General features: G+C 55.2%; 1 protein-coding gene across 1 annotated transcript; it reads right to left on the reverse strand.

Annotated features, from left to right (window-relative positions):
- Positions 1-58,590: 58,590 nt before the first annotated feature.
- LOC135877884 (kinesin-like protein KIF21B) lies at positions 58,591-119,895 on the reverse strand. Its single transcript, XM_065403412.1, has 52 exons — positions 119,837-119,895; positions 117,637-117,859; positions 117,092-117,274; positions 111,731-111,880; positions 109,612-109,805; positions 109,292-109,412; positions 108,756-108,871; positions 107,818-108,013; positions 105,975-106,164; positions 105,747-105,810; positions 104,326-104,547; positions 103,801-103,876; positions 103,501-103,577; positions 103,224-103,371; positions 102,899-103,093; positions 100,465-100,566; positions 99,933-100,098; positions 99,414-99,474; positions 97,769-97,955; positions 92,421-92,570; positions 90,299-90,492; positions 89,979-90,099; positions 89,443-89,558; positions 88,505-88,700; positions 86,662-86,851; positions 86,434-86,497; positions 85,013-85,234; positions 84,488-84,563; positions 83,684-83,783; positions 83,019-83,210; positions 81,820-82,019; positions 81,570-81,677; positions 80,222-80,290; positions 79,353-79,500; positions 79,248-79,265; positions 78,835-79,028; positions 78,510-78,704; positions 76,076-76,177; positions 75,544-75,709; positions 75,025-75,085; positions 74,475-74,532; positions 73,572-73,777; positions 72,949-73,017; positions 72,069-72,182; positions 70,176-70,218; positions 67,954-68,119; positions 67,275-67,455; positions 66,028-66,192; positions 65,103-65,220; positions 63,864-64,034; positions 60,014-60,213; positions 58,591-58,645 (listed from the first exon to the last, which is right to left on the reverse strand). The coding sequence occupies exons 1-52, from the start codon at positions 119,893-119,895 to the stop codon at positions 58,591-58,593; spliced, it is 7,158 nt and encodes a 2,385-aa protein (XP_065259484.1).
- Positions 119,896-141,762: the final 21,867 nt, after the last annotated feature.

The raw sequence follows: 141,762 nt of genomic DNA on the forward strand, positions 1-141,762 counted from the left end.
CAGCTCAGCACACAGGCCCCGGAGCTTGCAGTTTATATCCACTGAAGTCCAAGTCACACAATCATGGTGCCTTTGGCCTGGCACATCTATGACACAGCCCTCACAATCTTCAAAAAGCTTTTCCCTAAGGCAGTGTTTAAGGATAGCATAAACAGCAACGCGTACAATAGTCCACATGACTTTTTTACGCCTTCTACCTCTGAGGGGGTGGACAAAGAGAGACCGCCATGCTCATCGGGGTGTCTCACGAGGGTTTCGGGGTCGGGTTCCGGCGTATCCAGCAACGGCTGGGCCAAAGGGCTCCCCTCGGTCGCTCCCTCCTCCTCCTCGGAACTGTCGCTGATGTAACGCCTGCTCCACACAAGGTCAAAGACGGTTGGGGCTAAAACAAAGTCCGAAGTTCTCACGGGGGTGGTGAAGGAGTCCATGTTTCCTCTCAGCAGCCTTTCCGCGCTTTCGAAAACACGTGTCCTTGGTAAGAGATGGCCGCCTCCTCTGTCTGGCGCTGGGACTTATGGGGTAATGGTGCTGCACTCTGATTGGCGGAGGGCCTTGGGAGGCGTTCTTAGTGGGGTCACACGACTCCCTTCCGGAGGGGTCACCCCAACCCAGAAGTCACCCTGATTGGTCAAAATCTCCTCTCGGGGAGGTCCTGTCGGGACGAAACCCCTCCTGATTGGTAGAGGGTGGTGGGGGGAGTTCTTAGAGGGGTCACACGACCCACTTCCAGATGGGTCACCCCCGCCCCGGAAGTCCCCCTGATTGGTCAAAATCTCCTCTCGGGGTGGTTCTTTCGGCACAAAACCCCTCCTGATTGGTAGAGGGTAGTGGGGGGGGACTTCCGGTGACAGGTGGGAGGGACCAAGGGGTAAAGGGGCGGGGCTTAAGGGGTCAAGCGGCGGGGTTAGGGTTTGATTGATGGTAGGGCTCTTATACTACTTATGATACTTCCGGGTACCTTGGTTCAGGGGAAAATTAGCTCAGTGTTAATGGTTCTAGCCTGCAGTCAGGCCAAGTAATGGTAGAGAGTCTGTTTGCCCGAGGCCATCAATCAGGGCAGGGCAGCAATTGAGTAGGGGCTCTGGCCTACGGTCAGGCAGGTAGAGCACCAGAAGGTCCATTTGCCTGGCGCTTGATCAGGGCGGGGCAGCAAGCAAGTAGGGGGGCTCTGGCCTACAGTCCGGCAGAGCTGTCGCAGTCTAGGGGAGGTTAGCTCTCTGGTGGGAGAGTCAGCACAACTGTCTGGCATCCGGATTCAGGCAGGTGCCAGACCAATGCAGGCCTCCTGACAACCAGGTGGGGAGGCTACCACTCCTGACGTTGGGGTGGTGGGGGTAGAGGAACCCAGGCCCTCCCGCTCCACTGCGTCCCAGCCCAGGGCCCTAACTGCAGTGGAGTTGTCCGACACTGGGTCAGCGGCAAAAGTCCAACCGCAACGTGCTGGCCGGCTTGTAGTCAATAACACAGCTGAATCTGATTTGGCTTCCCTGGGCTACTTCCTACATTCGATTCCATGTGTACATGGGTTCCAGGGTTGTTGTTTGCTTCGCTGGGGTAGACGGCTAGTGGCAGCCCCACCAGCTCGTCGGAGACCCTGGCGTCTTGCAGCTCTGTCAGCCCCTCTGGGTCTCTGTCAGGATAGCGGTCTCCATTAGGTCTGGGGTCACGCAGCGGGGAAGAGACGTCCTGCTCCTCCGGCAGCTCTCTCCCGACTGAGCTGGAGGACCAGCCTTTTATAGTTCCGCTTCCTGTCCCGCCCTTCTGCTTCCGGTGGGGTGGCCGCGGAAGTGCTGGTTCTGCCCAACAGGGGGCGTTCATGGCTCCCTCCCTGTCTGTCAGGGCGGGAGACCACGCCCCCTCGCTACAGAGGCCTTAAAGGAAAGGAGTTTTAAAAAAAGAAAGATTGGTTAGGCTTAGAGGAAAAAAGGAAAGAAAGGTTATTTTAAATAGAAGAAAGAGGGGAAACTAGAGAAAGCAACAAGAGAGAGGAGTTTGTTTTATAGATTAGTAAGAATGTGGTAAAAGGTTATTTTTGTTGGGACTAAAAAATAATAAGAGTAAAAAAGTTGAAATAAATTTTAAAAAGTAAAGGCTAATTAAATAAAAGAGGGAAATATAAAGGAAGGTTGAGAAGGTTGGGTGAAAGAAATCACATGGCAGAAAAATTAGCAAGAGATCCTGTGTCAGTGACACAGGGCTGTGTAAAGTACAGAAAACCGCAAGAGAGAGAAAGATCCTTTTTTGTTAGTAAGCAGAAAACAGAGCTGTGCAAAAGAGAGAAAGATCCTTACCATTTCCCGCTGTTGTTTGGCCATCGTGAACCGAGCAGCACAGCTTCCGCCGCAAACTCTGCTCTCCCGTTCTTGCATCGCTAGCAAATGTCTCCATGTTGTCAGTGCTGGGCTCCAGTGGAAGCTACAGAAGGCAACCATTTCCCGCCGTTGTTCGGCCATCGTGAACCGAGCAGCACAGCTTCCGCCACAAACTCTGCTCCCCCATTCTTGCATCGCTAGCAAATTTCTACATGTTGTCGGTGCTGGGCTCATGTGGAAGCTACAGAAGGCAACCATTTCCCACCTTTTATCAGCCATCTTGAACCGAACAGCTATCCTACGTTTTGTGCCATTTTTCCAGGATTACCCGTGCAGGCGCCATAGCACGGCAAGCATGGAGCCCGCTCAGATCTCCGGTGCAGTCTTGACCATTGTAAATACCTCGCACATTATCCAGCAGTATGTGCAGTATCTGCAAAAACGGGCGAGGAAGCAACGACAGCGCGATTACTATACTGATGAGGACATGGACACCTACGTTCCTAGAAGCACGGCATGTGGCGATTGGGAGATCATGGTGGCGTTGGGCCAGGTTCATGCCATGAAATGCCGATTGTGGGCCCGGGAAACAAGCACAGACTGGTGGGACCGCATAGTGTTGCAGGTCTGGGATGATTCCCAGTGGCTGTGAAACTTTCGTATGCATAGGGCCACTTTCATGGAACTTTGTGACTTGCTGTCCCCTGCCCTGAAGTGGAAAGACACCAAAATGAGAGCAGCTCTCACAGTTGAGAAGCGAGTGGCCATAGTACTGTGGAAGCTTGCAACGCCCGACAGCTACCGGTCAGTCAGGAATCAGTTTGGAGTGGGCAAATCTACTGTGGGGGCTACTGTGCTGCAAGTAGCCAACGCAATCATTGACCAGCTGCTATCAAGGGTAGTGACTTTGGAAAATGTGCAGACCATTGTGGATGGCTTTAATGCTCTCGGTTTCTCTAACTGCGGCAGGGTGATAGACGGAACGCATATCCCTATCTTGGCCCCGGCACACCAGGGCGGCCAGTACGTAAACTGTAAGGGGTACTTTTCCATGGTGCTGCAAGCACTGGTGGATCGCAAGGGACATTTCACCGATATCAACGTGGGATGGCCGAGAAAAGTGCATGACGCTCGCATCTTCAGGAACTCTGGTCTGTTTGAACAGCTGCAGGAAGGGACTTACTTCCCAGACCAGAAAATTACTGTTGGGGATGTTGAAATGCCTATAGTTATCCTCGGGGACCCAGTCTACCCCTTAATGCCATGGCTTATGAAGCCGTACACAGGCACCCTGGACAGTAGTAAGGAGCAGTTCAACTATAGGCTGAGCAAGTGCAGGTTGGTGGTAGAATGTGCTTTTGGATGTTTGAAAGCACGCTGGCCCAGTTTACTGACTCGGTTAGATCTCAGCACAACCAATATTCCAGTTGTAATTGCTGCTTGTTGTGTGCTCCACAATATCTGTGAGAGTAAGGGGGAGACGTTTATGGCGGGGTGGGAGATTGAGGCAACTGGTCTGGCGGCCAATTTCGCACAGCCAGACAACAGGGCAATTAGAAGAGCGCAGCAGGGCACGCTGCGCATCTGAGAAGCTTTGAAAGACAGTTTCATGACTGGCCAGGGTACAGTGTGACAGTTGTGTTTGTTTATCTTGAAGTTACCCGCCCCCTATATATATATGAAAGGAAATAAAGTCACAATTGTTTTAAAACTGTTGTTTATTATTTGTTGCACAACACATTGAGAGAAATAAGAAGGTAGATGGGGGGGGGGGGGGTTGGGTTATGGGGGTGGAGGAGGAGGGAAGGACAAGTCCAGAAACCAAATCAAAAGTTCGCATATGCCAGCTTTCTGCTACTTGGGCGATCCTCTGGGGTTGAGTGTGTGGGTCCCCATAGCCTCCCCCCTCGTGTTCTTGGGCATCTGGGTGAGGAGGCTATGGAACTTGGGGAGGAGGGAGGGCGGTTAAACAGGGGCTGCAGCGGCAGTCTGTGGTCTTGCTGCCTTTCCTGCATTAGATCCACCATACAGTGCAGCATGTCAGTTTGCTCCCCCATGAGCTTGACCACAGCATCCTGCCTGCTCTCATCGCATGCGTCCCTCCTCTCTTCGTGTTCCTGTAATGCTTTATGGGACTCCGCAATTGTTTGCCACCATGCATTCAGCTGGGCCCTATCAATGCTGGAGGACTGCATGAGCTCGGCGAACATGTTGTCCTGAGTTCATTTTTTCCACCTTCTAATCTGGACCAGCCTCTTGGATGGAGTAGATAGGGGCCACGTTGAAACATCTGCACCTGTGGGAGGAGAAAAAGGGAGGGTAGTATTTTAAAAGATACATTTCAGAGAACAAAGGACACACTGTTTCTCAGTGAAACGGGCAATTCATAGTACACAGCACATCACACATGGCCGGGCAACAGAATTTAGCTTGCAGCCAGCCATGGTAAGCCCTAGGGGCACGCGGGGTTCTGCTTCTTCCGCATTCATTTCAATGCTTTCAAACTGCCAGGCCCCCTTTCCCATAGCAAGCAATGCCTGGTGGGTTTGCAATATAAAAGGAGGGCCTGCGGGCTCTCTGGGATGATCGCTTCAGCCCCCCCCCCCCCCCCACCGCGTGGCTCCGACGAGGCTCTGAGCAGGGATGAGCCCTTTAAACTAAATGCGAACAGCCCAGTGTGGCTGTGTTTCCCCCCAGCCCCCCACCTCATGGCTCCGATCAGGCTCACTCACCAGAAGTACCTTCTCCAGGGTCATGGTCCGGGAGCCCGCCTTGGGAGTTGGGGGGCGGGCTATTGGCTCCTGCGTTAAGAATAGTTCCTGGCTAGGGGTGAAAACGGATTCCCCACTTGCCGCCTATGCACTGTCCTCCTCCTCTTCGTCCTCCAATAACTCATCCTCCTTGCTCCGTTCAACTCCCCCCTTGGAGGTATCCATGGACAGTGGTGGGGTAGTGGTGTTGTCACCCCCCATAATTGCATGCAGCTCACAGTAGAAGCGGCATGTATGGGGCTGTGACCCAGAGCGCCCATTCGCCTCCCTGGCTTATTGGTATGCTTGCCTGAGCTCCTTGATTTTTGTACGACACTGCACTGTGTCCCTGGAGTAGCCTCTTTCCGTCATGGCTCTGGAGACTTTAGCATACGTATTTGCATTCCTTTTTTTGGAATGTAGTTCTACCATAACAGAGTCATCTCCCCAACATGCGATGAGATCCAGTACCTCCCGTTCGGACCATGCTGGATCTCGTCTGCGAATCTGGGACTGCATGATCTCCTGTGATGGTGGACTGTGCTGCTGGTCACCTGTGCTGCTGGTGACCAAACAGGAAATGAAATTCAAAAGTTCCCGGGGTTTTTCCTGCCCACCGGCTAGTGCATCGGAGTTGAGAGTGTTGTCCAGAGCGGTCACAAGGGAGCATTCTGGGATAGCTCCCGGAGGCCAATAACGTCGAATTGCGTCCACAATACCTTTAACCCGGGATTGCGATCTCGATTGAAGCACTACTCCACTTGCCAAGGTGGAGTACAGAAATCGGATTAAAGAGCCCTTTAAATCGAAGAAAACGGTTTGATCGTGTGGACGGAATGATTTTTTTTTTTTCGAATTAACTCAGCTAATTCCGAAATAAACGACTAGTGTAGACCAGACCTGAGAGAGGGAGAGTATAGAAAACAGCAAGAGATCCTTTTGGCTTAGTGAGAGAAGGAAAGTATAGAAAGCTGAAGGGAGGGCGGGGGTGGGGTGGGGGTGGGGAAGAGAACTTATCCTTGCGGCTGCCCCCCGGGAAAAGAGAGAGCTCCCAAGGCTCACAGCCCACAGCATGGTTATCTCCGCCTCTCGGGCAGACCAATCAGAAAATGTTCTACAGCTGAGTCATAGAATGCATTTTCCTGAACCAATCCTATCAATCCAAGATTTTTAAACAATAGCCCTCTCCCTCCCCTCCCCTCACTACGCACCCCCTTTAACTGCCTTATTCTTATCTAAAAAAACAGGCCCCAAGCATCTTTCCCGATAGATAGAGAGAGAGAGTGTAGAGAGAGAGAGGGGGGTGGGTGTATGGGGAGAGAGAGAGGGGGGGGGTGTATGGGGAGAGAGAGAGAGAGAGAGAGAGAGAGAGAGAGAGGGGAGGGGGTGTATGGGGAGAGATAGATAGATAGATAGATAGATAGATGTGGTGTATGGGGAGAGAGAGATAGATAGATAGATGTGGTGTATGGGGATAGAGAGATAGATAGAGGGGGTGTATGGGGATAGATAGATTAGATAGATAGAGGGGGTGTATGGGGATAGATAGATTAGATAGATAGAGGGGGTGTATGGGGATAGATAGATTAGATAGATAGAGGGGGTGTATCGGGGTAGATAGAGAGATAGATAGAGGGGTTGTGTATGGGGATAGATAGATAGATAGATAGATAGATAGATAGATAGATAGATAGATAGATAGATAGATGTGGTGTATGTGGAGAGAGAAAGAGAGGGAGAGAGAACCCCATTGGCTTTAAGCCCTTTTACATTTTATGGGACTTTTCTGTAATCTCAGCTCCTTGAACTTTTTCGTGGTCCGAAGCAAACAACAACCCTGGAACCTATGTACACAAAGAATGGTCGTGTAGGAAGGAGCCCAGGGAAGCCGAATCAGATTCAGCTGTCATTGACTACAAGCCGGCCAGTGTGTTGCAGTCGGATTTTCCCCGCTGACCCAGTGGCAGGCCACTCTGCTTCTATTAGGGCCCTGGGATGGGACGTAGGTGAGTGGGAGGGCATGGGTTCCCCTACCCCTGGCAACCCACCATCAGGAGCGGTAGCCTCCCCACCTGGTTGTCAGGAGGCCTGCATTGGTCTGGCTCCCACCTGAATCCGGACGCCAGACGGTTGTGCTGACTCTCTCACCAGAGAGATAACCTCCCCTAGACTGCCACAGCTCTGCTGGACTGTAGGCCAGAGCCCCCCTACTTGATTGCTGCCCCACCCTGATCAATGGCCAGGCAAATGGACCTTCTGTTGCTCTGCCTGCCTGCCTGTAGGCCACAGCCCTCCCACACTCCATGACAGGAGCCGCATGCTGCGCCAGGCAGGAGCCGGGTCAGAGCCCGCAGCGCAGGGGCACGGAGCCGCATGCTGCGCCAGGCAGGAGCCGGGTCAGAGCCCGCAGCGCAGGGGCACGGAGCCGCATGCTGCGCCAGGCAGGAGCCGGGTCAGAGCCCGCAGCGCAGGGGCACGGAGCCGCATGCTGCGCCAGGCAGGAGCCGGGTCAGAGCCCGCAGCGCAGGGGCACGCAGCAAGATGTATGCAATGCTGCAGACAGGAGGGATTGAGTAGTTTTAATCTCCCAACTGGCCATAAAGGGGGAAAGCTCAGGGAGGGCCAGGGAGGAGCTGGAGAGTGGGGGCGAGGTGCCCCTCGCTCTGGGGCAGGAGTCGGCGCTCCGGGAGGGGCAGTAGAGATGGATAATGACACCTGGATGATGCCCCCTGATGCTCCCTCCCTCTCTCGCTGTCCCTGCCCACTCAGACCGTGCCCCGGGCTGAGACGGCCTCCAGAGGCTGCCCAGCGAGTCGCTTGCCCCGGTACCTGGTACCCAACGATCGCCCCTTTGCAGGGCAGCAGCGGCTCTGACCCAGCCCTGATTGAGGGCTCTGGGCAAAACCCCAGGCCTAGATAAAGGCCTACAAAAGGTACTCGGGCTGCAGAGGGGCAGCCCAGAGATAGGCAGAGGCAGCTGATCCAACCCCCCTTGCCGATGATGCGTGGTTTATATACTGCAGTCCGCCCCAGTGAGCGGGGGCTAGACAGTGACTGGCAGTAGCCACTGAGGCAAGGTGTGGTTAGAGGGTTGGGGGTTCCCCTGGGCCCCTGGACACCCAGATAGTGGGTTACTGCCGGGGGCAGGAGCCTGACGTAGAGGGGCACCGGGGTCTGGGAGGTACACCGGGACCAGCGGCAGGCGAGACACCAGCCTGTAGAGGGCACTTAGAGGCCGGAAGAGATCATCCCTCACCGGTGAATCGTTGCCCTGCGACACAGACTCTCTGTCTTTGCTCGGTCTGACTGCAGGCCTGAACCATTAACACTGAGCTAATTTCCCCCTGAACCAAGGTATCCCAGAAGTATCATAGCGAGGGGCGTTGTCTCCCGCCCAGACGGATGGGGAGGGAGCTGCAAACCCCTTACAGCCTCTCTTTCTAGTCTTTCATACTTTTTCTCTAAATATGTCAAAACACAAGCACGCAACTGTAAAAGGGTTTGCGCCGGGGCTCGACCCTTCAGGACAGGAGGGGAGCCACACCGACTCCCTACTGCACGGTTTAAACAGTCAGTTAGCTCAGATCTCAGGCCCTCTGGTCCAGGGGGCTGAGTAAACCACAGTCGAAGAACCCAGGCCCTCTGACGCAGGGCTGGGCTGGCAAACAGTCAATAAGCTCAGGCCCTTTGCAGCAGGGGCTGAGCACACACAGTCTATAAGCTCGGGCCCTTGGGTGCAGGGGCTGAGCACAAGCAGTTAATTAGCTCAGGCCCTCCTGTAGCAGGGGCTGAGCACAAACAGGCAATAAGCTCGGGCCCTTGGGTGCAGGGGCTGAGCGCCAACAGTCAGTAAGCTCAGGCCCTTGGATGCAGGGGCTGAGCACAAGCAGTCAATAAGCCCAGGCCCTTTGCAGCAGGGGCTGAGCACCCAAGTAGTCTATTAGCTCTGGCCCTGGGTCAGGGCGGAGCACAACCAGTCAATTTCGCTCAGGCCCTCTGGAGCAGGGGCTGAGCAGGCAAGCAGTGTAGTAGCTCCGGCCCTGGTTCAGGGCGGAGCACAAACAAGCAATTAGCTCCGGCAGGTAAGGGGCTCAGGTTCCTACCTGAGCGTTGGGTGAGGGGGAAGCCTGCCACCCGTGTGTAGGGGTGGCAGGGGGGGACACAGGCCCGCCCACTCCACTGTGTCCCAGCCCGGGGCCCTAGCAGCGATTAGTGTCGCTGCCGGTCAGTGGGGTATCCTGACCGAAACACACTGCCATGGGCTCACAGGCCTCTGTAGCCTGACTGGGGTCGGCTACCCCCGGGCTGCTTCCATTATCCCCCTCGGGGCCTACCTCGTCTGTGGCACCGGTTGCGGTCCAGTCCATCAGTGGAGCCTCCTCTCGGCCGGGGCTTGGTGGCAGATCCGGTAGCTCCGTAGGGAAACCCGGCCACTGGCCCTCGGGCGGCTCCTCTGGATAACAGCAGGGCTGCAAGGATTCTGGCGGGGCCTCCCCTTCAGGGTTGCTGTGGGGGAGTTCCACGGGCGCCTCCCAGCGACGGGAGCGGACGGGCTCCGGCGGCTCCTCCTCGTAATGAGCTCGGGGCAGCTCCGGCCAGCTAGGGCATCCACCACGGGCCTCCGAGGTATCCTGGCGGGGAGCTCCCGACCGCACGTCTGCTCCCTGCGGTGGCCGGCGCCTGACTGAGCTCTGGCTGCCGGCCTTTATACTTCCTGTCCCGCCCCGTGACTTCCGGGGGGCGGGGACAGGAGGCGGAGGCTCCGCCCACTTGGGTGTTTGCGCCGGTGCTCCCTCTTCAGGACAGGAGGGGAGCCCGCCCACCTCCCGGTCAACCAATATGGACCAATATGGACTCACTACAGCAACCTTACCCCGGCCAAACACAGAAAAATGGGGACGGCGCCGGCAATGGGGACGGGGCGTGGAAACCTGTCAAAAACTATATGGTGATGAAAGCTATCGAGCGGTTACCTACTCACATGGGGTTGTCAGGGAGGGGTAGTACCTCTGATGGGGGAGCAGTTGTACTCCTAGGAGTAGCTCATCCACTTTGGTCCCCACTTGACAACACCCAGCTCCCACCTGTGGCTCCAAGTGTAGAGAAATCTCTGTATTAACTATCTCTATAAATCTTTATGATGTTGCATTGTGTTATTCTGTATTAAGTATCTTTCTTTATGACATTTTGTATTAAGTATCTTTATGACATTGCATCTTGCATGATGTTATTTTGTATTTCATATGACTTGGCATTGTGCCTCTCTATTTTCATACAACTTTGTATTAGATCCCTATATAGAAAATTGGTAGAAAACTTTGTATCAAATGTTATAGCCCCTAAGGATAGTATAGTTAAAGTAAAAGCCTTTTTTCTAGAAGTAGAATAAGATCTTCCCTCCACTCTGTAATCAATTGCCCTATTGACTGAACGAGGTGTGAATGAGTGAGGCTTGGAAGACACCCACCTCCAGACAGCTACAACAGTTGCAGAGGGAATGAGAGCCAGAGCAAAGGACAATACAACTTGTCAAGTGGGCCCCACAAAGAAGAGCAGACATATTGACGGCCTCAGGGATTAGAAGCAAGCACCTTCTTTAGAAAACACCCTCTTTGAGCAGCATTGGGACAACACCCAGAGAAAAGCAGCACAAAGACCAACGGACACAGACCAATGGACACAGACCCAGATTTTGAATCTGGTCTAGATTTGCATAAGAGGGAAGCTGCTATAAATATGAGGTGTCTTGCAGGAGGACCCCGGGTCTCGTCTTGTCACCATCGGAGCATCGATCCGGATCGGCAGAAGCCCGGCTCCACCCCTCCCCCATCTAACTCACCTGGCCAGTGCAGTTAAGGGGAGCAACTAGTTGGTAACAACAGCAAGACGGAGTGTGTTTGTATGTGTGTGTGTGTGTGAATGCATGACTGTGATATATATCTCATATGCATATTGTAGAGTATTAATTAATACCGGTATTACTAATAAATGTGGCGTTTTGCCTTAATCCCCCTGAAAAGATCCTGTATAGTACTTTGAGTACAACATTTTGGTGGACAATTGCGAAAGGGGGAAAGGTACCACGAGCATTTATTGAGTAAAGAAACAAACTTTGATATTGAGTATTGAAAAGTATTGAAAAGTGATCGATCATTAAGGTGTGCACACCCCCGGTGGTAGGAGGCCGGGTATAGAGAGGAGGAGAAGTAGCTTTCTCGCTCCCCCGGTCGTAGAGTGCCGGCAGTAGAAAAGAAGGGAGAAGAATTAAATTTCTTGCTCCAGGCGAAGAGGATAAGCATTGCTGTTTTAGTCCCAATAGGAGGTTGGGTATATTAAGAGGTATTAATAAAAAGGATAAGCATTGCTGTTTTAGTCCCAATAGGAGGTTGGGTATACCAGAAAATGTTTAAAGTTAAGCAGTCTTTTAAGAAAGCTCCCAGAGAGGGGACTGAAAAATTGGCGTTTGTAAAAAATGTTACCCCTTTTGAACGAATTTTGCAAAAATTTGGACACAGCCCTTGGTCTGATCAAGTGTTAGCTGATGTCCATACGATTTCGGACCTAGAAGATAAATTGGCTCAATATATGTTAATATATAAACCTTCAACCCCAATGAAAAAAGAAGCGGCTGCAGTTTGGCTTCTATGGAAGACCTGTAATGAGGTATTCCTTCGATTGGCTGAATGTGAAAATGAAAAGGAGAAACTGCAGCAGGATTTACAAACCTCTGCTGCAGAAGCAGAGAAGTGGAAATGTTTGTCCATTAGCAGCCAAACCCAGCTAGACTCCCTTAAGGATGGGTACAGAGAGTTAAAACAACACTCTCAAATCTTACAGGAGCATACCAAAGAGAAGGAAAGAATTGAAAAAGAAAATCAGGTATTACAGGGAATGGTCAAAAAGTTAACTTTAGAACAGGGGAAAGCCCCTATTGACCATAGCCACTGTAAATCACTTATCAACCAACTAAAACAAAAAGTGGGATTTGCAAACAGACAAGTTGCAGCAGTAACTTCAGGAGAAGGGATATTTGAAACCCCAGAAGGGGCAGACTTTTTAGACCCCTCTGGAGATTGGGAAGGGGATATTTGGGTAGATTCCCCCTCCGAGAGCCAAAATGCCATTTCAACAATAACGAAGAGAACAGTCACCACCACGAGGGAGGATGGTGGGAGTGAAACAGTAACCACAGTGCCTGTTTCTGCCTCCGATCTCCAGGCCATGGCAAAGTGGCTGGGGATTTTAAAACGGGAAAATTTCTCTAGATGGAGTGTGAATGCTCTTCTACTGGGAGAGAGGGAGGATCTCAACTCACAAGAGCTGCACCGCTTAATGAGCATTTGTGCAGCCCCAGATATGCGGGGGCTTCTAGACAGGTTCAGGATTGGTGAGGATTACCACCTAATGGATGTTCTGACAAAATTTGCAGAACTAATGGGCAGGCGTAATTTCGTGGCCCAAGCCATTGTGATTTCACAGGAAACTGATGAGGACCCCGAAACGTTTTTAACCCGATGGGGTCTCATGCAGATGATGGCTGGCTTAGGGTATGTCTACACTACGAGAGTAGTTCGATTTTAGTTAAATCGAATATGTGGAATCGATATTACAAAGTCGAACGTGTGTGTCCACACTAAGGACAGTAATTCGACTTTGTCAGTCCACACTAACGGGGCAAGCGTCGACATTGGAAGCGGTGCACTGTGGGCAGCTATCCCACAGTTCCCGCAGTCCCCGCTGCCCATTGGAATTCTGGGTCGAGCCGCCATTGCCTTCTGGGTAAAAAAATGTGTCGAGGGTGCTTTTGGGTAACTGTCGTCATCCAACCGTCACTCCCGCCCTCCCTCCCTGAAAGCGCCGGCGGGAAATCAGTTCGCGCACTTTTCTGGTCAGTGACAGCGCGGACGCCACAGCACTGCGAGCATGGATCCCGCTGTGACCATCGCTGCAGTTGTGGCCGTTGTCAACGCATCGCAGCTCATCATCGACCTTTCACTGAGGCAGATAGAGAGAAATCAGGCGAGGAGGCTACGGCACCGGGGTCAGGACCTGAACTCCGAGAGTAGCACACGCCTGTCTGAAACCACGACACCCAGTGCCGAGGACATCACGGTGGCAATGGGTCTTGTGGATACTGTGGAACGGCGATTCTGGGCCCGTGAAACAAGCACGGACTGGTGGGACCGCATAGTGCTTCAGGTCTGGGATGAATCCCAGTGGCTGCGAAACTTTCGCATGCGGAAGGGGACTTTCCTCGAACTTTGTGAGTTGCTGTCCCCTGCCCTGAAGCGCAAGGACACCCGGATGCGAGCAGCCCTGACTGTCCAGAAGCGAGTGGCCATAGCCCTCTGGAAGCTTGCAACGCCGGACAGCTACCGGTCAGTCGCGAACCAGTTTGGCGTGGGCAAGTCTACCGTGGGGGTTGTTGTCATGCAAGTAGCCAAGGCAATCGTGAAGGTACTGCTGTCAAAGGTAGTGACCCTGGGAAACGCGCAGGCCATCATAGATGGCTTCGCCGCGATGGGATTCCCAAACTGCGGTGGGGCTATAGATGGGACTCACATCCCTATCCTGGGACCGGACCACCAGGCCAGCCAGTACATCAACCGAAAGGGCTACTTTTCAATGGTGCTGCAAGCACTGGTGGACCATAAGGGACGTTTTACTAACATCAACGTTGGATGGCCGGGCAAGGTTCATGACGCTCGCGTGTTCAGGAACTCTGGTCTGTTTAGAAGGCTGCAGGAAGGTATTTACTTCCCGGACCACAAAATAACTCTTGGGGATGTGGAGATGCCTACAGTGATCCTCGGGGACCCAGCATACCCGCTAATGCCCTGGCTCATGAAGCCCTATACTGGCGCCCTGGACACAGAAAAAGAACTGTTCAACTACCGGCTCAGCAAGTGCAGAATGGTGGTGGAGTGTGCTTTTGGCCGTCTCAAGGGGAGATGGAGAAGCTTACTGACTCGCTGTGATCTCAGCGAAACCAATATCCCCATTGTTATTGCAGCTTGCTGTGTGCTCCACAATCTCTGTGAGAGCAAGGGGGAGACCTTTATGGTGGGGTGGGAGGTTGAGGCAAATCGCCTGGCTGCTGATTACTCCCAGCCAGACAGCCGGGAGATTAGAAGAGCCCAGCGGGACGCACTGTGCATCCGGGAGGCTTTGAAAGACAGTTTCCAGACTGAGCAGGGTCACCAGTGAATTTTAAGTTTGTGGACTCAGAACCTGAACTTGCCACCGTTTCTTTACCCAGTTACCGTTGACTATCCTCTCCAGTTACATACCCCCTTCACCCCCTTCCCAAAAAATAAAATCTGTTCTGTTTTGTTAATGAACACCGTTGTCTTTATTACTGTTTTCGCGGGAATGTTTTAAACCTGGGACGCAGACTGTGGCGGGGTGCGGGTTTACTGTTGTGATGCAAATGATGCTTCTAAACTCCAGGAATGACGGGTTCCGCAGCGGTGGACTGGTTGTTTCAACAGAGCCTGCCAGCCCTCCTGGGCGGGACAGCGTGTATGTGTCGGCTATGTGACTGTCTGGCAGGGGGAGGAGGGTTACAGCTCCCCTGCTGCGGGGCTCTGTGATGCATTAGATCTGTAACTGCCCTCCCCCGCCACAAAGTCACAGAGCAACCCCCCCCCCCCCCAGAACACGAAAACCACCTCCCAGATTGAACAGGGTCACTAGTCACTGCACTGGGTATGTGTCCTGATCCTGGACCTGACCCCGCCTCTGTACCCTGGTAAAGGTGACTGTCCTGTCCAATTACCATGCCCCTTCCCCTCGTTCAGACATACTCTCCTCCAAAATAAAATCATGGAAACAGTAATTAACAGCAACGAATATTTTATTATGAACCAGACATGAAACGTGGGGGTTGAAACTTGCACGGGGGCTTCTGTGAGGTGTGTAGGAAAGGACTTTTAAAATTTTGGGGAATGAGAGCCTTCTAGTGCTAGAGCAGTCTGCAGGGGTTGACTGAAAGTTTTAACGGCCCTTGCCGCCCCTCCTTCTTTGTACTTTGGGTGAGGGGGGTGTGGGACTTGGTGGCGGGGGAGGGCGGTTAGAGATAGACTGCAGCGGGGCTCTGTCCTCCTGCCTCCGGTCTTGCAGAACATCCACAAGGCGCCGGAGCGTGTCCGTTTGCTCCCTCAGAAGTCCAAGCAGCTTTTCAGTAGCCTGCTGGTCCTCCTGACGCCACCTCTCCTCCCGTTCCATGACTGCTCGGTGCATTTGGGACAAGTTCTCCCTCCACTGTGTCTGCTGGGCTGCCTGGGCTCGGGAACAGCTCATTAGTTCTGAGAACATGTCCTCCCGCGTCTTCTTCTTCCTCCTCCTAATCTGCGCTAGCCTCTGGGAGTGTGCTGACAGGCTGGGTTGGGAGACAGTCGCAGATGTGTCTGTGTGAATGGGAAAAATGGAGTGAATTCCTGAGACAGATAAATGAAGTTGTGTACAAAGAACCTAGTCTTTCTCTGTGAACAAGACCATGCACTGCACCTCTCACATGCGCACTCAGGACAAGGTCGAATTTTCGGCCATCGCCTTCAGTGCCTGGGGTCCTGCAGTGGTCTTGCAGTTATCTGAGAAGCGTGGCAGGACACCTGAACTTCTGTAGCGTGCAATCATGGTAAGCCGTAGACTTCTGGCTGCTTAAAACTGTACTAGTAGCACTGGCCTCCTTTCACATTGAAAGCAATGCCAGTCTCTGCTGCCAGCAATCAGGACAGCATGAACTATGCCCCTGTCCCACCCCCTCGCGGCTGTTCCAGGGAAAGATCCCTGTATGCTGCCCCTCTCCCTCCACCGCGTGGCTGTAAAGCAGTCCCAATACTAACATTCCCCTCCCTAATTCAAAGCAGGGCGTAATGAGCGACATCACCCTGCTGAGGATCTCGGAGTCCCAGAGGGAAAGGATGTTTCGAGAAAGCCTTCAGAAACCAGGGCCGTTTGCCGCTATGCTCTGCAGGGCGATGATACCAGACTATCTGATGGTGTCGTGGCGCGGTAACGTGTCCTACCACGGAGGGCCCACTAAGATCGCCCTACCCAGGAACCTGATGAACAGGCTGGAAATGTACCTTCTTGAGACCTACGAGGAGTTCTCCTATGAGGATTTCGCCTCCATCCCCGGCCATATTGACCGGATTTTCGCGTAGGTGCACTGGGACTAAAGAGTGGAGCGTCTTGGGCAGCATAATCATGACTTACCGGACATTGTAAAAAAAATTTTAAATACTTGGGACTAAATTGTGAAGAGCCTAAGGCAGACAAATCATGAAAAACCCTTTGTTACGATTGTAAATATTCCAGTTTTTTTGCAGATAATTGTTTACATGTTTAAGCACTTGAATAAACAGCCATTGTTAATATTATAAATATTCCAGTTCTTGTAAAAATAAATGTTTAGATATTTAAAGCACTCACTGCTTGATCCTTCCCCTGATTCTGTCTCCGGGGTAAGGGATGGGGACGGTTGGTAGGGGATCTCGGTAAGGGTGATGAAGAGCTCCTGGCTGTCGGGGAAATCAGCGGTGCCAGCGCTGTCGACTGCCTCGTCCTCCTCATCTCCTTCTTCATCTTCCCCGTCCGCTAACATGTCCGACGAGGAACCTGCCGCGGACAATATCCCATCCTCAGAGTCCACGGTCAGTGGTGGGGTAGTGGTGGCGGCCGCACCTAGGATGGAATGCAGTGCCTCGTAGAAACGGGATGTGTGGGGATGGGATCCGGAGCGTCCGTTTGCCTCTTTGGTTTTTTGGTAGCCTTGTCTCAGCTCCTTGATTTTCACGCGGCACTGCGTTGCATCCCGGCTGTATCCTCTCTCTGCCATGGCTTTAGAGATCTTCTCGTAGATCTTTGCATTCCGTCTTTTGGAGCGCAGCTCTGAAAGCACGGACTCATCGCCCCACACAGCGATGAGATCCAAGACTTCCCGATCAGTCCATGCTGGGGCCCTCCTTCTATTAGATTGCATGGCCATCTCTGCTGGAGAGCTCTGCATCGTTGCCAGTGCTGCTGAGCTCGCCACGCTGTCCAAACAGGGAATGAGATTCAAAGTGCTCAGACAGGAAAAGGAATTCAAATTTTCCCGGGGCTTTTCCTGTGTGGCTGATCAGAGCATCCAAGCTCGGACTGCTGTCCAGAGCGTCAACAGAGTGGTGCACTGTGGGATAGCTCCCGGAGCTATTACCGTCGATTTCCATCCACACCTAGCCTAATTCGATATGGCCATTTCGAATTTAGCGCTACTCCTCTCGTTTTGGAGGAGTACAGAAGTCGAATTTAAGAGAGCTCTATGTCGAACTAAATAGCTTCGTGGTGTGGACGGGTGCAGGGTTAATTCGATGTAACGGCGCTAAATTCGACATAAAAGCCTAGTGTAGACCAGGCCTTAGTTACACGTGATACGGCCACTAAACTGGACCTGGTGCCTTTCAGTGTAGATTCTTTAAGAGAATGTGCTGCCTCCTTACAACCGTTTTATGCAATGAGACTGGGAGTGTGGCAACCCGGCCAGCCTGCCACATTACGGGAACTAAGAGAAATGGTCCGGCAAATACTTACATATTCCGGTCCTGCCCCTACCATAAAAAAGGAACGAGTGGCGTATGTTGCAGCATTAGAGCCCTCGGTTACTTATTCTAATGAAAGCGGCAATAAAGGCATAACTGGGGCACGGGGAACACACACTAGAGGTAGATCTCGGGGTAGAGGGTATTATGGAGGAAGACAAAGGGATAATTTGTACCCAGACCTCCAGAAAATTAAAACAAACACCCCAGCTCCAGGCAAGGAAGAGTTAACTGAAAGAGACGCTCGCCGCATGGCCTGGAAGGTGTTAATGCAATACGGGGCAGATAGAGACAAGTGGGACGGGGCACCCACACAGAACTTATTGGCAGAAGCTTTTAAACTTCAGATGCTTTCTAAGGAGGGGAGAGTAGCAAGCATACTAACACCGACAGCTCCTCTCCCTCCCCCTACTCCTTCTGTATTTACGGACCCCCTCCCATTCCCAGGAGATACGGCATAGGGAGACCCTCTGGATATTGAACCTCCTCCATATGTAGGAGCACCACGTTGGAGGTTCATCAGTAAAATTGCATGGGACCCTGAAGGTCGACCATGTATTTATATCCAGCAGGGCACATGTGCTCCTACATTGGCTTTAATTGACACAGGAGCTGCAGTCTCGCTAATTAGAACTCAGCCACCAGCCGGCACTAGAATCAAACAAGTCACACTGCAGTCCTTTCAAGGGAAGCCCAGTACAGGATGGGAGTGGGCAGAAGTGCCTTTCTCCGTGCAAGGGTTTAGAACCCACGGAGATCTGATCCAGACCCCAGACATGACAAATGATATGATTCTTGGCACAAACTGGCTATTTAAAAATTGCATAGTGATTGATTTACCACGGGGCACTTTATGGAAACTGGACATGCCCCCTCCCCATAAGGGAAAAGTGGAACAGAGGACCCCTCTAACCAAAGGGGGACCAGTAGCCACCACCACAATAACTCAGCAAGCTGAGGTGTGGCGCTCAAAATTCCCCACTGTCTGGACTCAAAAGAAAACGGACTGTGGGAAAATACAGGCTTGTGTAAAAATCATTGGGGATTTGGTACCCCCTCAAAAACAATACCCCTATCCCAAGGAGGCTGAAACACAGTTACAGCAAACAGTCCGGGACTTAGAACAGCAGGGGGTCATTCGAAAAACTAACTCCCCTTTTAACTCTCCTGTCTGGCCAGTCCTCAAGGCAGACGGCAAATCTTGGCGTTTAACTATTGACTATAGGCGTGTTAACAAAGGCACAATCCCTATGGCCCCTATAGTAGCCGATATGACCCAGGTAATTCAAAAGGTTCAGGCTACTTCAAAGTATTTCTCAGTCATTGATTTGGCTAATTGCTTCTTTGCTATCCCATTGCACCCAGACTCACAGGATAGATTTGCCTTCACGGTCAATGGGCAGCAATGGGCATTCCAGCGTCTACCCCAAGGATTTCACAATAGCCCAGCTATAGCTCACAAACATGTCATAGACATGCTGGATCGCCTTAGCCCACAAGATCGGTCCTTTGTGTTTTCCTACGTAGATGATATTTTAATTTTTGGGGAAACTGAGGCACAGGTACAACGATTAACTGAAAATGTTTTGGCTCTAATTCAAGAGACTGGTTTTAAAGTTAGCTTAGAAAAAGCCCAGTTGGTCCAGTCTCAAGTGACTTATCTAGGCATTGTTATAGGAAAGGAAGGGAGGCAGGTAGATCAACGAAAAGTAAGAGCCCTGATAGAAATGCCGGCTCCTACCGACCAACATTCCCTACGGGTCCTGTTGGGAGGGTTTAATTTTCTAAGACCTCATATTTATAAATATGCTGAGATTACACTGCCCTTGTGGAAATTGCTTAAGAAAAAGGTAAAATGGGAGTGGGGGTCAGAGCAAGAGGAGGCTCTAAGGGTGCTTAAACAAAAAGCCCTGACAGCCCCTGCTCTGCGATTCCCAGATGAGTCCCAGCCGTTTGTAATCCGACTCGCGGCTAACGACCTGGCATTAGCAGCTACTCTCCTCCAAAAGAATGAAGAAGATAAACTGGTCCCGGTAGCTTACGAATCTAGGAAGTTACAGGGGCCAGAAATGAATTTTGATCCCTGTGAGAGGGAATGTTTGGCAGCGGTGTGGGCAGTCCAGTCTTTTGAACCCCTAACTGGAACGGCTCCCCTAACAATCCAAAGTACCCACACCCCTTTAAAGTACATTCTGTCTGGGAAACTGGTTGGGGGCAAGGTCTCAAACACCCGCATGGCTCAGTGGACCCTCACACTGATAAACAGAGGAGTCACCACCGAGACCGTGTCTAGACCTGACCTATTGACTCACGCTCTGATTGAAAAAGGAAATAAACATGACTGCCCCGAGGTTACATTAGAGCAAAGAATAGCCCTGATACAGGCACCCCCCTTGGAGGAGCTAGATACCATTGGGATAGAGGGACACGTGTGGTTCACAGATGGGAGCTCAATGGTGCTTAAAGGCATAAGGAAAATTAAATATGCAGCAATTAACTTAGAAGAGGAAATACTACAGGGCTATTTGGATCATGGGTCAGCCCAGCATGCTGAACTCCATGCCATATATCGGGTACTACAGCAATATCAGAACAACCCCAGACCTGTGTTTATCTATGCAGACAGTGATTTCTGTGTCAAGGGAATACAATACTGGATGCATGACTGGGAAAGAAATGGGTGGAAGGCAGCAGATGGGAAAAGCATTTCATATGTAGAGGAGTGGAAATGGATTTACCAATGGGTAACACAACATCCTGGCTGTTTAAAGGTCAGGCATGTAAAGGCACATAGCAGACAGAACACTCCAGAGGCTCTTTGGAATAATAAAGTAGATGGTATAGCACGGCAGTATGATATAGCTGCAGTAGTGACTAGAAGTCAGGAGGGAAAGGTAATGGGGGATCCGCAGTCAATTGATGAATTTATTGATGACAATAACTGTTTACATTCCCCACACAGAACCCCAGGAAAGATAGAAAAACAGGAACTGGTTAATGTTGCACATCAGTTCATGCATGAGGGAGTGGAAGGGACGCTAAGCAGGCTAAAAGAGGTAGCCCAGTGGAAAGGTATGGAAGATGATGTTAAAACTTGGGTTCAAAATTGCATCAGGTGTGCTCAGGATAAAGCCCGGCCACCACATTACCAGCCCCTTATGCACCAGAGACGAGTAGGTCCCTGGCATAGAATACAAATTGACTACATAGACAAATTGCCACGGAGCAAAGAGGGATTCCAGTACCTACTGGTAATCATAGATGCCTTCTCTGGGTGGGTAGAGGCATTCCCCACTAGAAGAAACACCACCACAGAAGCTGCAAAAAAATTATTTACTGAGGTGGTCTGTCGTTATGGAACTCCGGAGATAATAGATTCAGACAATGGAGGAGCATTTGTAGGGGAAATGTTTACTAGCTTATTACAAGCCTTGGGTATTAAACAAAAATTTCACATCCCCTATCGCCCTCAATCATCAGGGCAAGTAGAGCGCATGAACCGCACCATTAAAGAAGCCCTAAGGAAGGTGGTAAGTAATACTGGGAAAAATTGGCCAGAGAAGCTGCCTCTAATTCTGGCTGCCATCCGCAGTAGCAACCGGCTAAAAACAAAAATCCAGCCATTTCAAATTTTATTTGGACAGCCGATGAAACTGATGATTGATCCCACACAGATGGGTTTAGGATCAGGGGAAATAGATGTGGTAACACCACAACATGATTATTTTCAGTGGCTCAAACAATTACAGGAGGACAAATTAACCTTGCAATACCGGATCAATGAGGCCATTGATAAAATGAATAACAGACTCCATAAGCAAAAAGCTGGTAACTCCCAGCTCTGGGAGCCCGGAGATCTGGTTATGTATTTAAAATTGGGTAGAAGGGAGCACAATTTGGAATCTAAATGGATAGGTCCATATTCTATTGTGGACCGGCTCAGCCCTTTGGTGTACCGGATAGATAAACAGGGCAAGCTAAAATGGGCTCATATCTCGCAACTAAAATTGTTTTCTTAAGCTACAGATACCAACACCACTAACGAACCCAAACCAGCAGATGGCGCTCAAGGCATGGAGCATTTGGATTCCAGTAACTTTGATGATAATTCACGCATTGGAAACAGAACAACAACCGGACCCACAATGGGGAATTCAATGGTATAACTGGACCAGTTGGGACACACCACAGGAAATACCAGTGACCAACAACACGCTGCAGGGGATCTTCGCACTCATATCAGTCCAAGTCTGGGTAAACATGACTCCTGGTGATTATGGATGCACCTATGCTGTGTCAGCCCCAGGGGACTCTAGGTGGGGCTCCAACCCCTCCTGTAAACCTGGCCACCCTGGAACTCTAACCATCCCCCCTTTTAAACCAGAGCCAACAGAAACAAGAACAATAATGATCTGGGTAAATGAGACTCTTCCTGTTGGAAATGTAACCTTTCTCATTATAAATGGTCCAGATCCAGAAACTGTGAACTTCCCCCACTTGCTCCGAAGACAACCCTGTATTCGGGTGCAAGTGGCCCCCATGATTTATACCCTACATGTCACCATGAGCTGGAATAAGAGCAACTTGGCTGAGGTGAAGCCCGAGTGTGCCCCATACAGTTCCCCCATATTTGATGCATGGTACCGGGCATTATTACGAGAACATACTCCTAGAAGAAGGACTAGAAGTATAGCTGATACCATACTGGGGGGAATAGGAACAGGAACTAGTGCCCTAAACTCCATAGACCTTGAAGCACTACGAAATAAAGTTAGTGCCATGGAAACCCTGCACTACTCGATAACTAAGGGGCAGGAACACCAAATTGCTCAGTTAGTGCAAACAGATATAGATACTGTAGATCTACAATGGTATACATGGCAGCATATAAATCATACTTTCTGGGCAGAATATGCTACCATGAGAGAGATCGCAGATAAAACTGCCATGGCTCTGTGGTGCTCAGAACAACAAATCCTTTCCATAATGTTGATGGAGAGGGAAATGGACTGGGTACGGGCCAAAGATATGATGGTCCTAGCCCCTTTATTGACACGCCATCAAAGTAATCTATTTACACCATATATTGCTGGATGGTACAAACCATTACATTCTTCCCTTAATGTACAACAACTGAGCGGAAGTATATCAGTCCAAGTGCTAAGAGCCCGAGATGCACAGGTAACTACAGTACTTTGGCCATTCTCAGCACTGCCAGTAATCCAAGGACAACATATCTGGGTTCCCCGGCTAGCTGGAACTTACATGAATGTTAAAGGGGATATAGTAGACCATAGAGGGTGTGAGGAGTGGTCCCCACAACAATGGGTGTGCCACACACTCCCTGTCCTGGAGGAGCCATGCTCCCTCCAAAACAGAGAATTAGTTACATGTTTCTGGGATGAAATGGATAATTCCACCACCAAAGTATATTTTAATGGAAAGAATTGTGTCTGTGTTGTAGGTCTGGAACCTGTAATATGGCAAAACAAATTTCATTCAGGTCCCCCGGTGCAGAAATGTATGTGTAATGTCTCCATACTACATACCCCTAAACTAGTATTCTATTTCCCAACATACAAAGAAAAAGAAATAGATATGGGGACCTTGGACCTGGAAAACCTTGACCCTGATTTCTCCCTAGGCATTAATTGGGCAGGCCTATATGGATGGATATACAATAACAAACAAATTAGTGGACTAACAAAATCCACTCGAGAGAAAATCCAAACAAGAAGTTTGGCTATCCTCCATGAGGGAGGAGAAATACTCAGGGTGGCTGAACAGGCAAAACAATTAAGTATCCACCACTGGTACGATGTGTTTAAAGGATGGTCACCCACCTGGTCAGCAGTCCTAAACATAGCTTTCCATCCCATCATTGTTCTATTAATAATCCTAACTGTTATGTTAGTTCTAATGCTCTGCATGTGCTGCTGGATAAAGCAGATGTATTCCAAATTAAAACCACATTCTGAAATCATGACCCAATACATAGCTTTGAAACAGAGATTTTAAATGGTGACCACTCAAGAATTGTTCTTGAGAGGTCAAAAGGGGGACAATGTAGAGAAATCTCTGTATTAACTATCTCTATAAATCTTTATGATGTTGCATTGTGTTATTCTGTATTAAGTATCTTTCTTTATGACAGGTTTCAGAGTAGCAGCCGTGTTAGTCTGTATCCGCAAAAATAACAGGAGTACTTGTGGCACCTTAGAGACTAACAAATTTATTAGAGCATAAGCTTTCGTGGGCTACAACCCACTTCTTCGGATTGTATTAAGTATCTTTATGACATTGCATCTTGCATGATGTTATTTTGTATTTCATATGACTTGGCATTGTGCCTCTCTATTTTCATACAACTTTGTATTAGATCCCTATATAGAAAATTGGTAGAAAACTTTGTATCAAATGTTATAGCCCCTAAGGATAGTATAGTTAAAGTAAAAGCCTTTTTTCTAGAAGTAGAATAAGATCTTCCCTCCACTCTGTAATCAATTGCCCTATTGACTGAACGAGGTGTGAATGAGTGAGGCTTGGAAGACACCCACCTCCAGACAGCTACAACAGTTGCAGAGGGAATGAGAGCCAGAGCAAAGGACAATACAACTTGTCAAGTGGGCCCCACAAAGAAGAGCAGACATATTGACGGCCTCAGGGATTAGAAGCAAGCACCTTCTTTAGAAAACACCCTCTTTGAGCAGCATTGGGACAACACCCAGAGAAAAGCAGCACAAAGACCAACGGACACAGACCAATGGACACAGACCCAGATTTTGAATCTGGTCTAGATTTGCATAAGAGGGAAGCTGCTATAAATATGAGGTGTCTTGCAGGAGGACCCCGGGTCTCGTCTTGTCACCATCGGAGCATCGATCCGGATTGGCAGAAGCCCGGCTCCACCCCTCCCCCATCTAACTCACCTGGCCAGTGCAGTTAAGGGGAGCAACTAGTTGGTAACAACAGCAAGACGGAGTGTGTTTGTATGTGTGTGTGTGTGTGAATGCATGACTGTGATATATATCTCATATGCATATTGTAGAGTATTAATTAATACCGGTATTACTAATAAATGTGGCGTTTTGCCTTAATCCCCCTGAAAAGATCCTGTATAGTACTTTGAGTATGTGGCGTTTTGCCTTAATCCCCCTGAAAAGATCCTGTATAGTACTTTGAGTACAACACAAGGAGCTGTCAGGATGCGACAGCGGCCACACCCCGGAGACCGTCTCGACTGGCGGGCTAAACCAGGTGAGGGTAGCTGATGAGTATGAGACTCTCGGTGAGTTAGGGCCTGTCTACCCACTGCATGTGAAGGCTGGATCCGGCTGACTGAGGCAACCTGGTTCAACCTGGTTCAATGGTCAGGAAGGCGATGACAGCAAGCGTTGTGGAACGCTTAAGAGCACGACAAGACATGTAGGCGTCCTGGTCATCCACTGCACCCTGCCCTATCTCCAGCCGTCTCGACTTCTGTCCTGCCACTGGATACAGATAGGAACTGGGAAGACAGAGTGAGGCTGACGTCGCGCAACTCTCCCTCACTTTAATCCAATTCACGCGCAAGTCTCGACATCATATCATATCATATTACATCATATCAAGTCCTGTGGCGATGGGCGAGCGATGAAGCAGCAGGTGTGCATACACTGGGAGCTGGAGCCGCGGACCTGCACATAGGCGGCTCAGGCATAATGGTCGTTCCTCACTGACCGAAGCAGCAGTGGAGCTCGGCATCTTCTTGAGCGACTGAGCAGCCCTATTCAGGATTGCACTGCTCACCTCCGTAGAATGAGGAGGGGGCTAGAAAAGGTGCCCTAAACATTGCCTGCTTCACCAGGGCCGGCTTTAGGAAGTGCGGGGCCCAATTTGAACAGTTTCGACGGGGCCCCAGCAGGGATGACTAAAAAAAAAGCCACTTAAAAAGAACCCTTTCATTTCTTCCATGTATTATTTATTTTCCATGACTATATAAATAATAATAAAATTATATATTACATACATTGCATCATATATTAATTAGCTGATTTTCACTTTCATATTAGGAAAATAATTTATATTTTGATAGTTGTACAACTGATTTTCTTCAATAATGTTTATTTTATTAAAATTTATAAAATATTTCCTTATTAATATAAAATTGTGCCCTCCTCCCCCCCACCTCCCAGCGCCTCCTGGCCCGCGGAAACAAATCCTGCTTCCCCAGCGCCGCCCCGCCGAAACAGCTGTGGGCCGAAAAGGAAGGTTGGCGTGGGGGGGGGGGGGGGGAAGAAAAGGCACACATAGGGTGACCAGATCACAGCAGTAAAATAGGACCTGACTGTGACGTTGTGCAGTCTATATGGTTTTATAAAAACTTGATAATAAGTCAATATAATGTAACTGGGATAGTTTTAGAAAAATTTGACAATAAGTGAATGTAACGTAACTGGGATATGCTTCATGCAAAAGGTCTCTTGTAAGGTATCATTACAAAGCTTATAATCTACTGAGTATGATCATCTGATTTGTATAAATGTACCACTCTTGTATCTAAAACTAGAAATATAAAATGTAACTCTGAGGGCCTATTGTAATTATGTAAAGTGTGGGCCATTAATGATGGTTTGGAATCTTGATGACTCCCATTGTCTGCAGATGGCTGTTTACCTGTGAGTCTCCCTGTATATGTGTGTGCTGGCAAGTGAGTAATGAAGTCTTGCAGTGACATGTGATCATGTCACCTGAACTGGAATCCATCTTTAACCTGGTGCTTTTCCAGTGAGGGGGGGTGGAAACTGAGAGAGACAAAGGGTTCCCGCCTTATGCAAAAGATATATAAAGGGGTGGAAGAGAACAGAGAGAGAGAGGAGCCATCATGGAGAATCCCCTAGATAACACGTAAGCTGGAACAAAAGCTGTACCAGGGGAAAGAATTGTGCCCAGGCCTGGAAGGTGTCCAGTCTGAGAAAAACTTACTGAAGCATCTCTGAGGGTGAGATTATCTGTATTTAGTTTGATTAGGCATAGATTTGCGCATTTTATTTTATTTTGCTTGTGACTTACTTTGTTCTGTCTGTTACTACTTTGAACCACTTAAATCTTACTGTCTGTATTTAATAAAATCACTTTTTATTTAGTAATTTACTCAGAGTATGTATTAATACCTGGGGGAGCAAACAACTGTGCATATCTCTCTATCAGTGTTATAGAGGGCGAACAATTTATGAGTTTGCCCTGCATAAGCTTTATGCAGGGTAAAACGGATTGATCTGGGTTTAGACCCCATTGGGAGTTGGGCATCTGAGTGCTAAAGACAAGCACACTCCTGTGAGCTGGTTTTCAGGTAAACTTGCAGCTTTGGGACAAGTGATTCAGACCCTGAGTCTTTGTTAGAGCAGACTGGAGTGTCTGGCTCAGCGAGACAGGGTGCTGGAATCCTGAGCTGGCAGGGAAAACAGAAGCAGGGGTAGTCTTTGCACATTGGGTGGCAGCTCCCAAGGGGGTTTCTGTGATCTAACCCGTCACAGTGGCGTAGTCGAGCAGGATCTGTGCACAGCTGATTGCTTTGAGATACTGGTAGTGATTTTAAGTGAGTTTTAAGTGTGGTGGCTGGAGAACAGACAAAGTGGTTACTGGTTTGTTATTTTCTGTTTGCTTATTTCGGGAAAGGGAAGTAGGGACAGAAAAGGAAGCAAAATAAGTAAGAATGAAGATCAAAAGAAGCTAAAACTACACAAGTTGCAAATTGCCCAGAAAGACTGAACAATGGGCGCTGGGGATGTCTCTGTTAACTAAGAAGCCCCTGAGCTGAGAGCATCTCAGTTTCAGTGAACTGCAGATGGGTGTGGCCCAACCTCTGTCTGTGCTGAAGCTGACTGGAGTGTCTAACCTAGCAAGACAGGAGGGGAGGGGTGCCTGTTCTGGCAGGAGGGTGTTCTCTGTGGTATCCCAGCTCATCAAGTGATGGTCTCAAGGGAAAACAAATGGAAATTGATGTACAATTTGCCTGGAAAAAGGCTGACCTGGAAAAAGAAAAGGCTGCCCACCAGCCTGGACTTAAGAGACAAAGCAAGTAAGACCCAGAAGCATGACCTGGCTGTAATGGAGTGGAAGAGGTGCACAGAGACATGTATCCTGGAGCTGGAAGTTGGGGTCCTGGTGACTGCTGCGGTGGGAACAAACCCCAAGGACTCTAGCTGGAAGCAAACCCAACCTGAGTGAAAGGGGGGGGATTTTGCTGGCCAGCGAAAGGTCCCTCATAGCTGGTAGCTGTGAGCCTACAGCTGGGTCAGGGTCTCTTTCCCTTTTGGGGGACACAGGAGTGTCTGCCCAGTAGGGGAGCCCAAAAACGAATTTTAGGTATACTGCCTCCGCCATGGTCAGTGTCCAAGTCTCTGGCAGTAAGTTCAGGAGGAGGGTGTGACGTTGTGCAGTCTATATGGTTTTATAAAAACTTGATAATAAGTCAATATAATGTAACTGGGATAGTTTTAGAAAAATTTGACAATAAGTGAATGTAACGTAACTGGGATATGCTTCATGCAAAAGGTCTCTTGTAAGGTATCATTACAAAGCTTATAATCTACTGAGTATGATCATCTGATTTGTATAAATGTACCACTCTTGTATCTAAAACTAGAAATATAAAATGTAACTCTGAGGGCCTATTGTAATTATGTAAAGTGTGGGCCATTAATGATGGTTTGGAATCTTGATGACTCCCATTGTCTGCAGATGGCTGTTTACCTGTGAGTCTCCCTGTATATGTGTGTGCTGGCAAGTGAGTAATGAAGTCTTGCAGTGACATGTGATCATGTCACCTGAACTGGAATCCATCTTTAACCTGGTGCTTTTCCAGTGAGGGGGGGTGGAAACTGAGAGAGACAAAGGGTTCCCGCCTTATGCAAAAGATATATAAAGGGGTGGAAGAGAACAGAGAGAGAGAGGAGCCATCATGGAGAATCCCCTAGATAACACGTAAGCTGGAACAAAAGCTGTACCAGGGGAAAGAATTGTGCCCAGGCCTGGAAGGTGTCCAGTCTGAGAAAAACTTACTGAAGCATCTCTGAGGGTGAGATTATCTGTATTTAGTTTGATTAGGCATAGATTTGCGCATTTTATTTTATTTTGCTTGTGACTTACTTTGTTCTGTCTGTTACTACTTTGAACCACTTAAATCTTACTGTCTGTATTTAATAAAATCACTTTTTATTTAGTAATTTACTCAGAGTATGTATTAATACCTGGGGGAGCAAACAACTGTGCATATCTCTCTATCAGTGTTATAGAGGGCGAACAATTTATGAGTTTGCCCTGCATAAGCTTTATGCAGGGTAAAACGGATTGATCTGGGTTTAGACCCCATTGGGAGTTGGGCATCTGAGTGCTAAAGACAAGCACACTCCTGTGAGCTGGTTTTCAGGTAAACTTGCAGCTTTGGGACAAGTGATTCAGACCCTGAGTCTTTGTTAGAGCAGACTGGAGTGTCTGGCTCAGCGAGACAGGGTGCTGGAATCCTGAGCTGGCAGGGAAAACAGAAGCAGGGGTAGTCTTTGCACATTGGGTGGCAGCTCCCAAGGGGGTTTCTGTGATCCAACCCGTCACACTGACCCCTCCCCGCTCGGCCCCACCATCACACCCCTCTTCACCCCCTAGCCCCCCGCTGGCTTGCTGCATCCCTCCTAGTCAGTCCCCCACCCACCACTTGCCTCCTTTCACCTTCTCCCTCCCCTGCCAGAAACCCCCATGCCCGCCCCTAGAACCCCTGCTGGCTCACTGCTTGCCTCTTTACCCACCCGCCGCTTGCCCACCCGCTCGCCCCCCCCAAAGTATAAAGCCTCATTCAAAGACCCAGGGGTCACTATATTACTGCACACAGCAGTCAATCAGTGCAGTTGTAGATAAATCGCTGCATTATGCATTTTTGTATAACTTTTATATGACTTTGTATTGAACCTTGGTAATGTTATAGCTGGCCCCTAAGGTAGTATAATTAAGGTAAAAGAAAAATGTCTTTTTGCTAGAAGTAGAATAAGATCTTCCCCCCACTTTGTAATCAATTGACCTGAATGAATGAGGTGTGAATGAGGAAGGTGTGGAAGGCAGGCACTTCCAGACAGCTGCAACCCTTGGAGAGGGGCTGAGAGCCAGCCAAGGAGAGCTTTGCCCAGGGCTGAGTGGGACAGAGTTTGGGTGCAGGGTCCGGGCTGGGGCATGGTGTGGGGTGCAGGATGGGTGGAGGGGTGCAGGCTCTGGGAGGGAGTGCGGAGGGGTGGATGCAGGCTCTGGGACAGAGTTTGGGGGCCGGAGAGGGGGTGGTGGGTGCTGGGGGGGAGGGGACTGCCATCACATGTGGCTTCCTTCCTCCCCTGCTGCCCCTCACCATAGCCTCGGTGGGGGATGGGGCTGCCCCTTGCCCAGTGTTTGCAGGAGTGGTGGCTGGGGGGAAACCCAGTCAAACTCTGGTTTTACTCTTTCGTTGATGGGTCACTTTAACCCCTTACAAACCCCTTCCCGCCTCTCTCACCCCCCTTTTCTACTGGGCTTATTTGATCTTTCTGGTGGAGCCAGATGAAAACCACAAACCCCAGCAAGAGCAACAGGCTGGAAGACTAGACTGAACCCACCACCCACCCAGCCTAGTCCATCCCAGAGCCCAGGACTGAGGGCAAATGTCCCCCCACCCCCGGGCCACCTGCTTCCACTCCTGGCCTCTCCTAGCGCCACCAGCGATTCTGTGTGCCTGCATCGGGTGGGATTTCAACCGGACCCCCCCCTCGCTAAATTCACCCCTGTTTTGCGACCACTCTGCACCAAGAGCACCTTCCTTCCCTGCCCTAGAGCTGCTGGATGGCTAGAAAGCTGAGCTGGGTGTTTGATCGATCCGGAATATTATCGTGGCCCCCCCCAAAAAAACTTAATGTCCACACAGCTTTGGGGGGGGGTATTCCTCCCCCCCAAAACCGGTCTATTTTATTGTTGCAGGGCAAATGAAGAAGCCAGAGTAATGGAAATATTCAGCCCCTCCAGTGGTCTTGCAGCAGGGGAAGCAGAGTTGATGGGAAGGGAACTGGTTTGGATAGGAGCCCCCGTCCCCCTCCTTTGCAAAATAATTTGGGGAGGGGAATCAGATCACTCCGTGCCTCAGTTTCCCTCTCTCGGCGGAGGGGGGAGAGATAAAAGTCTCAGCCTGCCGTGTTGTAGACCTTTTGCATTCTCCCCTCTGGATATATTTGATTTCCTCCTCCAAACCTCCCTCTCTCTCTCACCTGGAATTCACAGCACTAAGTACTGGCTCGGGGCTTTCTTCCTGGGTTACATGATCCCGAGTTTAGTTTTGAAACAGACACAGGCAGGCACAAACTCACCCTCAAACAGCAACACCACCGAAAACCACAAAACCAACCCAATATTACAAACCTATGGGGAATCACGGGGTCAAACACTCACCGACCGAAGCCCCAGCAGCTGCTAAGGTGAGTGAGGTCCACTGCAGAGATTCCTGTCTCCCACCGGACCGGAAGCCCCCTCGGTGTCTCCTCCAGGTGAGTGCTGGGGGGAGGGGAGGGGAAGGCTGCAAAGCACATGTGCCTTCTCCCCCGCTCCCCCTCCTGACCTGCAACAGCCGCTGCTGCCTCTGCTTCAGCCCCCTGCCGGCCAGCGTCTCTGGTTGCCTAGCAGCAACAGCTGCTGCTTCCCGGAGAGCCACAGAGCTTTGCTTCAGGCAGGGACGCTGCCCGATCTGCGCGGGGCCCTCTTAGGGGCGGGGCCCAATTCAGGGGAATCGGTGGAATCGGCCTAAAGCCGGCCCTGTGCTTCACCTTACCCTGGCCAGCACACCGCGGCTGGCGGGGATCCCACAAAAGCGGTCGAACAAAAACAAAACTTAGAGTGACACCGATCGCTATTGGCACATGGAATGTGCGCACGTTACTGGACAACATCACGGCAGACAGACCGGAGAGAAGAACAGCACTTGTCGCTAGAGAGCTCGCACGCTACAACATTGACATTGCAGCTCTTAGCGAAACTCGCCTTGCTAATGAAGGACAGCTGTCCGAGTCAGGCGGTGGCTATACATTCTTCTGGAGTGGCCGCAGCAGTGATGAGCGTCGCGAGTCTGGAGTTGGCTTCGCCATCAAGAATCATCTTGTTTGGAAACTTGCCAGTTCCCCCAAGGGTATGAATGACCGGCTCATGACAATGCAGCTTCCGCTTCAAAAAGGAAAACAAGCTACTTTGATCAGCGCATATGCTCCTACAATGACCAACCCAGAGGATGGGAAGGATAAATTCTACGAAGAACTAGATACTCTGCTATCGTCAGTGCACCGCACAGACAAGCTGATTCTGCTTGACGATTTTAACGCACGAGTTGGATGCAATGCCGCAGCCTGGGAAGGAGTCATCGGGAAAAATGGAGTGGGAAAGTGTAACAGCAATGGCCTGTTACTGCTGAAAACTTGTGCAGCACATGACCTTCTGATCAGCAATACGGTCTTCCGCCTTCCTACCCGTAACAGGACTTCGTGGATGTATCCCCATTCCAACCACTGGCATTTGATCGATTATGTCATCATCAGGAGAAGGGACAGACAAGATGTCAGGGTTACAAAAACGATGTGTGGCGCTGACTGTTGGATGGATCATAGGCTCATAGTATCCAGAATAAAGCTCCGTATCATGCTGAAGAGACAACCACAAGGCTGTAAGGCTCTCAAAAGGATCAACGTGTCGAAGCTGAAGAACAGCCGCATCACTGAAAATCTAGCGGAAGACCTAGAGAATGAGCTTGCTGATCTTCATATTGAGGATGACGCTGAGAAAGACTGGGAGCGATTCCGCAACACTGTCCATACAGCTGCGTCGAAGCTATTGGAGCCCTCCACATGCAGGCAACAAGACTGGTTTGACGAAAATGATGCAGAAATCCAGGCCTTACTTGCTGAGAAGCACCGCCTGCATCGTGCATATCAAAACGATCCATCCTCAGTGGCAAAGAAGACTGCCTTTATCAACGCTCGCAGAACAGTACAGAACCGACTGCGCAAAATGCGGGACTTGTGGCTGAGCGTCAAAGCAGATGAAATACAGGCATATGCGGACAGGAACGACTATAAGCAGTTTTATGAAGCCCTCAACACACTCTGTGGTCCACAGTCTTCTGGGAGCTTTCCCCTCCTGAACTCTGATGGTACTGTGCTCCTTACAGAGAAGACGCAGATTCTCCAGAGATGTGCTGAACACTTTGAAGCAATTCTCAATCGCCCCTCAGTCATCAATGACGAGGCCATTGACAAGATGCCCCAGGTTGCAGTCAATGACTCCATGGATGCTTCACCAGAAGAGGACGAAGTGAAGAAAGCTATCAATCAGCTGTCAAGTGGCAAAGCCCCAGGGTCAGATGCCATACCAGCAGAGGTGTACAAAGTCGGTGGACCCATGCTGCTGCGGAAACTCACTGAGCTGTTTCAGTCCTTCTGGAAGCAGGGAACCATTCCACAAGAATTTAGAGACGTGTCCATCTTGCACCTCTATAAGAGGAAGGGCAATCGCCAGGTATGCGACAATCACCGTGGAATCTCGCTGCTTTCTACAGCGGGGAAAGTTCTTGCACGGGTTCTGTTGAACTGATTGATCACTCACCTGGAGAAGGGCTTACTGCCAGAATCACAGTGTGGCTTCTGCAAGGGACGTGGGACTATTGATATGATCTTCGCTGTGCGTCAGCTACAGGAGAAATGTCAAGAGCAGAATCGTGAACTCTACACAACTTTTGTGGACCTCACGAAAGCATTTGACTCTGTCAGTCGCCAGGGCCTGTGGAGGATCATGTCGAAATTTGGCTGTCCAGACAGATTTATACGAATGGTACGTCAATTTCATCACAGTATGATGGCTCGTGTCCTGGATGACGGTGAAACATCTGAGGCCTTCCCAGTCACCAACGGCGTCAAGCAAGGGTGTGTTTTAGCACCCACTTTGTTCAGCATGATATTCTCTGCCACTCTGACTGATGCCTTTCAACACTGCTCTGAAGGAGTAGGCATGAAGTATAGAACTGATGGGAAACTATTCAATCTGAGGCGACTGCATGCCATCACCAAGGTGAAGGAAACTGTACTTCGAGACTTTCTCTTTGCCGATGATTGTGCTCTGAATGCTAGTACAGAGCCAGAAATGCAAGCCAATATGGACAAGTTTTCAACTGCATGCAACAGCTTCGGTCTCACCATTAACATCAAGAAGACTGAGGTCATGCACCAGCCAGCTCCCCACGCTCCATACTCAGAACCGTCCATCACTGTAAATGGACAGAGACTTCAGACAGTGGACCACTTCATGTACCTGAGCAGTACCCTTTCCCGAGCAGTGTCAATCGATGATGAAGTAAACTGCAGAATTGCTAAAGCCAGCTCTGCATTTGGCCAATTGCGCTCCAACGTTTGGGAACGTCGAGGGATCAGCCTACCAACGAAGCTGAAGGTCTACCGAGCAGTGGTGCTTCCAACTCTGCTGTACGCCTGCGAGACGTGGACTGTCTATCGGAGTCATGCGCGAAGGCTCAATCACTTCCACATTTCCTGTCTGCGAAAGCTTCTAAAAATCAGATGGCAGGACAAAGTGCCCGATACTGATGTCCTTACTAGAGCCAGTCTGCCGTCAGTTCACACATTGCTGATGAGAGCCCAGACCAGGTGGGCCGGACATGTCGTGAGAATGTCAGATGAACGCATTCCTAAACAGCTCTTCTACGGAGAACTCACTCAGGGAAAGCGCTCCCATGGAGGACAAAAGAAGCGGTTCAAGGACACGCTGAAGACCTCTTTGAAGTCCTTCGAGATCAACACCGCCACATGGGAAACCTTCGCACTGAACCGTCCAGCATGGCGCAGCCTCATTCACACAGGCAGTAATACCTCTGAGGTGAGGCGTATTGCTGAGGCTGAAAAAAAGCGTGAGCTGTGCAAGTCCAGAGCTGCTTGTACATCATCGACAGTGCCATTACATGTCTGCCCGAGGTGTGACAGGACGTTCCACGCCCGAATCGGACTGATCAGTCATCTTCGGACGCACAGAGCCCGGTCATCGAAAGCATGAGTTGTTGAGGTCTTCATCGATAACGATGGACGAACATCACTCACATGCAATCCCCCACCCTGTACATAGCAATCCTCTGTTTCATTCTGATGTTTTTTGATGTACTTTAATGCTTTTATTCATTTTATTGATTAAATAATTGTAATTACAGTAATACATCAAGGTATAAAAGATCTACACATCTTGTCCTGTACACAGAACACAGACCGCTCCAATGGATCCAACAACCCATACAGCGAGAAAGCCGTAGCAAGCGTTAACATCTCCAAAATCATATCAGGGCAGGAAAATGCACCTGCTGTTTGCAACACTTGTACAGTATAGACACAGGGTGAGGGCTAGACAAAGTGACCACGATTAGTCCTGCTCCATCTCTATGTGACGAAGTGGGGGGTTTTCTTGTTTTCTGTGGAGTTTCAATGGTTTGCATGCGGAGGGGGTGGGACTCAGTTTCCCTGGGTGTTACTGGTTTAACGAGGTGAGGGGAGAGGGAGTGTGTTTTGCAGAGGACCGGAGAGAGGACGTGGGGACCCAGCCGATGGCCGGGAGGATGCATACCCCAGTGACCGGTGACCTGGCGACCTGGTGACCCAGAGGCCCAGCTGAGGAGACGCAGCCGGTTCTGGCCAGTGGGAGGACAATGGGCTGCAGAGTGAGGACCCAGTGACCTAACCAGCCGGTTCCAGCCAGAGGACAGAAGCAGGAGAGGAGGCCCCGGTTTACGACCCTGTTTACCTGGAGAGAAGACAATGGGCAGAGGCGGGGCCTGGGGCCGGGGATCTCAGATGCCCAGCTGCGAGCAGGGGGGCTCTGGGCTGGAGAGGGGAAGCAGGCAGAGCCCACCTGGATGCAGGGAGACTGGGATGTGCTGTGGTAAGGGAGGCCAGGCCTGAGGGTCAGAGAGTTTCCTGTGCTGTGTTCAACTCTCAATAAACCCTCCTGTTTCATGCTGGCTGAGAGTCACTCTGGTCTAGGGAACAGGGTTGCATCAACCCCTTCGGGGGTGGAGGCCCCGGGGGTCCAGAGCGAGTGGACTCCCTGAGGGGGCCCACGGCAGAGACAGACGTGCTAAGGCTCAGAGAGGTGCGGATCCAGGAGGTGGAGGGGCCTGACCCCGAGAGAGAGTGAACCCCTGAGAAGGGCTGTCTCACTAAAAGGGGCACCCCCCACGGACCGCACGGGGCCAAGAGTGGGCACGATCTGTGAGTCCGTGACACTCTACTGTCTGGGTTTCCATCTACAGCTGTTCACACTGGAAATGCAGGACGGGCTAAGGTTAGCCCATCACCAAAAGAACCTTAATGTAAAGCAGTGCTCCTGCCAGTGCCTGGTGGGGATCATGCAGACAGACTACACCCCAGGCTGGGCATTGTCCCAGGGTAAAGCAGGGCTGTAGTGGAAGGTGGAGGAGCCCCTGGACGAACAGGGTGAAGCATGGGACAATTCAGCTAAGAGTTGCAGGGCTGGGCACCAGAAGAATCGCCGGGTGGAACTTTGGGGTATGGCAGGGAGGGGTGGAATGAGCCCCGCTCTGGGTCAGTCCCAGTGCCATTGGCCCACTGCCTTTGAAGAGGCCACCGATGAAGGCTATTTGTCCTACTCCCCTGGGTCCCGCAACCCAGCTCTCCCCGGAGAGAAACTTTGCCTTGGAATCTTAAAGCAAGTGACTTTGTTGTTAGGGCTGAAGGGGGTGGTGGGATGGGAGACGCTGTCAGCTCAGAGAAAAATCTGACCCTTGTGCTCTTTGGGGGATCGTACCTGAAATGGGGGTCAGCGGGAGGTGGAAGGGCTGAGTGTAAAGGACCAGGAAGGAAACAGGGTCCTGGGAGAGAGTCAGTGCTGGGACACCCCATTGCTCATAAGACTCCACCTTCCAAGTAGTGCGGCCCCAGGTCTGTAACCCTTACGCTGGGGCGCACTGCCAAGCAAAGTCTCCTGCTGCAGGCGCACGGCCTGCCCAACATAAGGGCTGCAGAACAGGGCCCTCAGAAGGGGGGTTACTACTCTGTCCTGAGGAGCATGAGGGATGGGACCGCTCGGAACCACAGCCTTCCCCCAAGGCTTTGGGGGCTAAAGGAGTCGGCTTCTGAACTGGACACTGTGCCCTGTCACCAGTGATTAGTGGGAACGGGGCTAGCACTCTGGCTCTACGGTGCTAACAGCTAATCGGGGGTCTGAAAGGGGTGAGCCGTGGGGTGCTAGACTTAGTCAGCCCTGCCCCTGCAGCGCACATGGTAGCAGATGGGGCAGAGTGAGTCCCAACTCCAGGAGGATACCACAGCCAGTGCTGCGAACGGAGCTGCACGGCCCGTACGGCTGGGAAAGGACAAGGGTGGTCGTGGGGGAGAAAAGAGCCTGGCAGAGACAAAGTAGCGCGAATTCCGCAGAAACAGGGCTGCAGCAACTGAGCTCAATTGTCTCCAGTGTCCGTTAGGGCCGATTTCCTTGCGCCCAGCCACACAGGAGAGCTCTGCATGAGCAGGGGCTGCACAGACAGCAGGTAAAGGAACAGGGCCCCTGAGTGCCACGCTAGGGGTACATGCAGTGCCCACAGCCATTCCAGGGAGGCAGCTCAGACTTGTAACTTACATCATCATCTCCCCACTGGTCAATTTCACCATCCGTCTGCAGGAGGCGCCATTGCTGCAAAAGCCCTGAAGGCTACCTGCACTGAACTGTCCCTCCCAATGAAGGCCAGGGCCTGGAGCCGCTCCCTGAATTCAACCCCCTTCTTGTGCAGTGGGTAGGTGAAGGCAGCCAATGGCCTGTCAAGTCTTGGATGGTTTCAGGGCCAGAAAGGGGGATGGAGAGAGAGGAGGTCGGGGAGAGGTTACATCCACCTTGGGCTCCTCTCTGCATTTCTCCCCGAGTTACTAAGCTACAGCCTCCCCCCAGCACTGGTGCCAATGCTGAGGAGACTCTTGGGAGTGAATTGGTCTCCTGTGCCCTCGCTGTCCTGCCCTGTTACCTGCTTCCCACAATAGACAGACACAGTTAAACTCTCCCAGTGTCACAGTTACTGTCACTCACTGCCCCTGCATGGAAGCATTTTTTCCCTGTCTTCCCAACTTATATGGTAACCTCACCCAAAAGAACCTCTTGATTTGTGCTGTCCTTTCGCCTGTGTTGTCCCCTGAAAGCACAATCACATGCAATCACTAGGAGGCAGATTTTGAAGACAAGAAACCAATATGACTCCACATTTCTTCTAAGAGGCTAACGCCCCCAGCTACAAACAATAGCAGGGGTACGCCAGAGGGTGTGCTACGAGTTACTGCCCCGCAGAAGGGGTGCAGCATATATAGTTTAGGGGAATGTGCTTCCCCTTTGATTGTACATTACAAGGCTGCCCCTTATTCCCATGATTAAGCAGCATTGTGCTTTCAGCTGGGGCTGTTCCAGGATTTGCACCTTCGCATAAGGCATGTCGGTGGGGGGTGTGGTCTGGACCGGGTACCTGGAATTCCAGTCTCCAGGGCTGGCGAGCAGCCCAGCACTACGGGTACAGGCCACTTGTCCTGGGGGGCTCGTGGCATTTCTCAGACACTGGGTGGCCTATGCAGATGTGCTCAGCACTGGCCTCCTTCTGCTCCCACTCAGGTCAACAGAACGGTGCCTTCCCTCCCGCCCGCCATGGGAGCAGAGTTAGGCTGCCGCTGAGTGCTCTGGACTACCCCATCCAGAGCGTCCCCTCCTTGCCAGGCCTTTGGTGGGCAGCAAGCCCCTGTAGCTGGCACATACAGGAGAGCGGAAGTACAAAAGGCGGGCTGGAGAACTCAGCTGGGAGGCAGGCGCCGGAGGAGCCAGACGCCTCCTGTGAGCTCCGAGCTTGGAGGCTGCTGCAGACCCCGAGGGAGCCGAGGACTGGCCAGAGCCATTTACAGACCCAAGCAGGGAGGAGCTGCAAGCGCTGACAGAGGCCTTCTTCCCCAACGACAAGGACGACCCTCTCCAGAGCCAGGTACACCCTGAGGGGGACCTGGGAAGTGGCCCAGGGGTAGCCAACCCTTGTCTGGCTGCAACGCTGCCAGCGAGTGAGTCAGCACGTTGCGGTCAGGATCCCTGCTGACCCAGAGGCAGACTGCTCTGCCACTGCTAGGGCCCTGGGCCGGGACACAGTGGAGTGGGTGCGCCTGCGTCCCCCCGCCACCCCAAGCCATGGGTGGCAGCCTCCCCCTCCCTTAGGCAAGACGCCTGAGCTTGTTGGCCCCCCACCAGAGCTAGGAGGCCCGACTGTTTGCTGCCTAGCCTGAGTGCAGGCCTGAGCCAGAGACTCTTTGCTGCCCCACCCCGACCAGGGGCTGGGGCTCCGTAACTGTTTGTTGTTCAGCCCTGATCACAGGCCCGAGCTCACGTCTCCCGTCACCCCGCTTATTCCCCATGTCAGGCGGCCCCCGGAGACGTAGTGGGGCGGATTGGCCGCCCACAGACCCAGAGGGGGAGGAGCCACTCCCCCCAATGGACTGCAGCAAGATAACTCATGTAAGGTTGTCACGGAGTCCCCGGGCGATGCTCTGGAACTGCTCCCCACAAAGCCAGTCAGGACTTTGGGGAGCCTCCTCTCCCTTGGAGCAGACTGTCTTCAGGGCAAGAAGCTCACACGGCTTCACCATCCTGTGTCTGACCTTGGAGCTTTCAGCATATGCCCCTCCGTGTGCTTCCCACAGCGAGTCTCCCCAGGTGGGGTCCTGGGGAAGCCAGAGGGTCCTGCACCCCCACTTTGCAGTCAGACGTGACTCTTAGCCAGCCAGTAAAACAGAGGTTTATTCGATGACAGGAACACGGTCTAAAACAGAGCTTGTAGGTACAGAGAACGGGACTCCTCAGCCAGGTCCATTCTGGGGCCCAGCGAGCCAGACAAACCCATCTGCACTCACTACTCGTCCCCAGCCAGACCCAAACTGAAACCCCCTCCAGCCCCTCCTTTCTGGCCTTTGTCTCTTTCCCGGGCCAGGAGGTCACCTGATCTCTTTGTTCACCTTTAGCTATTCCCTTGCAGGGGGGAAGGGCCCTGGCCATTTGTTGCCAGGATACAGAGTGTCGGCCATTTATGCACACTGGAGACTTAAGAAATGCATAGGGGAAACTGAGGCACCCACACAGTATTCAGAGGAACCATTAAGAACAGTCCCACTTTGTCACAAAGGTTTCATTGGAAAGATTATGTTTTACTGAATATGGTTATCCTATTTGTATGCATATAACAGCCTCGCACCTGAAGTTAAGAATATTAATTATTTATCTGTATTTCAAACTTTGCTACCTTGGGTGACACTCCCTGCTAACACTTCAGGTATAACAATGGAGAAGCCAGCCAGTGCTGATGGCCCATCAACAAGGACAATAGCTGGTGAAAAGGTCTAGCCTTCCTGTGGACTTGCCTGGGCTCAGGGACTCTGTGATGCTATAGGGTCAGGTGGTCTGGTCACCTGATACTGGACTCCATCTTGGAATACCAAACTTTTCCACTGTGAGGTGGGGGGAACCAAACAAAGAGTTCCCACTTTGTCAACTCTATTTAAGGCGGGGAAGAAAAGCAATCAGGGTCTTCAGTTTTTCCTCCCCTGACTCCAGCACAAAGAGACACTGGAAAACACCTGAGAACAAAAGACTGGACTGAGGGAGGAAACAGCTGCTGATCCAGGCTGGAAAGATCTTTCTGGCCTGTGAAAGAATCTGCCTGGAACAATATTTAGGGTGAGAAATATTAGTTGTAACCAATTTCTGTAGTGTACTAAGGATAGCAAGCCTGTTTTGTTTATTTACTGAAGTGATTCTGCTTGTTACCACTTAAAATCTACCTTCTTTTAGTTAATACACTTTTCTTGTTTATGCTATAAGCCAGTTTGTGCAATTAATATCTGGGCAGGGGCAGGGAGCCGTGCACATCTCTCTCCACACTGAGGGAGGGGGCAACTTTCATAAAACCTTTGGGTCTGCACCCCTTAAAGGGGGAGTCCCTGGGTGCTGTAATAAGCCCTAAAGCTGGTCTCTATCTGTGCAGCTGGGCGTGGCCCTGCCTATGTGCTTGGCTGGGAGAGGCTAGTGAGCCTGACCCAGGAAGATCAGGTAATAGGGCGCCTAGGCTGGCAGAAAGTGGGGGAACTCAGTGATTTCCAGGCACATCAGGTGACTCCCCAAAGGGTGCAGCTCGTCACAGTGGTGACCTTGGGCTGTGGGGCCCGAACACAGAGCACTCTGGGATACCATGTCCCTGGGCACCATGGGCCGCGATCCTGGCCTCAGGTTAGGGGCAGACATCTGGGCTTAGGAGCAGTGTCAGAGGGGCTCAGCGCACCAGCCAGTCACCCCAAGGGCTGCAGCGCTGGGTCCTGCTTTCACCCATCCTTGGGCCTGATCATCTACCCCGGGGACCTGCCCCAGCAGCTGCTGTAGTGCGAAGCCCTACCGCAGACAGACTAAGCTGCTCAGGGTTTGTGCCAGGGCAGCGGCCCCCGGTGCCAGTCCTGCCTGTGGCCCTTCACCCTGTCTAGGCTGAGGGCCACCCTCCTGCTCCCCCTCCACCGGGATTCTGGCTCTGGGGTCCCTCTGAAGAGCCTTGGCGCTGAGGCCAATAGTCCCAGGCCAAATCCATCCCTGCCTCAATAACACAGCTTCCAGCCGGGAGGGAGCAGGCCCCAGCCCAGCCCAGAACGGCTGCTCCCTCTGCCTACGCAGCACCCGTCTCCCTCCCCACAAGAGCTGCCCTCACCTGGGGGCCCGAGCTAGCCCCGTCTGGGCCCTGGCGGTGCTGCCCCGACCTGTTGAGCTCCCAGATGTAGACGGGGTGAGGGATGGCTCATGGAGGGCATGAGATTGTGCTCCAGTGGCCGGGCCCAGGGAAGATGTCCTGGGCTGGATGGGGTCTGGATCTCAGCTCTCTGGACTGGTGGCATGGCAGGGAAGAGCATTCCAATGCCCTGCTCCAGAGCTGTGCAGGGGCTGGGCCGGGCCAGTAGCACCAGCCGTAGGCTCTTAGAGGCTCACATCGGCGTCAACGAACCTGCTGCACTAGGACTTTGGAGACACGCTCCTTCCTGGTGCTTTCAATTAACTCCTTGTGGTGGAGCCTCTCCTGACTTGACTGGGAGCTGGGTGGAGGGGAAAGGATGCAGGAGCTAAAAGCGTTTCCCGGGGAGAGGTAGGGCGCCGGAGCTCAGCCCGCATGCAGGGAAGAAGGGACTACAAGGAGCTCCTTCAGCCTCACACTCTGCCTCCATTCCTAACTAGGACGGGTGTCTTGGGGAGCAGCTTGGAGAGTGCCCCTGGACTGAGCCTTGGGAGGGTTTGTCTCTGTCCCTTTCTGCAGCTTCCCCTTGTCTCCTCTCTGCTTCTTCTGGCTTGTGTGGGGTTATTGTCATGCCTGTCTGCTGCCTAGCTGCAGGGAAGTTGTGCAGCCATGCGGTCTAGTGGTTGAAGCTCAGGAGCAGGGAGCTGAGGTTCTGTTCCTAGCTCTGGTGTTGTGTGACCTGGGGGAGTCCCTGGCCTCCTTTGTTTCCCTGCTAGTTAGTTGGAGATAATGATCCAGACCTGCTTTTGAACTCTGTGGATGAAAGACCTTTTATAGGGATCAATATCACCGGAGCTTCAGCCTCCAGGTGCCTGGGATTTCTTCTTCCTCACACTGTGGTTCCTCAACCCCTGCCAGCTCCATGGCCAGAAAGAGCCCCTGCCCCTCTCCCCCATGCATAGCACCTGCTGCCTCTGCCAAGCTCTCTGGGGGAGGACAAGGCTGTGGTGCTGGCCAGGGGGATTGACCATATGGGGTGGGCCAGGGCACCCCCTGTGACGTCGCCCTCCATATATTTATGGAAATATGCTTATGAGTGTAAATATAATGTAACTGGAATATGCTTTATGCAAAAGGTCTCTTGTAAGGTATCATTACAAAGCTTATAATCTACTGAATGTATTCATCCTGTCATTCTTGTATCTGAAGCTAGAAATATGAAGTATTATTCTGAAGTTCTATTGTAACTATGCAAAATGTGGGCTATTAATGGTGGCTTGGAATCTTGATGGCTTCCATTAACTAGGACAATTGGTTGTAAATGGCTCTGTTTACTTGTAAGCCTACCTGTGTGCCAGCCAGTGGGTAATGAAGTCTCACAGGACATGTGAACATATCACATGATACTGGAATCCATCTTAAACCTGGTGCTTTTCCATTTAGAAGGAAAGGTGGGAACCCAGAGAGAGACAAAGGATTCCTGTCTTGTGCCAAAGCTATAAAAGGGGGTGGAACAGAATAAAGGGGGCTGCAGTCATGAGAAAACCTAGTTACTACCAAAGCTGGAACTAACAAGAACTATACCAAGGGAAAGGATTGGGCCCAGACTAGGAAGGAGTCTAGTCTGTGAAAGATGCTTGTTGGAACATCTCTGAGGGTGAGATTTACCTGTATTCAGTTTATTAAATGTATCAGGCTTAGACATGTGTGTTTTCTTTTCTTTTGCTTGGTAACTTACTTTGTTCTGGCTGTTATTACTTGAAACCACTTAAATCCTGATTTTTATACTTAATAAAATCACTTTTTTTTTTATTAATTAACCCAGAGTAAGTGATTAATACTTGGGGGAGCAAACAGCTGTGCATATCTCTCTATCAGTGTTATAGAGGGTGGACAATTTATGAGTTTACCCTGTATAAGCTTTATACAGAGTAAAATGGATTTATTTGGGATTTGGATCCCATTGGGAGCTAAGTGTCTGGGTGCTGGAGACAGGAGCACTTGCTGAGCAGCTTTGGGGGCGTGGACCAGACCTGGGTCTGTGTTGCAGCAGACTAGCGTGTCTGGCTCAACAAGGCAGGGTTCTGGAGTCCCAAGCTGGCAGGGAAAATGCGCTCAGAGGTAATTCCAGCACGTCAGGTGACAGCCTCAAGGCGGTCTTTGTGACCGAACCCATCACACCCCCTATTCTCCCATCCCTTAACTGACAAAGAAGACTTAACACCTATCCTGGGACACCCCCCCCACTCCAGGTTCCAACAAGCACCTCTGTAGGTGCTGCCCATAGACAGAATATCTAATTCCCCACCTGGGTACAACTGTCTGTGTGTGCTCCCCTTCCATCTGTGCAAAAATGCACCTTGATGGGGGAGGGGGGCATGCACTTTTGTTGGACACTCTGGGAATGAGGTTTGAAAGAGACTAATCTGCATGAAAACTTCACTATCTCCCAAAGCCTCAGTTCCATTCAGGCAGCCAGGAAGGAGATAAGAATCTGTTTCATAAGCCTGGAATTCCAGAAGTTAGCTGGGTGGTTTTTTTTGGCTGTTCACTTCCTCCTTGTTGGGAAAGGTACAGTCCAGTTGTTTACCACTGCATTTGTATGCAACAAAAACTACCTTTGTGTTTAAATACAAATCAAAGGGATACAGTGTATTATTTATTGTTTGAAAACATTATTGTCTATGCTCAGTTTTAAAATGTTTTTGGAAAAAAACCAGAGGAATACTGCATTGAGGCCGATTTAACAAATATTAGAAGGGATATCACTGCCCTCTCCTGGAATAAACCAGAACGGCTGAGTTGTAAACCATAGGTCCTGCAAACCCACTAGCTAACAGGGATTCTCCTTGTGGTAGGGGCCTGTGCTTTTGGAGCAAGAGGATCAGGATTTATTCTTGCTGTCCTTGTCAATGCTAAGTAACCACACCTAGTACAGTGTAATGACAACCATCCGGAGCTCAGATACTGCAGCAAAGGTGCTTAGCGGGAGTTACCTGCTAGTACCTAGACAGACAGAACCCTAAAGTCTTAAGGGACCAGCATTTTGTTATAACAGATTAAAAACTCGAATGAAGTTTTTAAACATTGTGGTCAGAAAAATAAAGATATTTAAGAGATCTGGGTGAGGGAAGGAACGAAGAATTTAAATTCCAATAAGAAACTTGAAACAGCTGCCATAAAGCTAAACCCAAGAGAAGCCCAGGTTAAAACGATTCTGACTTTCACGTAGTGTGATGGACACTAGTCACCTTTTCTTGATGTGTGGAACAGAAGGGAAGACAAAGAACTGTTGTCATCCAGTCATCTTAAATGCATTGCATCCAGATTGCCTTGCTGAGTTACTTCAGCACCACACATCCTTGCAGCTGCTTGGCACAGTAAGAACTCCCAATGGATACACATGCTACTTCTCAGTACATCATTTCCTTGCAACTGGGGAGAGATTTGAGACTCCTGTGAGGAGCAGGCCAGGAATAAACTGCACCAGAACACCCCTCGTGAACATGACATCCATGTTCATGTGCTACTTCAAGATCTGAGCTAGAAAACAACGTGTTGAAGGAAGTAGAAAGAAAGAGGTCCACCTTCCCTTCTAGGTCACGGTGTTCTTGCATTGTTTTGAATTAAATCCTACCATTGGCTTTAAAATCTTTATTGCAGATTTTTTGAGAATCTCTTCTTGAATGGTTTGTTCTGGGAAACGTGCTCTGTGACATAGTTTCACTCCACATGACCTGGACACAATCCTTGTGATGAAATAGCCCAGAGGCAACCCAGGGAGCTACAAAAGCTAGTATTTGTGACTCCGAAAGAAGCACTCATCCCTCGAGGTGTTTCTACACTGAGGAACGGTCCGGCAGCAACAGGTACTAAGGCACTAATGCAGGCAGCACTCAAAGGAGTTATTACCACCATGTCATGGGAAATTGCGCAGAGATGGTTTTCCAGACACAGCGGTTAAAACAGCCTGTCTGCTTGTTGACGTCACTAGGCCTATATATATGAACCAAAGTTCTTCCATGTTTAAACTCTGTCCTTCCATGTTTAACTCTAATCGACCTCAAGAGCCAAGGACAGGAATTGGAATGTGTAAATAGCCAGTTACCAATTACGACCTTACTCATAACCAGGTCCTAAGCAATAAAGATGAGGTTTGCATGTTTCTAGCTGGAGGAGGGGTAGTAAACTAAGGGTAAACAGAACCAAATGTGACTTTTTAGAGGAATGTTACTAACAAGCTAGATGTATAGCCCTAGAATGATTTAACGGCTTAAATGTATAAACATGCCTTCGGTAGAGAGGGGAGGGGGAGTAGAGGGGGGGTGGTGAAGGTGGAGAGAAGGGGGGGCTTAGTTGTAAAGTATAAGAGGAGAGAAGCTGTTTTGTTCTGGTGTGCTTGATTTGAGACTTGCCTGTCTCCTTGCACCACTTTGAGATCTCAAATAAACTTTGATTGTTTCTCCACCCCGGTATGTTTATGGGCGCGAAGCACGCCGGGCAACGAACCTCGCTGTTGCTGTCCTCGGGCCTCTGTGCCTGCAACATGCTCTAGTGCTCATGCTGTTGCTACTGCCCGTGCAGGTGAACGACTGACAGCAATTGCTGTAATACCACTAATTAAAGTGTCTAGGATTGACAGGGCTTCCAAGTAGAGTGGGCGGGAAACTTAGTTGAGTTGGAAAATGCCAATTTGCTGGAGCAAAATGTTTTATCAAGACTGTTGCAGATTCCACAAAACATAGGCAGGTTTCCATGGAAACCTGCTGGTGTTCCAGGGTGGACAGCCCCACAGCAGAGCACTGGCTGGAGGAGTTCTCACAGCTGTGACATTCCCTGATCTGCAGCAGGGAGCCTGCCCGCCCCCAGAGCGGGGCTGGAGCTAGGGCTCTCAAAGCTGGCTAGGCTGCTAGCTCAGCCAAGCTTCCTGCTGCTGAGCCATAGCCTAGAAACCCTGAGTGCCCTGGCTCAAGCAGGGGCTCAGAGCTTTCCATGGAGCTGGGAGCTCAGATTCCTTTCCATGGAGCTGGGAGCCTGGCTCCCCAGGTCTGTGGCCCCAAGGCAGTCCCACCACCAGCCAGGAAACCCAGGGCTTCCAGACTCTCTCTGGTCAGTGGTCTACCAGTGTAACCCATGTGCCTAATAGGGAGATATCTCTTTAAGAGATCCACTGCGGGGAGGTAGGAGTGAGGAGTTAGTGCTAGACAGATTAAGTACTCCACATCCAGAAGCTTCTGGAATTGGGGGTGGTAGTTTTGGGTCTGCGCCAATAGGTTCCCCATTGCTGGGGTCAGACTCCAGGAGGGCGAGCAGTCAGTGCAGGAAGCAAGCTGGTGCCCCGAACTCTGAAGCATTTTGCAGCAGGTGAGTGATATTGTGAACCCTCGAACAGGGAAGCATGGGCAATGCTGCTATGGCCAGGGGAAATTGGGAGGGAAAATAACTTCTATTTTAATTGTATGTTTTGAATATTGTTTTGATTTTAGCCAAACTGTTCTAGTTACATTGTCTCAACTCGTCTGAGTCACCAACTTTTCTTTAAATGCAGTAATATCTAGTTTGCTCTTCTCAGTTTTGTATTTTCTTGTAACAGGATTTTCTTTAAATCTAGACACGTAACTGAGTGGCTGGTTAATCAGTCAGCTGGCTGGCTAGCAGGGATTTCAGCAGCGGAAGAGTCTGCCTGGATTCCAGCTGAAGATTCCTACAAGCAATGGAGGGAAGATGTTGTTTGAGACTCAGCAGACTGTCTAGATTTGGTGATCAACCACTCTGAGACTTAGATGAACAAAACCGAAGCGTTTGGGAACTTTCAGTTTCTTCTCACTGTATTTCTGTGGGGACTGAACTGTTCAGATTTTAATTAGTTTTCTTTATGTATAACTGTGAAGGTAATGTCTGTGGATTATAAAATAGCCATGTCATGCTGTAACAATTAGATGATTATTTGTCTCTATCATAAGATTCTATAAAGTTATTTAATTAAATTCATTTCTTTAGTTCCTTGTGGGACTTGAATGTGGGGAGGTTGACCCTGTGCAATCCTTGCTGAAAATCCTTAGAGACTGAACTCTGGGTCTCCAGCTACTTTCTATGGGAGTTGGGATTTTTTATTTAAGGCACTGGAGCCGGGAAATGAAGTGAGGTTACAAATTGGCACCTGAACAGACAGGGACTTGAGGATTGCTCAAAGCTCACCTCTGAATTCTTTTGAGGAATAGTGCCGTTACTTATAAAAGAATGTGGCATTGAATAGTATTGAATTTGTGCACTGTATAATATAATGAAGATAATGGAAACTTGTACACAGTTAGCGTTAGATCCCTATAGGCTCATTTTGGTCAGTGATATGTCCCCTGTTGATAGTACAGCAGAAATGAAGAGGGCTATTAGAATCTTTGGTCATGTGACTAATATGAGGCGGGTGAACGGAGAACAAAAAGATACGATTCTATGAATTTGAAGACTTTTTTTCTGTGAGACACATAGGAAGGAAATGTGTGTTGCAGAAGCTAGGGCAGAAACGGGATGTGACTCCTATTCATTTTGAGATTTTGCCATTTATATCCACTGGTTCTGTGCCCAGAGTACCTCAGTGCAGGAATCTGGGATATTCTGTGTATTCTGACAGAGGGTTCAAAACTGAGACACAGGCTGTGATTACACCTGTGGCTGACAGACAGACTAGGTGGTTAACAGATGCTACACCAGTTATAGACCACGATCCAGTAGAAGCCTCTATTCCTGCTGTGAGTCTCCCTCCTGACATGCAACAGTTTTTGTTAGAGAGGGTGCTGAAATCTGCCAATGAAACTGTGACTGATGTGAAAATTAAACTGAAATGTGGTTTTGGGTAGTTCACCCAGACCCAGTGGAGAAGAAGATTATCCTACTTGGCGAGCACAAGCCAAAGAGACGATGGAAGACAGTGAGATTTCTGACAAATTCAAAAGGAGGAAGATTATTGAAAGTTTATTACCCCCAGCATTGAAGGTGGCTTTAGGAGCTGGTAACAAGGCATCCGCTGTAGAATGCTTTGATATTTTAGAGAAGGCACATGGAAGTGTCATAAACGCATCTGAGCTTAAGGCTCAATTTTCTGAGACTCACTAGAGAACCACCTTCTATGTACCTGACTGGACTACACACATTAGTCCAAAGAAGTTTTGGAGGCCAGTGGGGTAAAAGATACTGAATTGGACTCATATACAAAATCAATTTTTCCGTGGTTGTTGGCATGAATCCTTATTAAATACACTCTTATTAAAAGGGATTAATTGTAGTGGTAGAAAAAAGAGCGTCTTTTATGCCACACTCCTTTTTGAGGTGAGATCCATTGAAAGGGAGCACTCTGATAAACAGAAGAGAAAACTTCAACAAGAACTAGAAGAAAAAGGAAGGCCTTTGAGTAGGAGTAGTTTGCACTTGATGAAAGCCTATGAAAATACTCCCAGTGCCCATGAAGAAGTCACTGCAATAGACTGGAAGAAGAAATATCTGCAGGCTGAGCAGCAGTTGGAAGGACTGCAGTTGACCCAGCCAAGTTCTGAAATGTCCATTGCAGATACACGATATACTCCTCAAAGACCCAAAGAATTTAATAAACAAGCAATACCAAGATTTAACAGAAGAAATCCTTTGTTTTAACTGTGGGCAAATAGGACATTTTCAAAATGAATGTCAGAATTCTCCTAACCCCAATTTAATACATCAGGAGCTGACTGGTAGACATTCAAATCAGAGCAAGTTTGAGCCAGCAAGAAAAGAAACTAACTCCTCTCAGAGCAAGGCTGCTAGTCAATGGGTTCAGGAAACAGATGTTACCCAAATGGGTGTCAGTGAGGCCATCCGGCAGTTAGTGGGACCTGCTTGTCATGGCTCTGTATACCTAGGTGGAGTAAAGAGTACCTGCCTAACAGATACTGGGTCTCAAGTTACTTGCATATGTGAAACTTTCCGTAATGAGCATTTATCTTATCGAAAGTTACAGGCAATTGGCAGTATAGTTCAGATAGAAGGGGCAGGAGGGCAAATGGTTCCATATCTGGGATACATAACCTTGAAGATATGATTCCCAAAGTTCGTCTGTGGGACTAACAAACATGTGCTGGTGCGTAAGAAGACCGGAGCCCTTGGGATGGTGGTGGATTATAGAAAACTGAACAGCATTACCAGAAAGGATGCCTATCCATTACCCAGGATAGAAGAAACCACAAAGGGATTAAGGTACCTAACTGCAAAAGTAGATCCCCCAAGCCCCCTGATCAGCTGCCCCCTCACCCTGTAGATGCCTGCGTGTGTGGGCACGTGCCCAGGCACCCGAGTCCTGACCTCAGAGCCTGCGGCCTGACAGATCCCCAAACTGGGCCTCAGCTGCTTGGCCTTTGCAGACAATTGGGTCCCCCCAAAACACAGCCAAGGTGGGGTGCTGCCTCCCCCCTTGCACTCACTAGCCCAGTGGTTGGAGCAGTCACCTCCATGTGGGGTGCCTGGGGTCAAGCCACTGCTCCAAATGAGGCCACAAGGTGACGTCCAATCTCCCACCTCCCTGCTGTGTGCCCGGAGCCCTGGGCCAGCGTCTCCTCCACATTTGTTGGGAGAAATCAGGGGATGACATAGCTCAGTCTCCTCACTCCCAGAGCAGGTTCACAGCTGGGCCTCCCAACTGGAGCTAGATAAGGGCAGAGCTCCTTGGGCAGGCCGGGCTTAGTGCATACCCTCCCCATGGCATTTCCAAGGGGTCGCTCAACAGGCTGGCCTCCAGGGAGCTGGGTGGCAGCAGGAGGGCACCTACACTTAGGCCCAGGGAGGGGGAGATCCACAAAGGGGGCTCAGGTGTTGTCAGGCTGCACTTAAGTGCCTATCGGTGCACTGGGGGGCAGGGGGAGGGTATGTAACCCACACACCTTCTGGGTGTGGAGTTCTGGCCCAGCTAGTGGCACTGAGCCCACTTAGAAGGTGGGGGGGGGGGCGGAAATGAGTCTGCTCTACAGCCTTAGCTAAGAGCCAGTTGGCTTTTAGCTCATACACTAAGCTCCCAAGGTCCCAGGTTCCATCCCGGACAAGCCCCCACGTGTAATGGTGACAGACCCCGGTCGTCAGCAGGCGGGATCGAACCTGGGACCTGTGGAGCTTAGTGTATGGCTCTTAGCTAAGGCTGTAGCGCAGACTTACTTTACCTCTCTGTCTCTAAGTGGTCTCAGTGTCACTAGAGCGGACAGAACACCACACCCAGAAGGTGTGGGGGTTACAGGTAAATACAGGCAGGGACGAGGTGCTCAGATACTGCAGGGATGGGGGAGTCCTAGAAATAGTGAGTGAATGGGGTTTGTTGTGACTTCTTGACTGTGCCTGGAGGCCCCCCCTCAGCTGTGGAGGGGACATTTAACGAGGGTTGCTGATTGTTCCCACTAGTCTGCTGCCTCCCGCCATCCCAGCCTGCTGCCTCCTTGTCGCGGGCTGAGAGATACAGTACTGGCCTGGTCTGCCGGGGCTCTCCTGAGCGCCTTGGCTCTGACCTCTGCTTCCTTCCTTTCAGTCGTAGTCCTCAAAGGCTTGCAGCAGGACAGCAAGTCCTAGGTCCGCTGCCTGGCTTCTCAGACCATCCTGATCCTAGATGCCTTCAGGGACCAACCCCCCTCCGGCTGCAACCTACAGACCTTCGCCCGCAGGATCAGAAGGATGTGTGCTAGGTAGAGCCCAGTCACTGGAGCTGCCGGCTGCCCCCGCTCCGCTAAAAGCCAGCCTCCCTCCTTTGGGGCTTCGTGAGCCTGCCTGAGCAGGGCTCTTCCCACCACTCTGGCTTCTTCCCCATCGGCCGCCTGCCCCGCTGTGTGCAATCCCTCCTCGTACAGAGCAGCCCCAATCCTCAATTTCATTTTGATGCATTTATTTTATGAAGATAGCGCAAGGAACAGACACATCCATTGGAAAAAAACATGTACAGCATGAGGCTTAAATAACCCCATTTACAGTAATACAGCGAGGTATAAAATCTATACACACCTTGTCCTATACACAGACCGTGCCGCTGGGTCCCACAACCCAGACAGAGAGAAAAGCCTCAGCAAGCATTGACATCTCTAAAACCATCTCAGGGCAAGAAAAGGCACCTGCTGTTTGCAACACTTGTACAGTATAGACACAGGGTGAGCGTGAGACTCAGTGACCAGTGTTAGGTCTGCTCCATCTCTACTGTCTGAGGTTCCATACACAGCTGTTCACCCTCAAAATGCAGGGTGGGGGTAAGGTTGCTATCCCATCACCAAAAGAAAGAACCTCAATGTAAAGCAGTGCTCCTTTCTGTGCTTGGGGTGGGGGAGAAATCACGCAGATGACTACACCAAAGGCCAGGCATCATCCCAGGGTAAAGCAGGGCTGTAGTGGAAGGTGGAGGAGCCCCTGGACGAACAGGGTGAGGCCTGGGACAATGCAGCTAAGAGTTGCAGGGCTGGGCACCAGAAGAATCTCCTGGTGGAACTTTGGGGCATGGCAGGGAGGGGTGGAAGGATCCCTGCTCTGGGTCAGTCCCAGTGCCAATGGCCCACTGCCTTTGCAGAGGCATGAGGCCACCGATGAAGGCCGTTTGTCCTACTCCCCTGGGTCTCGCAACCCAGCTCCCCCAGGAGAGAAGCTTTGCCCAGGAATGTTAAAGGAAGCAACTTTGTTGTTAAGGGTGAGAAGGGAAGGGGAGACACTGACCATGTGATGGCACCAGTCAGCTCAGAGAGAAACCTGACCCTTGTGCTCTTTGGGGGAATCGTACCTGAAACGGGGGTCAGCGGGCGGCATGATGGGAATGCGGTCGGCAGTGCGAGGGGGTGGAAGGGCTGATTGTAAAGGACCAGGAAGGAAGCAGGGTCCTGGGAGAGGGTCAGTGCCAGGCCATCCCGTTGCTCATGAGACTCCACCTTCCAAATAGTATGGCCCCAGGTCTGTAACCCTTTCGCTGGGGAGCACTGACAAGTGAAGGCCCCTGCCCCAGGCACCCGTCCCTGCCCAACATAAGGGCTGCAGAATGGAGCCCCCAGCAGGGGGGTTACTACTGTGTCCTGAGGAGCATGAGGGATGGGACCTGTCGGAACCACAGGTTCCCCCCAGGCTTTGGGGGCTAAAGGAGTCGGCTTCTGAACTGGACACTGTGCCCTGTCACCAGTGATTAGTGGGAACGGGGCTAGCACTCTGGCTCTATGGTGCTAACAGCTAATTGGGGGCCTGAAAGGGGTGAGCCGTGGGGTGCTAGACCTTAGTCAGCCCTGCCCCTGCAGCGCACATGGTAGCAGATGGGACAGAGTGAGTCCCAGCTCCAGGAGGGTACCGCAGCCAGCGCTGTGAACGGAGCTGCATGGCCCGTACGGCCAGGAGAGGACAAGGGTGGAGCATTTTGGGGGGGGGGGAGGTGGGGAGAGTCTGGCAGGAGTCTAGAGAGAAAGCAGAGGAAATAACTCGCGGTTGCTGCACTCAATTGTCTCCACTGTCAGTTAGGGCCTGGGCCTGGCCCCCCTGGAGAGCTCTGCATGAGCAGGGGCTGCACCGACAGCAAGTAAGGGAACAGGGCCCCTGGGTGCCACGCTAGGGGTACATGCAGTGCCCTGCAGTGTAAACAAAAAGGAAAGTCATTCCAGGCAGCTCAGACTTTAACTTGCATCATCTCCCCACTGGTCAATTTCACCATCCGTCTGCAGGAGGCGCCATTGCTGCAGTGGCCTTGAGGGCTACCTGCGCTGACCTGTCCCTCCCATTGAAGGCCAGTGGAGCCACTCCCTGAATTCAAACCCCCTTCACGTGCAGTGCATAGGGGAAGGCAGCCAATGGCCTGTCAAGTCTTGGATGGTTTCAGGGCCAGACAGGGGGATGGAGAGAGAGGAGGTGGGAGCAGGGTGGGGAGAGGTTGGTGGTCAGATGCAGATGCCATTTGTAAGGGTGTAGGTTACGCATCCATAAATGAGTGTGTGTCTATGGGCCTGACTCTCGCGGCCCCACAGACACTGCAGTGACAGGTCAGGATCAGAATCAGGCATCCACGTTGGGCTCCTTTCAGCCTCTGAGTTACTGGGCTACAGCCCCCCTCCCTCCCCACCCCCGGGTGCTGGTGCCAACACCAAGGAGACTCGTGGGGGTGAATTTATCTCCTGAGCCCTGGCTGTCCTGCCCTGTTATCTGCTTCCCAGAATAGACACATCCAATTAAACTCTCCCAGCTCACACACAGTCACCGTTACTGTCACCCACTGCCCCTGCATGGAGGCATTTGTTCCCCATCTCCCCACCTTACATGGTAACATCAGGATGACTGTACCCAAAGGGACCTCTTGATTTGTACTGTCTTTTGCCTGTGCTGCTGCCTGAAAGCACAATCACGAGCAGGCAGATTTTGAAGACAAGGAACAAAATATGACTCTTTAGTTCTTCCAAGAGGCTAACACGCCCAGCTACCAAGGACAGCAGGGGTACATCAGGGGGTGTGCTTTGAGTTACTGGCCCCCAGAAGGGGTGCAGCATATATAGTTTAGGGGAATGTGCTTCCTCTTTGATTGTACATTACAAAGCTGCCCCTTATTCCCATGATTAAGTGGCATTGTGCTTTCAGCTGGGGCTGTTCCAGGATTTGCTCCCTGGTTAAGAGGAAGGATAGTTTTGTGGCTAAAAATCCAGGGAGCAGATCCTCAGCTGGTGTAAACCATCCTCGCTCCATCCATGAAGCTGTGACCATTTTCACCAGCTGAGAATCTGACCCGAGGGCCTTTGGATTCAGAAAGAAATGGACATTAATCCGGCGGCTGGGAAAGAGTCCCTGTTAGGGGCCATTTCAGCCAAACACAAGCTGTATACAACATGAGCTTAGGGGAAACGCCATACCCCTGCTCTCACATGGGTCCTGAATATGATGCCACAGGAGGCTCTTGTTAAATTAGGGTTAAGTGCAGCCAGATCATGGTAAAATCGGTCACTGCATGGTTCCAGACAAGGAGCCATTCCCAGGTGGCCACAGCCAGCGTCAGGACCAGGAGGGTCATGGGGGCGCATATCGATTTCACTTTAAATCTCAGAGGGCCCCACTTCCCAGGTCCTCAGCTTCAGCCGAATCAGCGTCAGGCTACGTCAGTGCTTTCAAGAACAGGCAGCCGGGGGGTTGGCCCGGGCCCTTCTGGGCTCGCGGCAGGGTTATTGTGGGTTCGAGAGGCATTCCGATGTCCGCCCAGCCCACGCTGGCTCAGGGTGGCATTCAGACTCCTCTTGACAACCTGCAGACAGGGTCCCCATGTAAGAGTCAGGGTCATGATTTTCAAGAGTGGCTAGTTGTTTCAGGGGCCCAGCCCATGACCCCTTAAAGAGAAAGCCCTGAGCACCCCCTGGCTGGAGGTCAGGCCCCTGTCAAGTGTCAAGTTGGGCCCTCCAACAATCAGAGGCCCTTTTTCAAAGGCTAAGGGGGGCATTTTTCAAGCAGAGCAAGGTGCGGTATGTCACACTGCAATGCTAAGGCAGGACAAGCCCCCAGGGCCCGAGCGGCTCAGCAACGCAGGTGTCAGCAGACTGTGCGTTTCCAGGACAAATTCAAGTTTCAAAATCATTAAAAAAAAAAAAAAAAAAAAAAAAAGGCTCAGACCGTGAGGTAGCTTAACCAAAAGAACCCCCCATATGACACCCCCTCCAATGAAAAAAGACCGCACGTGCACACACAACTACAGTACAACACGGCCCCCGCCTGCTCTCCCTGCCACACAGGGAGAGGAGCCGGCAGGGGCACCTCAGGGGAAGGGCTTTGCCCAGCACATGGGAGCTGACAGTGGACACACGCCAGGTGCTCTGAACTGGATCATCTGATGCCGGCTGGCTGGGCGCCAGCCATGGCCTCGGGACAACTTAGGAGGAAATTTCCATCTTTCAACCTGCTTGTTCCTATTGACCTCCTGTAGGGTTTCGCTGGCCGGGAACGCCACGAGATGCAATCGCTTGGTGCGAGACAGAGGCCCAGCCCCCATGAGCGCTCGGTCTTGCGACGTGCTGCGGGTCACTGGAGTGGCGTTGCCTGGGATTAGCCCCGAGGGAAAGAACCGGGGAATCCCAAGAGGTGGCCACTGGGCTACATGCAGGTGAAATCTTCCCTTCTCATGCAGCGACCCCCACTGAGCGCGTGATCCAAACTCCATGGAGGTCAATGGAAGACTTTCGGCTGGCTTCGGATCAGGCTCTTAAAGAGCAGATGAAGCCCCATTAAAGCAGAGACACCCCTGCCCTGGCTGCCTCCTGCCCCCAGAGCCAGTCACACCTGCCAGGGCAGAGCGGATGTCAAGTGTTACCCCATGAGAGCAGTTGCATTCAACAGCCGCTGTGCCAAGCAGAGACTCAGACATCCTCCTCCAGGGTACAGGCCACCCACCCACACCCCAGTGATATGAGTGGCAACTCAGAGCCCCTAGCTCCCATCCTCTTCATTTCAGACAATTCACGTTTGCTTGTCCCTCTTGTTGCCAAATGGGAAAAAAGTCCATCTTTTCTCTCCCAGCCAGTTTAATCCTGTTCCATGGGGTGGGATCTTGGATATAACCCACTCTCTCGGTAGCTGGAACGCATCACTTTAACCTGCATTCCCCTCCCCCATGGCATCGGCAGAGCCTGGGGACGCTTCTCCTTTCGTTGGGGGCAGGAGTGGGAGAATGACGGGTGGTTGTCATGCGTAGCTGAGCAAACCAAGTCACTGTGTTTGGATCCCCCAGAGCCAGCACCCTGGCAGGACTTCCAAGCTCCCCATACTGGTCAGTAGCCCGATGCTCAGAGGCATGATGCAAATGAACACATTTTCCCACCTCAGAAACACTGCTTTGTTTCCACAGAGCAGCAGCGATTGGAGGCAATTTTTACTTTGTCCAGCAGGGGGCGATCAATCACAGTTTTTGTAGGGTTTGCTACTGCAAGACAGGGCAGCTGGATTATCAAAAGGCAAAACAAATAAATAAAGAGGCTGCTGATGTTTAGAAAGTGGAAACATTTCCCATTCCGTTTATAAGTTTGAAAGGAGGTCAAATCTGGGGTAAGAACCCCTTGGTGTTGTCCTTCGAGCTGCCGTGTAGAAGGACACCAGGGGAAATCACCTGTTAACCAAGGATACTGACGCTCTTGGATCCCAGAGAACACACAATCCACTGCTGATGGGGTTAGCTGAAAAGCCAACACTTCACCGCCCCCAGCACATCAACGGGAATCAATCCGTATAACCAGACTCCAACCGCCGCTTCCTACATGACGTGCAGAGCGACACAAGAAACGCACCCGGGGAAAACGGCCAGGCTGCTGCGGTTCCCTCAGGTCCGATTCGCGGCAAGTTCTGCACCCCCAGGGCGTTAAGCAGCAGCGAGAAGCTGGCTGACGAAGGGTGCGACTGCACTGGGCGTTGGCTGCGTGGGACTGGGACACCTTAGCCAGTCCTTAGGGGAGGGAGTGAAGGTAGCGAAAGACCCCAGTGAAAGTGAGTCCATGTGCTCTGGGGAATGCAGCGCTGTGGGGTGCCCACGTGGCTCTGGCAGCTGCAGGCACTTGGCTGCGGATGCCCCGGAGGAAGGGGGGCACCCAAGCATGGCAGGAGATGGTGGCGAGAGACCTTACGGAATTTTGACCTTTATAAAACCCAAATCTGGGGTGACCTTGGTGATTTAGTGTCTCGTGCCAGACTGGCAGTGCAGGTGGGTGGCAAGCAGAGCATGGGCAGGCCATGGGCAACCCCTCATTGCCCCCCCCAGCTCTGCTAATGCACCTCAAGTCTCATGTGGGCCCCTCCCGCTACCCCCGTCCTCCCCTTCATCCAGCTCCATTCTAGCCCTGCCCCGCTCCCTGCTGCAGATCCCATCCAGAGCGCCCCATGCCCTCTGCCTTTGCCAACGCACCTCTCTCCTGCCCATATAACCACCCCCTGCCCGCCCTTCCACTACTCTAATCCCAGACCTCTCCCGAGCCAGGCCCCACAGGCCGGCAGGCAGGGAACTGCCCCAAGCAAACCTAAACCCCTCCTGTGAGATGGTGTGGAGAGCTTAGCCCTTTTCCCAGCATTAAAGCCTTTCCCGGCTATTAAAAATCCCCAGGTCCCAATCAGTTCTCAAGGGTGCTTAAAACATTCTTTAAAACCCCACTATAAAAGCTTCGATCCCTTCCCGCAGCAGCTGGGAATGAGCTAGTCCCACGCACAGCAGAGATGGCACCAAGCCGGGTGTCCAAATGGGCAGTGAGGGGACCACAGGGAACAGCGAACAGACCAGTGCGGAATTAAGGCTCAGTCAGGTCAAGGGGTACCCAGAGTGAACAGATCCAGAAATTCCGCTTTTCCTTGGAGACACCCACAGGGATTATCCCCATGTGCCAGCTTCCTTCTCTCCACCCCCGGGGCAGAAGGGGGGGCATCCTGGCTCAGAACGAGGTGGGTCAGATGCAGAGGTCGACAATTGCCAGGCAGCATGGGGATTTGGTCAGGAGACCCAGCGATGGAGCTGCTGCCGGAGCCCCTTGCAAGGAGCCCCAGTGCAGTGCCGGGACTCGGAAGCCGTCTTTGGGAGCGGGTCATTCCCCAGCGGTGCTCCATGCACCCTGCTGGTGCTAGGCTGGGGTCGGCAGCACACAAGCCCTCTCCGTATTTCGGTACCGGCCGGCAGATCCCAGCTCTGCTGAACGACGAAGTGTGGAGAGGGGCCTGCAGCCGCTTGCAGAAGGAATGAGACCCCAGGCACCCAGGAGGTGCAGAGGCCAGCAGCAGGATGCAGGTGGCAGGATCCCTCTCGCACATCCAGGCTCTGGGGCTGCTGAACGGGCTGCGGGACAGACTGGAATGATCCCGTTGAGTCTCTCAGCTTGGGGTCCTCCCTGTGGCTGGCAAGACCATGTCCCAAAGCACTGCCCTGGTCAGCAGAAAGCCCTATGCATCATGGAAACCCAGCGTGGGGCTGGACGGGAACGACGCCCCCTAGCCGTGGGAGCTGGCAGTTCACAAAGCCCCAGCTGAGACACCGTCACCCCAGAGTCCTGGAAACTGGAGCACACACAGGCCAGGCCGCTCCCAGCTCTTCACAGCCAGGGAGAGGGGCTGGGGCCTGGGCCCGCCAGGGAGCCTGACAGTCGCCCTGGTTCCGGCCTTTCCAGTGCCTAGGTTGGGCCGTTCAGCAATCTTCTCCTGCTCCAGAGCTTCACTGTCAGGTCGCTGGGGAAGGAAGAGAGAGAGGAAGTGAGGCCGGGGGCTGCCCCCGCCCCAGCTGGGAGAGGCAGCACAGCGAGTACAATCAGCTACGGGCCACGCCCTGCCCCCAACTCCCCCACCCCCAAATGCATCACGCTGCAGCCCAGGAGAGCAAGGCCGCTGTGCCCCAGGCGGGCGGGCACCAGCGCAAGGAGGGAGCAGATGCGCCCAGCTGCCCGCCAGCGGGATAATCCCCCAGAGCGCCAGTAACGGGGCACTCTGCCAGAGCGCAGGCTCAGCCAGTGGCACCTCACTGGCAGTGGCCAGTGACGCAGTGGGGGGTGGGGATGGGGCAGGGATCCCCCCAGCAGTGGCCCAGGAGGAGCAGTAGTCAGATGGGCAAACCCCATGCAGCACCGAGCTGGCCGCTGGATCCAATCACCTGGGGGGGGGGGGGCAAGAGGCAGTCTCCTCTTGCAAAGAGCTCTACATGGGGGGGAAATCCAAAAGAATCTCATACCGTTAAGAAGCAGCTGAGACCAGAGCGGAGAGAGAAGAGACAGAGAGAGAAAAAAGGAGAGAGAGAGCCAGAGAGGGGGTGAGAGCCAGAGGGAGCAGGAGGAGGGTCAAGGCAGGCTAGTGGCACGCCCCTTTATGGCAAGGACGCGGCGAGGAAGGCAGGGGGTGAGCCCAGGCACGTAAGTCCATAGCTTTACCCGGCAGTCACTGCGGCACAGAGAGAAACAGAGGGGGGAAGAGAGGAAGAGAAAGGAAAGGAGAAAAGGGACATGGTCGGAAAAGAGGAGATCAGAGACCGTGCCAGAGACATTGTGAGCCCGGGGACCCTCTCTGGGGGCCAGGGCTGTGCACAGGGGCCGGGGAGCGGAAGGAGGGGGCGGTGGTGCTCTCATTGGAGATGCACAAGGTGCCCTCGAGGAGGAGCTGGTGCCCGGCTGGCAGGAAGCCCGTTCTCTGCACTGAGGGTGGCAGGGCCAGCAGCACCATGTCTGGCTAGTCCCGGCACATCGAAGGAGCTGGCAAGAGCATCCCAAAAGCATGGCGGGGCAGGACCAGCGCTTGGCATAACTGGATGGGGCAGAAGAGCCTCACTGTGGGGCGACCTAACAACGGCTGAGAGATGGAGGAGACGAGAGGCTAGATGGGGAGGGGTTGGGGGCCCTGCAGCCGACTGCTGCCCCACACCAAACCGCCTGCAGCCCGGCTCCGGCGCTGTTCCCATCCATCGCTCCCAGTGCCATTCCAGGCCCTGCCACATGGGGGGAGCAACAGTGGATTTGGAGAGCTCCTGAGGCTCTGCTGCACCGGGGTGAGTTGGGGGTCAGACCTCCCTGCCCCCCGCCGCAGGGGCCTAGCCCTGCCCACCGCCCTCACCTGGAAGCAGTGAATATGTGCTTGGAATTGGTGCAGATGGCATTGATGGGGCTGTCGTGGCCCTTGATCTCCCCAACAGGTGTGAAGTTCTCCACGTTCCAGACCTTCACCACGCCCCCGCGGCAGGCGCTCAGCAGCATGGGGCGGCCGGGGACGAAGGCCAGGGCGCAGACCCAGTCCTTGTGCGCGTTGGGGATTTGCTGGCAGGCACAGAGACAGGGCAGAGCCAGTGAGGGCCCTGGGGCCAACAGAACACGATCCACACTGCCAGCCGGGGCCATCAAGACTCAAACCGCCCCCTGAGCTCCAGGGCAGGGTCAGGCCAGCAGCCAGAGCCAGATGCTGGGTTTGCAGCTGGCTGCTGGCTCTGTAATGGGCTGATGCAAACCCCCCACATCTGTACCGTGGCTGAGAGCTGGAATTTTTAAGCTCCGCTCGATTTCTCATCAAGCAGCAGCCGAGGATTTGAATTCAAGACAACCGGACTCTGGTGAGCTACAGAAGCAGCTCAGCAGGAGAGAAGAGGGCTCCGCCCCAGGACATAAGAACATAAGAAAGGCCGTCCTGGGTCAGACCAAAGGTCCATCTAGCCCAGTATCTGTCTACCGACAGTGGCCAATGCCAGGTGCCCCAGAGGGAGTGAACCTAACAGGCAATGATCAAGTGATCTCTCTTCTGCCATCCATCTCCATCCTCTGACGAACAGAGGCTAGGGACACCATTCTTACCCATCCTGGCTAATAGCCATTTATGGACTTAGCCACCATGAATTTATCCAGTCCCCTTTTAAACATTGTTATAGTCCTAGCCTTCACAACCTCCTCAGGTAAGGAGTTCCACAAGTTGACTGTGCGCTGCGTGAAGAAGAACTTCCTTTTATTTGTTTTAAACCTGCTGCCTATTAATTTCATTTGGTGACCCCTAGTTCTTGTATTATGGGAATAAGTAAATAACTTTTCCTTATCCACTTTCTCAACATCACTCATGATTTTATATACCTCTATCATGTCCCCCCTTAGTCTTCTCTTTTCCAAACTGAAAAGTCCTAGCCTCTTTAATCTTTCCTCATATGGGACCCTCTCTAAACCCTTAATCATTTTAGTTGCTCTTTTCTGAACCTTTTCTAGTGCTAGAATATCTTTTTTGAGGTGAGGAGACCACATCTGTACACAGTATTCGAGATGTGGGCGTACCATGGATTTATACAAGGGCAATAATATATTCTCAGTCTTATTCTCTATCCCCTTTTTAATGATTCCTAACATCCTGTTTGCTTTTTTGACCGCCTCTGCACACTGCGTGGACATCTTTAGAGAACTATCCATGATGACGCCAAGATCTTTTTCCTGACTCGTTGTAGCTAAATTAGCCCCCATCATGTTGTATGTATAGTTGGGGTTATTTTTTCCAATGTGCATTACTTTACATTTATCCACATTAAATTTCATTTGCCATTTTGCTGCCCAATCACTTAGTTTTGTGAGATCTTTTTGAAGTTCTTCACAATCTGCTTTGGTCTTAACTATCTTGAGTAGTTTAGTATCATCTGCAAACTTTGCCACCTCACTGTTTACCCCTTTCTCCAGATCATTTATGAATAAATTGAATAGGATTGGTCCTAGGACTGACCCTTGGGGAACACCACTAGTTACCCCTCTCCATTCTGAGAATTTACCATTAATTCCTACCCTTTGTTCCCTGTCCTTTAACCAGTTCTCAATCCATGAAAGGACCTTCCCTTTTATCCCATGACAGCTTAATTTACGTAAGAGCCTTTGGTGAGGGACCTTGTCAAAGGCTTTCTGGAAATCTAAGTACACTATGTCCACCGGATCCCCCTTGTCCACATGTTTGTTGACCCCTTCAAAGAACTCTAATAGATTAGTAAGACACGATTTCCTTTTACAGAAACCATGTTGACTATTGCTCAAGAGTTTATGTTTTTCTATGTGTCTGACAATTTTGTTCTTTACTATTGTTTCAACTAATTTGCCCGGTACCGACGTTAGACTTACCGGTCTGTAATTGCCGGGATCACCCCTAGAGCCCTTTTTAAATATTGGCGTTACATTAGCTAACTTCCAGTCATTGGGTACCGAAGCCGATTTAAAGGACAGGTTACAAACCTTAGTTAATAGTTCCGCAACTTCACATTTGAGTTCTTTCAGAACTCTTGGGTGAATGCCATCTGGTCCCGGTGACTTGTTAATGTTGAGTTTATCAATTCATTCCAAAACCTCCTCTAGTGATACTTCAATCTGTGACAGTTCCTCAGATTTGTCACCTACAAAAGCCAGCTCAGGTTTGGGAATCTCCCTAACATCCTCAGCCGTGAAGACTGAAGCAAAGAATCCATTTAGTTTCTCCGCAATGACTTTATCATCTTTAAGCGCTCCTTTTGTATTTTCATCGTCAAGGGGCCCCACTGGTTGTTTAGCAGGCTTCCTGCTTCTGATGTACTTAAAAAACATTTTGTTATTACCTTTGGAGTTTTTGGCTAGCCGTTCTTCAAACTCCTCTTTGGCTTTTCTTATTACACTCTTGCACTTAAGTTGGCAGTGTTTGTGCTCCTTTCTATTTGCCTCACTAGGATTTGACTTCCACTTTTTAAAGGAAGTCTTTTTATCTCTCACTGCTTCTTTTATGAGACAATGGCTCATTGGGATTGGCCAGGGGATCTCCAAGCTCCGATCAATCCAAGCTGTGCTGGCAACCCGGATACGAGACACACAAGATGGGGGAGAGAATCTCTTTGATTGGACCAATTTCTGTGTGTGTGGGGGGGGGGGGGGAGGGACAAGTCTGCAAACTCAGCTCTTCTTCCAGGGTGGGGCTTGAAAGCTTGTCCCTTCCACGCACAGGAGCTGGTCCAATAAAAGAGATTCCCCCCCACCCCCATCTCTCTAATTATTTGTCTGCCATCAATCCTCAGCGCTCCAGTGGGAAGAAAAATGAGCATTAGCCTCATTTCATAGGGGAGAGACTGTGGGGGAGGGTCACACAGCCACAAATGGTGACTAGCTCTGGGCAGCTCCATTTTGGGGGACACCCCGACCACCCCATTTTCAGAGGGGTGGAGCCCCCACTGCTCCCCTCGACTCCCACAGTGCCCAGCTCCTCTGAACAACCCGGCCCTGGGCGGGCACACAGTAGGTTCTCCAAAACAGAGCCTCCCCGCCCCCCCACCAAAAAATAAAAATAAAAAAAAATCAATGGAGGTCTCTGAAATGTTAGCCAAGTCTCATGGCAGAGCCAGACCTCCTGCCTCCCAGCACCGGCCTGCACGCCCCCTTCAGCTGCTGCTCTATCCCAGACCCACCGGAGGCCGTCCCCGCACTGCTGCGCGCCACCACTGACCTGGAGAGCCAGGCACTGCGGCCTATGGGGCCCGGAGACCAGACAGCCACACTCACCGGGGTCAGAAATAGGGACAACGCCGAGCGCTATCTACCCCCAGACCAACCTGTCCCCCTTCCCCATAGGCCACTGAGCCCTTTAACCGCAGCAGGTGGGGCCCAGCCCTATAGAACTGGCTACCGTGCATTGCCCACGGCTGTAAACTGCCTTCGGGACCCACCCTGCCAGCCACTGTCGTTTGCAACCCCCGGGGCTCTTCCATTGCCTGGAGGCCCCATGTGCAACGTAGGGATGGGGTCCCTGTGTCTGCCCTCTGATCCTCTGCCCCCAGGACGGCGGGAGCACGCTCCAGACTGGACAGTGACTCTCCAGCAGGTTCTAAGTCCTCGCTCCAGACCCTGGCACTGGCCCTTGAAACGGCACGCTGCGGGTCTAGCCCATCTCTCTGCCCCCCGCCCAGCAGCAGGGCCTTCCTGCTCGTCCCCCTCCGTACCTGGAGGAGCTCCTGCTGCTCCAGGTCCCACTTCTTGATCCCGTTGTCCCTGGAGCCGCTGAAGAGCACGTCGCCCTGGATGGCCAGACACTCGATGCCATCGTAGTGTGGGGGCTCGAAGTTATGGGTGGGGCCGACGTTCCCCACCACGCTGTCCGCAATCTCAAACATCTGCAAGGCAACAGCCCGGAGGGCAGCTGCTGTGAACCCCGGTGGCAAAGGAGACCAGTCGCTCTCAGGTCATTAGGCCAGCAACAGCCCTTTCAGCAAGGCGGGGATGGCGAGAGCGTCCGACCACACAGCTACCACTGGGATGCTGAGCCACGGCCCAGTGAAATGAGACAGGGATGGATTGGCAGCGGCAGGGTTCTGCCTGCTTACGCCACGCTGGGATCCTTGGGCAGAGGCCATGTGGGGACACAATGGCTCAGCACTAGGGCTGAGATACAGGTCGCGGGTTCGAACCTCGCCCGGCTCAGCTGGGACTGGAAATCTCCGCCTCCTCCAATGGTTTGGTGGCCAACGTGCGGGCACAGCTCAGCGTCCGGCTGGCAGGGGGCCACGTTGCAAAGACAAAATAGCCTCCTTGGCAGCAGGTTCAGCAGAGGCCACGGAGGGCAGGAGGAGGTGGGTTCCACCTTCCACGCAGGAGGCGTCAGGAGGAAGCGGGGGGTGCGGAGGGGAGGCCTGGGCCGGGCACCTGGAATTCTGGTCTCCACGGCTGCCGAGCTGCCCAGCACTTTGAGACATGGCAGCTCCTCCATCATTTCCCGGATCTGGGTTCCAGGACGCTCTTAGGGGCAGTGCACAGACCCTGCTCCCCGTGACCCACAGACACACCTGGCAGGTGTGGGGACAGGAACGCTGGCCAGCTGCAAAGCCACCAGGTCCTTCAGGCCACGAGCGCTGGGGGGCTCATGGCATTTCTCAGACCCTGGTGGCATTTGCAAATGTGCTCAGTACTGGCCTCCCTCTGCGCCCGCTGCGATCAACAGAACGGCTCCTTCCCGCCCCCCATGGGAGCAGAGTTAGGCCGACGCTGGGCGCTCTGGACAACCCCACCCAGCGCGTCCCCTCCTCGCCAGGCCTTTGGTGGACAGCGAGCCCCTGTAGCTGGCACCTACAGGAGAGCGGCTATGCATGGGGGTGGGGAGGGCTGGCACAAGCAGCAGTTCCTGGGCTCAAAGGCCCCTTGTGCTGCCTGTGAGCGGGAGGGAGGGAGGGAGGGTCCCAGGGTACCTTGACGTAGTGATCCTTGGAGCCGGTGACGACCAGGTCAGGGTTGCTCACGGTCTGGTTCACAGTGAGACACATCACAGGCCCGATGTGGCCGGTCAGCTTCCCGATAGGCTGCAACCTACAAGCAGGAGCCCGGGGCCTCAGGGTGTGGGGTGCGCTCAGCAGGAGGCGCTCTTCGCTGGCCCAGTCTCCAAGGCTCCCAGCAGGGACCCTCCCAGCCCCAGGCCCCTCTCCACCATCCCAAGCAGAAGCGGGGACCTCGGGCTCCGGGGCGCAGAGCACGGAGCAATCTCAGGGATACCACATCCCTCAGCACCATGGGCCGTGATTGTGGCCTTGGGCTAGGGGCAGGGAGCTGGGCTCAGATGCGGTGTCAGGGGGTGACCGTCTTGTCCACCGATCTCCTAAGGCAGGGGCGGGGAAAGCTACGGCCCGCAGGCTGGATCCAGCCCGTTGGTTAATTTCATCTGACCCGTGGCGCCCTCTCCCACCACCCGCTGCAGGGGAAGCCCCAAGCCTCCGCGCCCCCCTGGCAGGCAAGTGGCCCGTGATTGATTTTTTCTGTGGGTCAATGGCCAGTGACAGAGAAAAGGTTCCCCACCCCTGCCCTAAGGGCTGCAGCTGGGAGAGGAGCACTGGGTCCTGCTTTCAGCCACCCTTGGGCGTGATCAGCAGCTGCTGGGGCTGATGTAGTGCAAAGCCCAGGAGCAAACAGGCTAAGCTGCTCCACGCTGGGGTTTGTGCCAGTGCAGCTTCCCCCGGTGCCAGTCCAAATCCGCCCCTGCCTCAATAACACAGCTTCCAGCCGGGAGGGAGCGGGCCCCCGCCCAGCCCAGAACGACTGCTCCCTCTGCCTACGCAGCACCCGTCTGCCTCCCCACAAGAGCTGCCCTTGCCTGGGGGCCCAAGTTAGCCCCGCCCGGACCTGTTGAGCTCCCAGATGCGGACAGAGTTCCCGGCGGCAGCGTAGAGCATGGTGCCGGCGGGGTTGAGTGCGATCTGGTTGATCTGGTGCTCGCCCTGCACGCTAGCGATGGTGCGGGTGGTGGTCCCGGCACAGGCGTCCCCAGAGATCACCTGACCTGAAGAGCTAAGCCAAAGAGACAGAAACAGGTGAGCCTCAAGGCAGAGACCCTCGCGGGAGGGAGGGGGCAATTTACACAGTGTGGAATGGAAGATCTAGCCTGTTGTGGACTGATTAGAAGGCTGGAGAGCGTCTGTCCCCAGCCATCTATAGGGTGAAGCAACGCCACTTCCTGGCCACATGCAGTGCCAGTGGTGCCAGGATGAGACCCCCACGTCCCCTCAAGCCAGGAGCAATGGCACAGCAAGGGTGACCCAGGCAGCAGCTTTCGGCACCCAAGGGAGGTGCCTTGCCGCGCAGCCAGCCAGACCCGTACCAGCAGGCGTGCCAGCTCCACGCCCAGGGCGGAGCGACACAAACCCCACCCCTGGCCTGGAGTTGATGTTGACAGGCAGCCCAGGCATATTCCCGCCCAGGGCCGGCGCTTCCTTTTAGGCGACCTAGGCGGTCGCCTAGGGCACCAGGATTTGGGGGGGGGGGGGGGGGGCGGCAATTCGGCGGCGGGGGGTCCTTCCGCGCTCCGGGTGTTCAGCGGCAATTCTGCAGCGGGTCCTTCACTTGCTCCAGGACCCGCCGCCGAAGTGCCCCGAAGACCGGGAGCATGGAAGGACCCCCCCGCCGCTGAATTGCCGACGACGACCGGGAGCACGGAAGGACCCCCGCCTAGGGCGCCAAAAACCCTGGCGCCGCTCCTGTTCCCGCCAGTCAGATTGGGGAGGCCTAGAAGAGAAGTCTCAGTCTGTGGCTGGGCACCAGAGAGAGGGGCTGATACGCTGGGGTCTGGAAACGGTGCTGGCAGCTGCAGATGGGTCATTACCCATCCCTGATCAAAGCAACTGTAGGGTGCACGGTGCCCCCCGAAACAGACGAGAGGAGCAACTGCCCTGAGAGCAGAGCACCAAGCCACGGAGCCTCCACGAGCCAGGCCAGGCTAGAGCGACCAGCATTGCAGCATTCCTAGACTCAGCCCTGCAGAGCAGCCCGGCTGCCTGGCCTTTGCAATGCTGCCCTGGGTGCAGAACGCTGGCAGGGTAGCGCGTCGAGCTTGGCCAGGCCCACAGGGCAGCCTCGGTGCGTCAGGTACTTACGTGAGGGTGCGGACGCACTTGGCCGAGTCCCGGATATCCCACACCTTGATGTAGGAGGTGGAGACAGTGAAGACCAACCCTGAGTGGCTGCAGTACTTGATGGACACCACATTATTGGGGTGGCCCTTTAGCGAGGCGATTTCCTGGCCCGTCACCAGGTTCCACATTTTGCAGCTCCGGTCTGCGGGAGGAGGCAGGAGCACATGACATTGCGGGACCCTTCCTGTCCTCAGCAAAGGATCCCCATGGCTTCCTCCCTCCCTCCCCCCCCGCCACCCCCTGCTCCCACGAGTGCCCCAGGGGAGCTCAGTCCCTGTGGCCCATCCAGCCCCTGGCACCTCCGCCAGACCTGCCAACGGGGGGAGGGTCTATTAGTGCCAGGTGCGAGGTGAACATCCAGCCACTAGGAACCGTGTAGAGGCCCCAACAACTCGCTTCAGGGATGTCACCACACAGCTGTTCAGCATAAGGACTCGTGCAGCATTGCTGCCCTCTGCTGGGGGGACCCAGAACTGCACCGGCCCGTTGTGGCTTTCAGGCAGGCCGGTGCCATCCGAGCAAGAGGCTCCTGTCCTGCCCCCGCACTTTGGGGTGGCTCAGCCCCTCCCCTGGGTAACAGGCTCACTCCCCAGTGATCACACCCAGAGCTCAGCAGCCGGCCCACCCCCGAGACGCGCACCTTTGGATCCGGAAAAGAGCAGCTCGTCGGTGGCGTCCACACAGAGAACGGGCTTGGAGTGTCCTTCCGCCACGGAGATGCACTGCAGCGGGGCCGTCCGGGTGCTCCTGGCTCCGCCCACGGGGTTAATGAGGCCCCTTCCGTGGGAGAGAGAGAGAGCAAGGGCGTCAGCAGGGGGGCGCTGGCTGGGTGACCCAGGACGAAGCCAGATCCCGCCCCACGAGGCTGCCAGGGCCTGCTAGTGGGGCTCCGGAGCAAAGCAAACCACAGACAGAAGCTGCTGGGCAGCCTGCTCCCCAGACAGGCCCCCCGGGGGCAGGTCACACCCCGTTGGTGCTAAGGGCTCAGGGACTCGTGCAGACCCTGCCTTGGCTTGGGGCAGGGGCTTGGAAAGGAAACGGGCTTCACCCCCTGGCCATCTCACTGCTGGCACAGATGAGCTACCCCCTCCCCCCGTGAGAGCTGTGGGTGGCCCCTGTGCCCCATCCAGGCAAGATCCCAAAGCCAACAGAGTCCAGGCTGCTGCATGGCACACGCTGCCCCATCCCCTGTGGAGTCAGAGACTAGCAGGGACAGGCTGGCTCCGGACCCAACCCCCAGAACCTCCGGGCTTGAACAAACTGGGGCCCTGCTCCAGCCGTGCTATGTGGGGCATAAGGGCACCACCCCGTGGCCAGCGGGGGGGGGGGGGGGGGGAAGCGCCCTCTCTTCATCTGACCCACTCCGGTTTTGCAATGAGCTTCACCCTGCTTTGGCAGATGGGGAAGGGATTTTTAACAGGTCACGTGGCGGATCAATGGCAGAGCTGGGAACGGAGCCCAGGAGTTCTCAATCCCCCGAGAACAGGGAGAGAACCCAGGAATCCTGGCTCCCTGGCCAGGAGACAATCCTGTCTCAAACCAGTTCTAGGCTTTGCCCCAGCAACAGCCAATGGGGCTGTGAGCAGAGTTCAGAGGGAGGTTCTAGAGCGCTGAGCACATGAGAATCGACACCCCTGAGGAAAGAGCCCAGGTGGAAGAACCCATCATGGAGAGGGTTGATAGCCCCAAAGCAGCATCCCAGCCAGGATCTCTAAGCACCTCCCCTCCTCCCAGCAGGGTTGGATTACAGGTGGGGACACTGAGGCAACGGGAGGGGAAAGGGCTAGCCCAGGGTCACACGGCACATTTGTGGCATGGTTGGAATGGATTTTTTGAGGGGCGCTGAGCACCCACTACTCCAGCTGATGGTGCTCAGGGTGTCAGAGTCAGGCCCACGGTGTCTCAAATAGGCACCCAAAGGCCGGTGGGGAGATGCTCCTCTGCCAGCCTGGCCCTTTTGATGTGCAGGGAATGGGGGGAGGAGAGTTGTCCTGGCACAGACACTGCCTTGGGCTAGCGTAATTGGTTCTATGTGGCTTGTGTTGCAAACCCAGGCATGCTGGGGGCAGAGCCAGGGCCTTAGCACACCCCATTAGGGGAACTCTGGGTTGTGGCATAGCTGGCAAGCAGCCCTTTGGGAGGTTGCAGTGAGTTAGAGCAACCCCAAGGCTGCTCTAATATATCTGGGAGGCTGCACAGGCCTCAGCAGCAGCCACAGGATCCTCGGTGCCAAGAGGCTGCACCCCAGGTGTTTACTCTTTGCAGATGGGGAAACCGAGACACAAGACAGGGATAACAATCCTGACCAGCCTCGCCATGGGTGCTGGGAGGCTGAAGCCACATTTGTCAAGTGCATTGAGATGTCTGAACTGAAGGTGCGAGAGAAGACCAAAAAAAAAAAAAAAGCATCGTAGCCTGGACCCTCCAAGCATCCACCGGCTCCAACAGCTGGCCTGCCCTGCCTCTTGCAGCTAGGCCAGACACAGCGCAAGATATCATCACTACCCGCCCTGCCCTCGAGGCAGAATAGAGCATGCAGCTGCCCCCATTCAGTGAAAGCACCGTACGCTATCCGCTTAAACACCCAGCACTGCATTTCAAGACGATGGCTCAGACCTTAAGGCACTGGAGACCAGAGGCAGAAAGGGACTTCCACAGCCGGATACGGCATGCCAGGGCCATGCGGGGAAGCAGAGAGAAGGAAAGAGGGACACACAGCGAGCAAGAGCAGCACCAGGACAGAGTCCCAATAGATTTAGCAAAGAAGCAAGGCCCAGAGTTTGGCCAGCACGGATTCAGCATGCAGGGCAGGGGGAGGGAAATGCGAGAAGCAGGAGAGTTCTAATCAATAGAAAGTTGTATGTACCTCAGCACCTCCGAGACAGAGGAATCGCTGTCATCAGACCTAGGGACGGAAAATTAGCAGGATTACGGGAGAAAAAATCCCGGATGAGAGAGGCAGCAGCGGAGTCAGAGAGTGGAGTGTTGTTATTGCATCCAAGCTAGCGGGGTAGAGAGGGAGGAGCGGACACAGAAAACCAGAGAGGAAAGGGGCAGAGGAGCAGGAAGGGACACGTGGCTCGGACACAAGATCTTTCAGGCTGGACTGGAGTCATTCAGCCAGAAGGGACTGTTACAATCACCCAGTCTGACCAGTACAGTGCAGGCCTGAGGCCTCGCCCGGGGATTCCTGCATCCAGTCTTCATTTAATCTTCCCATGGTCCCCCCGTCTCATCACTGCCACCAGCCATCCAACCTAGCCCCTCAGGTTCCGCACTCCTGGTTTTGGGGTACGGCTGGGGCGTTCTGACACGGTCCGGCTCTGCGCTATCGTGCGGTCTGCTAGCAGGTGGGATGGGGACCAGGGGCTGTTCCCGAGTTGCAGGCAGCGCCATGGGCTCCCGCCGGTTAGAACATCGCTGCCAAACTGGGATTCTGCAGGGAGGCAGATGGGAGGTGGTTGCTACCAGCTCCCATAGGGCCAGGTCCTCAGGGGCTGTAATTCAAAGCCGCTCTGCTGCCCCCATGGCAGCTAGGCCAATTTGCACCCGTGCAGGGGCTGGCCCGTGACGGTCAAAGGCAGTCCTAAGGTGGGCTCGTTCCTCCGTAGAAACCACAGGCTGCCACTGGAGAGCACCCCCACCCCACCTCCGAAGGGTCACAGCCCCTGGCACCAGGAGCAATCGGAGCACCTACGGGCCCCTGGCGGAAAGCTCGCCCCACCCAGAGCAGCCATGTCACCTCCTGAGGGGGACCGGGACCTGTGAGCAGCCGGCATCTCCCCACAGAGCACAGCGGGAGAGGGAGCAGGGCCCAGAAGGGGCAGGTGCAATGGCACAGCCAGTGCCCCACAGAACCGGGGTAGGGCCGACTGGGAAATGGCTTCCCCACCGCCTGGGGACCCCTGCCAAGCCCAGCGCCGATGAGCCCCACGCTTCGCTGGGGACGGGATGGTGGCTTAGTGTCCTCAGCTAGCAGCCCCCTGGACCCACCTCACCCGCTTTATAACTGCAGCCAAACCCACCCAGCAGCGTCCCTGCGGGTGAAATTCTCCTCTGCTGGCAGCCAGTGTGACAGCTGCCATCTTGGCCAACACACTGGGGCCTGAACCAGGGCCCTCCAGAGCTACCAGCAGGAGCTAAAGAGCCCAGGGCCGCTAGTGGGGCCTGTGACAGCCCCAGCCCCCCAGGGGATCCCCACGGGCCCAGCGGGGGACCAGGCACTGCCACGTGTATGCACACAACGCTAAAGGCCAGGGCACCGCTTCGGGCCTGTTCTGAGGGCTCTAGCAGTGCAATGTAACGACGAGCCTCCAGCTGGATCATCTACAGGGAGGGCATCTGCCACCCCAGGCTCTCAACAGCAGCTGCTTCTGCCTGAGCTAAAGGCCCAGGCTTGGCAGCTCAGGGGCAGCCCCGAGACAAGGTCTAGCCAGTAGAGGGGGGCCAAAGACCCCCCCCCCCATATCAATGGGGTTATAGACAGGTCTGGCATAGGGCCCCTGCCCAGGGAGATGCTGCCCCATGTGAAGTTCTACTGCACCGGTATTGCAGCTCTCTGCCTTCGCCCTGGTCGCTTCACGAGCCCGGCAGGAGCCTGGGGCTGACTCCAGCTGGGACTGCCGGGCCCGAGGCAGAGCGGGGACGGTACCTGGGGACAGCCATGGGAGTCACCGTCTGCCATTCACTGCTCTTGGGGCTGGGCTCCCTGGAGCTTCACCCCCCTACCCGCTCCTTGCCCCGCGAGGCTCTTACTTGTCCAGCGCGGAGCCCTGGCTCTGGTTGCTGGTGAGGCGGGAGAAGACGTTGCGGTCATTGCGTGGCCTGGTGGGAGGGGATGAGGGAGGCGTGAAGCCAACGTCCGAAGTCCTGAGCCGGGGTGTTCAGAAAGAGACCCATGATCACAAGCCTGGTCCGGGGATCTACCCCCTGCCCCGCACCTCCACTCAGCACAGGGAGGCCTGCAGTGCCAGCCCATGGTGAAGTGATTATTCCCCTCTATTCGGCACTGGTGAAGTCACACCTGGAGTATTGCATCCAGTTTTGGGCCCCCCGCTACAGAAAGAATGTGGACATATTGGAGAGAGTCCAGCGGAGGGAAACAAAAATGATTAGGGAGCTGGGGTACATGACTTATGAGGAGAGGCTGAGGGAACTGGGCTTGTTTAGTCTGCAGAAGAGAAGAGTGAGGGGGGATTTGATAGCAGCCTTCAACTACCTGAAGGAGGGGGTTCCAAAAAGAATGGAGCTTGGCAAATGACAGAATGAGGAGCAATAGTCTCAAGTTGCAATGGGGGAGGTCTAGGTTGGATATTAGGAAAAACGATTTCACTAAGAGGGCGGTGAAGCACTGGAATGGGTTCCCTAGGGAGGTGGTGGAATCTCCTTCCTTAGGGGTTTTTAAGGTCCGGCTTGACAAAGCCCTGGCTGGGATGCTTTAGTTGGGGATTGGTCCTGCTTTGAGCAGGGGGTTGGACTAGATGACCTCCTGAGGTCCTTTCCAACCCTGATATTCTAGGATTCTATGGCACAGCTGGATCCAGCACCCAGCGTCGTGCCTGGGCACAGCCGAGTGCACAGGCCGGTCCCCGATGGGGAGCTAGGCCCACGTGCTCTCCAGCCTCTCCCCACTCACCTGGCAGGCTGCCCCCGGTCATAGGATTTCCTGCGGGTCAGAGGCGAGGTGTCCGAGCCACGGGACTGCCTAGGGCTGGAACAGAGCAAGACCAGATCAGCAATCGCCCCTCCTTGGGGCCAGGGCCCTTCAGCACTGAACAGGCCTACCCCAGAGCAAGCGAGCCGAGAGCCCTGGGGCAGCGCACAGATCCACCTCCCGAGCCAGGGGTCCAGCGGGCTGGATCAGGCCCCGGCAGGGCCCAAGGCCAGGCCAGCGGCCCCGGCTAAGGGTTTGCGCTGTGAGCGCAGGTCCTGTTGGCTTCATCACCGAGACTGCTGCCGGAGAAGGCAGCTCCGTGCCTTCGATAAGAGGGCTGTGGAGACTGGACGCCCAACTCTGTCCGACAGCAGAACCCGGTTTGTGCCCGCCTTCCCCAGGCCCCATCCCCCCGACGGGCAGTTTGTGGACACTGGCAATCCAAGATGGCAGAGCAAGCTGGCCCCACCACTGCATGCTGGGACAGGCTGGGTCGACCGAGAGGAGTCCAGACTCAAGGCTCCAAGGGCAGAATACGATGGCCCAGCCCACCTCTTCCCCCAAGGGCCTGTAAGCACGTGGGGCCCACGCTTGCCAGGGCTTACAAGGTGCTGCCGCGGGTGGGCAGGCTGATGGTGCGGGAGACCTTATCCTTGTAGTAGGAATCCCGGATGGAAAAGCCGATCCCGTCTTCCTTGATCTCCATGAGGGACACCAAGGACTTGGTGATGTTCTTGGTGGAGATGTCCAGCGTGGGTCCCAGGCACTCGGCCGACACAGCCTTCATCTGGCCTGACAGCTTGGGTTCCCCCTATGGCGTGGCACAGGGAGGGGAGAGCTGAGAGGCGAGGAGTTCACTGCCCCGAGGGTAGCACGTGGAGCGAGTCTGAGACGCTGGCGCCCCTTGGCCATTCAGTTCCAAGAAGCCTCTGAGGCCAAGCACCCAGCAGTGGCAGATCTAGAGAAACCTTTCAGTTGGGCCCCGGTTGCCAGCATTAACGTTTCATGAGCTCATTAATGAGGGCAACAGGAAGTACCCCCTGTGCAAGGCTGAAACGTGTATGGCCCAGAGTTCCGGAGCAGCTCTCCCAGGAGGATTCGGCACATGGAGGGACTGGTCCAGTCAATTAGCTGCTGGGAAGGGCGCACAGCACCAGGGTGTCACATGGGTTTTATTTGCTCCCAGAGGAGGGCTAGACAGCACCAGGGCACCTTGCCTGGATTCAGGGAAGCCCAGTACAGCTCAATGATGTGGCATTTGGGGGTTTAAAGTGGGCTCTACGACTCAAGGAGCCATTTATAGGGCCAAAGTAACACGCCAGGCACGGCCGTCACCAGGAGACCAGACCCCGGGCTATTTCAGTTCCAGACCCAAGACATTCCGCCCATGGAGAAGACTCCCGCCAAGGGCCACCGCCCAGCCGTGAGCACAAAGGGAGAGGGGGTACAATGGACCAAAGACCCCACATCTGGACGTTAAATGGCCCTGTCTGTGGCTGTGAACTGACCTTGAACTTGAAGTCGTCCTGGCTGGCCGAGCCCTTCATGGTGAAAGACTGGGAGAAGCTGTAGGAAACAAAGGGTTAAATGGCCGATCCCCTTTAAGGCTTAACTTAAAGCTAAAGGAAGAAACCACTGCCCATCACCTCCACCCCATAACACCCTATCACCAGCCCGGCTACGGTTCCTCCTCCCATTCCCCGAGGTACAGCCCATCCCCCGGTCCCTTTCGGGGCCCTCTTCCCTCCCAGTTCCATCTTGCCCCTGGCCCTCAAGAGGAACGATTACTGGGACAGTTCTGTACAGCCCCTGCACGCCTGGGTTTGAGCATGGCCAGTCATCGCGTGTGGGTAGCCTGTGCACCGTCGGGTCACACGTAGGAGCTCTGAGGGGCTGGAGCATGCTCGGTGCAGACAGAACCTGGAGAATTTAGCTGCCAAGTTCTAACGGGTCTACCTTGCCAATGAGTGCCACAGAGATGCGCCCCCCTCCCTCCATAGATCCCGCCGCTCAGGGGCGCACGAGGCTGGGACACTGCATGCTCCCTGGTGCGCTTACCTCCCCTCCGAGGCCAGGCTGAACTCCGAGATCTCCTCGTCCGTGCTGGCGTAGCCGTTCTCTGCACAAGGAACAGCCGACAAGGGTGCGTCAACGCGACAGAGGGTGGGAGGGCACCGCACTGGGCCGGTCCGATCAGAGCCAGCCAGCAGGCGGTCGCCAATCAGCGTGTGGCCCTTTAGGTCCTTGGGACCCCCCCAGACCACTGCTATCGTATCATTAACTCTTTGCCACCAAAGCGCCATCAGTGCATCCTCACGGCTGGACAGGCTGTGACCATGTGGGCTGATACGTCTGGATGAAGTGGGCCTATCACTCCTGCCCACAGGGTCAGAGCAATGCCAAGAGCCCTGGGGTGGGCTCCATCTGTCCCAATGGGCAGACGTGCCATCTGTAGGGGCAGGGAAACACCCCAAGCCTTCCCAGCTGCTGCCAGCCCCAGGCCCCACTGCCGGCTGCTTTGCCAGCCAATGCCCAGTACTCACGGGGGTCCCCAGGAGGGAAGAGCCCAGCACCCACCTTGCTGCACGTTGTGGATGAGCGCCTGCAGCTCGGGGTGGGACTCCGCTTTCTCCCGCAGGGCATCCAGGATCACATGGTTCTGGGAGGAGCCGGTCACATCCGTTTGTCTCAGGCGCCCTTCCAGCAGGCGAATCTGGGCTTCTTTCTGAGCCACCTGCAGCCCCTGTTTGGCGGGAGCAGGAGGTTACCTTCCGTCCAGCACACAGGACGGGCCAGTGGGTGGGATGGGGAATCAGCTCCTGGCTTCAATCCCTGTCCCTGGGCACAGATGCAAGTTCCACACCAGCCTCACTCAGCTGCTGCTTGTAACCCATTCCCCGCCCTGGGTCCAACAGCACACAGGCCAGGCCAGCCTCTCAGTCTCCCTCACCCACGCACAAAGGATGCCCCAGGCGCAGCCAAATAGCCCTGGCTCCAAACCTGACCTGCAGCAATTGTGATCCCACCCCAACAGGGGGCCTCCTGGGATCCCATGTTCTGCGACCCGCCCCCCAGAGCTGCACCCCCACTGGAAGGCCCTTTGCCTGACCTTATCGATGGAAGCCTTGAGGAAGTTGTCCAGCAGGAGGCGTGCCTCGGCCAAGGAGCAGGAGCTGATGACCACGGAGGTGTCGGTGGAGTCCAGCTCCTCCTACGGTGCAGGAGAGGCCCCGAGGGAGGGGAATTAGAACGGCGCTGAGGGCGGTGAAGGGCAGAAAGCAGAGGGCCAGCAGAGACACCAGCGCCACGGAACAGGGGGGGGTTTCCTTGACTGGCTGACGCCGGCAGGGACACAGGTGCTCTGCGAGCAGGCGGCGGGGAAGATGACTTGCATGCCAATACTGTGCATGAGCACTCGCACTGGATGTGTGCCTGGAACCAGGCCCCTGATTGGGCCATCTATGGGGCCTGAACCACACACCTGCGGATCTAAAGAAGAGGAGCTTCTACCGCCTGGATGGCAGGAGCTGCTCGCTAGCCAGGTGACCAGAGCAGACCAAGGGCAGGTTTACACTGGGAACTTATACCAGCATAGCTATGTCTCTCCAGGGTGTGAAAATCCTGCCCCCTGCCCCCCGATCCCGGAGAGTGTAGCTCTGCCGACCGAACTAAACAGCCACCTCCTTGGGAGGTGGATTACCTACTCCGACGGGGAGCGTCTACACCTAAAGCCTTGCAGCTGTAGCAGATTAAGCGTAGACATATACTAAAAACTTGTTTACGACCTCCAGCTGCTAGGAGGGGAGCAGAGAGCTACACTGTGCTGAACCTGGGTCAGACCCCACATGTCATTAACGGTGCGTCCACACAGCAAAGAAAAACCCACAGCAGCGAGCCTCTGGCCAAAGGATTCGGGCTTGCACTACGGGGCTAAAAGTAGCAGTGTAGACATTCCCGCTCATGGGCTCCGAGACCCTCCAGAGCCCAGGCTCCAGCCCTTGTGCGAATGTCTACACTCTTCGTTTTAGCCCCGTAGCCCTGCGAGCCCAAGGCAATGGATCCAGGCTGTGAGACTTGTGCTGTGGGGTTTTCCTTGCAGCACAGACACCCGACAGGTGCCAGGGAGAAAGGCCTCATTATTAGGCTATTCTTTCTCTGTGGAAATATTTGATTAAACAAAAATTTCCTTTTTGGTCAAAATCCCACCCTCCCTTTACAAACATTTGACATCAGAAAAGAGACTCAATGTTTGACAATAGCTTTCAGCACAAGTTCGCGGTTTCAGAATAGGGAAACTCTTTCCCAAGACCCCCAATTTTTTTGCCTTAAACCATCAAAACTGATTTTCAAAAACCACAAAAATTCCAGTTTCTCAGGGGGTGGGGCGGGGGGGTGGGGGAAGAGGAGAAACTGATTTTTTCTTCCCCCTGGGAAATTTCAAAAGAAAAACTAAAAGGGTTTGAGATTTCCTACAAAAGCAAACAGCATCTTCAACCCTCTCTCGTGGCTACACCTGGAGTTGGCTCTGAATACCGGGCTGCCCCCCGTGCTTGGCTTCGGTCTAGGCTACAGGAACGCCACTGTGGAACTGGGCTGGGTCGAGGCAGTTTCTCACAGGAGGTTGTGTTGCCGTATACGCAGGGAATGGAGAAAGCCCAAGTTCTAAGCATGTTTGGCGGCGACCCAGGCTGGAGCCTGGTGCTGACATGGGTTTTTCTGTGCACACAGAGAGGATTGAGCATGGCTAGACCACGCCTTGCCCGCAGCACTGGGTACACCATGGGTACATTTGTCCCATGGTACGGACAGGGCTTCCACTGACTCCAGCATGTGCAGAACTCCCATCAGGGCTGTTGGGCCTAGCAGCTGGTGGTGGACATCATGCTCTCCGCAGCCGTCCCTTCCACAAACAAACCATCCAGCACCGATGGAGACCCTGGCGGACCAACATATTAGGGGCCTCCTAAATCCTGGCCCCGGCCTTGCAGACCGTGCAGCTGAAGAGGGCTGATTCTTGGCCTCTGCTGGTCCAAGCCAAGCCTGGCGCCCACGGGCCTACGGCAGCCTATCGCACCAGCCCCGTGAGTGCTCAGGCACCTGCTGAACTGGGCCTTATACAGCCGTCATCAGCAAACAAGCAGAGAAAGCAGCCAGACTGCAACAGCTGCTCTGTGACGTTTCTGTAGGGAGGGGGCGAGCTCTGGGGGCTAAGAGCAGGGAGCCAGCTCGGCCCTGACTCCCTGCGTGACCCACGACAGAACGTTTCAGCCCAGAAGTTGGAGCTTAGAAAGCAAGAGGACCCTGCAAACCTGCCTCCTGCACCCCTTATGCTTAAACTGCCTAGAGGAAGAGTCCAGCCAGCCAGCCTCCTGCTCACGCCCAGCCCCCACCCCAACTATCAACCAGCCCCCAGAGCACCCCCTTTCCCTTACAGCACACAATGCCCTGGGGTGATCTCCCCCGCTCCCCCTCCCGTGAGACCAACTCCCCATATACAGACCCCCTGCACCTTGCCCCCGCCTGCAGGCCCCCTCCCCCGGCACCTTGGTCTCCTCCAGCTGCATGATGGTGGCCTGGCAGTCGGCGATACTGTCGTTGATGTAGTCGATGTTGGCTGTCAGCACCTCGATCTCCTCGTTCAGCTCCTGCAGGCCCTTCTGCTCCTCTGGGCTCTCCGCCTGCAGCTTTCCCCTCTTCCCCTGCAGTGCCTCCTGCAGCAGCGCCAGCTCCTCGCGTTTCTGGGGGGCGGGTGGGAAGGAAACGCCTCAGCCGGCGCCGTCCAGGTGCCAGCAGCCTCCCAGCACTCCTGGCCCTCGGTCATGCTCAGGCCATCCAATCCCCACCAGGGCACTGCCCCCCACACCTCACCTTGATCAGCCGCTCCATGTCTGCCTCCAGGTTGACGATGGTCATCCTCTGCATGACGACGTCAAAGATGCGCCGCTCCAGCGACTGCCACTTGAGCCGGGCCGCCTTGCTGAAGGTCTGGCTCATCCCCTTCTTTGGGAACTTCTTCCTGCAGTGGGATGGGACATGGTCAGGGGGCTTCCACCGGGCAGGCGCTCGGCCATCACGCCCGCTAGTGCTCAGGACAGAGGGGCATTTACACATCAGGTCTGCCTCCAGCCAATGTGGAGAGTCTCACGTGTCAAACCACATGGCAGAGTCGCCCACGATGATAGAGCGATCGTTTCCCGTGTTCCCACAGAACTCCGCTCCCATCTAACACCCAGGAGCCCGGGGCCTGAGGGCCAAGCACGGAAGGAGGCCGCGGGGGACACGGATTCGGAAGCACTGGTCTGACCTGACGGGCCGAGCCCCGTTCACGGAGGGCGAAGGGTCTCCCAGGAAGTGGTCGATTTTCCGGTTCCACTGGCGCACGATGCTGGAGACCGAGCGAGAGCCGGACTCCGGTTCCGAGGAGGTGGTGCTGGCGGACACCTCCGCACCCGAGTCCAGCATGGCGGGCTTCTGACTCAGCCTCCCAGAGACCCGGTCCGACATGGGCTTGGCCAGGCGGCGCAGAGCAGAGACCTGGGTGAGAGCAGTGCCTGAGGGCTGGGCCTCCTGGGAACACCCGCAGGGGGCATCGCCCCCCAGCCACCCCAGTGGCAGAGCGACTCCAACGCTTCTCAGGTGGCAAAGTGAGCCCGGGAGCAGCTGAGCACCTTTCAAGAGAGCTGAGCCTATCTGGGCTGGGTGAAGGTCCGGTACCCTTGGATAGCAGTTTCCCAGAATGCATCAGGAGGGGCTGGGAAGGGGCTGGGATCGAAGCACCGTACCGTCCCGCGAGCTGTACGGGTGCTGGGGCAGGAGGCAGCCTGGACGAGTCACGTGACCAACTCGGCTGCCAGGACCCAGCTCCAGGAAGGAGGGAGGGGGACACAGCCTGTTGTGCACAGTCACACATGGCACGCAGAGAATTCCTCCTTCCTGACCCCAGAAGATCAGCTGCCCCCGGAGGCAGGCGTTTCCTCCCCCGCAATCACTGTCATCTCCTGCCTGGTTACTCCTAGCCATAAAACCACCAGGCTCTGTGGGAAATCCACCCCACCCAGGGCCAGCACCTTGGGAACAACCCAGCATTGGCGGAGCACGACCCACTGGGACAGCAGAGGGGACTATTCTGTCTGGAGAGGCCCCAGGGCCCTGCCCTGCCAACGGCCCAATCCAGGAGCTAGGCCTCAGCGCCCACCCAGTCACGGCCCCGCGAGCGGCTCTCCAGACCCCCGCAGGTGCAGGGGCTGGCACTCACCTCCTGGGTTTTCCTTCGCAGCACGATTTCCTGCTGCCGCTTCTGAGACTCCAGAGCCCGGATCTGAAACTGCGCGGGAGAGAAGCCAAGCCTCAGTCGAGTCCTGAGCGGGCGTGAGCCGCTAAAGAGGAACCCAGGGTCTGGGGTAGAACCCATGGCAGCAATGGGGGAAGGGGAGGGGACCCAGGGCTCCCCCACCCCCTTGCCTGAGGCCAGCACGTGGGATGTTCTCAGTGCAGGCCATGGGCCAGATTTTGATCTCACCCAGCAGCGGTGTAAAACCTGGATTTATTCTGCTGTAACCGATGGCAGCACTGTGGCATTTGTACCTGCCCTGAGCAGCAACCAGAGATGCAGGAGGAAGCAATCACCTCCTCTGACCTGGGGAAGGCGGAACCTGCCACCCCACCAGGTGCTGATCTCAAGGGATGGACAGACATATGGACATGTGGTTGGGGGAGGGGACATGCTGCGCCTTCAGCAGGGGGAGGAGTCCCCAGACAGACAGTGGGGTGGCTGGTTTCCGCACAGGGTTCCCAGCACACAGCTCCCCAACCAGGCAGGGTTTTACGCTGTTCTATGCTGCCGGCCCCATTCCTGGCTTCACAGGACCTGCAGGCCTTGGCCGGCCAGTGGCCCAACACGGGCTCTGAAAGGAGCGGGCCTGGATGCCAAGCCGGGCACTGATTCCAGCGGCCGGGCACCCGGAAGAGCTCTAACACACTGTCGAGCAGAGGTAGGGCAGGACTGAACGTGGAATGTTCTTGATGCAGGCGACGGCTGGATTCACATCGCAGCAGCAGCAGTGTAAATCTGGAGCGACTCCGCTAATGTCAATGCAGTTACTCCAGATTTACAACGAGCGTAATAGAGAGAGGAATCTGGTCCTCTGTTGGTGCAGCGCTTGCTCCAGATTTCCCATCGCCTTGCTCAGCCATCCCTGCGGCTCAGCCCCAGCTTTGCAGGGCTCCCCTGCTGCCCCATATCCCGAATGGCCCCACTCCCTGTCTCAGCCCTGCCCCGTCACAGGGGCTCCCCTGCCCCTGCCCCACCCTGCGTCAGGGGCTCTGGGTGCAGGCTGCCTCACCCAGGTAACTGCTCACCTGTGCACAGGGGAGGGGACCTGACACATCATGCATCAGCGAGGGCTCTCCAGCACCCTCCCCATCTGGTCCCAAGGAGCCTGGCTTGGGGCATCTCCCCAGGAAAGGCCCAGACCCCTTGGAGAACCCGCACTCCCCGCTGCACCCTGGCCAGCTGGTGTGGGAGCTCAGAGCCGAGTGAGGGGCGCAGGCCCCAGCCAGAGCTGCCCTTTCTGCAGAGCCCTGGCGAGGAGCTGGGTTCTCACCTCCTGCCTGCGCTGCTCCTTCTTCAGCTGGGCGATCTCCCGATTCCGCTTGGTCTCCACCAGCCGCCTCCGCTGCTGCTCCTCCCGCATCTGCTTCATCAGTGCCACCTGCGGGCCCCCCGACAGCCACACCCAGCATAAGGAGTGTGCACAAGGGGCTGTGCCCATCCACCGCCCCTCCCCAGTTTGAAGAGCTAGCACAAGCGGGCCATGCCCCTCCAGCCCCCTCCTCCTCTGCCCAGCCAGGTACCTTCGCCTTCTTCATCTCTGCCACCTCAGCCTGCAGCTTCTTGAGCTCCCGCTCATAGCGCGACTGGTTCTTGAGCAGGCGAGCGTGTTCCTTCTGGGCTGCCTGCAGCTTCTGCAGGTCCCGATTCATCTCCTTCAGCCGCTTCTCGTAGTCCGCCTTGATCTTGTTGGCCTTCTCCTCCGTGTAGCATTCCATGGTGCCTGAAGGGGGTGGCGCAGAGACGCTCAGAGTGCCAGGCTAGGCCGAGCCCATCACGCTCCATCCCACCCAGCTGCCCCCTGGACCCACCAGGCCCCCAGGGAAAGCACCCTCAGTGGGGGGCACTTTAGATTAACTCTTGGCCTCCAGGGACAAGCCTGCCTGGTCCAGCAGCTCAAGAGATGTTCAATGGCCGAGTAGCCCAGACCAGTCATTGCCTGCAAGCCAGAACCATGGGCCTATTTTAGACCAATAACCCCGGCAGCAGAGCAGTGCCAGGCGTGTGCCAGGGACCGCACCGCTCCAGGGACTGGGTGCACACTGTTCTCCTCCAGGCAGCCATTGCTGTTCAGCCCAGAAGGGGATGCTGCTGAAATGAGTTTGGTGGGACTCAGCTGGGGGCAGGTGTCTCAATCACTAAAGTCTCAGTTATAGCATCAGCTGCCCCACTCGGGGAAGATGCCCAGGACTGAAAAGCCCTGGAGATGGAGCTCTCTGCATGGGCAGGCTACGCTGCTGCTCCTGCATTGGAGAGCCACAGTTTCCTCGCTGGGAGGAAGTCGGGAGCAGCTGGGAGCTTGGCCACAGATGCCAGGTGGCTTTGCCTCTTTGCCTGGCCCTGTCTCCCTGACGCGTGTCAGAGCTTGGAGCTCCTCCGAGGGAAGGGACTTTCCCTGGGCCCTACACCCACTGTCTCCCCACAGCCAGCGGGCTGCACAGCTGGGAGGTCACGGGGTCACCAGGCCCAGCCCTGATCAAGAGGCGGGACAAGTGGCACACAGCTGAGGAGAAGGATCGATCCCAGGAGCTGGGAAGCCAGACACTGAGCAGCCAGCGGGAATCTCTGGGGACCGCAAGAGGGGCATGGAATGCAGGGGGCAGCGGCCCAGTTTGGGCCTCATTGGGCGCCGGGAGAACCCCAGGGTTTCTCCTGCCAGCGCTGGCTCAGAGGACCCGTGCGGTGGGATGAGCCGGGGGGGTGGAGGGGGCACTGCCCGTACTGAGGTTCTGCAGCACCCGGTCCCTCTCCAGCTGGGTGTCGCGGATCTTGTTCTGCAGCAGGATTAGCTTCTCCTCGTACTGGTGCTTGAGGGTCTGCAAGCGCCGCTGGCTGTTCTCCAGCTCGTCAATCAGCTTCTGCTTGATCTCGATCTCGCAGGTCAGGTCGGCCAGATCAGCCTGGAAATTCACCACTAGAGGTGGGGGGAGAGTCAGTCAGCCAGGCAGCCCCGGGGAGGTCAGGAGGAGAGAGCCAGGCAGCCCTGGGCCGGCCTGGAGAGGGGAGGGGCAGTGCCTGGCTCACGGGTCCCCTATGGACTCTGGCGTTGCAGAGGAAAGGAGGCAGATGAGGCAGGACTCAGAGGGGATGGCATCTCGCTCCTGCGGTCTTAGCCTTGCCTGGGTACCCGGAGGCGAATGCGGGGGGCTGAGGAGGAAGGGACAGAGCTTGGCAGCCAGGCCTGTGCCACTGAGCACCAGCTGAGCCGGACCACCTTACCACCCTGACTGGCACCTTGTGCACCTCCAGCCAAGACCTGCCCAGCTCACCCTACAGGCCCACTGCAGCCGCCTACCACCTCCCCAAAAGGGGCACAGCCCTGAGTCACTGCAGATATCCCCGGTCCCAGCCTGAGCACAGAGCTGGGCGCCGTGCCCTCCGAGTTACCCTTCTCCTCCACATCGGAGTCCGAGTCCACCAGGCTCTCCTCGCTGCCCGAATCCTCGTCCTCATCCTCACAGCCACTCTCCTCCCGCTCCTCCTCCTCCTGGGAAACAAGCGCAGGGTTAGGGCAGAGATCAGGAGCCTTCGGCCCCTCTCCTATCGTCGCAGGGGCTCAGGCCTCTCCCCATCCGCCACCCCCAGATGTGGGGGAATTAAAGCGATTGCCTCGGAAACCAGTGCCAGGCAGAGGCAGGAGAGAGGACGTTTGACCCGGGGCCAGGGGCAGGGCTGATCCCTGTGTGCAAAGGGAGTGGGCCATGTCTGGGGAGCTCCCCCCACCCTTCCCGCTGAGATGGCAGCTGAAAATGAAGGGCCTGATGAGAACCTCCGGGACGGCTGGGGCAGAGGGGACACGGTTCACGGGACAAAGCCCAGCTGCATGGAAAGGCCTGTGGCTAGTTGCCCTGCCCCACCTGTTGCCAGGGTGTCAGATGGCACAGGGCACTGCCAGGGGGCAGAGGGGACTGTCTTACCCGCCATCCTCAGCCATGCCCTGCCCCCATTCTCCACACCTATGCGGGGCCAAACAGCAGCAGACTGGCTGCCCTATGGGGGGGTGGTCATGGACCCTGCCCCTGCCCCCCGGATCCCCTGCGACTCCCACAGACAGGCTGGGATTTGCCCCACCTCCCAGGGTGCGGCAGGACACAGCTGCCCCAAGCGCCGGCGAGGCACAGAGAAGGCCGCTGGCATTCTGGCTAGCAACCGGGCTCCCACCCCCCACTCCACGGGGGAAGCCTCCCTCACCTCCTCGTTCTCGTCCGTCTCCTCCCCGTTCTCCTGCTGCAGCTTTGGCCTCTTCTTAAAGGCCTCCTTCTCCGGGCTGCCAGGAAGAGACGGGATGAACCCCGGTGACAGGGGAGCCCTGGCACACGGTCCCCTTAGACCATACATCCCCAACACCCTCCATCTCAGAGCCCTTCAGGAACCCAGCTTCACTGCCCTCCAGAGAGACGGGCCAGGCAGTGTTACCAGATGGGGAGACTGAGGCACAAGGAGGGGAAGGGACTCACCCAAGGTCATGTGGCACGTCAGAGGCAGAGCTGAGAAAAGAACCCAGGAGTCCTGATTCTCTGCTGTATGGCTTTGGCTTCCCAGGGATGGGGCAGGACAATGTCTGGACCAGCAGGGCTGATGGGGGCTGGAGGGTGCCAGGGCTGGAAGCCAAGGGAGAAGTGGGCATCCCAATAGCCATAATAATGAAGAGCCAGGGGTGGGAGCACCCAGAACAGCCCCCCCCCCCTCTGTCCCCAGCAAGGAGTTGGCCATCACCTCTTCCTCCGCTGCCTGGTCTCCTTCTTCAGCCGCTCCAGGTCCTGCTTGGCCCGCCGGAGGACTTCGGTGGCCTCTGCCTCCATGGAGACCACGGGGCTGCTGAGCGCCCCCAGGCCTGGGCCTGGAGACGAGCCCAGGGAGTACGGGGGCCTGGAGGAGACCCGCGACAGACTCCGGCGGAGCGACTCGTTCATGGCTTCGCTCTCCAAGAGCTTTGTCCTGGGGATCGGAGGGGCTTTTGGTTACGGAGATCTGCTGCCCTGGGCAGATGTCCAGACACCCCAGGGGAAAAGACACCCCCTCCCCCCAACCTCTAAGGAGGGGTGACCGGGAGAGTGTGTGTCTGGAACCTAAACTGCCCTCGCTCAGCTTGGTCAAAGGGGCTCAGGGCTCTGCTCCCGGGGAGGGGGGCTGCAGAAGGACATCGCAGGGAAGGAAAGCTGGCATGGCCACCACTAACCATCTGCATGCCTCTTGTGGGAGCAAAGAGTCACAGCAGATGCCACTTCACAGATTTAGTGCCTTCCCTTAGATGGCAATGCAGCCCAGGCCTCGTCACAAAGGCCCCAGGGCTTCCCACCAGGCCTGAACGCTAACGGGAGAGAAGCAACCCTATGGCCGACAGCCAGTTCTCAACAGCCACGGTGATACGCTGACATGGCAGCCTAAGGGTTAATCTTCAGCAGCGGCTGCGCTAGACAGGGTGGGGCACCTCTGTTTTCTAGCATTACGGACAGGGGTCTGGATCCTCAGCGGGAGGGGGGTAAATCGGCATTGCTCCAGGGACCCCAGTGGGACAACGCTGATTTTACACCAGCTGAGAATCTGGCCCAGAATGAGTGAGGGGATTCCTGTCTCCGGGGTTGTCAGTTTCTCCAGCACGGAATCCACATTTATGAGCAGCACTAGCTATCAGACTGCATTTCAATGTACCCCTGGGAGGCATTTAAGTCTGGATCAGCCAAGGCTCCAGAGAAAGCTTGGGAGCACAAGGGCCGGACAGGACGCCCTACAGGATGGAGACATTTCCATCTCGAATGTGGGGCTTTTATTTATATTTCAGCAGCACCGAGAGAGACGGGATCAAGGCCCTGTTGTGCCAGGTGCTGCACACACCCGTGAGACGGGCGCTGCCCCAAAGTGCCGACAATCTAAATGGTCGCATCAGACCAAAGGCAAGAGAGAGGGGAAGTGACTTGCCCAAGGTCATTGGCAGAGCTGCGATGCCAGCCTACTATTTGAACCCAGTGCCCGCGGCACCGGGAGCGGCAGAGCCAGAGAGGGAATCTGGGCCTCCAGAGCCCCAGGTCAGCAGCCCCCCCGCTAGCCCGCACTGCCTCTTTGCAGGTCCTCTCAAGCTGCACGCGATACGTGGCCCCCCCAGACGGGCGGAAGGAGAGAACGTGGCCCACGCCCACCTGAGCTCCTCGATCTCCCGGATGTAGTTCTGGATCAGGGCGCCGATGGCCTCGTTGCCATCACCTGGAGGGACAGAATTAGGATCACGGACTAGATCAGAAACTCCTAGCAGCTGGGCTGCCACTCAGCTGCCCTTGGACCTGAGCTCCGGGGTGGCTGTAATTTTCGTGGGACCGATCCGCATGCCCCACCTCGCATACACATCCTCCGGAGGTGCCCATCCTCACCTGCCTTGGCCAGTATCAAATTGGCCTCCTGGCTCATCAGGTGGGTGACCCGGCTGTTGATGGCATCAATGGCCTCCTGCATGGCCTTCACCCTCATGCGCAAGGTGGCATTCTCCTTCTGGAGCATGGCGTTCTCCTGGAACAAGTCACTGTAGCCCTCGGCGCCGTCCTCCCCGATCACACGTTTGCCCTGCGGGGAGAGGAGAAAGGGAGATGCAGAGAGGGCAAAGCCACAGCGTCCGTCAGCCCTGGCCGAACCCAGCCGGCCACGTGCTCAATGGCGCCGCACTGAGGAAGATGGGTAGGGTAACCCTACGTCCCGTTTCGGCTGGGACAAGTCCCTTTTTTAAGCCATGTCCCGGGCGTCCCGACTTTTTTTTTGGCAAAAGTGGGCATTTGTCTCCAAGGGCAAACGGGACAAACACCCAGTTTTGTCAAGAAAGTGGGGTGCAGAGGAACGTGGGGGGGAGGCCGGGATCCAGCAGGGGGCAGGCAGGGCTCGGGTGAGCAGCGACGCCAGCCCCAGCCTTTGGGAAATAGTCGACCTATCCCATATGTGCTTTGCTGCTCGCCCCAGCCCTGCCTACCCTCTGCACAGGGAGGGGGGCTCGCGTGAGTGGCTCAGGCCAGCCCCACATGGGGGGAGGGACTCAGGCGAGTGGCTCGAGGCAGCCCCGTGGGGGGCGGGGGAGGAGGAGGAGGGGCTCAGGCCAGCCCCACGGGGTGTTCTGGTTTCCCTGTGGGAAATATGGTCACCTTAAAGATGGGTCACAGCAAGAGGAGCAGGGAAAAGGTAGAGACTCAAAAAATGGCAGGCGTGCCCGTGGGAAGGCCGTGCTCGGGGGACGGCAGAAACAGGGAGCAGCTGACATGCTGTAAGTGCCTTTTACTCAGGTAAGGTTCTGATCTGAGCCCCATGATGGCAGGAGCTGAGCACCTCCCAGTTTAATGCATTTACCCTCATGCACCCCCAGTGGGCAGGGCAGTGCTCTGACCCCGGCTGGGCAGATGGGGATTGAGGCCCTGATGCTAAGGGAGTTGCCCAAGGTCACACGGGGAGTCTGTGGCAGAGCAAGGAATTGAACGCAGGGCTCCCAAGTCCCAGGCCAGTGCCATGACCACTGGGCCATCCTTCCTCTCGGGCTGGGGAGATACATGACTCAGCTCAATAGCAACCTCTGGCTGCTTAAGGGCTGGTGCTCATGGGAAACCAGTCCAGACAAGCTCAGCATGAAGCAGGATGTCTGATATGCCCACAGGACAGGGATATAAAGCAGGAGGTGCCTTCCCAGCTCCGAAAGATACCCTGAAGCCTTCTCCCTGTTCAGACATGACATACAGCCCTTTAACAGCCTACCTCGCCATAGTCCCTTGCATCCTACCCACAAACTACAGCACCATTGAAACACAGCCATCTGTGGAGCCCAGTGGAGTGGAGCCCAGTGGGGTGGAGCCCAGTGCCACAGCATACACCGCACCCAGGAGGGCATGGTGCTGGCCAAGGCCAGCAGAGGAGTAGCTGTACACACAGCATGGGGCCAGATCTGTGCAGGGGAGGCAGGAATACTTTCCCCATGCCATTCGAGGCTGAGTTGCTACAGCTGGGATTTGAACCTGTGACAGCGAGGAGTCCAGGTCATACCCAGGCTTTGTACATGCAAGTAGGTCTCCCTCTAGCAGCCAGCCCCAGCAACCACAACAGCCTGCCACAAACTCAGTTAGTGGAGTTACTCCATTAGCCCAAGCGGCAGGGGCCGGCGTGGAAGGTCCTGGGTTCGATCCTCGCTGGTGACCCGAGTGGGCCATACACACACGAGGCTTCGCCTGCTCAGCCGCCCCTTACCGCCTTGTACTCCATGAGCTCCATCTGGAGGCGGGCGATCTCGGCCCGCAGGGCGCTGATCTGCTGGCTGGTTTTGTCCTGGTTCACCACCACCTTGTTCTTGATGTTGCGAGCCCGGTTGGCGTACTTGAGCGTGTTTAAGGTCTCCATGAAGTCCCGGTCAGAGGGGCTGATGCAGGCGATCATGATGGTTTGGCTAGGGAGGACGGAGAGCCAACGGGGTCAGCTGGAGCTGCCATCAAACAATGCAGCACCTGGGCCACGTCAGATCAGCCAATTCCAACGCTGGCACATAGGTGCCTATTGGCAGCTCCAGCCACAACCCCCTTTGGCCTTTATTTACTTTATAAACGGGGTGTGGGCCCCTTCCACCCTGGGCCGGCACAGGCTGGGAGTGTGGCTCAGGCAGCAGCCTGCTTTGCGCTGGCAAAGAGAACCCCGGGTGGCCTCCCCTGCTCATTACAAAGTGGTGTTCAGGGAGTCGCCACCCCGGGCAGCCCACGGCAGGGCATTCGGGGCATCACTGAGACAGGAAGGGGGAGGGATTAGAGCAATCCCGTGCTGGGAAACTCAGCTGCCAAGTCCCAGATCACGAAGGGCTCAGACGCATTTTGCAAGAGCTAATTCCACGAAAGCTGCCTAATTGCGTCTGGGGCCCGGGACCAAGAGAGCCGAGATAATTACCTTCGAAAAGTCACTATGGAGACTCCACCGGACCCTCAGCAACACGCCACCCCAGGAAACCCACACGGCACTTCAGGTCCATCCCTGAGCCCGACCGGCCCTCCTGTTACTCAGAAATCCCCCACCCGCCTCAGGCAACACTCCCAGGGTGCAGACCCAGCGAGGGCACAGCTCTTCCATTCTGGGTCACACACACCCAGCTGAAGCGGACACCCGCTGGGTGACCCCACGCCCTGGCTCAGGGTGCCTGTTACCTGTTCCCCCCAAGCGAGTCCTGGAGGAGCCGGGTCAGTTTGGAGTCTCGGTAGGGTACGTGCACCGCTTTCTTGCTCTGGTCTCCAAGGGCGCTTATGACGTTTCCCAACGCCAGCTGCCAACAAAAAACGGAAGGGACTGAGTTTTCGCCCCGTGCTGGGGAGGGCCCCTCCCTGTAGAAAACAAAGTTCAGGGTGATCAGAGCCACCTCTTTCCAGGGAGCGGGGGGCTCTGGACCAATGCACTAGCAGCCAGTCAGTGCAGCTATACCAGCCAGCCAGTGTGCAGCCCCTCTCCTGCCTCCACGTTATTCCTGAGCCCCCAGATCCAGGAATCTACCCCTACTGGGGACAGTGCTGGGTAGCGCAGCTAGTTGCCCCATCCCTCACCACCGAGTCCACCGCGCGACCCCTAGTGGTGACCCGTGGTGGCTCAGTCTGGGAGCTAGTGAGCCAGGCAGGGTCTGTCTGTGTCCAGCAGCCCCTTTATATCCACTGCAGCCTGTCCCAGTCTCCTCCACCCGCTAAGAGCCTACCAGGCCGCAGTTGATGGAGATGCCCTCCTTGGCTCTCTCGCCCGTAGCTCCCGTCCGCTTCAGCCTCTCCGAGCCAGCCAGGTCGACGAAGTGGAACTTGGCGGTGAGGGTCTCGTACTCGCTGGTGGCCTGGGATCCCTCTGGAAGGCCGGTCACCTGGCAAGCAGACAGGCTGCAGCGTCAGCGCCTCCCGCAGGGGAACGGGGCTTTATCCCTCTGCTATGATAGATCCCAACCCGCCCCCTCGCAGAGCAGCCCGCTGCGGCTCCGCTGTCAACCAGCACGTGGCAGGGAGACGTAGGAACTAGCCTGACAGCGGCTCACGCCTGCCGTGCTGTGGGGCGAAGGGCGCTCCCCTGTCCCTCTCGCGCAGTCTCACCAGGTCGGGCTGGGCACAGACTCGCATTTGGCACAGGTGGATGGTGAAGATGGCGTGGGAGCGGGAGCTCTGGACATTCATCTGGGTGCTGGCGGTTGTGCGGGACAGAGCTCCCTGCTTCAGGCACTGGATCAGCTGCAACAACAAGGAAAGGGTTCAAAGAAATGTCCACCCCAGCTTGCTGGGAGGTGGGGAGATGCCAGAGTGGGGAGCGCACCCTAGGTCAATGTGCCATAGTCACCCTGGGATGGGGGCAGCCGAGCCCCTGCATGGCATGCAGGCTCTCCTGCCGAGCCATCCAGGCCCGGGTGCCAGGGCCCCGCGCTGGGAGATCCCTGCCCAGTGGCCACAGGGAACAAGGGAGCAGGCACTGTAGGGAGACCCCGGAACAGCCCCGCTCACGAGTCACCAGGAAAGCCAAACCCCAGGCAAGAGGCCAGGGCGGAGGCTAACTCAGGGTCTGTGTGCTCGGAGACGGGATTGGGAACCCGCCCATGCACAGCCATGGCGAGTAACGTGACACTCTACAGACCGAGGCCCTGGTGTGCTAGGTGCTGTACAAATGCTGAGAGACCACCCCAGCCCCAGCCCCACGCAACTGACAGAGAAGGGACTTGCAAAGGTTACGCCGCAGCAAGTGGCCCGGTGGGTAACAACCCAGCTCTCCCAGGGCCCAGCCCAGAGTCCTAAGCACTGATCTACGCTGCCCCCTGTGCTCTCTGCTGCACACGAAGTGTCCAGGGGCAGCAGAGGAGGCATTTGACCTCCAGGTCCTGAGGGTCGTTTCTGCTATCCCCAGTGGCTGGGAGACGTTCCCGCTCACAGACAACGCACAGGGCAAGGGCTTCTCCAGGACCAACCCCCTCCATGCGCTTGTGCCAGGAGCTACCCACTTGAGGCAGCAGTAGAGACGCGTCCCGGCTTCACGTGCTCACAGTCCTGTCTTTGGGCCTGACTCATCTCCCCTGGGACCAGAGCCTCCTGCAGCGATGCCTGGTTAACAAACGGCTCGTACTGCGTGCTAGGTGAGCGATTCCCTCGCCCCGGCGCTACAGGATGGGGGCTGCATTCCCACCCCCCCTTCGCCCCAGGACGCTGCTCCCATGGGAGACAGGTACCACGTGCCAACGACACAAGGGGGCATGGGAGGGCTGGGCATGGAGCCCAGACGCCTGCCCTCGGGTAACAGGGGACGAGCACGTGGGCACTGAGGATGCCAGCGGGATGGCTCTCGCTAGGCCCTGCACCACATGGCACAGAGGGCAGGAGCGGGGGCCTGGAGAGAAGGAAGGATCCAAGCACACAGATTGAAGGGGTAGGGAGTGAATCATAGAATATCAGGGTTGGAAGGGACCTCAGGAGGTCATCTAGTCCAACCCCCTGCTCAAAGCAGGACCAATCCCCAGAAAGATTTTTACCCCAGTTCCCTAAATGGCTCCTTCAAGGATTGAGCTCACAACCCTGGGTTTAGCAGGCCAATGCTCAAACCACTGAGCTATCCCTCCCCTCTGGGGACTGGCAAGGAGAGAGTTAACTCTGTCCAAGCTGGGCTCCCTTCTTGCTGCAAGGGGGGCTGCTGAGTGTGGGCAACAGGAGAGGGCTGGGATCAGCAGGGGGACAATTCTCCTTCGAGGGGGGGCTAGTAGAGCAGTTTTTTTTGGGGGGGGAGGGAAAATCCATTCACAGTCCATCCCCCTCCGCCCCTCCAGACCAGCTTTGGGAGCAGGGGCACAGTTGTACCGCGAAGCCACCACAGGAAAATCCAAAGCGTTCGGCATCCTGGTGCAGTGCCCTGATGCCACCCAGGGGCGCATCAGCCGGGCACATGTCAATGCCACACCCTGAGTGTGTCTGTCCCAGGGCGGCGGCAGCCAGAGCCTCGGACAGCTGGCTAGGAGAGCTTCTGCCCTGGGGCTGGGGCACGCTAGCGCCTGACTCCCCTTGTCGTCACTGGGGGCTCTGCCCCTCACAGCACCCGGCCCCTCCATTCTGCCCCTGCCCGCTCTCCGGCGATCCAGAGCAGCCGACCCCCCCGCAGCAGCCAGGTCCCGGGCGTCACCCACCTCATCCTGGGAGCTGATGAGGCGGGAGGTGACACCCGTGGTGTAGATGCTGCCGCTGGCATCCTCATGGATTTTGATGTTGGACTTGCGGTGGCGGGAGTCAGGGTCCCGGGCACTGTCGAACAGGTCCAGGATCTCCTCGTTGTAGAGCTGTGGGGGAGGGAGACAGGGCAGCGGGTTACTGGGCGGCACGAGGCTTGCTGCAGAGCCTGGCATGGGGCTTCACAACTTACCTCCCGCCACTGCGGGGTGCACAGGGGCCGTGCTCAGACCCCTGGGGCCTCCTGGCTCCCTCCAGGTAACCCGACCTCCCCCATATGCCTCCTGGGTCGTCCCCCCCACCTCTCCTCCAGGTACTCCCAACCTCCCCCCCAATGCCTCTTGGGTCCCCCCCCTCCTCAAGGCCTCCCCTACCCAGCACACGCAGAGCAGCACAGTGCCAGCGTGCTGTCCCGATGATCCCTAGCTAAGGGCACAGACTGGAGCAGTGAGTTCCCCAAGGCCATGCGCCAAACCAGTGGCAGAACCAGGAATAGAAAGAACCCAGGCATCCTAGCTCCCAGGCCATGCCCACTAGGCCTTGCTCTCTCCTTAAAAGCTCTCAGAGAGCAGACAGGAGGCCGAGGAGCCAGCTCACCGCACCTGGCATTCCCCCCATCGCCATGGCCGTCAGTCACCCAGCACTGTCCGTACGTCTGGGGACCCTGCTGTCCCCCTAGTTATCTGGGACTAGAGTCCGAGCAGGGTAATTATCCAGAGCCCAGCAAGTCAGGCCTGGCCTGCCGGGGGTGGGGTGGGGTGGGGGGGGGGGTGTCATCACTGACAGATTGACCTGCCCCGGTGGAGAAAGGGGCTAATTAGGGCTCCAAGCCGGGAGGTCCCCAAAGGCAGGGAAGCCAGAGCCAATTCTGCACCTTGCCCTGGATTAGCTTTGCAAGCAAGCGGTGTATCACCAGCCCAGCTACTGCTCCCCTGCTGGGAGCAGGAGCAACATGGAAGGGGCGAGCACTGAGCAGAAGGCGGCGGCGGAGGAGAAATGGATTTAGTGCCTGTGGCTAATCGGGGGAAGGGGCAAGAACAGCAGGGCAGGTGCATTGAGCCCATCCCAGTCACTACAGGGCAGGAGAACGGGTGGGCTCAGAGGAAGCCCCCTGAAGGCCAGGTCCAGAGGGGCTATGTAGTGGCTCCTCCTTGGCAGAGCAGCGTAGAACAGACAGGCTTCACCCCATCTACGATATTAACAGGCCCCTCTTTACCCTAATATGCAAGCACCTAACAATCTACCGTATTTATCCTCACGCCTCATTGTACAGATGGGGAACGGAGGCCAGAGAGACCAAGGGACGTGCCCAGAGAGTTACCTTGGGCATGCATGGCAGAGCAGGGAGGAAAACCCCAGGTCTCCGAAATCCTGCCGTAGGGCTGATCCAGGCTGTGACCCTACACGAGGGATAGGTAAAGTGACCCGGCCGTCCCCCTTCCCCAGCCACCACCTGCAGATGGGATCCTGCCCTGGAGTGGTGGGCGTGCCTGGCCTCCCATTCCTTCGCCCGGCTGGCTGACAGTTCTATGGGTGGCACAGGCTGGGACCTGCCCATTTGCGTAAGTGACGAGAATCCAGCGAATCATTAACAGGGTGGGTGGTGCGCTGAAGTCCCAGAAGGAAGCTGGGCTGGGGCCTCACTGCTTGTGGTGCTAGACAGGCTGCAGATCTCAACCTGGGCCTCTCGCCCACCCGGCCTTCGCCAGAGATGCTGGGAGGCCATGTTCCGATCACAGGGTCTGGGCCCTGGCCCAGGACACAGAGTGGAGCAGTGAGTTCACCAAGGCCACATGCCAAGTCAGGGGCAGAACCAGGGGTAGAAGCCAGGAGTCCTGGCACCTGGCTGGCATTAGGCCCGTACGCAGTTCATTGCAAGGATCCCAGCTCAGGGGCTAGCGGGAAAGCACCGCAGAGCGGCTCTGAAGATAAGGCTAATCCGTTCCACTGTCCCTGGAAGTTAGCTCCAGAGCAGTAAAGCCTCCCCTCTAATGAACCTGCCCGGAGAGGTCACAGGACACGGGTAAGAGCACAGCAGATACAACAGCACAGGTAATTACCTTGCATGCTGGCAGCCTCGGGAGCTTTAACGGACCCCCACTATCACCCCAACGAGAGCACCTTTTATTCCAGCTGTGCATACCACGGCGCCGAGATGCAGCCACCTCTGGGGTGGAGGGCAGCTATCAGCACACCCCACTGCGGGAGAGGGGACATTGGGGCAAACCAGTCCCCACAGGACTGCGCTACCCTGCTGGGTTTGCAGGGAGCGTGGGTGTTCAGCGTGGAGACGACAGGCGCTATAGGCCAGCTGAGCCGGTCCCTGCATGCGTCGTGATGTTCTGGCAAAGCAGTCAAGCAGGCAGCTAAAGAAGGCCTTATCTACCCTGGCCATCTCGTGCAGCTGCAGCCAGCCAGCCAGCCGAGGAGCCGGTAGTGTGGCCTAGTGGCTAGAGCACTGGCCTAGGACTACAGAGACCTGGGTTCTGGTCTGTTCCCAGCTCTGCCACTGGCCTGCTGGGTGAGTGACTCCCCCTCTCAGTGCCTCAGTTTGCCCATCTGTAAAATGGGATCATGATACTGATCTTCCTTTGTAAAGCACCTTGAGCTCTCCTGAGGCAAAGCGCTAGATACCAGCTGGGTCTCGATGATGCGACGGTAAAGCCTGAGCTCTGCCTACACTAGGGCCTTCGCGGTCACTGTGATTCTGTGGATCGCCTGGAGCGAGCAAGGCTGGGCACAGCCTGCCGGGGGAATACGAACGGGTGACTCTGAAATAGACCAGAGGGGTTTGTCTGGCGGAAACTCCTGCCTCATGCTGGGACTGGAGGCTCCAGAAGCCCAGACATCTAAGTTTCTGAAACTATTTAACAGGCAAAAATATCCTGACCAGAAAACAGACAGGACACAATAAACTCAGCAGGCAGCCCCCAGCTCCAGCACTGCCAGTGTCATTAACCCTTGCAGCGCTGGAGTCTCTGCTGTCGCCCCAGCAGCCTCTGGGCTTTGTCAAAGCTTCTCTATAGCCGAGAAGCTAGCATCTGCCAGCCCGGCCTTCAGACTGGACGGCTTCTGGTGCTGAACCTACAGAGCTGCAGCAAGGCCAAGGAGAAGGGTTTTCAGATGTAGCTCCTCTTAGCCTAGGTGGGATGGTTCAGTCCACGTAAAGGGTCCACCAGCCACCCCGTGGCAGCCACGGCGTTGGCCAAGTTTGCACAAACTCTCCACATGCCAGTGCAGTGGGGCCAGATCCTCAGACATAGCTTCATTGAAGTCACTGGAGTTACCCAAGCCCATAAACTCTAACAGGGCGTTCCCAAAGTGGGTGTCGCTGGGAGGAAAGGGATCGAGCAAAGGGAAATGTAGGCTGAATAGCAGGAGGTTTCGACAACAGCGAGATCTCCTTTGGCGACTTACGCGGTGGGAGTCCCAGCACCCTGTGGCATTCACAAGCAGGACTGGCTGGCTCTGGGGAAGATGGGATCTCACAGGGTTCACTGCAGCACTTGTGTCGGATCCTATAGCTCATGCCCAGGGCTGGGCAGTCACACAACGCTGCTGGCGGAGGGGCACTCCCCGCCGTACTGAATGAGAAGCAGGGTTAACCACCACTCAGAATAGCCTCGCCCCGACAAAGGGATTTCAAAGGAGGTGCCAATGAGCAGGAAGTCTTCCCGCGTCCTGCTTCCGTGCCAGCTCACAGGCACTCAGGGAAGAGCCAAAGCCCTGCCAAGGCTAGAGATCCTTGGGAACACGGTCGCACTTCCGGCTGCTTCAGATCTGGGGCAGAAGAGATGAGGAGGGTGTCATGGAAGCCGGGAAGGTTTCCTATTGGGGTAACTTACCCAGCCAGGTACAGGGGTCTGAAGTCATACGGGTCTCAACTCTTTGCCCAGATGGAGAAAATGGAGCTCAGAGACTTTCCAGGGGGAACTCTGTGCTCTAGTGGTTTGGGCCTGATCATCTGGAGATGTGCAATCCACTTCTGGTTCGGACCCAGGCTTGCCTGATCTTTGGCCAGTCACTATCTGTACCTCCATTGTAAAATGGACCATTGGTATTTATCTAATTCATCAAGGTGTTGTGAAGCCCAAGAAAATACTCCTCTGAAGGGATAGATATACAAGGATCATTGAGGGCACTGTGTCAGCAGTGGGATTAGACTCAGGACCTCCCTGCTCCCAATCTTTCAGTCCTTTCTAGGCTATATAGCCTTACAGCAGATGCTTTCTCCTCTACACTTTTCCAACAGGGGAGGCATTTCTATGTTGAAGTGGGACTAGTTTTCAGATCACTTGAGATTTTACACATTCTAAAAAAAAAGCTCAAGTTTCAGGATTCCATGAAATTATGCAAAAGTGATTTGGCAAAATAGTGTCACAGTGGTTTTCCGTGATTTCACAAAATCCCTCTCACCCAGCTCTAGTCACTAAACACAAGGATGGCATAGTCTGGATCGATTATACCACAGCACACATTTCTCTATCAACATGATCCGAAAGTAAAATGCAAAGCCAATCCTTTGAAAAGCTCCTGGCTTTTCCACATGCGTTTGGGGCATTACCAAAATAGAAACTTTGTCAGAACAGTGGGGCTAGCTATATACAGCCTTCCTGCATTCGCCCAGATAAGTCATTCTAAACCCATTCCTGTCCTGAACTGCTGATGGATGCTGCATTTGGTTTTTTCATATTCCACCCCAGAACTAGCTGCGTGTGGGTAAGAGCTGAAGCAATCACAAAGTACACAGTCTGCAAGGCATGATGGGATCGTTCTAGATGAAAGGTGCAATAAGAAAGGTTTGGATAATGATAGGAACATGCTAAAATTAGGCTCTGGAGACTGAGAAACAGGGCAAAGAGGTGGGAAGGGCCAGTACGTTACTTTCAAGGTGATGAGAAAGCCTGAAGCAATAGATGGGGTGGAAGGCGCTTGAGAATTCCTGCTCAGCTGGGGAAGGCTGGGAAAACCTGCATCCTTTGTACAGAAACTGGACTTTGGCCCAAATCTGGATGCAGACAAGTGGATGCAGAGTACACGGACTGCAGTGGAGCCAGCCCTCCAGCTCCCAGACACAGAGGGGGCACAGATAACCAGCACCACTGCCTCCCAGAGAAGCCAGAACATAAACAGTCAGCACCATTTTATGTAGGGCCCACAGCACGTGCCCCCCTGAAGCAGTGCATGAGCAGCTGTGGTTTGCGGTCGCTGGGACAGACACCCCCACCCATACCCTGTTCCGGGGTGTGGGAATGGCAGCTCCTCATGTTCTGGGGCCCCAGCTTGCTCCCCCCTCGCTCACACCCACCTCCAGGAACTGGGCGCTGACTTTGAACTCTGGCACGGCTGTGCCACGCTCCTGCGCTGCCCGCTTGCGCCGCTCGATGCCGCTGAAGAGATGGGAGATGGCCCGCGGGATGATCCCGTGCTCCTCCTCCGAGATGTTTGTGTCAAAGCCGGTGCCCATGGTGTACGTCTTCCCACGCTTGCCAGGGCTTACAAGGTGCTGCCGCGGGTGGGCAGGCTGATGGTGCGGGAGACCTTATCCTTGTAGTAGGAATCCCGGATGGAAAAGCCGATCCCGTCTTCCTTGATCTCCATGAGGGACACCAAGGACTTGGTGATGTTCTTGGTGGAGATGTCCAGCGTGGGTCCCAGGCACTCGGCCGACACAGCCTTCATCTGGCCTGACAGCTTGGGTTCCCCCTATGGCGTGGCACAGGGAGGGGAGAGCTGAGAGGCGAGGAGTTCACTGCCCCGAGGGTAGCACGTGGAGCGAGTCTGAGACGCTGGCGCCCCTTGGCCATTCAGTTCCAAGAAGCCTCTGAGGCCAAGCACCCAGCAGTGGCAGATCTAGAGAAACCTTTCAGTTGGGCCCCGGTTGCCAGCATTAACGTTTCATGAGCTCATTAATGAGGGCAACAGGAAGTACCCCCTGTGCAAGGCTGAAACGTGTATGGCCCAGAGTTCCGGAGCAGCTCTCCCAGGAGGATTCGGCACATGGAGGGACTGGTCCAGTCAATTAGCTGCTGGGAAGGGCGCACAGCACCAGGGTGTCACATGGGTTTTATTTGCTCCCAGAGGAGGGCTAGACAGCACCAGGGCACCTTGCCTGGATTCAGGGAAGCCCAGTACAGCTCAATGATGTGGCATTTGGGGGTTTAAAGTGGGCTCTACGACTCAAGGAGCCATTTATAGGGCCAAAGTAACACGCCAGGCACGGCCGTCACCAGGAGACCAGACCCCGGGCTATTTCAGTTCCAGACCCAAGACATTCCGCCCATGGAGAAGACTCCCGCCAAGGGCCACCGCCCAGCCGTGAGCACAAAGGGAGAGGGGGTACAATGGACCAAAGACCCCACATCTGGACGTTAAATGGCCCTGTCTGTGGCTGTGAACTGACCTTGAACTTGAAGTCGTCCTGGCTGGCCGAGCCCTTCATGGTGAAAGACTGGGAGAAGCTGTAGGAAACAAAGGGTTAAATGGCCGATCCCCTTTAAGGCTTAACTTAAAGCTAAAGGAAGAAACCACTGCCCATCACCTCCACCCCATAACACCCTATCACCAGCCCGGCTACGGTTCCTCCTCCCATTCCCCGAGGTACAGCCCATCCCCCGGTCCCTTTCGGGGCCCTCTTCCCTCCCAGTTCCATCTTGCCCCTGGCCCTCAAGAGGAACGATTACTGGGACAGTTCTGTACAGCCCCTGCACGCCTGGGTTTGAGCATGGCCAGTCATCGCGTGTGGGTAGCCTGTGCACCGTCGGGTCACACGTAGGAGCTCTGAGGGGCTGGAGCATGCTCGGTGCAGACAGAACCTGGAGAATTTAGCTGCCAAGTTCTAACGGGTCTACCTTGCCAATGAGTGCCACAGAGATGCGCCCCCCTCCCTCCATAGATCCCGCCGCTCAGGGGCGCACGAGGCTGGGACACTGCATGCTCCCTGGTGCGCTTACCTCCCCTCCGAGGCCAGGCTGAACTCCGAGATCTCCTCGTCCGTGCTGGCGTAGCCGTTCTCTGCACAAGGAACAGCCGACAAGGGTGCGTCAACGCGACAGAGGGTGGGAGGGCACCGCACTGGGCCGGTCCGATCAGAGCCAGCCAGCAGGCGGTCGCCAATCAGCGTGTGGCCCTTTAGGTCCTTGGGACCCCCCCAGACCACTGCTATCGTATCATTAACTCTTTGCCACCAAAGCGCCATCAGTGCATCCTCACGGCTGGACAGGCTGTGACCATGTGGGCTGATACGTCTGGATGAAGTGGGCCTATCACTCCTGCCCACAGGGTCAGAGCAATGCCAAGAGCCCTGGGGTGGGCTCCATCTGTCCCAATGGGCAGACGTGCCATCTGTAGGGGCAGGGAAACACCCCAAGCCTTCCCAGCTGCTGCCAGCCCCAGGCCCCACTGCCGGCTGCTTTGCCAGCCAATGCCCAGTACTCACGGGGGTCCCCAGGAGGGAAGAGCCCAGCACCCACCTTGCTGCACGTTGTGGATGAGCGCCTGCAGCTCGGGGTGGGACTCCGCTTTCTCCCGCAGGGCATCCAGGATCACATGGTTCTGGGAGGAGCCGGTCACATCCGTTTGTCTCAGGCGCCCTTCCAGCAGGCGAATCTGGGCTTCTTTCTGAGCCACCTGCAGCCCCTGTTTGGCGGGAGCAGGAGGTTACCTTCCGTCCAGCACACAGGACGGGCCAGTGGGTGGGATGGGGAATCAGCTCCTGGCTTCAATCCCTGTCCCTGGGCACAGATGCAAGTTCCACACCAGCCTCACTCAGCTGCTGCTTGTAACCCATTCCCCGCCCTGGGTCCAACAGCACACAGGCCAGGCCAGCCTCTCAGTCTCCCTCACCCACGCACAAAGGATGCCCCAGGCGCAGCCAAATAGCCCTGGCTCCAAACCTGACCTGCAGCAATTGTGATCCCACCCCAACAGGGGGCCTCCTGGGATCCCATGTTCTGCGACCCGCCCCCCAGAGCTGCACCCCCACTGGAAGGCCCTTTGCCTGACCTTATCGATGGAAGCCTTGAGGAAGTTGTCCAGCAGGAGGCGTGCCTCGGCCAAGGAGCAGGAGCTGATGACCACGGAGGTGTCGGTGGAGTCCAGCTCCTCCTACGGTGCAGGAGAGGCCCCGAGGGAGGGGAATTAGAACGGCGCTGAGGGCGGTGAAGGGCAGAAAGCAGAGGGCCAGCAGAGACACCAGCGCCACGGAACAGGGGGGGGTTTCCTTGACTGGCTGACGCCGGCAGGGACACAGGTGCTCTGCGAGCAGGCGGCGGGGAAGACGACTTGCATGCCAATACTGTGCATGAGCACTCGCACTGGATGTGTGCCTGGAACCAGGCCCCTGATTGGGCCATCTATGGGGCCTGAACCACACACCTGCGGATCTAAAGAAGAGGAGCTTCTACCGCCTGGATGGCAGGAGCTGCTCGCTAGCCAGGTGACCAGAGCAGACCAAGGGCAGGTTTACACTGGGAACTTATACCAGCATAGCTATGTCTCTCCAGGGTGTGAAAATCCTGCCCCCTGCCCCCCGATCCCGGAGAGTGTAGCTCTGCCGACCGAACTAAACAGCCACCTCCTTGGGAGGTGGATTACCTACTCCGACGGGGAGCGTCTACACCTAAAGCCTTGCAGCTGTAGCAGATTAAGCGTAGACATATACTAAAAACTTGTTTACGACCTCCAGCTGCTAGGAGGGGAGCAGAGAGCTACACTGTGCTGAACCTGGGTCAGACCCCACATGTCATTAACGGTGCGTCCACACAGCAAAGAAAAACCCACAGCAGCGAGCCTCTGGCCAAAGGATTCGGGCTTGCACTACGGGGCTAAAAGTAGCAGTGTAGACATTCCCGCTCATGGGCTCCGAGACCCTCCAGAGCCCAGGCTCCAGCCCTTGTGCGAATGTCTACACTCTTCGTTTTAGCCCCGTAGCCCTGCGAGCCCAAGGCAATGGATCCAGGCTGTGAGACTTGTGCTGTGGGGTTTTCCTTGCAGCACAGACACCCGACAGGTGCCAGGGAGAAAGGCCTCATTATTAGGCTATTCTTTCTCTGTGGAAATATTTGATTAAACAAAAATTTCCTTTTTGGTCAAAATCCCACCCTCCCTTTACAAACATTTGACATCAGAAAAGAGACTCAATGTTTGACAATAGCTTTCAGCACAAGTTCGCGGTTTCAGAATAGGGAAACTCTTTCCCAAGACCCCCAATTTTTTTGCCTTAAACCATCAAAACTGATTTTCAAAAACCACAAAAATTCCAGTTTCTCAGGGGGTGGGGCGGGGGGGTGGGGGAAGAGGAGAAACTGATTTTTTCTTCCCCCTGGGAAATTTCAAAAGAAAAACTAAAAGGGTTTGAGATTTCCTACAAAAGCAAACAGCATCTTCAACCCTCTCTCGTGGCTACACCTGGAGTTGGCTCTGAATACCGGGCTGCCCCCCGTGCTTGGCTTCGGTCTAGGCTACAGGAACGCCACTGTGGAACTGGGCTGGGTCGAGGCAGTTTCTCACAGGAGGTTGTGTTGCCGTATACGCAGGGAATGGAGAAAGCCCAAGTTCTAAGCATGTTTGGCGGCGACCCAGGCTGGAGCCTGGTGCTGACATGGGTTTTTCTGTGCACACAGAGAGGATTGAGCATGGCTAGACCACGCCTTGCCCGCAGCACTGGGTACACCATGGGTACATTTGTCCCATGGTACGGACAGGGCTTCCACTGACTCCAGCATGTGCAGAACTCCCATCAGGGCTGTTGGGCCTAGCAGCTGGTGGTGGACATCATGCTCTCCGCAGCCGTCCCTTCCACAAACAAACCATCCAGCACCGATGGAGACCCTGGCGGACCAACATATTAGGGGCCTCCTAAATCCTGGCCCCGGCCTTGCAGACCGTGCAGCTGAAGAGGGCTGATTCTTGGCCTCTGCTGGTCCAAGCCAAGCCTGGCGCCCACGGGCCTACGGCAGCCTATCGCACCAGCCCCGTGAGTGCTCAGGCACCTGCTGAACTGGGCCTTATACAGCCGTCATCAGCAAACAAGCAGAGAAAGCAGCCAGACTGCAACAGCTGCTCTGTGACGTTTCTGTAGGGAGGGGGCGAGCTCTGGGGGCTAAGAGCAGGGAGCCAGCTCGGCCCTGACTCCCTGCGTGACCCACGACAGAACGTTTCAGCCCAGAAGTTGGAGCTTAGAAAGCAAGAGGACCCTGCAAACCTGCCTCCTGCACCCCTTATGCTTAAACTGCCTAGAGGAAGAGTCCAGCCAGCCAGCCTCCTGCTCACGCCCAGCCCCCACCCCAACTATCAACCAGCCCCCAGAGCACCCCCTTTCCCTTACAGCACACAATGCCCTGGGGTGATCTCCCCCGCTCCCCCTCCCGTGAGACCAACTCCCCATATACAGACCCCCTGCACCTTGCCCCCGCCTGCAGGCCCCCTCCCCCGGCACCTTGGTCTCCTCCAGCTGCATGATGGTGGCCTGGCAGTCGGCGATACTGTCGTTGATGTAGTCGATGTTGGCTGTCAGCACCTCGATCTCCTCGTTCAGCTCCTGCAGGCCCTTCTGCTCCTCTGGGCTCTCCGCCTGCAGCTTTCCCCTCTTCCCCTGCAGTGCCTCCTGCAGCAGCGCCAGCTCCTCGCGTTTCTGGGGGGCGGGTGGGAAGGAAACGCCTCAGCCGGCGCCGTCCAGGTGCCAGCAGCCTCCCAGCACTCCTGGCCCTCGGTCATGCTCAGGCCATCCAATCCCCACCAGGGCACTGCCCCCCACACCTCACCTTGATCAGCCGCTCCATGTCTGCCTCCAGGTTGACGATGGTCATCCTCTGCATGACGACGTCAAAGATGCGCCGCTCCAGCGACTGCCACTTGAGCCGGGCCGCCTTGCTGAAGGTCTGGCTCATCCCCTTCTTTGGGAACTTCTTCCTGCAGTGGGATGGGACATGGTCAGGGGGCTTCCACCGGGCAGGCGCTCGGCCATCACGCCCGCTAGTGCTCAGGACAGAGGGGCATTTACACATCAGGTCTGCCTCCAGCCAATGTGGAGAGTCTCACGTGTCAAACCACATGGCAGAGTCGCCCACGATGATAGAGCGATCGTTTCCCGTGTTCCCACAGAACTCCGCTCCCATCTAACACCCAGGAGCCCGGGGCCTGAGGGCCAAGCACGGAAGGAGGCCGCGGGGGACACGGATTCGGAAGCACTGGTCTGACCTGACGGGCCGAGCCCCATTCACGGAGGGGTGCGGCAGGACACAGCTGCCCCAAGCGCCGGCGAGGCACAGAGAAGGCCGCTGGCATTCTGGCTAGCAACCGGGCTCCCACCCCCCACTCCACGGGGGAAGCCTCCCTCACCTCCTCGTTCTCGTCCGTCTCCTCCCCGTTCTCCTGCTGCAGCTTTGGCCTCTTCTTAAAGGCCTCCTTCTCCGGGCTGCCAGGAAGAGACGGGATGAACCCCGGTGACAGGGGAGCCCTGGCACACGGTCCCCTTAGACCATACATCCCCAACACCCTCCATCTCAGAGCCCTTCAGGAACCCAGCTTCACTGCCCTCCAGAGAGACGGGCCAGGCAGTGTTACCAGATGGGGAGACTGAGGCACAAGGAGGGGAAGGGACTCACCCAAGGTCATGTGGCACGTCAGAGGCAGAGCTGAGAAAAGAACCCAGGAGTCCTGATTCTCTGCTGTATGGCTTTGGCTTCCCAGGGATGGGGCAGGACAATGTCTGGACCAGCAGGGCTGATGGGGGCTGGAGGGTGCCAGGGCTGGAAGCCAAGGGAGAAGTGGGCATCCCAATAGCCATAATAATGAAGAGCCAGGGGTGGGAGCACCCAGAACAGCCCCCCCCCCCTCTGTCCCCAGCAAGGAGTTGGCCATCACCTCTTCCTCCGCTGCCTGGTCTCCTTCTTCAGCCGCTCCAGGTCCTGCTTGGCCCGCCGGAGGACTTCGGTGGCCTCTGCCTCCATGGAGACCACGGGGCTGCTGAGCGCCCCCAGGCCTGGGCCTGGAGACGAGCCCAGGGAGTACGGGGGCCTGGAGGAGACCCGCGACAGACTCCGGCGGAGCGACTCGTTCATGGCTTCGCTCTCCAAGAGCTTTGTCCTGGGGATCGGAGGGGCTTTTGGTTACGGAGATCTGCTGCCCTGGGCAGATGTCCAGACACCCCAGGGGAAAAGACACCCCCTCCCCCCAACCTCTAAGGAGGGGTGACCGGGAGAGTGTGTGTCTGGAACCTAAACTGCCCTCGCTCAGCTTGGTCAAAGGGGCTCAGGGCTCTGCTCCCGGGGAGGGGGGCTGCAGAAGGACATCGCAGGGAAGGAAAGCTGGCATGGCCACCACTAACCATCTGCATGCCTCTTGTGGGAGCAAAGAGTCACAGCAGATGCCACTTCACGGATTTAGTGCCTTCCCTTAGATGGCAATGCAGCCCAGGCCTCGTCACAAAGGCCCCAGGGCTTCCCACCAGGCCTGAACGCTAACGGGAGAGAAGCAACCCTATGGCCGACAGCCAGTTCTCAACAGCCACGGTGATACGCTGACATGGCAGCCTAAGGGTTAATCTTCAGCAGCGGCTGCGCTAGACAGGGTGGGGCACCTCTGTTTTCTAGCATTACGGACAGGGGTCTGGATCCTCAGCGGGAGGGGGGTAAATCGGCATTGCTCCAGGGACCCCAGTGGGACAAAGCTGATTTTACACCAGCTGAGAATCTGGCCCAGAATGAGTGAGGGGATTCCTGTCTCCGGGGTTGTCAGTTTCTCCAGCACGGAATCCACATTTATGAGCAGCACTAGCTATCAGACTGCATTTCAATGTACCCCTGGGAGGCATTTAAGTCTGGATCAGCCAAGGCTCCAGAGAAAGCTTGGGAGCACAAGGGCCGGACAGGACGCCCTACAGGATGGAGACATTTCCATCTCGAATGTGGGGCTTTTATTTATATTTCAGCAGCACCGAGAGAGACGGGATCAAGGCCCTGTTGTGCCAGGTGCTGCACACACCCGTGAGACGGGCGCTGCCCCAAAGTGCCGACAATCTAAATGGTCGCATCAGACCAAAGGCAAGAGAGAGGGGAAGTGACTTGCCCAAGGTCATTGGCAGAGCTGCGATGCCAGCCTACTATTTGAACCCAGTGCCCGCGGCACCGGGAGCGGCAGAGCCAGAGAGGGAATCTGGGCCTCCAGAGCCCCAGGTCAGCAGCCCCCCCGCTAGCCCGCACTGCCTCTTTGCAGGTCCTCTCAAGCTGCACGCGATACGTGGCCCCCCCAGACGGGCGGAAGGAGAGAACGTGGCCCACGCCCACCTGAGCTCCTCGATCTCCCGGATGTAGTTCTGGATCAGGGCGCCGATGGCCTCGTTGCCATCACCTGGAGGGACAGAATTAGGATCACGGACTAGATCAGAAACTCCTAGCAGCTGGGCTGCCACTCAGCTGCCCTTGGACCTGAGCTCCGGGGTGGCTGTAATTTTCGTGGGACCGATCCGCATGCCCCACCTCGCATACACGTCCTCCGGAGGTGCCCATCCTCACCTGCCTTGGCCAGTATCAAATTGGCCTCCTGGCTCATCAGGTGGGTGACCCGGCTGTTGATGGCATCAATGGCCTCCTGCATGGCCTTCACCCTCATGCGCAAGGTGGCATTCTCCTTCTGGAGCATGGCGTTCTCCTGGAACAAGTCACTGTAGCCCTCGGCGCCGTCCTCCCCGATCACACGTTTGCCCTGCGGGGAGAGGAGAAAGGGAGATGCAGAGAGGGCAAAGCCACAGCGTCCGTCAGCCCTGGCCGAACCCAGCCGGCCACGTGCTCAATGGCGCCGCACTGAGGAAGATGGGTAGGGTAACCCTACGTCCCGTTTCGGCTGGGACAAGTCCCTTTTTTAAGCCATGTCCCGGGCGTCCCGACTTTTTTTTTGGCAAAAGTGGGCATTTGTCTCCAAGGGCAAACGGGACAAACACCCAGTTTTGTCAAGAAAGTGGGGTGCAGAGGAACGTGGGGGGGAGGCCGGGATCCAGCAGGGGGCAGGCAGGGCTCGGGTGAGCAGCGACGCCAGCCCCAGCCTTTGGGAAATAGTCGACCTATCCCATATGTGCTTTGCTGCTCGCCCCAGCCCTGCCTACCCTCTGCACAGGGAGGGGGGCTCGCGTGAGTGGCTCAGGCCAGCCCCACATGGGGGGAGGGACTCAGGCGAGTGGCTCGAGGCAGCCCCGTGGGGGGCGGGGGAGGAGGAGGAGGGGCTCAGGCCAGCCCCACGGGGTGTTCTGGTTTCCCTGTGGGAAATATGGTCACCTTAAAGATGGGTCACAGCAAGAGGAGCAGGGAAAAGGTAGAGACTCAAAAAATGGCAGGCGTGCCCGTGGGAAGGCCGTGCTCGGGGGACGGCAGAAACAGGGAGCAGCTGACATGCTGTAAGTGCCTTTTACTCAGGTAAGGTTCTGATCTGAGCCCCATGATGGCAGGAGCTGAGCACCTCCCAGTTTAATGCATTTACCCTCATGCACCCCCAGTGGGCAGGGCAGTGCTCTGACCCCGGCTGGGCAGATGGGGATTGAGGCCCTGAGGCTAAGGGAGTTGCCCAAGGTCACACGGGGAGTCTGTGGCAGAGCAAGGAATTGAACGCAGGGCTCCCAAGTCCCAGGCCAGTGCCATGACCACTGGGCCATCCTTCCTCTCGGGCTGGGGAGATACATGACTCAGCTCAATAGCAACCTCTGGCTGCTTAAGGGCTGGTGCTCATGGGAAACCAGTCCAGACAAGCTCAGCATGAAGCAGGATGTCTGATATGCCCACAGGACAGGGATATAAAGCAGGAGGTGCCTTCCCAGCTCCGAAAGATACCCTGAAGCCTTCTCCCTGTTCAGACATGACATACAGCCCTTTAACAGCCTACCTCGCCATAGTCCCTTGCATCCTACCCACAAACTACAGCACCATTGAAACACAGCCATCTGTGGAGCCCAGTGGAGTGGAGCCCAGTGGGGTGGAGCCCAGTGCCACAGCATACACCGCACCCAGGAGGGCATGGTGCTGGCCAAGGCCAGCAGAGGAGTAGCTGTACACACAGTATGGGGCCAGATCTGTGCAGGGGAGGCAGGAATACTTTCCCCATGCCATTCGAGGCTGAGTTGCTACAGCTGGGATTTGAACCTGTGACAGCGAGGAGTCCAGGTCATACCCAGGCTTTGTACATGCAAGTAGGTCTCCCTCTAGCAGCCAGCCCCAGCAACCACAACAGCCTGCCACAAACTCAGTTAGTGGAGTTACTCCATTAGCCCAAGCGGCAGGGGCCGGCGTGGAAGGTCCTGGGTTCGATCCTCGCTGGTGACCCGAGTGGGCCGTACACACACGAGGCTTCGCCTGCTCAGCCGCCCCTTACCGCCTTGTACTCCATGAGCTCCATCTGGAGGCGGGCGATCTCGGCCCGCAGGGCGCTGATCTGCTGGCTGGTTTTGTCCTGGTTCACCACCACCTTGTTCTTGATGTTGCGAGCCCGGTTGGCGTACTTGAGCGTGTTTAAGGTCTCCATGAAGTCCCGGTCAGAGGGGCTGATGCAGGCGATCATGATGGTTTGGCTAGGGAGGACGGAGAGCCAACGGGGTCAGCTGGAGCTGCCATCAAACAATGCAGCACCTGGGCCACGTCAGATCAGCCAATTCCAACGCTGGCACATGGGTGCCTATTGGCAGCTCCAGCCACAACCCCCTTTGGCCTTTATTTACTTTATAAACGGGGTGTGGGCCCCTTCCACCCTGGGCCGGCACAGGCTGGGAGTGTGGCTCAGGCAGCAGCCTGCTTTGCGCTGGCAAAGAGAACCCCGGGTGGCCTCCCCTGCTCATTACAAAGTGGTGTTCAGGGAGTCGCCACCCCGGGCAGCCCACGGCAGGGCATTCGGGGCATCACTGAGACAGGAAGGGGGAGGGATTAGAGCAATCCCGTGCTGGGAAACTCAGCTGCCAAGTCCCAGATCACGAAGGGCTCAGACGCATTTTGCAAGAGCTAATTCCACGAAAGCTGCCTAATTGCGTCTGGGGCCCGGGACCAAGAGAGCCGAGATAATTACCTTCGAAAAGTCACTATGGAGACTCCACCGGACCCTCAGCAACACGCCACCCCAGGAAACCCACACGGCACTTCAGGTCCATCCCTGAGCCCGACCGGCCCTCCTGTTACTCAGAAATCCCCCACCCGCCTCAGGCAACACTCCCAGGGTGCAGACCCAGCGAGGGCACAGCTCTTCCATTCTGGGTCACACACACCCAGCTGAAGCGGACACCCGCTGGGTGACCCCACGCCCTGGCTCAGGGTGCCTGTTACCTGTTCCCCCCAAGCGAGTCCTGGAGGAGCCGGGTCAGTTTGGAGTCTCGGTAGGGTACGTGCACCGCTTTCTTGCTCTGGTCTCCAAGGGCGCTTATGACGTTTCCCAACGCCAGCTGCCAACAAAAAACGGAAGGGACTGAGTTTTCGCCCCGTGCTGGGGAGGGCCCCTCCCTGTAGAAAACAAAGTTCAGGGTGATCAGAGCCACCTCTTTCCAGGGAGCGGGGGGCTCTGGACCAATGCACTAGCAGCCAGTCAGTGCAGCTATACCAGCCAGCCAGTGTGCAGCCCCTCTCCTGCCTCCACGTTATTCCTGAGCCCCCAGATCCAGGAATCTACCCCTACTGGGGACAGTGCTGGGTAGCGCAGCTAGTTGCCCCATCCCTCACCACCGAGTCCACCGCGCGACCCCTAGTGGTGACCCGTGGTGGCTCAGTCTGGGAGCTAGTGAGCCAGGCAGGGTCTGTCTGTGTCCAGCAGCCCCTTTATATCCACTGCAGCCTGTCCCAGTCTCCTCCACCCGCTAAGAGCCTACCAGGCCGCAGTTGATGGAGATGCCCTCCTTGGCTCTCTCGCCCGTAGCTCCCGTCCGCTTCAGCCTCTCCGAGCCAGCCAGGTCGACGAAGTGGAACTTGGCGGTGAGGGTCTCGTACTCGCTGGTGGCCTGGGATCCCTCTGGAAGGCCGGTCACCTGGCAAGCAGACAGGCTGCAGCGTCAGCGCCTCCCGCAGGGGAACGGGGCTTTATCCCTCTGCTATGATAGATCCCAACCCGCCCCCTCGCAGAGCAGCCCGCTGCGGCTCCGCTGTCAACCAGCACGTGGCAGGGAGACGTAGGAACTAGCCTGACAGCGGCTCACGCCTGCCGTGCTGTGGGGCGAAGGGCGCTCCCCTGTCCCTCTCGCGCAGTCTCACCAGGTCGGGCTGGGCACAGACTCGCATTTGGCACAGGTGGATGGTGAAGATGGCGTGGGAGCGGGAGCTCTGGACATTCATCTGGGTGCTGGCGGTTGTGCGGGACAGAGCTCCCTGCTTCAGGCACTGGATCAGCTGCAACAACAAGGAAAGGGTTCAAAGAAATGTCCACCCCAGCCTGCTGGGAGGTGGGGAGATGCCAGAGTGGGGAGCGCACCCTAGGTCAATGTGCCATAGTCACCCTGGGATGGGGGCAGCCGAGCCCCTGCATGGCATGCAGGCTCTCCTGCCGAGCCATCCAGGCCCGGGTGCCAGGGCCCCGCGCTGGGAGATCCCTGCCCAGTGGCCACAGGGAACAAGGGAGCAGGCACTGTAGGGAGACCCCGGAACAGCCCCGCTCACGAGTCACCAGGAAAGCCAAACCCCAGGCAAGAGGCCAGGGCGGAGGCTAACTCAGGGTCTGTGTGCTCGGAGACGGGATTGGGAACCCGCCCATGCACAGCCATGGCGAGTAACGTGACACTCTACAGACCGAGGCCCTGGTGTGCTAGGTGCTGTACAAATGCTGAGAGACCACCCCAGCCCCAGCCCCACGCAACTGACAGAGAAGGGACTTGCAAAGGTTACGCCGCAGCAAGTGGCCCGGTGGGTAACAACCCAGCTCTCCCAGGGCCCAGCCCAGAGTCCTAAGCACTGATCTACGCTGCCCCCTGTGCTCTCTGCTGCACACGAAGTGTCCAGGGGCAGCAGAGGAGGCATTTGACCTCCAGGTCCTGAGGGTCGTTTCTGCTATCCCCAGTGGCTGGGAGACGTTCCCGCTCACAGACAACGCACAGGGCAAGGGCTTCTCCAGGACCAACCCCCTCCATGCGCTTGTGCCAGGAGCTACCCACTTGAGGCAGCAGTAGAGACGCGTCCCGGCTTCACGTGCTCACAGTCCTGTCTTTGGGCCTGACTCATCTCCCCTGGGACCAGAGCCTCCTGCAGCGATGCCTGGTTAACAAACGGCTCGTACTGCGTGCTAGGTGAGCGATTCCCTCGCCCCGGCGCTACAGGATGGGGGCTGCATTCCCACCCCCCCTTCGCCCCAGGACGCTGCTCCCATGGGAGACAGGTACCACGTGCCAACGACACAAGGGGGCATGGGAGGGCTGGGCATGGAGCCCAGACGCCTGCCCTCGGGTAACAGGGGACGAGCACGTGGGCACTGAGGATGCCAGCGGGATGGCTCTCGCTAGGCCCTGCACCACATGGCACAGAGGGCAGGAGCGGGGGCCTGGAGAGAAGGAAGGATCCAAGCACACAGATTGAAGGGGTAGGGAGTGAATCATAGAATATCAGGGTTGGAAGGGACCTCAGGAGGTCATCTAGTCCAACCCCCTGCTCAAAGCAGGACCAATCCCCAGAAAGATTTTTACCCCAGTTCCCTAAATGGCTCCCTCAAGGATTGAGCTCACAACCCTGGGTTTAGCAGGCCAATGCTCAAACCACTGAGCTATCCCTCCCCTCTGGGGACTGGCAAGGAGAGAGTTAACTCTGTCCAAGCTGGGCTCCCTTCTTGCTGCAAGGGGGGCTGCTGAGTGTGGGCAACAGGAGAGGGCTGGGATCAGCAGGGGGACAATTCTCCTTCGAGGGGGGGCTAGTAGAGCAGTTTTTGGGGGGGGGGGGAAAATCCATTCACAGTCCATCCCCCTCCGCCCCTCCAGACCAGCTTTGGGAGCAGGGGCACAGTTGTACCGCGAAGCCACCACAGGAAAATCCAAAGCGTTCGGCATCCTGGTGCAGTGCCCTGATGCCACCCAGGGGCGCATCAGCCGGGCACATGTCAATGCCACACCCTGAGTGTGTCTGTCCCAGGGCGGCGGCAGCCAGAGCCTCGGACAGCTGGCTAGGAGAGCTTCTGCCCTGGGGCTGGGGCACGCTAGCTCCTGACTCCCCTTGTCGTCACTGGGGGCTCTGCCCCTCACAGCACCCGGCCCCTCCATTCTGCCCCTGCCCGCTCTCCGGCGATCCAGAGCAGCCGACCCCCCCGCAGCAGCCAGGTCCCGGGCGTCACCCACCTCATCCTGGGAGCTGATGAGGCGGGAGGTGACACCCGTGGTGTAGATGCTGCCGCTGGCATCCTCATGGATTTTGATGTTGGACTTGCGGTGGCGGGAGTCAGGGTCCCGGGCACTGTCGAACAGGTCCAGGATCTCCTCGTTGTAGAGCTGTGGGGGAGGGAGACAGGGCAGTGGGTTACTGGGCGGCACGAGGCTTGCTGCAGAGCCTGGCATGGGGCTTCACAACTTACCTCCCGCCACTGCGGGGTGCACAGGGGCCGTGCTCAGACCCCTGGGGCCTCCTGGCTCCCTCCAGGTAACCCGACCTCCCCCATATGCCTCCTGGGTCGTCCCCCCCACCTCTCCTCCAGGTACTCCCAACCTCCCCCCCAATGCCTCTTGGGTCCCCCCCCTCCTCAAGGCCTCCCCTACCCAGCACACGCAGAGCAGCACAGTGCCAGCGTGCTGTCCCGATGATCCCTAGCTAAGGGCACAGACTGGAGCAGTGAGTTCCCCAAGGCCATGCGCCAAACCAGTGGCAGAACCAGGAATAGAAAGAACCCAGGCATCCTAGCTCCAGGCCATGCCCACTAGGCCTTGCTCTCTCCTTAAAAGCTCTCAGAGAGCAGACAGGAGGCCGAGGAGCCAGCTCACCGCACCTGGCATTCCCCCCATCGCCATGGCCGTCAGTCACCCAGCACTGTCCGTACGTCTGGGGACCCTGCTGTCCCCCTAGTTATCTGGGACTAGAGTCCGAGCAGGGTAATTATCCAGAGCCCAGCAAGTCAGGCCTGGCCTGCCGGGGGTGGGGTGGGGGTGGGGGGTGTCATCACTGACAGATTGACCTGCCCCGGTGGAGAAAGGGGCTAATTAGGGCTCCAAGCCGGGAGGTCCCCAAAGGCAGGGAAGCCAGAGCCAATTCTGCACCTTGCCCTGGATTAGCTTTGCAAGCAAGCGGTGTATCACCAGCCCAGCTACTGCTCCCCTGCTGGGAGCAGGAGCAACATGGAAGGGGCGAGCACTGAGCAGAAGGCGGCGGCGGAGGAGAAATGGATTTAGTGCCTGTGGCTAATCGGGGGAAGGGGCAAGAACAGCAGGGCAGGTGCATTGAGCCCATCCCAGTCACTACAGGGCAGGAGAACGGGTGGGCTCAGAGGAAGCCCCCTGAAGGCCAGGTCCAGAGGGGCTATGTAGTGGCTCCTCCTTGGCAGAGCAGTGTAGAACAGACAGGCTTCACCCCATCTACGATATTAACAGGCCCCTCTTTACCCTAATATGCAAGCACCTAACAATCTACCGTATTTATCCTCACGCCTCATTGTACAGATGGGGAACGGAGGCCAGAGAGACCAAGGGACGTGCCCAGAGAGTTACCTTGGGCATGCATGGCAGAGCAGGGAGGAAAACCCCAGGTCTCCGAAATCCTGCCGTAGGGCTGATCCAGGCTGTGACCCTACACGAGGGATAGGTAAAGTGACCCGGCCGTCCCCCTTCCCCAGCCACCACCTGCAGATGGGATCCTGCCCTGGAGTGGTGGGCGTGCCTGGCCTCCCATTCCTTCGCCCGGCTGGCTGACAGTTCTATGGGTGGCACAGGCTGGGACCTGCCCATTTGCGTAAGTGACGAGAATCCAGCGAATCATTAACAGGGTGGGTGGTGCGCTGAAGTCCCAGAAGGAAGCTGGGCTGGGGCCTCACTGCTTGTGGTGCTAGACAGGCTGCAGATCTCAACCTGGGCCTCTCGCCCACCCGGCCTTCGCCAGAGATGCTGGGAGGCCATGTTCCGATCACAGGGTCTGGGCCCTGGCCCAGGACACAGAGTGGAGCAGTGAGTTCACCAAGGCCACATGCCAAGTCAGGGGCAGAACCAGGGGTAGAAGCCAGGAGTCCTGGCACCTGGCTGGCATTAGGCCCGTACGCAGTTCATTGCAAGGATCCCAGCTCAGGGGCTAGCGGGAAAGCACCGCAGAGCGGCTCTGAAGATAAGGCTAATCCGTTCCACTGTCCCTGGAAGTTAGCTCCAGAGCAGTAAAGCCTCCCCTCTAATGAACCTGCCCGGAGAGGTCACAGGACACGGGTAAGAGCACAGCAGTAACAACAGCACAGGTAATTACCTTGCATGCTGGCAGCCTCGGGAGCTTTAACGGACCCCCACTATCACCCCAACGAGAGCACCTTTTATTCCAGCTGTGCATACCACGGCACCGAGATGCAGCCACCTCTGGGGTGGAGGGCAGCTATCAGCACACCCCACTGCGGGAGAGGGGACATTGGGGCAAACCAGTCCCCACAGGACTGCGCTACCCTGCTGGGTTTGCAGGGAGCGTGGGTGTTCAGCGTGGAGACGACAGGCGCTATAGGCCAGCTGAGCCGGTCCCTGCATGCGTAGTGATGTTCTGGCAAAGCAGCCAAGCAGGCAGCTAAAGAAGGCCTTATCTACCCTGGCCATCTCGTGCAGCTGCAGCCAGCCAGCCAGCCGAGGAGCCGGTAGTGTGGCCTAGTGGCTAGAGCACTGGCCTAGGACTACAGAGACCTGGGTTCTGGTCTGTTCCCAGCTCTGCCACTGGCCTGCTGGGTGAGTGACTCCCCCTCTCAGTGCCTCAGTTTGCCCATCTGTAAAATGGGATCATGATACTGATCTTCCTTTGTAAAGCACCTTGAGCTCTCCTGAGGCAAAGCGCTAGATACCAGCTGGGTCTCGATGATGCGACGGTAAAGCCTGAGCTCTGCCTACACTAGGGCCTTCGCGGTCACTGTGATTCTGTGGATCGCCTGGAGCGAGCAAGGCTGGGCACAGCCTGCCGGGGGAATACGAACGGGTGACTCTGAAATAGACCAGAGGGGTTTGTCTGGAGGAAACTCCTGCCTCATGCTGGGACTGGAGGCTCCAGAAGCCCAGACATCTAAGTTTCTGAAACTATTTAACAGGCAAAAATATCCTGACCAGAAAACAGACAGGACACAATAAACTCAGCAGGCAGCCCCCAGCTCCAGCACTGCCAGTGTCATTAACCCTTGCAGCGCTGGAGTCTCTGCTGTCGCCCCAGCAGCCTCTGGGCTTTGTCAAAGCTTCTCTATAGCCGAGAAGCTAGCATCTGCCAGCCCGGCCTTCAGACTGGACGGCTTCTGGTGCTGAACCTACAGAGCTGCAGCAAGGCCAAGGAGAAGGGTTTTCAGATGTAGCTCCTCTTAGCCTAGGTGGGATGGTTCAGTCCACGTAAAGGGTCCACCAGCCACCCCGTGGCAGCCACGGCGTTGGCCAAGTTTGCACAAACTCTCCACATGCCAGTGCAGTGGGGCCAGATCCTCAGACATAGCTTCATTGAAGTCACTGGAGTTACCCAAGCCCATAAACTCTAACAGGGCGTTCCCAAAGTGGGTGTCGCTGGGAGGAAAGGGATCGAGCAAAGGGAAATGTAGGCTGAATAGCAGGAGGTTTCGACAACAGCGAGATCTCCTTTGGCGACTTACGCGGTGGGAGTCCCAGCACCCTGTGGCATTCACAAGCAGGACTGGCTGGCTCTGGGGAAGATGCTATAGGAGGGGGAGACGGGATCTCACAGGGTTCACTGCAGCACTTGTGTCGGATCCTATAGCTCATGCCCAGGGCTGGGCAGTCACACAACGCTGCTGGCGGAGGGGCACTCCCCGCCGTACTGAATGAGAAGCAGGGTTAACCACCACTCAGAATAGCCTCGCCCCGACAAAGGGATTTCAAAGGAGGTGCCAATGAGCAGGAAGTCTTCCCGCGTCCTGCTTCCGTGCCAGCTCACAGGCACTCAGGGAAGAGCCAAAGCCCTGCCAAGGCTAGAGATCCTTGGGAACACGGTCGCACTTCCGGCTGCTTCAGATCTGGGGCAGAAGAGATGAGGAGGGTGTCATGGAAGCCGGGAAGGTTTCCTATTGGGGTAACTTACCCAGCCAGGTACAGGGGTCTGAAGTCATACGGGTCTCAACTCTTTGCCCAGATGGAGAAAATGGAGCTCAGAGACTTTCCAGGGGGAACTCTGTGCTCTAGTGGTTTGGGCCTGATCATCTGGAGATGTGCAATCCACTTCTGGTTCGGACCCAGGCTTGCCTGATCTTTGGCCAGTCACTATCTGTACCTCCATTGTAAAATGGACCATTGGTATTTATCTAATTCATCAAGGTGTTGTGAAGCCCAAGAAAATACTCCTCTGAAGGGATAGATATACAAGGATCATTGAGGGCACTGTGTCAGCAGTGGGATTAGACTCAGGACCTCCCTGCTCCCAATCTTTCAGTCCTTTCTAGGCTATATAGCCTTACAGCAGATGCTTTCTCCTCTACACTTTTCCAACAGGGGAGGCATTTCTATGTTGAAGTGGGACTAGTTTTCAGATCACTTGAGATTTTACACATTCTAAAAAAAAAGCTCAAGTTTCAGGATTCCATGAAATTACGCAAAAGTGATTTGGCAAAATAGTGTCACAGTGGTTTTCCGTGATTTCACAAAATCCCTCTCACCCAGCTCTAGTCACTAAACACAAGGATGGCATAGTCTGGATCGATTATACCACAGCACACATTTCTCTATCAACATGATCCGAAAGTAAAATGCAAAGCCAATCCTTTGAAAAGCTCCTGGCTTTTCCACATGCGTTTGGGGCATTACCAAAATAGAAACTTTGTCAGAACAGTGGGGCTAGCTATATACAGCCTTCCTGCATTCGCCCAGATAAGTCATTCTAAACCCATTCCTGTCCTGAACTGCTGATGGATGCTGCATTTGGTTTTTTCATATTCCACCCCAGAACTAGCTGCGTGTGGGTAAGAGCTGAAGCAATCACAAAGTACACAGTCTGCAAGGCATGATGGGATCGTTCTAGATGAAAGGTGCAATAAGAAAGGTTTGGATAATGATAGGAACATGCTAAAATTAGGCTCTGGAGACTGAGAAACAGGGCAAAGAGGTGGGAAGGGCCAGTACGTTACTTTCAAGGTGATGAGAAAGCCTGAAGCAATAGATGGGGTGGAAGGCGCTTGAGAATTCCTGCTCAGCTGGGGAAGGCTGGGAAAACCTGCATCCTTTGTACAGAAACTGGACTTTGGCCCAAATCTGGATGCAGACAAGTGGATGCAGAGTACACGGACTGCAGTGGAGCCAGCCCTCCAGCTCCCAGACACAGAGGGGGCACAGATAACCAGCACCACTGCCTCCCAGAGAAGCCAGAACATAAACAGTCAGCACCATTTTATGTAGGGCCCACAGCACGTGCCCCCCTGAAGCAGTGCATGAGCAGCTGTGGTTTGCGGTCGCTGGGACAGACACCCCCACCCATACCCTGTTTCGGGGTGTGGGAATGGCAGCTCCTCATGTTCTGGGGCCCCAGCTTGCTCCCCCCTCGCTCACACCCACCTCCAGGAACTGGGCGCTGACTTTGAACTCTGGCACGGCTGTGCCACGCTCCTGCGCTGCCCGCTTGCGCCGCTCGATGCCGCTGAAGAGATGGGAGATGGCCCGCGGGATGATCCCGTGCTCCTCCTCCGAGATGTTTGTGTCAAAGCCGGTGCCCATGGTGTACGTCTTCCCAGCGCCGGTCTGAAAGGGCACAGGACGGGCACTTAGACAGCCCCAGGGCGCATCAACCTAAGAGCAGCCCCCTGCAGCTCCAGCCCTGGGCTGCCAAACCCAACCTGCACCCGCCCCTCCCTGACTATTCCCCAACAGCTCTGTTGATGCCCCAAAATCCCAACCCACGGCCCCCCCAATATTCCAGCCCTGGGCCTCTGCCCCTGCACCCCACCAACGAGCCTCAACTCCGACCTGCAGGCCCAGCCAAGCACCTTCCCGCATGGCTTTGCTGGCGCAGCCAGATAGCCCACAACTGCTAACAGCCGAGCCTGGCTTCAGTGCAACAGCCCAGGTTTACCGCCGAGACACAGGACGGGGACAGCCGGTACCTGGCCATACGCCAGCACAGTGGCATTGTAGCCTTCGAAGCAGCCCTCGATGAGTTTGCTGACGCAGGTGGTGTAGATCCGCTCCTGCCACGTGTCCAGGTCGAACACAAAGTCATAGGTGAACGCCTTGTCCTTTCCCAGCAGCACCTGGGGCTCCCCAGGCGTCACTGAAGTGCAGATGTGGCATCCCTCAATCTTCTCCTTTGACAGCTGGGGACGGATCCTGCCAGCGGGAGAAGACAGACAACTGAGGACACAACAATCTTACTTCTCCCAGAGCACCCTGCATCCCTGCAGCAAGGGGGACCACCTTGCCCACCAGTGAAATGCAGCCACCTCTGGGCTGCAACCTGGCAGCAGCTGCTTAACCACACAAAGTAACAGTCTGGAACAGGAATACCACACCCAGGTGAACCTGCGGGATGCAGGCTTTAGAAAGGCAGCTGGAATTTGGTCAGGGTGGCCCCCCGACTCTTGAGACTAATGCAGTAAGATACTTAGAGACCACACAAAGGGTAGGGACCGAGGTGTTACTGTCACCTCAATGTTGCTGGTTCAAATCCCCCCAGTCAGTAGCTACTGACAGCAATTCCCATGTGATGGTTGCTTGGCCCGTAGCAAGTGATATTGGTGGGCCCCAATATACACACACTGGTATATGAGGGACAGTAAATTGTGGGGGAAGGTTTATGGAAAATATCCTTCTGCTATTACAAAAACAGTTCCTTATGATTATTGGTCTTGCAGTAGCTCATAGGAGCCCAAGTTATGGATCATGACCCCCTGGGGCCAGGCACTGTACAAACACAGAACAAGAAGAGGGTCCCTGCCCCAAAGAGCTGATGATCAATTGTGAGACAAGAGACCACAGGCGGCTGCTGACAGACGACGAGCACAAGGAAACACGGCCCTGCCCAAGGCTAACAGAAGTCTTAGGGCTGGTCCACACTGAGGCGGGGGATCGATATAGGAAACGCAACTTCAGCTACGAGAATAGCGTAGCTGAAGTCGACGTTTCCTATATCGAACTAAAAGTACTTACTTCGGGTCCACGCGGCGCAGGCAGGCTCCCCCGTCGACAGCGCTTCCTCCTCTCGGCGAGCAGGAGTTCCGCAGTCGACGGGGGAGCGCTTCTGGGATCGATCTATCGCGTCCAGATGAGACGCGATAAATCGATCCCAGAAGATCGATCTCTACCCGCCGAATTAGGCGGATAGTGTGGACCAGCCCTTAGAAGCACCTTTCCTATTTATTAATGGCTCCCTGGCCTAGTCAGACGCCTATCTCCCTCCTCCTCACATTCTGCTAGAAAGAGCAAGACCCATGTTTTCAGCACTGGCCTCTGATTCTGGAGGCTTCTCTTTCTGGGGAGCCCATTTTGAGACAATTGGGGCCCAATTCCCAGAGGTACTGACTGTCCCGCAGCTCCCACTGACGTCAGCTGGATTTCCTTGTGCTCAAACCCTCTGGAAAAAAAAAATATCAAGGCCCACTGTGTCTCAGGCTGGGCCCCCCAGAAGCAGAGGCACCCCAAATCCGTGGCTGCTATTGAAAGTTTGTGTTGACCAGCTCCCATTTTCATTTGCACAATAAGTGGGTCAGGTCAGAAGATGCTGGATGCTCCCTAAAGACTGTTCCCAGGGGCAACTTGGGCCCTCGGGTGGATTATTTCTCCTTCCAGACCTCTCTCCCACTCCTTTACTGCTTGCAACCCCTCACCCCATTAGATACGTAGGGGTCCCAGCTGCTAATTTATGGCAGTGGGTGCATCAGAGTGTCCTAACTGGAATACGGGTTTGGATGACCTGGGCACGTACAAACTACTAGGACAGGTAACACCTGGTTTAGATATGCAGATCCTCAATCTGCAAGGCATAGGTACGTAGCCCCCCACATCTGCGCACAGCCCCAAACTGCACACCCAATTCAGGGATCTAGAAGAATGCATGCTCACTCATTTAAAATGTTATTTATAAATTCCTAGAGGGACCATTCTGATCACACAGTCTCATCTCCGGCATAACACAGGCTTTCCCCAGTAACTTCGGAATCAATCCCATGATATGTGGGTGAGCTAAAGCAGATGTATTAGAGATGCACATTCTTGATTTCAAAGCTTCAAGGGATGGAGTATCCACCACAGCCCTGGGTAAGTGGTTCTGGTGTCTACTTACCCTCACTGTTCAAATAAAACACAAACCTGTGCTTTATGTCCAGCCTGAATTCATCTGATGTCAGCTCCCAGCCGGTAGAACTCATCGTTCCTTTGTCAGATAGACTACTGCAGTGCACATGTTCAATCCACATCATTAAAAGCTCCCTTGACGCAGTTTCCCATCGTACAAATTCGAGGCTTAAACATTTTTGCCCAAAATCAGTCATTAAAAATAAACCCTGGGGTAATCCGAATATTGCTAATCAAAACAGACAAGGGAAAGAGACAATACAAACCCCACATGAGCGAGACCGGGGAAGCCAGAGATGAAAATCAACCCAATCTGAGCCAGGAAGGGAAGAGCTCGGCTAAGGGTCTTTTCAGTACTCGCTCTCAAGTTCTTCATTACCTTCTAAATCACAGCGCTGAAGGCCAGAAGAGACCATGAGCCAGTCTGACCTCTGTAGCTCACAGGCCATTAGCGCCACCCCAGCATCCGCACAACCCAAATCAGATCAAGTAATCGTAATTTCACACACACACCTAAAATACTGCTGTTACACGGGAATCAACAAAGAGAAATGTACTGCTAACAAAATGACCTGCAGCTTTGCTTGTGTAAGCGGGGGAATGGTCCCGCTATTGTGGGGAACTTTCCTGGCTTCTGCACTACCCCGGTGAAGTGGGCTAGCGAAAGGATCCGAGTCCTCGCTCCCACTTCCTTTACCCAGAGGCCTCCCTGCCCTTGAGGACTCCCCTTCCACTCTCCTGTCTGGCAGAGTCCTCGTAAACCCCGACAAGGCTGGGCCCAGGATTCCTGGGGGGCTTGACCCCCAACCCTGCTGTGGTCACCTAGGACAGGGGCTAGGGTGTCCCCACTCCGGGGTACTCTCTTTGCACTGGGCACCTCCCTGACCCACTGATCATTTTATACAATCTAAAGCAAATACAAATTGTTTAATTAACAATTATTTTTAAAAAAAAAAGAATAAGGAAAAATGGGAAAGGTTAAAGGAAACACATTACCCTGCTCTGAGGCAGGGAATATCACAAGCAGTGTCTCTGGAACGTCAGGGCAGTTCACAGTCTGTTCCTTGTAGGTCCCGGGCCTCCTTCTCAGGCCCTGGCTGTGCTGCAGGGACGCTGCGGGTCGGACACTTGCTCTGGCGGTGGCCACACGCTCTCAGGCTCTAGGTGGCAGGACCCTTCTTCCCAGCGTCGCCCCCGCCCTGTCAGGGTTACGATCCCCCTCCAAGTCTGGCCTGCAAGGCCTCTTGGCTGAGGTATCTCCCTGCGCTGGGCCCACTGCCAGGGTCCCCCTCACTCTCCCCAGCTGCTCACCGCACCCAGCTCCGGACTGCTCCAGCCCCAGCTCCAGCTCCACTCTGCCTCAGCACGGCTGCTGCTGCTGCTCTGCCTCCAGCTCCCTGGGCTGCTTCTCTGGCCTCTCTGGCTCTGGTTGCTACAGCTCTGCCCCCAGGACAGGTCTGCTCTGCAGGCTGCTTCTGTAACTCTGCCTTGGGGCTGCAGCTCTGCTCCCAGCAACTTAGCTCAGGCCCCTACTCTCTCCTGGCTGTGCTCTGGCTTTGGGGCTGCAGCTCTGCTCCCAGCAACTTAGCTCAGGCCCCTCTCTGTCCTGGCTGTGCTCTGGCTTTGGGGCTGCGCCTCTGGCCCCTCTGGATCTGGCACGGTTCTGCTCTCCAGCTCAGCTTGGGCCCCTGCTTTCTCCTTAGCTCGGCCCCACTCAGTCTGACCCAGGCAATTCCAGCTCACACGGAGGACGGGACCTCCCTGGCCTCCTGACCCTCTGATTAGCCTGTCAATCAGGCTGATCTGGAGCATTGGCCTCTCCCCATTGTTCCTGGGGACTGTCAGTCTCAGACTCCTGATTTGCCATCGACCCTTCCCCTTTTAGTGCTGGGAGCTAGCCAACCAAAACACCCCCACTGAATGTTAGTAAGGGGGCAACAGTCCCCTTACACTTGGTAAAACAGCTGCTTTTGCTGAGATTTTAAAGTCTCCTATTTTCAGGGGATCGGCCTGGCAGCTCTGAAGCTGGCTTGCCTGGGAAGAATCAGGGAGAAAAAACATGACACCAAATACCCTGATAAAAACTCTTTTTGGAGACTTATTGACAAAACTTCCCTCATTGGCTGTTTTATAAATACTTATATTAATTCCTTTAAAGCCATGGAAGCCAATAGAATGGACCACATGATTAATACCACCACCCTCTCACTAAGTGGGGCTTATCAAATAGTGTCCGATATTATCCTCAGCTACTGTTTAATGTACTTTAGCCATGGGTGAAGCAAATCCTGCATGGCCACTCTGTGCCTCAGTTTCCCCATCTGTAAAGCAGGGATAATGATATCAAATACCTTTGTAAAGCTCTTTGAAATCTCTGGATGAAAGATACTGTGTAAGCGCTAGGTGTGATAGACTCAGACTTTAAGGCCAGAAGGGGCCATCTTGATCATCTCACCTGGCCTCCCGCACATCGCAGGCCGCAAAACCCCACCCAATCCTGTAATAGACCCCTAACTACTGGCTGAGTTACTGAAGTCCTCAAATCATGGTTTAAAGACTTCAAGTTAGAGAATCCACTGTTTACACTAGTTTAAACCTGCAAGTGCCCCATGCTCCAGAGGAAAGCAAAAACCTCCCAGGGTCTCTGCCAATCTGACCCGGGGAAAATTCCCTCTAGACCCCAAATCTGGCGACCAGGTAGACCCTGAGCATGTGGGCAAGACCCACGAGCCAGACACCTGGGAAAGAATCCTCTGTGGATAGTTTGTGTATCACTGAAGGATGGAAAAGGGTATCAGATTATGCCAGCACAAAAGTCTCACTAAGTGGGGGCTTTTCTCCAGGGTTCCCAGGCTGGCACTTTGTTTAAAGCCTACAAACAGCAGAAGGCTCAACTGGGCCCTTTGGGCCAGAATTTCCAGACAGAGCTCAGCGACCACAGCAAGGTTCAGATTTTCAGAAGGGCTCAGCACTGGGGCCGCTCAGGTTTCTTCTCCCCAAAGACGTTTCCTTCCCTGTCCCCTTGGACCAAAAAAAAAAAAAAAAAAAAAAAGGCTTTTTGACAAAAACGATGCGGGTGGAGGGGCTGTGTGTGTGTGTGTGTGTGTGTGTGAGAGAGAAACATTTTTGGTCAACATTTTCATTGTTTCTTGGGGGGGGAGGGGAGTAAAAGGTTTTAAAATATTTCTTGCAAAAAGAATGGGGAGCTTTCAACCAGCACCCGACATGCACAACTTGCGTGAAAGCCGGGTTGTAAGGGTCACAATGGGAGCAGCAGGAATAGCTAGCCCCAGCTGTGGCTGCCGAGCTCTTCTGAATATTCTGGCCGACTGCAACTTTGCATGGCCAGCTGCACCCTCCCTGAGATCTCTCCCGAGTCACAAGAAGCTACTGTTAAATGCTTTGGCTTTCACCCTAATGCCCAGTAGCACCCTGCTCTTCCCCTCCCCTGCCCTGCTTCCCTATGCCACCCCGTACAGCTGGGAGAGCTGGCACCAGGCCTGCTGTTCGCTGCTCTGCTTCTGTGCTAAGGGAGGCAGACAGGACCCACAGTGTTGCAGGGCTCAAGCTTAGACCAATAAGCTGAGCCAGAGGGTCTGAGCTAGGCAAGGTATTCCTGGCTGAGTCCTCAGACCTGATCCCACCAGATACCCCGCCCAACCACTCAGAATCCTGCCTCAGGCCAATGCCTGGTGTCAGCTAACACTGAAGTTCTGGGAGTGCCTAGAGGTACAAGTCAGGATAGAGGCCCTATAGTGACTGCAGAGTTGCCACCTTTCTAATGGCTGGTAATCGGACCCCTGAGGCCCCGCCCCCTGCGCTGCCTCTTCCCCGAGGCCCCGCCCCCTTCCCCGCCTCTTCCCCAGATTAAAAAACAAAAAACCACCAGGGCTTGTCAAATGGCACCCAGACACAGAAGCCAAAAACCGGATGGGTGACAACCTTACAGTGGCAGGTGCTGTATAACTTCACCAGGCAAATGCACTTAGCACATCACCCCATACCAGAGATCTTTTAAACCAAGGGGACCTGAAGGGTGGTGTAAAATGAAGAGGCAGGGGATGTGTTCAGTGTGACAGGGAAGGATGGGGCAAGGGCATGAGAGCTAGGAGCACTGGGATAAAACTGAGCAAAGGAAATCAAGACTGAACATCAGGAAATGCAGAACAAAAGTCATGAAGAATATAAGAAGAGAATAATCCTTTATTACCCAGCACAGAGTTAGCAATGAGTTCCACAGGCTATCACGTAGCCCAGATGCCAAGAGCTTAGTTGGACTCAAAAGAGGGCTGGATATTTACAAAGATAGTGATAATTTGAGAAGGTTCTTTTAAAAAAAAAATTATAAAACCTCATGCTTCAGGGCATGAGCCAACTTCTAAGTGATGAGGGTCAGGAAGAAACTTTCTGTGGGCAGGTTATTCCTTAATTTTCAACTTGGTGGGTTTCTTCTACCTTCCTCTGAAGCAGCTGGAGCTGCCCCCTATTGGAAATGGGAAACTGGACTATGCCAGTTCCTAAACCTGTGCTGGCCGGGGAGCAGGCAGATGGACGGGACCGGACCTACTGACATTAGAGATGGAAGAAACCTCCAGTAGGATTAGCAGAGCACACGGATTTGTTCACCTTGCACAGCCCCTGTAATGCTCGCTCCATGCCTTGTCTCAGCTGCATTCTTGAGAGCTCCCAATAACAAATTAGAGACGGAAATAGCCACACGATTACCCTGTATAACTAACGAACTTGCCTGATCATGTGTCTAACGGTTACAGTATTACAGCACTAATGAGGCCAGACAGATGGTGCCATTCTAGTCACTGTCATGCCTCAGGTGGGTAGGATAAGGCCCAGCAGATCTATGTTCACAGAAGATTAAAATAAAGCCAGGGACAAGACTAGACCCTTACAAATCAACACTCAGGGTTGTAATCCCAGATCTGCCACTGACCCATCATGTGACCTTGCCTCAACCTCGCTATGCCTCAGTTTCCCCACCCGCTCAATGGGGCTAATCACACTGACCAGCCTCACACAGAGCCAGGAAATTGGATCCAGCAGTGTTTGCAAAGCACACTGAGACCCCAGGCCAGGAAAGTGTTCGTAATGAAAGCAGTGAAGTTGCACCAGAGGTGAATTTGGCCCATTGAGGTCAGAGTGGCATGAGGCCTCCGTGCGGCTCCCTCTTGGTTATTAAAGCCGTGCTGAGGAGTGGCGGGATGCTACGGACGTTGGAAGGTCCCGTCAGAATCCATGCAGCCCAAACAGCAAAGCGGGGCGGGGACTTCGCTCCCAACCTGATCCCAAACCCACGGGAGTCAGAGCCAAGACTTCCAGTAACTGCAGGGGCTGCTCCAAAATGCATCAAGCATCGCACTTGTCCGCCCAGATGCCTAAGCCCCTTTGGCAGTTAGGGAGTTACCCACTGGTCCCAAAGCGGCACCTAAAACAGACCAGGGCTTCACAGGCAGGGAAATCATCCATCGGGCCAGAGGGGAGGCAGCCTCCTGCAGGCACTGCCCAGAAAGGATCAGACCCGAGCCCCATCTGCACTGGTGCTGAGAACAGTTTTACTGCCAGTTGCGCCTTCTACACCGGAGCACAGGACGGGGCTTGTTCCAGCCACATGAGCCGCTTCCAGTCTCCATTTCAGGGGCACAACAGCTGTCAGCCACTTTTCTAGGGTAGAAGGGGCTTGAAAGTTCCCAGAGCCCTATTAGGAGTGGGGTGTGAGCACCAGCCCTGGCTCAGCACCCGCTCCCTCCTGCTGATGGCCCCACAGCAGACATGACACCAACAGCATCCAGGGGGCACTGGCAATGCATTCTGGGAGTACAGCAACCCTTGGGGCTGGATGCAGTCAAACTGGCCGACAAGCCCATAGACAAACCTATTCACCATGGGATCACCGGCGCCGGGGGTTCAGGGAGGGGGAGAGGGAAAGGAGATGGACACAAAGGACCGCACAGCGTTCACTGTTAGCAAACAGCCCTGCACGACACTCCGGCTGGAGCCTTCCTGACCCTCCGGAGGGAAGAGGTGGGGGTGTGACGGATGCCACAGCTGGGTGCAAGAGGGGTTGGGGGAAGAGGAGAGGACAAGAGTCCCCCGCCCCACTAAGGCACATCCAGCTGGCTGAACTGTTTGGAGGCGCGGGTGGTGGGAAGGCAGCAAATAGATCTGGTCCGAGCAAGGACCATTGGAGCACCAGGGCTGACTGACACGGCCGGACGGAGCTGCAGATCCTTCCTGCAGGGCTGGTCTATTTGCAAACCTAGGCTTGGGCCAGCTGAGAGAGCCAGGAACACACAAGGCAGAGAGCTGCAGGCTGACAGACACAGTGGTAGAGACAGAGACATGGGCAGGGGGAGAGAGCTTGCCCTTTCCAACTGGGAGCTCTCGCTGGGCCGATGACTGACAGTGCTGGGCCCCCAGAGCCAGGAGGCTGCTGTCTCGCAAAGTGGCACTGTGTGCCAGGGAGCCCCTATCCTGCATCCGGGCTGCGCCGGAGCCAGACTAGACAAGGAAAGAGAGACACACAGAGCAGTTTATAAAGCAAGAGAGGCGGCACAGGGGGCGCCCCGACTGGGAGCCTCTGTCTTTTCTTTCTTTGCTGGCAGGATGTGAAAGCAGCTGTCACCATGGCAAGATTGTCATGGCAACCAAGCATCTGCCGGGAGAGGAGGAGGGAGCGGGACACTAAACCCGAAAGGGTGAAAAGCTTTGACTGACACTGACGCACACACACTTATAAAAATCCCCGGTCAATTTCTTCAGTGGCCCGGAGACGCACAATGGCCAGCTTGTTCAGCTCCGTCACCATAAGCCAACATTTACAGAGGGGGAACCAATTGGGCTGGAGTCCAAAGTCTTGAATGGGCACTGGCCTAAGAGCGAGTGCGCAGTCCCCACGCCAGCAGCGAGCGATTCAGGGAGCCTTCCCCCACCTCGCTTCCTCCTAGTAAGAGGCCTCAGCGACCCACTGCAGAGAAATAGCTGGTCCAGAAAGATACTACGATTCCACAGAACCGCGTCAGACGGGTCCCAGGCTCCATGGGATAGTCTGGAAGACCAGGGGTTCATTCCCCAAATGTTCTGTATGGCACCCAGCACTCCAGGTGTCAATCAATAACCCAACCGCACCATGGACCAGACAGGGAGGGAAACCAGTGTTTTAAAAAGGGGATGTCCCCTTGTCCCGCCGTACACAGCTCATCAGGGGCCACTAAGAAGCGTTTGATTTGATAAGAGTCTTTTGAAGCCCTGTTTGCGCACAGCATCATTGCGGATGAAGTCTGCGCAACTCAGACCCTAGGACTTGGGTCCCCTGAAGCTCAGGGCACAAACCCAGATGATCTGCCGAAGTTCTAGAGAGGGTGCTGTCCAGTCACCTCTCCAGTCACCTTTCCCCTTCCATTGCTAAATTCTCTCTATGGGAATATTTTACATCTATCAAACTCCGTTCTGCCCACAGCACTTTGCCAATTAACACTTGAACAGCCCAGCACAGACCTGGCCTAGGCTTTCAAGAGATCTCAGCTCCCAACAGCCCCCACCACCCACTGGGAGCTGAGTAGTTTTGAAAATCTGGCACTAAATTAAATCTCCACTGCCTCCTCCTCCTCCCTCCCCCCCACTCCCAGCATGGTAAGTGTACAGCAACATGGAAATGCAGCCACTTCTGGGGCAGAGGCACCATTAGACTGCATGCAGCATGAACAGGGGAAGAGAAAAAACACAACCTTGGACACTTGGGCAAACCCTCTGCTCTTATGAGAAGTGTCCCACCAGGCAGGTGAAATGGGGGGGTGTGTGTGTCAAGGCTGTTTCCCCACTCTGGCATGTCAAGTGCAGAAGGTGGGGGCCCGCAAGGATTCTAAAAAGGAATACTGGCCACTCCAGGCTTGTATTAAACTCCCAAGGTTACAGCTTCTCTCTGACCTTGGATGGGTAGATTCTGCCACCACCCAAGTGCAACCCCCCCCTTTTGGAACCCAGGAAGGCGCACTTGGAAATTCCTTCCTGTGGGGTACCCTCAAGCCCTGTCACCCCCCTCCAGGGAAGAGCTGAGAAAGAAAACAAAGGAAATCAGCTGTTTCCACCAGCTAATTAAACAACATGTGCACAAACCTCTTAGGACACAATAATCCAATTCTATTCTTAAAAAAGGTAAATTTTATTAAAAACAAACAAGAAAGAAAATGCATTTGGAACTTTGTTGTTTAATCTAGCAAAAAGCCTATTACAAGGATTAAGCAACAAGATAGCTCTCCTGAGGTCCAGCTTAAAGGTTACAAGCAAAACAAAAACACCTGGGGTTAGCACAGAGCTGTCCACAAGCCATAAAGAAATAAAAAGTGATAAACCTGATTGCATCTTCCTAGACATTTCCTGATCCACTTACATATCTGGGGTTTCAAATAAGTAAGTTTCTAGGTATGATCTGGTGATTTCCATACCTGGCCCACAGCTTTTTACAGATTAGCTCCAGCCCTGTCTCTGCTCTGTCCCCTCTCTCCGGAGAGCAGAGAGAGACAAAGGGAAAGTTTTCCCCAATTTTAAAAAGTTCTAGCCCTCCCATTGGCTCTTTTGGTCAGGTGCCCACTCCCTTCCTTTTACCTATGCAGGGAGACTTTTTCACCCTTTACAGGTAAAGCAAGTAGAGAACAACTACTATGAGGGATTTTATAACTAAGTGGCTGGGTGTTCATAAAAGGGAGCTACCCCCCCCACCCCCATTTATCACAGGGGGAAAGAATTATTTATCACCCACGCAAAGCAGACAGTTTTTAAGATCTCACCCCAAAACCCACCGAGACACCCACCGAGCTGTGCCCACTAGTAGCATTAGAGTTTGCCATGCTGTCTGGTCACACGTCCACACGAGGGCTTGGTAACCTGTAGCTCAAGCTAGGGCCTGCTAATGCTGTTTGCACAGTTGCCCAGAGCAGCTGCTGTATGGATGTGGCTGTAGAGGTCCAAGGGTCACCCTGCACTGGACAGCAGGGCAGGCAGAGTGACAGAATCATTAAATAAAAACAATGCAAGGTCTCGGGGCTGCAATGCACCTGACCAGGGAACTCTCCCCTTAGCGGCTCAAGACACACACACACACACACACACACACACACACACACACACACACACACACACACACACACACACACACACACACACACACACACACACACACACACACACACACACACACACACGAGTTTTCACACAAAAACACCCGATTGATGAACAATCAATGGTCTGGAGGCAAGAAAACCTCTGTTCAACGCAAGTCAGTATCCAGGCCAAAGATTACCTCGAAAGACAGAAGATTCTGACGTAAGATGGGGGGGGGGGGAGAGATCCCCTACATGGTGGAGCAGGAAGCCATACATTTAGGGAGGATAGAAATGTCTCTTTGGTGCACTCAGCCAGCAGCTGGCTCAGACAGAGGGTTTTCTTGTTTAGTCCAGCTAGCTCCACTTTTCAAAGGGATTAGACTAGCCGAGTGGACAGGCTGCTCAGAGTCCTTGGGGGTTTCTACCCTGTACCACTCAAACATGGCTAACGTTGGCCCCGCTGGAATTTGGATGGGGTGTTGCTGCTATGTTAGCACCATCTGCCCCTGGCAGAGACCTCGGAGGTCAGGTATGGAGCAGCAACAGGGCAAACAAAAACAACGCGGAGTCCTTGTGGCACCTTAGAGACTAACAAATTTATTTGGGCAAAAGCTTTTGTGGGCTATAACCCACTTCATCAGATGCATGGAGGGCAAACACAGTTGTAGCTTGGCTGTGGGCGGGGTGAGGATCGCAAGCGTGAACACTTCCATCTTGGCCAATGCACCAGGGACGCCCACAGCTAGAAGTATGAGCTACAGACAGCGAACAGTCCCAGACTCGTGTCCTCTCTGGATCAGCCCAGAGGGTCAAAGCAACTTGGAGGAATCCAGTCCTGGTTCTAGCCACATGCCCTGGCCTGTTTTTCTAGCTTGGAAGGGCAGAGCAGACCCTGCCTGAGCAGAGCGCTGCCTAACGTGTAACCTACATCTGCTCCGCTGCAGCTCTGGCTCCTGGCACCTCGTCGACAGCAGAGGCTGTGCTGGTCTATTTCTGCAGCAGCCGTGCGTGGATGACTCACACTGAATCCGCCACCCGCTCCAATCCCCCTGAGCTTTCGATGTGGTGCGACTGCCTGCCTAGCCAGTCCCCTCCATTCTCATTGGGCATCTGAACCACGCTACGGGGGCCTCTGTTCCAGCCGGCATCTCAGTGCTGCTGCTCAGCCCCATGCATCCTCCCCAGCTTAGGGGTCGCTCCTGATTTTAGAAGGCACCCGGATACTGTTTGAGGGCAGCATAAGCGCCTAGGTCAAACTTATTGGCCACCAGTGTGATTAATATTCTCCAGGTCGCTAATTAAAAATATTGACTAGGACTGGACCCAGTATCGCCTCCCGAACGCTTTGGTCCATATGCTGTTACTATTGTAAGTGCACCGTACTGCAGCAACAGGATAGCCATGACCCATTTTTCACCACCGCTTTGCCATTCTCCTGTCCCAGTCTCTGTTTCACACGTTGGTCCCTCGTCCATTGCAGAAAGGATGCAAGAGATTCCAAGGAGAATGGAATCGCCTCTCAAGTGGCAAGAGAACAAGGCCTCTTGTTCTGGCACTGGTAAGATCGACCCAGAGCGACCCCCCCCCCCCCACAGCACAAGGCACAAGGTCTGCTGCCAAGGTCCAGATCCACAGTGTTGAGCAGGTGCAAGTGCCCAGACAGACCGGCTACCTTGGGACACACCCAGGAGAGCTGCTGCTACCCAGAGACCACAGTGAAAGGCCTTGATCCCCACCTCCCTCATGTCACCATGTGCCCTTGATCACTCGGCCCGGTGGTAGCATTTCACCTTAGCGTACATGGTGGCACAAGGTGTGAGATGGGGAGAATCAGGCTGATGTGCATGCTGTAGCTCTGACCACGGCAACATCTTGCCAGCAGAGGACTAAGCCTCTGACTACAGCAAGAGAGGGCTGCCAGCCTCCCTTGGGCGGGGGGGGGAGGGAGGGGAGAAAGAGGATCGGTAGACATGTTCAGATGGGTTCTCTCCAAGGTACTTACGCAACCCCCCTTACTGGGGTGCACTGACCATCAAACCCACTGCCAGGGCGTTGCTATTACCCCATTGTACTGAGGTGAAGTGAGGCCCAGAGCAGCTATGCAAGGCTGAGAGACTTGCCCAAGGGCATACGGAGTGTCTGTGGCAGAGGGGGGACTGGAACCCAGGTCTCCAGAGTCCCAGGCTAGCCCCCTATCCACTGGCCATTCTTCCTCTGCTGCAGCAAGCAGCTCAGCCGAACCTCCGCTCCAGATCTGGGGCTTTCCCTGTGGGGCTGGGGAGAGATGCTGGGACCACTTTGTCCTCTGGAGGGAAGGGGCCAAGTTCCCACATGGGGGAAGGAGAAGGAGGAGTCACTGGCTTAGGTGTGGGTTGGGTTGGGCCCTGTACATGGGGTGGGAGGGGAAGAAGAGTTTGCTGTCTGCACATGGGACTCTCTGGTTGGTTTGGACCAAATTCAAGCCAAAGTGAAGCATTTAATTACAGCAGCCAGAAGGCAGCTCAGGCAACTGGAGAAAATCAAATGAGGCTCCCACAGGACTGTCGGGCCTGATCAGCCAGCGCTCTCCCCTATGACTCAGATTAAAAGACACCATTAGTCACCTCCCAGCAGGGCATTAACTTGGTCCTCAGCGCGCCTGCCTGAAGCGGGGATTGGACGTTTGAGCTTTGTGCGGAGGTTCTAGGAAGACCTCCAGCAGCAGGCAGAGCCTACGACCGGACAGAATGGCCTAGCGTCTAGGGCACTCAACCGGGACTCAGCAGATCTGGGTTCAATTCCTGGCTCTGCCGCAGAGTTCTTGTGGGACTTTGGGCACACCCTGTCATCAATTTTGTGCCTCAGTTTCCCAATCTGTGCTCTGGGGTAACAGCACTGCCCTGCCGGGGGTGGGGGGAGATAGAGAGTAAATACATGAATGGCTTGAGGGGCTCAGATACCCCAGAGGTGGGGGCCAGATAAGGGAGAGCTCAACGTGTTTAATTTAACCAAAGGGTTAAAGGGCAACTTGATCCCAGTCTACAACCATCTACCCAGGGAACCCGAGGCTGATGATAACGGGCTCGTCCGCCTAGCAGAGGATGGTCTAATGAGATCCAGCTGCTGGAACTTGATGCTAGACAAACGCAAACAGGGAGGGTCATTAACCCTTGGAACCACCTCCCAAGGGCTGGATTCTCCAGCACTGGCAAGTGTTAAATCAGGACGGGGTGGTTTGCTCAAAGCCCTGCTCTAGTTCCACCAGGAATTAATGCAGGGGAGCCCTGTGGCCTGGGTTACACAGGTCAGACTGGGGGATCCCTCACCCCAGAGCAGGTCCTCTCTTGTTCCTGTGCAGGGGGCTGCACTAAGGGGCACCCCCCACGTTACCAGGGTTGTCTCCAACATGGTACTCCCTACAAGTTCAGTTTGGCCACAGATCCCTGTAAGGACCCAGCTCAATGCAGCCTTTGCCCAGCAGGAGCAATCCTTCCAGGGGGCACTCCCTGCCCTGCCCTCCACAAGGCCCAGGTTCAATTCCTTCCCTCATCCCTGGGGAGTAGACCAGGAAACACCCTAACTTCCCCCAGAGGCTGGGGACTGCTCCTCTCCCTCCCCCCCAACCCCTCCAGCCATTCAGGAGCCGCAGGGCCTGCCCCCTCTGCCTCTCTTGAGCCCCATTTCCCAGAATGCATAGCTGCCTGGCCCCTATAATCCCTGTCTCTGGGCTTCCCCAGGCTTAGGGAAGCCCTTTAAATCAGGCATTGGGCAGCCCACACGTGCAGCTCGTTAGCTCTGGCATGGTACACCTGTGCTGAGCCACGCCGCCTGCCCTCCGTGTTTCATTGCAGCAGGCTCTGGGCGGGCAGGAGACTGGTTTTCAGAGAGGAACAAACATACAGGCTTTAAACCAGAGAAGACCCCGCAGAAGGGAAACTCCACCCTCAGGGGCCCAACCAAAACCCCAGCAGAGGAATACAAGGGGCAAACATTAGCAGCCAGTGCTCCATGCGTAAGCTAGCCTCACGCAGGGCTGAGGGGCTGGCAGGCCAGCTATAGGCTTCTGCCGTCCGGATCCTCAGTGGAGTCTCGAACAGCAGCACCCAAGGCCGTCCGTATTTGTACTGGAGTCTAGAGCCACACACTAAAGGAGCTTAACAAAAACAAAAAAATTTTATATATATATTACACACACACACACACACACACACACACACCAACCCATCCCTGCAGAAAGAATCGCGCTGACGTGCCCTTTGCAGCTCCTCTCCGATGGCTTGGCTTGTCTGTTTCAGCCCTCTCCTGCAGCCAAGTGGCAGCTTGTCTCTTACTGTGTGTTTGTACAGCCCCTAGCACAATGGGGCCCTGGTCCCTAGGCACTGCTGAACACAAATTCTGGACTCTACTGGGTATTTCTACCCTCCCAGAGACGGGTGGAGTTCTGATCCGGAGCCGCCCTCCACGCCCTTTGGGGAGATTCTGGGCCCCCATCCCTACCAGCCCCTGAAATATTTGTGCGAAAGCAGAGGCTGGTCCATGCTCTGTTATACCAGTGACACTGCAGAGGAACTCCACTGCCACCTGCAGAACTGGCAGCAGCTCCTATTTCCTTGCAGCCCCACACCTGTCCCGCAGGCCCAAGGCTTTCTCCTCCCTGACCCCTGCCTTCAAATGGGCCGTGTGCACGTGGCCGGCTGACTTATCCCATGCACAAGCCAGAGGGGCTTGGAGTATCTCAAGTCCTTGCCAAAATTGGAGCGGCTTATTACATGAAGTGTCAGTTCCTTGGGGGGCCTTTTGGTCAGTGTTTATCCAGGACCTACACAATGGGGACCCGGTCCATGACTGGGGTGGTAGGCAGGCACTATTACTACTACTACTGACTGATGGGGGACGGGTGCCAGGCAGATCCAGAGGGAAAAGCACCTCCTACTGGATCGCCAGCACCCTCTCCTGCAGCGCCTCGGCATTCCGCTCAGGGTCCCATCCGGGGGGGGGGAGGGCAGGAAGGGTGGGAGCAGGGGAGGGCAGAGGCAGTGCAGCAGCCAGGGGGGGCAGGGAAGGGTGGGAGCAGGGGAGGGCAGAGGCAGTGCAGCAGCCAGGGGGGGCAGGGAAGGGTGGGAGCAGGGGAGGGCAAGGCAGTGCAGCACCCAGGGGGGGCAGGGAAGGGAGGGAGAAGGGGTTGCTGGATTTTTTGCTTTTCCACAGCGGGAAGCTTTGAAGGCTTTCCATGTTCTCAGAGTGCCTGGCTCTTGGAGAGCTAGTTCCCATCTCCAGGCTCCACGCAGGGACACCAGAGCAGAGCAGGAGGGCAGGGCTGGGCGGAGATGAATACACACAGGATGCTTTATTGAGGCTACCGGACACAGACCGACCTGGCGGTCTCCCAGAATCCTGGCCTGGAACCCGAACCCATGGACGGGGTCAACCCCACTGCACCCATGGGTCGAAACAAGACCCTGCCCCAGCACTGGGAATGGGTCCTTTGTGCAGTGGGTCAGAATCTCAAGGCACCGTAACCCACACACCTCCGGGGTGCAGTGCTCTGTCCCATGTAGTGGCACCGAGACCACTTAGAGATTAATGAGTCCGCTTCAGCCTTAGTGAGGGGCCATGTAGCTTTTAGCTCATGCAGCAGAGGCTCATGCATTAAGCTCCAGAGGTCCCAGGTTCGATCCCACTCGCTGACAACAGGAGTCTGTCGGTGTTACAACAGCTCCTGGCTACTGGCTGTCCCGGAATAAATCAATGCAGGATGGAGCAAGGAAGCCATCGAGGGATATTACCATGAAATATAGATGTGCAGAGACTCCAGCAACCTGGTCCAGAGGGGCCCATTTGTCATAACAAACCAGCTCTGCTCAACCGCAGGCACAGGGGGGAGCTGGGGCCATCGGAGCCCGAGCGTCTCACCGAGTAGAAGGTGGGGGTGCCCTCTGCTCCCCTATTTTCTGGACTGACCTCCCCCATCCACTCTTCCCCCAAGGGGATGGGAAGAGCTCTCACTCTGTTGTGAACAGGATAAGAGATTAAAAACTCCACTCACGGCCCCGCCCTCTACATCGGCATTTCCAGCCATGCAATACAAGTGCAAATGGCATTCTCCTCTCGTGCCCGTGCAAGCCAAGTCGCACTATTAGAATGTGTTACTATTTATATCACAGTAGCACCTCTGAGCCCCAGTCTCGGACCAGGACCCCACTGTGCTAGGCGCTGGACAAACAACACAGACATGGTCCAGGCCCCAAAGAGCTTCCCGTCTAAGCAGCATTTCACGCCACGTGTGGCGGTGATACAGGAGACAATGCAAGGAGCGACCCTAACGAGCTTGTAAGTTACACACTCCCATTCCAGCCAAGCAAGGCAAGAGACAGGCGATCGGGGCAGGGAACATTTACCCTGCTGCCGGGAGGGAGTGACTCTCCCAGCCCAGGTGGGCGGACAAGACTCGTGCTATCACGCTAAAAGTAGCGGCGTGGCCATTTCGGCACAAACTCTCCAGTCAGGGAGGCTTCGGAGCCCGAGTCGCAACAGCAGCATTGCTGTTTTTAGTGCGCTGGCACACAGCTGTCTGCCTAGGCCGGAGCCTGGCTCCCAGCCGCAGCAGAGACTACCCTCAGTCCAAGTGCCTGCCACTCCCAGCAGAGAGGGAAGAGCAGAGAGCGCTGATCTGCACTGAGAGCATTAACATTCCCCCCCCCTCCCAGTGCAGACCCACGGGGGGACATCAACAACCCACATACACTTTGAGCAAGCCCCCCACCACCACCGGAGCTGCAGGTCAGTAGTTCTGTGAAAACCAGACAGACAGCCCCCAGCACTGGAGGTTCATACACACAGCTCACGGCCAAGGTATTTCATTAGCAAGAAGCAGAGTGCACTGCTAGGGGCTGGTATTTGGCTGGTCGCAGCCTGGTCCAATTTGCACTGCTGAGCCCCTGATGTTATCCCAGATTAGGCCCTCCTGGATTCTGAGCCTGTTCCACACATCTTACTACAGCTGATGTGCAGGAACCCCCAGCCGTAGGGCAAGTATCCGCCAGCTTTTTAACACCCCCCTCCCCTCAATCTGATTCATGCAGAAATCTGCCAGGACAATGAAGCGCATTATCCCCATTGCCTTTGCTACATGCCATGCTGCCGTTCTCAGCTGCCATGCTAACCTGCCCATCCCATTCGGAGTGCTGTGGTGAGGGACGGCAGCTGGGCATCATCCCAATCCCTCTCCACTTCTTTGAGCCCATGCTAAGAACTCCAGCTGCTGCAGTTCTAGCCCCGGCTCCCGTCCCGGTGCCCTGGCTGACCTGACCCTTTCTGGACTGTTTCTCCTCGCTGGTCAATAGAAGGTAGAAGGCGCTGGGCCGGCCAGAGGAGAAACAAGGTCGAACCAAAAGTCCTGTAGTCAGCTGCCTTCTCAGCCACACACGAGGCCAAGGCTACGTGCTCCGGGGTCTCACTCCCTTAGTGACTACAGCACCCTGCACACATGCTTTGCTTGATGGGGCAGCAGGTTTGCAAGAGCCCTTTGGCTGCCCCCAGAGGGAGGAAGGAAGCATGTCATATTAAACCACAGCCACAGGGGCACTGCAGGGCACGAGGCTCTGAGGCCAGCCTGCCCAGCGGCCAGGGAAGGGAATTCCAACGGAGTAGGGCATTGGGTAGGGAAATAGCAGCTCATTTGACTGTAAATATATTGCAGAAAAGGGATTTAAACACTCCCGCAAGGGCCATAGGAGCAGGGGCAGGAATACAGCCAGTTCAGCGCTTCAGTGGGACCCCTCATTCCCTCCTTGTCACCCAGCATCATGTCCCTGTGCACTGTCAAACAGCTGCTACCTCCCACCCCAGAGGTAGCTGCACTTCACCGTTTGGGCGAGGCGACTGCCATGTGTACGACACGCTGTCTTGGCTTTCACAAATGCCTGCTTCACTTCCGGGTGAATCCCGCTGAGCGCCGCCGCTGTCCTGTTTCACCGAAAGCACTCCCTGGTCGCGGGCTTTGGGCTGGAAAGGCTTCTATCAGTCAGTGACTTCGACAGCAAGCTCGTTGGAGCAGGGCCCTGCTTTTTGTTATGCAAGCGTGCAGTGCCCAGCACAAAGGGGCCACGTCTGTCCATCTAAGGCCCCCCTCAGCAGAATCTGAGCACCTCCCAGTCTTCATTGTATTTATCCTCACCTCCCCCAGAGATAGGGCAGTGCTGCCATCTCCATTGGACAGATGGAGCCCCAGAGACACTAAGGGGTTTGCTTGCTCAAGGTCAGGCAGGACATCAGGGTATCAAACCCGGGTCTCTGGCGAGTGCCCTAACCAGAGCCATCCTTCCACCCTGGAGCTGTGGTGGCTTCTCCATCCCTAGCAATTTTTAAATCCAGAGGGGAGGTTTTTTCTGAGCAATCTGCTGTTGGGTTTATGGTGGGGGGTGCGCTATGCAGGGAGTCAGACTGGATGGTCACTGCTCCCTTCCGGCCATGGACTCTGTGAAAAACCGTAATACACACAAGCGCCACCTGGCAAAAGGTTCAGCTCGATTCAGACTAAGGAACGGCTCTGGAGATGGATTGGCACCTTCCCATTTGAATGACAGGTCTATGGAGGTAGCACCTAATAGCCTGGCCTCCCTGTGGTAGGCGCTGTACAGACACGGAATAGTTCACTGACCCTGCCCTGGAGGGCTCACACCCTACGCACAGACTTACACGGCCGTGATCACCACCAGGGTGATGCCTGCACAAGCCAAGGAGGAATGGGGGAGTTAGAGCTTTGGCAGGGGCCCTTTAAAAACGGTCACTCACGGTTCTGTTGGACAGGACACACGTGCCTAAGGGATATGAACCTTCATGTTTCAGGGCATGCACCAGCCATTGACTGACAGGGGTCAGGAGGAAGCTTCCCCCGTGGGCAGGTTATTCCATAATTGTCCACTAGGGGGCATTTCTTGTTCCTCACTCTGAAGTACCTAAATACCTTTGAGGGCCAGAGCACTAGGATGGCTAATACAGACACAAGCCCCGAGCGCGGGGGATCACGCCCCCGGGGGCGAGAGTTAAGAGCTCTCTCTCATCACCCAGGCTCCCCTCCAGCCAGCCTTTCCTGCTGCCACCACCAGCATCGCACAGCTGGCTCAGGGAGGGGGCTGGCCCGGGCGCTCTGTGCTCAGACACACACAGGGGCGGATTCATTCTGTGCCCACCAGACCCAGACGCGGGCAGCAGACCTGAGGCTGCTCCAGCTGAGACAGCAGAAGGGGCCCAGTGGGAGCCATAACGGGAGGCTTTGTCCCTCGGTGGTAAAGGTCAGGCCATTGAGGGATAACGCTCCCTCGGGAACCTCTCCCCAAGGGAGGGGCCCACGGCTCCCTTCCTCCGCCCGCCACTTGCTGCGGCAAAGCCCCGGCTGCAAGAGAGGCCGGGGGTCCTTCACTCATCGAGCAGCTGGGGGCTCGGGGCTGGAGTTTGCAGTCACTGTCCCAGGTCTACACATGACCCACGCTGTTTGGAGCGGCTTTGAAAGCGACGCCACCCCAGGCTTGTGGCCGGGGCCTTTCCCGAGAGGAAGATCAGTTAATTTCATGGGCTCTTCCCTCCATTCATAGGGAGAGAGGTCAGGGTGGGGCAGGGGATGCCGCTGGCAAGCCCTGGCAAGGGGACACGGAGCACCATGCTGCCCTACAATGGCCTTGGGAGAGCAGCACTTAGGGTGACCAGACAGCAAGTGTGAAAAATCAGGACCGGGGTGTGTGTAATAGGAGCCTATATAAGAAAAAGACCCCAAAATCGGGACTGTTCCTATAAAATCGGGACATCTGGTCACCCTATCAGCACTGCAAGCCAGTGAAAAACCCCTGTGGCCCATGCGGACCTACCCGATGGCCCCTAGGTTTCCTTCAGGGAGACTCTCCTGGACTAGGCCAGCCCCATGGCAGGGACCCGCTGGATGGCCAGGCAGGCAGCAGTGCCACACTGAAGAGAGCCAGGCCACCGGCAGGCGAGCGGGAGGCGCCAGTGCAGGGTTAGCCAGAGCACGCGGGTCAGAGCGAGCCGAGCAGGGAGAGAACCACAGGGCCTGATCCCAGCCAAGGCGCCTGTGACGTCCGTGGGCGCTTTGCCCCTTGAGGACCACAGCAGAGCTGGGGGAAGAACTGAACGTTTGGTTTGGCAGCAGCTTTCCTCCTTACCCCCATCCAAAAAAATAATGAATAAATAAATAATAATAAATATTCCGTTCATGTTGAACAGACTCTGAAGCTTTTTGGACTTTTCAGTGAGTTGAAAACGTCCATTTGGGGTCTGTTCCAGAGCAGGGATTTGAACCTGGGTCTCCCACACCCCAGCTGAGTGCCCCGATCACCTGGCTAAAGGTTAGTAAGGGCAGGGTGGTGGGGAGGAGAAGGGGCGTGGGGGTGGCCCCTTCTCCTTTGGCCATCTTGTGAAGGGCCAAAATTATTCATTCAAATACGCGCATCGTCTTGGGTTGGCCGAAACCGCGTTGGTCAGCAAACTGTCTGTTTCAAAACATTTCACCGCGCTCTGGCCCACAAGGCAAGGCTTGGAAACGGACCACGGCCCCGGAAAAGTCTGATCCAGAAGAGGCTCCTGCCAACATGTTCTTGTGTCATAGGGCGAGGGGCAGACGGGAAGCGCGGCGTGACAGACTCAGTGCTGTATCAGAGGTGGGCAAAGCTGGGTACTGCCATTGCACAAAGACCAGCCGACCCAGCCCAAATGACCTTCCCTTGGGTCAAGAGGGAACAAAATGAGAAAAAGGGAGGAAGGATGGCCCAGGGTCAGGGCACTGGCCTGGAACTCCTGAGACGCAGGTTCAGCTTCCTGCTCCACCTCCGACTCCCTGTGCGACTTTGGGCAAGTCACTCAGGGTTGTCTACACAGGGAACTTAATCCAGATTAAATTCACACCCTGCCTTAAACCAGAAAAAGGCACTCTTATTCCAGAACCAGAGTGTCCACATGGGGAGCTGTTCTGGCCAATTTCCCTATGTGGACAAACCCTTTAGTCGTTCTGTGCCTAAGTTTCCCCCGCTGTAAAATGGGAACAATGAAACTTGACCTCCTTTGTCAAGTGCTTCGAGATCTATGGACGACAAGTGCTAGAGAAGAGCTAGGTGTTGTTATCTGCGCAATGGGGATAACAGCACCGCCCTACCGTGCAGGGCTGTCTGAGGATAAAGACAGTAAAAGCCCTGCTGTGCTCAGATACTACACAACTGAGGGCCAGAGACGTGCAAGAAACAGAACACAGCCTGCACTCGCAAGGACTATCCGTAGAGATAAACAGCCGAGTCCTTGCAGGTTTAAAGGGACAGCCCGCAGAAAACAAAAGCATCATGGTTACAAAGGGGACGGCGTCCCCTGGGTCAGCACCCCAATTCATGCACAGCCTGGCCGATAAGCGGCTGGGTCTGAGCCCCACCTTCTCAGGCAGCAGAGAGAAACAGCAGGGCTTGATTTTTTTCTCCCAACATATTAACTCTGGTTAAAGCAGGATGCTGGGAATAAACCCACTGTGTGCAGAAGGGAAGCCCGACAGACAGCGGCCGATCTGCTTAATGGGCCGAGCGCCCACATAGCCAACCCATTTGAGTCGTGGAAAATGAGCTGTCCCGGGAAAGCGACCCCCAGCACCTGCAGAGTGCGAGCCACGCGCCTGCTAAGAGAATCACCGGGGTACGGCAGGGTCACATGCTTAACCTCCAACCGAAACTGTGGCTAGGGGGAAACCTGCTAGCACTTAACATAGGCGGAAACAGCCCAGCTGCACACAGTTCTCCCCCCACTGCGCACCTCCCAACAGGGAGACCTCTGTGGCCGAGTCCCGCGTGACCTCCCATTGCAATCAGGCAGGTCCCAAGCCTCTCGGCTGTTTAATCTAACAACATGGTCGTATTTTGACAGCCTCTGGTAGGGGATATCCCCTCCGGGACCAAAAGGGCCTGCCTGACAAGTGCGGGGAAGGGCTGGGCAAAACAAGGAGCTTGCCTGCTTTTCAATTAGCACCAGGGTCCACTGGGAAAAGTGCCCTCCCCCCCACAACAGATGTGTCAGATTCTTATTTTGAGCAGGGTGGTATTTTCTTAGAGTTTTGCCTTCTGTCATTTTCTCCCACAACCTCCACCACAATTATGCTGCTTGACCATAATTAACATTCCTAACCGCCAGGACGACACTGTCAGAACTGCCACAACCCAGTCCTGTAGCCTTAAAATCTCCCCTGATCCCTGTTTTCCACCTTGCAGGGTGCAGCCCATGGAATAGCACTGGTCTCCATGGGGGGGGGGGGGGGCTCCTTTTCCAGGCGAGATCCAAGCCCAGGAAAAGGAGGAGGATAACACACACCTCTCTCATATGCAGAACTCTCTTTCGTCCTTAGTATAAAATTAAGGTTATTCAAATGGAAATTACCTGGTTCTTCTTGTGCAAGGCTGAAAGGCACCAAATAGGAATAGCGAAGTGTGTTTTGTCCCCTCTACTGGTTGGTCCTCATAGAGGATAAGAGTCTACTACTGCTGTCAGTTACTGAAGTTACTTCGGAAGCGTCGGGGTAACGGTCTGTGCTTTGGACCTGGAGGTGTTGGCTACAGAGATGGGGCGGGGGATATTCATAGTGCGGAGACGGAGCATTGCAAACAGCACCTGCCCCACTTTATGCTGTAAATGCACCAGGAAAGAGCGAGTCTAGAGAACTTGGAGGCATTGCCACATGGGCTAGATACAGTGGGTAACATTTTCAAAAGCACCAAAGGGACTTAGATGCCTAAATCCCACTGACTTTCAATGAGCCCCTAAATCACTTTTGAATGTACGCATCGCACAGCCAGTGAAGGACGCCTGTCA

The sequence above is a fragment of the Emys orbicularis genome, chromosome 4 (genome assembly GCF_028017835.1).
Source record: "Emys orbicularis isolate rEmyOrb1 chromosome 4, rEmyOrb1.hap1, whole genome shotgun sequence".
NCBI classification, from domain to species: Eukaryota; Metazoa; Chordata; order Testudines; family Emydidae; genus Emys; species Emys orbicularis.

What these genes read in the sequence shown, in the direction of transcription:
- LOC135877884 (XM_065403412.1), bottom strand. Translation starts at nt 119,895, where the DNA reads ATGAGTTCTACCGGCTGGGAGCTGACATCAGATGAATTCAGGCTGGAC. An exon ending in TCATCAGCTCCCAGGATGAG is followed by an intron (nt 109,806 to 111,730) that starts GTGGGTGACGCC and finishes TTGTTGTTGCAG; the next exon opens with CTGATCCAGTGCCTGAAGCA. An exon ending in AGCAGCAGGAGCTCCTCCAG is followed by an intron (nt 60,214 to 63,863) that starts GTACGGAGGGGG and finishes TGTGCCTGCCAG; the next exon opens with CAAATCCCCAACGCGCACAA.